The sequence below is a fragment of the Triticum urartu genome, chromosome 7A (genome assembly GCF_056163025.1).
Source record: "Triticum urartu cultivar PI428250 chromosome 7A, HENAU_Tu73, whole genome shotgun sequence".
NCBI classification, from domain to species: Eukaryota; Viridiplantae; Streptophyta; class Magnoliopsida; order Poales; family Poaceae; genus Triticum; species Triticum urartu.
This window is the reverse complement of record NC_141879.1, coordinates 708,988,201-709,132,379: the sequence shown is the minus strand read 5'-3', so window position 1 is coordinate 709,132,379 and position 144,179 is coordinate 708,988,201. Positions and strand designations below refer to the sequence as shown.

The 144,179-nt window shown below is 44.4% G+C and overlaps 5 protein-coding genes, 2 long non-coding RNA genes and 3 pseudogenes across 29 annotated transcripts; 5 read left to right on the top strand and 5 right to left on the bottom strand.

Annotated features, from left to right (window-relative positions):
• Positions 1–32,837: 32,837 nt before the first annotated feature.
• LOC147961900 (uncharacterized) lies at positions 32,838–34,141 on the bottom strand (annotated as a pseudogene).
• A 31,203-nt stretch (positions 34,142–65,344) lies between these two features.
• On the top strand, positions 65,345–67,040 carry LOC125524004 (hydroquinone glucosyltransferase). Its single transcript, XM_048689083.2, has one exon. It carries the CDS (start codon positions 65,406–65,408, stop codon positions 66,846–66,848), a length of 1,443 nt encoding a protein of 480 aa, XP_048545040.1. The 5' UTR covers positions 65,345–65,405; the 3' UTR covers positions 66,849–67,040.
• A 3,433-nt stretch (positions 67,041–70,473) lies between these two features.
• Positions 70,474–72,254, bottom strand: LOC125525367 (uncharacterized). Its single transcript, XM_048690367.2, has one exon. The coding sequence runs from the start codon at positions 71,772–71,774 to the stop codon at positions 70,695–70,697; it is 1,080 nt and encodes a 359-aa protein (XP_048546324.1). The 5' UTR covers positions 71,775–72,254; the 3' UTR covers positions 70,474–70,694.
• Positions 72,255–77,326: 5,072 nt separating this feature from the next.
• On the top strand, positions 77,327–80,578 carry LOC125519971 (uncharacterized). Its single transcript, XM_087531644.1, has 8 exons — positions 77,327–77,694; positions 78,309–78,411; positions 78,971–79,067; positions 79,171–79,217; positions 79,304–79,535; positions 79,621–79,892; positions 80,053–80,085; positions 80,186–80,578. The coding sequence occupies exons 2-8, from the start codon at positions 78,355–78,357 to the stop codon at positions 80,273–80,275; spliced, it is 828 nt and encodes a 275-aa protein (XP_087387770.1). The 5' UTR covers positions 77,327–77,694; positions 78,309–78,354; the 3' UTR covers positions 80,276–80,578.
• A 474-nt stretch (positions 80,579–81,052) lies between these two features.
• Positions 81,053–84,156, bottom strand: LOC125523389 (putative methyltransferase At2g41040, chloroplastic). 2 transcript variants are annotated; one of them, XM_087531643.1, is made up of 7 exons: positions 83,828–84,156; positions 83,161–83,261; positions 82,852–83,074; positions 82,458–82,651; positions 82,041–82,152; positions 81,566–81,682; positions 81,053–81,472 (listed from the first exon to the last, which is right to left on the bottom strand). In XM_087531643.1, the coding sequence occupies exons 1-7, from the start codon at positions 83,978–83,980 to the stop codon at positions 81,335–81,337; spliced, it is 1,038 nt and encodes a 345-aa protein (XP_087387769.1). In that variant the 5' UTR covers positions 83,981–84,156; the 3' UTR covers positions 81,053–81,334. The 2 variants fall into 2 exon arrangements, with proteins under 2 accessions (XP_087387769.1, XP_048544385.1); XM_048688428.2 differs by having other exon boundaries at positions 83,161–83,267; positions 83,828–84,155.
• A 10,165-nt stretch (positions 84,157–94,321) lies between these two features.
• On the bottom strand, positions 94,322–104,982 carry LOC125520702 (ribonuclease 3-like protein 2). 22 transcript variants are annotated; one of them, XM_048685670.2, is made up of 10 exons: positions 104,277–104,982; positions 103,720–103,887; positions 102,923–103,296; positions 100,112–100,273; positions 97,896–97,942; positions 97,606–97,716; positions 96,898–97,008; positions 96,370–96,471; positions 94,995–95,093; positions 94,322–94,707 (listed from the first exon to the last, which is right to left on the bottom strand). In XM_048685670.2, exons 1-7 carry the CDS (start codon positions 104,682–104,684, stop codon positions 96,980–96,982), a joined length of 1,299 nt encoding a protein of 432 aa, XP_048541627.1. In that variant the 5' UTR covers positions 104,685–104,982; the 3' UTR covers positions 94,322–94,707; positions 94,995–95,093; positions 96,370–96,471; positions 96,898–96,979. The 22 variants fall into 22 exon arrangements, with proteins under 22 accessions (XP_048541627.1, XP_048541626.1, XP_048541630.1 ...); XM_048685669.2 differs by lacking the exon at positions 94,995–95,093; XM_048685673.2 differs by lacking the exon at positions 94,995–95,093 and having other exon boundaries at positions 96,898–96,984.
• Positions 104,983–112,926: 7,944 nt separating this feature from the next.
• LOC147961899 (uncharacterized) lies at positions 112,927–114,067 on the top strand. Its single transcript, XR_015612321.1, has 3 exons — positions 112,927–113,240; positions 113,349–113,406; positions 113,494–114,067. It is a non-coding gene; the product is annotated as an uncharacterized LOC147961899 (long non-coding RNA).
• Positions 114,068–131,386: 17,319 nt separating this feature from the next.
• LOC125519409 (uncharacterized) lies at positions 131,387–132,142 on the bottom strand (annotated as a pseudogene).
• Positions 132,143–132,145: 3 nt separating this feature from the next.
• LOC125519966 (AAA-ATPase At3g28580 pseudogene) lies at positions 132,146–133,363 on the top strand (annotated as a pseudogene).
• A 4,193-nt stretch (positions 133,364–137,556) lies between these two features.
• Positions 137,557–139,148, top strand: LOC125519972 (uncharacterized). Its single transcript, XR_007288383.2, has 2 exons — positions 137,557–138,098; positions 138,271–139,148. It is a non-coding gene; the product is annotated as an uncharacterized LOC125519972 (long non-coding RNA).
• Positions 139,149–144,179: the final 5,031 nt, after the last annotated feature.

The window sequence follows — 144,179 nt, the reverse complement described above, 5'->3', positions numbered from 1 at the left end:
GGTGGGTCTGGCCCTGGTCGGCGTTCGCGGTTATTTCAAGATAACACGCTTAACGAGATCTTGGTATTTGATCTGAGTCTGGCCACTGGCCTATACGCACTAACCAACTACGTGGGAACAGTTATGGGCACTCGACGTCGTGGTATTAGCCGAAGCCTTCGTGACATCAGCGACTGAGCGGCGCGCACCGGGTTGGACTGGAACACCTGCTCTTGTATAAGGGTGGCTAGGTATGCTCACCGGCCGCCTACGCAACGTGCAGGTGTGCAATGGGCGATGGGCCTAGACCCCTGCGCCATAGGATTTAGACCGACGTGCTGACCTCTCTGCTGTGCCTAGGTAGGGTTGCGACGTGTTGATCTTCCGAGGCCGGGCATGACCCAGAAAAGTGTGTCCGGACAAAGGGGATCGAGCGTGTTGGGAAATGTGATGCACCCCTACAGGGAAGTTTATCTATTCGAATAGCCGTGTCCCTCGGTAAAAGGACGACCCGGAGTTGTACCTTGACCTTATGACAACTAGAACCGAATACTTAATAATACACACCCTTTCAAGTGCCATATACAACCTGGTGATCGCTCTCTAACAGGGCGACGAGGAGAGGATCGCCGGGTAGGATTATGCTATGCGATGATACTTGGTGAACTCACCTTCTACTCTCTTCTATATGCTGCAAGATGGAGGTGGCCATAAGCGTAGTCTTCGACAGGACTAGCTATCCCCCTCTTATTCCTGCATTCTGCAGTTCAGTCCACATATGCTACCCCTTTTCCATTTGATACCAATGCATACATGTGTAGTGTAGCTCCTTGCTTGAGAGTACTTTGGATGAGTACTCACGGTTGCTTTGCTCCCCCTTTTCCCCCTTTCTATACCCGATTGTTGCGACCATACGATGGAGTCTAGGAGCCAGACGCCATCGTTGACGATGACTCCTACTACACTGGAGGTGCCTACTACAACATGCAGGCCGTTGACGACGACCAGGAGTAGTTTAGGAGGATCCTAGGCAGGAGGCCTACACCTCTTTCGATCGGTATCCCAGTTTGTGCTAGCCATCTTATGGCAACTTGTTTAACTTATGTCTGTACTCAGATATTATTGCTTCCGCTAACTCTTGTGTTTTCGAGCTTATGTATTCGAGCCCTCGAGGCCCCTGGCTTGTAATATAAAGCTTGTTTTATTTTAATTTGTGTCTAGAGTTGTGTTGTGATCTCTTCCCATGAGTCCTTGATCTTGATCGTACACATTTGCGTGTATGATTAGTGTATGGTCAAATCGGGGGCGTCACATCTGGATTGATGCCATACACTAAGAGCAGCAGCATAGTTTTGTAATAGCTCCTTTATATTTGAAGCGAGTAACCAGAGGTACTCCGTAGCATTTTTTAAATTTGACTTGGCCATCCTGCCATCTCTGCTTCTACCCTTATCAAACCGATGTAGTAGGAGCGCTCAAAAACGGGCTCGTGCGGACGGGCTTCAGAGACAGAGCATGTTAGCGGCGGGACGAGCCCAAGGTAGCTCAAAACCAGGGACGGCCAAATGGCAGGCAGCCTTGCCAACAGCAGCAGACCGACGAGGCTCGAAGCAGGCCGACAGGGCTCCGGCGGGTCGACGACGGGGTGGGTTAAGTGGCCTCCTGGATTCTAGCATCGTCGCTAGACGCGATATGTATAAGCTGATGTGGAAGACTGATTTCTGCAGCGACGTTCCTATATGTCCATGAGATTGTAACACATCGTCGGGGGTCTTCATCATGTTGAGAGGTGATACGGCGGCTTAAACGGTGACTCAACGCGGTGGCGGTTCAATCGAGATTGAGTGGAGATGGCTTGACGCTGGACCATAGCAAAGGCGGAGATGACCCGGGTCCTTTAACGTAGCAAAAACAGTGCTGCTGGCTTGCCTCGGACCCGCGGGCCACAGCAGCGTAGGTGGAAACGCAAAGCGCAGCCGGCAGCCCGTCGGCGGCGGCTCGGCGACTTAACACGGAGAGGCTCGAAGGCAAGATATTGACCTGCTGGTGGCTCAGCGGCGAGAGGCCAAGGCGGTGCGCGCAGAAGAGGCATCTGACCACAGTCATTTCGAGGCGCGAGCCGGCGCGAAGTGCATGGGCGGAAGCTGCGGCTGTAGAGGCAGCAGCGACTTGAGTTCTGCTTGGGGACGGCTCGAGTGTGGCCATGGCAGAAGAGGTGTTGAGGCCTGGCATGGCTCGGAGGCCTGCAGCAGCGATGCGACCAAGCCCGGGAGCGGTAGTGGCAGGTGACTCCAAGGCGGTCGGAGTTGTTTAGTGATAATGTCCACTGTGTATGCATTCATCTCACAAGGGTACATTATATACAAATGATAGTACAACGGGCACGAGCGCCATTCGGGGGTGATGTGCATAACCAACACGAGCTATGCGTGCGTGGTGGCGAGATGGAGGGAGCCGCCGAGAGAACCGGTCAGGCAGGTACTGACGTAGCCGCTTTCCAACAACCCCCCGCAGCTGAAATGGGGTCCTCGACGACGTTGAGGCTGGTCCTGAACTCCTGGAAAATGCAGGTAGGCCGCCCCTTCATGAACACATCGGCGAACTGCGACCTGGAGGGTACATGAAGTACGTGGACGTCTCTGAAGGCCACATGGTTGCAGACGAAGTGCAAGTTGATCTCGACGTGCTTCGTCCGTTGATGTAGCACCGGGTTGGAGGAGAGGTATGTGGCAGAGATGTTGTCGCAGTAGACGACCGTGGCGTGAGCAGGCGGGCGCCCGACCTCCTGAAGAAGTTGCCGGAGCCAGCACGATTCAGCAACCGCGTTGGTGACAGCCCGGTACTCCGCTTTCGCACTGGATCGGGACACCATGGCCTGCCGTTTGGACGACCAAGACACAAGGTTGTCACCAAGGTACATGCAGTAGCCGGATGTCGAACGGCGGGTATCAGGATACCCGGCCCAGTTGGCGTCAGTGTATGCCACGAGCTGAGAAGATGTCGATGGTCGCAGATGAAGCCCGAGGTTCACCGTTCCTTGGAGATAGCGGAGAATGCGCTTGAGAAGAGCGACATGAGGTGTGCGCGGCGAGTGCATGAACAGGCATACTTGCTGGACAGTGTAGGCGATGTCTGGGCGCATGAGCGTTAGGTACTGGAGAGCCCCAGCAAGGCTACAAAAAAGAGAGGGGTCCGGCGCAGGGTCACTGGAGGTGGCGGAGAGCTTAGCCTTGGTGTCAGCATGGTTTGCAGTTGACCATGGAGGCGCGATCGAGGATCTCAAGGGTGTATTGCTGCTGCAACAGGAAGAGACCGCGAGCACTGCAGTGGACATTGATCTCGAGGAAGTGGTGTAACGCGCCGAGATTGGTCATGGAGAACTCAGTGGTGAGCGTAGTGGTGATGGACGCTAGGAGCGGCGTGGAGCTGGCAGTGAGTATGATGTCGTCGACATATAGTAGGAGGTACGTGACTCCCGAGCCACGGCGAAGAATGAACAGCGATGTGTCACAGCGCGACGCAGTGAAGCCCATGGTGGAGAGGAAAGACGTGAACCGATGAAACCAAGCACGGGGCGCCTTCTTGAGGCTGTAGAGCGCCTTGTGGAGCTTGCACACGGCCGTAGGACGTGCGGTGTCGACGAAGCCGGCCGGTTGTTGGCTGTACACGTCCTCAGCAAGCGTCCCATGGAGGAACGCGTTCTTGACGTCGAGCTGGTTGATGGCCTAGTTGTTGCTGACGGCGACACTTAGGATGACGCGGATGGTGGCCGGCTTGACCACCGGACTGAAAGTCTCGCCGTAGTCCACCCCTGGTTGTTGGGTGAAACCACGCAAGACCCAACAAGCCTTGTACCGAGCGAGGGAGCCATCCGGATGCAGCTCGTGACGAAAGATCCATTTCCCCGACACCAAGTTGACACCTGTGGGACAAGAAACCAAAGACCACGTGTTGTTTTGCATCAAAGCATTATATTCCTCAAGCATGGCGTTGTACCAGTTAGGATCCCGGAGAACGTGTTTGTAGCTGGAAGGGATGGGGAGATGGAAGGGGACGCCATGGAGACAACGAGGAGCTTGCGCGGCTGCAGAAAGCCGAATTTGGCCTGCATACGCATGTTGTGTAAGTTCTTGGGTGGTGCAACAGGAATGGCGCGTGGGGGAAGGGACGTGGGCATGGGCGATGTGGGCGGGGAGGGGACTGCATGCTGGCGCGGGCTGCTATTGGCTGAGGTGGAGCCGATAGGTGGGGAACGGGGCGAGGGCGCAGGACTCGAGGGAGATGTGCTGGTAGTGGGGGTAGGACTGGGAGGTGGCGAGTGGGGAGGCGGATCTGAGGATATGGGAGGGAGCGCGACTGGCAGGCGCGAGGTGGGTGGGGGCAGGGTGGGCCCCGGTGGGTGTGGGTGTTGGCGCGCAGGATCCGGAGGTGGGACGGGCGAGCGATCCGAGGCGGATCGAGGGCGGCAGGTGGTTAGGCACCAGATTTTCTACTGTGGGGGTGTGAGGTTTTCATGCGTTGGTGTGGCCATGCAGGGAGGAGGCGTAGGGGAACGTGAGTTCGTTGATGACGACTTGTCGTGAGGTGATAACACGCCGGGGCGCGAGGTCCAGGTAGCGGTACCCCTTGTGTTCAAGGGGCATGCCGAGAAGGACGCAGCGGACGGAGCGAGGCACGAGTTCGTGGGGCATGGTGGCGTACGTGTTCGGGTAACAGAGGCACCCAAATGTACGTAGGGAAGAGTAGTTGGGATGGACACCGTGCAGGAGGTAGTATGGGGTGTTGTGGCTGATGGCACGCGAGGGACGGGCGTTGAGAAGGTGGGTGGCAGTGTGGAGAGCTTCGACCCAAAAGGCAGGTGGCATGCTGGCCTGGAGAAGAAGGGTGCGAAGTATGTCATTGGTGGAACGAATCGCGCGTTCGGCATTGCCGTTTTGGGGGGAAGTGTGGGGGCAGGAGAGACGAAGAGCGGTGCCACGGTCGGAGAGGAACATGCGAAGGCGAACATTGAGGAACTCCCCACCATCATCACATTGCAAACACTGGATGACAACACAGAACTGCATGAGTACATAAGTATAAAAGCGCTCAATGCAAGTGGCGGCATCAGACTTGTGACGCAAGGGGAAGGTCCATGAGAAATGAGTGAAATCATCCATTATAATCAAATAGTACTTGAAATCAGAAAAGCTTGCAACCGATGCGGTCCAGAGATCACAATGAACTAGTTGAAAGGGAAATGAAGTAAATGACAGGGAATCTAGAAAGGGTAATCTAGCCTGTCGACCTAACTGACACGTTCACACGAACCAAGTGGGTGAAGAGGTTTATTACATGAGGGAAGAAAATTATTTTGCAAGTGAGATAGCGAGGCAACACTGGGGTGTCCAAGCCTTCTATGCCATAGGTCGCCGGTGGTCGTAGAGAGAGCAGCGGAGTGGGTGTTGGCGCCGCCAGAGAACGTGTAGAGCTTCCCATAGCTACTGCAGGTCAGTACATGGGTCCGAGTGGCTAGATCCTTCACAACAAAAGCAAAGGGACAAAATTCGATGGAAACAGAAATATCAATGCAAAAACGACACACAGAAATAAGATTAGTGATGACGTGAGGAGAGTAGAGAATGGTGTTAAGGTAGAAGGGGCGTGAGGTGAGTGTGGTTGAGCCGGTAGCGTGAATGGGTAGATGGGAGCCATCACCGACAATGATGCTAGAGGGAGAGTGCTTCGATGGAGAACAAAACGAGCCAAGGTTACCTGGGTTCCCGGTGACGTGGGACAAGGCGCCGGAGTCGAAATGTCAGTCGCCGTCGCCACCCTACTGCTGGAGGAATGATACGTCCATTTTGCATCATGCTTTTATATCGATATTTATTGCATTATGGGCTATTATTACACATTATGTCACAATATTTATGCCTATTCTCTCTTATTTTACAAGGTTTACATAAAGAGGGAGAATGCCGGCAGCTAGGATTCTGGGCTGGAAAAGGAGCAAATATTAGAGACCTATTCTGCACAGCTCCAAAAGTCCTGAAACTTCACGGAAGATGTTTTCCAAATATATAAAAAATGCTGAGAGCAAGAACTTTACCAGGGGGCCACACCCTGCCCGCGAGGGTGGGGGCGCGCCCCCCTACCTCGGCGCGCCCCCTGGTGGCCCTCCGGTGGCCATCTTCTTCTATATGGAGTCTTTCGATTGGAAAAAAATCATAAGCCATCTTTTCGGATGAAACTCCGCCGCCGCGAGGCGGAACCTTGGTGGAACCAATATAGGGCTCTAGCGGAGCTGTTCTGCCGGGGAAACTTCCCTCCCGGAGGGGGAAATCATCGCCATCATCATCACCAACGCTCCTCTCATCGGGAGAGGGCAATCTCCGTCAACATCTTCATCAACACCATCTCATCTCAAAACCCTAGTTCATCTCTTGTATCCAATTCTTGCCTCCAAGTCCGGGATTGGTGCTAGTAGGTTGCTAGTAGTGTTAATTACTCCTTGTAGTTGATGCTAGTTGGTTTAATTGGTGGAAGATCATATGTTCAGATCCTATATGCATATTAATACCCCTCTGATTATGAACATGTTTATGCTTTGTGAGTAGTTACTTTTGTTCCTGGGGACATGGGAGAAGTCTTGCTATTAGTAGTCATGTGAATTTGGTATTCGTTCGATATTTTGATGAGATGTATGGTGTCTCTCCTCTAGTGGTGTTATGTGAACGTCGACTACATGACACTTCACCATTATTTAGGCCTAGAGGAAGGCATTAGGAAGTAATAAGTAGATGATGAGTTGCTAGAGTGACAGAAGGTTAAACCCTAGTTTATGTGTTGCTTCGTAAGGGGCTGATTTGGATCCATATGTTTCATGCTATGGTTAGGTTTACCTTAATACTTTTGTTGTAGTTGCGGATGCTTGCAATAGAGGTTAATCATAAGTGTGATGCTTGTCCAAGTAAGGGCAGCACCCAAGCACCGGTCCACCCACATACCAAATTATCAAAGTACCGAACGTGAATCATATGAACGTGATGAAAACTAGCTTGACGATATTCCCATGTGTCCTCGGGAGCGCTGTACACCATATAAGAGTTTGTCCAGGCTTGTCCTTTGCTACAAAAGGATTGGGCCACCTTGCTGCACTTTATTTACTTTTGTTACTTGTTGCTCGTTAGAAATTATCCTATCACAAAACTATCTATTACCACTTATTTCAGTACTTGCAGAGAATACCTTGCTGGAAACGGCTTAGCACTTCCTTCTACTCCTCATTTATCGAAAGGACTACGATAGATCCCCTATACTTGTGGGTCATCAAGACTCTTTTCTGGCGCCGTTGCCGGGGAGTGAAGCGCCTTTGGTAGGTGGAATTTGGTAAGGAAAAATTTATATAGTATGCTGAAATTTACTGTCACTTGTTACCATGGAAAGTAATCCTCTGAGGGGCTTGTTTGGGGTATCTTCACCCCGACCAGTAGAGCAAAGAGTTGCTCCTTGATACGTCTCCAACGTATCTATAATTTTTGATTGATCCATGCTATATTATCTACTGTTTTAGACATTATTGGGCTTTATTATCCACTTTTATATTATTTTTGGGACTAACCTATTAACCGGAGGCCCAGCCCAGAATTGTTGTTTTTTGCCTGTTTCAGGGTTTCGAAGAAAAGGAATATCAAATGGAGTCCAAATGGAATGAAACCTTCAGAAACGTGATTTTCTCATCAGATAAGATCCAGGAGACTTGGACCCTCCGTCAAGAAAGCCACGAGGCGGTCACGAGGGTGGAGGGCGCCCCCCCTAGGGCGCGCCCCTTGCCTCGTGGGCCCCTCGAAGCTCCACCGACGTACTTCCTCCTCCTATATATATCCACGTACCCCCAAACGATCGGGGACGGGGCCAAAAAACCTAATTCCACCGCCGCAACTTTCTGTATCCACGAGATCCCATATTGGGGCCTGTTCCGGAGCTCCGCTAGAGAGGCCATCGATCTCGGAGGGCTTCTACATCATCATCCAAGCCCCTCTGATGAAGTGTGAGTAGTTTACTTCAGACCTACGGGTCCATAGTTAGTAGCTAGATGGCTTCTTCTCTCTTTTTGGATCTCAATACAATGTTCTCCCCCTCTCTTGTGGAGATCTATTCGATGTAATCTTCTTTGTGCGATGTGTTTGTTGAGACCGATGAATTGTGGGTTTATGATCCAGTCTATCTATGAATAATATTTGAATTTTCTCTGAATTCTTTTATGTATGATTGGTTATCTTTGCAAGTCTCTTCGAATTATCAGTTTGGTTTGGCCTACTAGATTGGTTTTTCTTGCCATGGGAGAAGTGCTTAGCTTTGGGTTCGATCTTGCGGTGTCCTTTCCCAGTGACAGAAGGGGCAGCAAGGCACGTATTGTATCGTTGCCATCGAGGATAACAAGATGGGGTTTTTTATCATATTGCATGAAACTATCCCTCTACATCATGCCATCTTGCTTAAGGCGTTACTCTGTTTTTAACTTAATACTCTAGATGCATGCTGGATAGCGGTCGATGAGTGGAGTAATAGTAGTAGATGCAGAATCGTTTCAGTCTACTTGTCTCGGACGTGATGCCTATATACATGATCATACCTAGATATTCTCATAACTATGCTCAATTCTGTCAATTGCTCAACAGTAATTTGTTCACCCACCATAGAATACTTATGCTCTTGAGAGAAGCCACTAGTGAAACCTATGGCCCCCGGGTCTCGTTCTCATCATATCAATCTCCATCACTTTATTACTGCTTTTCTTTTACTTTGCTTTTACTTTTTACTTTACATCTCTATACCAAAAATACCAAAAATATTATTTATCATCTCTATCAAATCTCACTTTCGTAAGTGACCATGAAAGGATTGACAACCCCTAAGCGTGTTGGTTGCATTGAGCTATTGTTTTTGTGTAGGTACGAGGGACTCAAGCGTAGCCTCCTACTGGATTGATACCTTGGTTCTCAAAAACTGAGGGAAATACTTATGCTAGTTTGCTACATCATCCCTTCCTCTTCGGGGAAATCCAATGTAGTGCTCAAGAGGTAGCAAGAAGAATTTCGGGCGCCGTTGCCGGGGAGTCTGCGCAAATGTCAACATACCAAGTACCCATCACAATCCCTATCTCTCGCATTACATTATTTACCATTTGCCTCTCGTTTACCTCTCCCCCACTTCACCCTTGCCATTTTATTCGCCCTCTCTCTCTATCCTCCCTCTCTATTTGCCTCCTTTGCCCGTTTGCCTTTTGTTTGCTCGTGTGTTGGATTGCTTGTTTGTCGTGATGGCTCAAGATAATACTAAATTGTGTGACTTCACCAATACCAACAATAATGATTTCCTTAGCACTCCGGTTGCTCCTCTTACCGATGCTGAATCTTGTGAAATTAATACTGCTTTGTTGAATCTTGTCATGGAAGATCCGTTCTCCGGCCTCCCTAGTGAAGATGCCGCTACCCATCTTAATAGCTTTGTTGATTTGTGTGACATGCAAAAGAAGAAAGATGTTGATAATGATATTGTTAAATTGAAGCTATTTCCTTTTTTGCTTAGAGATCGTGCTAAAGCTTGGTTTTCATCTTTGCCTAAAAATAGTATTGATTCATGGAACAAGTGCAAAGATGCTTTTATCTCTATGTATTTTCCTCCCGCTAAGATCATCTCTCTTTGAAACGATATTATGAATTTTAAACAACTTGATCATGAACATGTTTCACAAGCTTGGGAGAGAATGAAATTAATGATACGTAATTGCCCTACTCATGGTTTGAATTTCTGGATGATTATACAAATTTTTTATGCTGGATTGAATTTTGCTTCTAAAAATCTTTTAGATTCGGCCGCGGGAGGCACTTTTATGGAGATCACTTTAGGAGAAGCTACTAAACTCCTAGATAATATTATGGTTAATTATTCTCAATGGCATACTAAAAGATCTACTAATAAAAAGGTGCATGCGATAGAAGAAATTAATGTTTTGAGTGGAAAGATGGATGAACTTATGAAATTATTTGCTAATAAGAGTGTTTCTTCTTATCCTAATGATGTGCGCTTGTTTACTTTGATTGAGAATAATAATGAATCTATGGATGTGAATTTTGTTGGTAGGAACAATTTTGGTAACAACGCGTATAGAGGAAATTTCAATCCTAGGCCTTATCCTAGTAATCCCTCTAATAATTATGGTAATTCCTACAACAATTCTTATGGAAATTATAATAAGATGCCCTCAGATTTTTAATCTAATATTAAAGAATTTATTTCTTCACAAAAGAATTTTAATGCTATGATTGAAGAAAAATTGCTTAAGATTGATGATTTGGCTAGGAACGTTGATAGAATTGCTCTTGATGTTGATTCTTTGAAACTTAGATCTATTCCACCTAAGCATGATATCAATGAGTCTCTCAAATCCATGAGAATTTCCATTGACGAGTGCAAAGAAAGAACCACTAGGATGCGTGCTAAGAAAGATGCCTTTATAAAAGCATGTTCTCCTAGTTCCTATGAAAATAATGATGAAGATCTAAAAGTTATTGATGTGTCCCGTATTAAATCTTTGTTTTTCAATATGAATCTTGATAATGATGGGACTGAATATTATCCACCTTTACCTAGAAGGCGTTCCAATAATTCTGAATCTTTTGATCTTGATGCTAAATTTGATAAAAGTGGGAATGAAGAAATTAAAACCCTAGATATTGCTAAACCCACTATATTGGATTTCAAGGAATTTAATTATGAAAATTTCTCTTTAATTGATTGTATTTCCTTGTTGCAATCCGTGCAAAAATCTCCTCACACTTATAGTCAAAATAAAGCGTTTACTAAACATATCGTTGATGCCTTGATGCAATCTTATGAAGAAAAACTTGAATTGGAAGTTTCTATCCCTAGAAAACTTTATGATGAGTGGGAACCTACTATTAAAATTAAAATTAAAAATTATGAGTTTTATGCTTTGTGTGATTTGGGTGCTAGTGTCTCTACTATTCCCAAAACTTTGTGTGATTTGCTAGATTTCCGTGATTTTGATGATTGCTCTCTAAACTTGCATCTTGCGGATTCCACTATTAAGAAACCTATGGGAAGAATTAATGATGTTCTTATTGTTTCAAATAGGAATTATGTGCCAGTAGATTTTATCGTTCTTGATATAGATTGCAATCCTTCTTGCCCTATTATTCTCGGTAGCCCTTTCCTTAGAACGGTTGGTGCAATTATTGATATGAAGGAAGGGAATATTAGATTTCAATTTCCACTAAAAAAGGGCATGGAACACTTCCATAGAAATAAAATAAAATTACCATATGAATCTATCATGAGAGCCACTTATGGATTGCCTACCAAAGATGGCAATACATAGATCTATTCTTGCTTGTTATGCCTAGCTAGGGGCGTTAAACGATAGCGCTTGTTGGGAGGCAACCCAATTTTATTTTTATTCCTTTCTGTTTGCTCCTATTTAGTAATAAATAAATTATCTAGCCTCTGTTTTGTTTGTGTTTTTTGTGTTTAATTAGTGTTTGTGCCAAGTAGAACCGTTGGGAAGACTTGGGGAAAGTCTTGTTGAACTTGCTGTAAAAAACAGAAACTTTAGCGCTCACGAGAACTGCTTTCATTTTTATTTGGAGAGTGATATTTAGTTAATTATTTTTGAAGATGATTAATAGATAAATTCCTCACGTCCAGCAATTGATTTTAAAATTTTTGGGGTTCCATATCTTGCGCTAGCTACAGATTACTACAGACTCTTCTGTTTTTGACAGATTCTGTTTTCGTGTGTTGTTTGCTTATTTTGATGAAACTATGGCTAGTAAAATAGTTTATAATCCATAGAGAAGTTGGAATATAGTAGGTTTAACACTAATATAAATAAATAATGAGTTCATTACAGTACCTTGAAGTGGTATTTTGCTTTCTTTCACTAACGGAGCTCACGAGATTTTCTACTTTAAGTTTTGTGTTGTGAAGTTTTCAAGTTTTGGGTAAAGATTTGATGGATTATGGAACAAGGAGTGGCAAGAGCCTAAGCTTGGGGATGCCCATGGCACCCCCAAGATAATATAAGTACACCTAAAAGCCAAAGCTTGGGGATGCCCCGGAAGGCATCCCCTCTTTCGTCTACTTCTATCGGTAACTTTACTTGGAGCTATATTTTTATTCACCACATGATATGTGTTTTGCGTGGAGCGTCTTTTATGATTTGAGTCTTTGCTTGTTAGTCTACCACAATCATCCTTGTTGTACACACCTTTTGAGAGAGCCATATATGATTTGGAATTTGATAGAATACTCTATGTGCTTCACTTATATCTTTTGAGCTTTATAATTTTGCTCTAGTGCTTCACTTATATCTTTTAGAGCACGGTGGTCGATTTGTTTTATAGAAACTATTGATCTCTCATGCTTCACTTAGATTATTTTGAGAGTCTTAATATCATGGTAATTTGCTTAAAATCCTAATATGCTTGGTATGCAAGATTAATAATAAAACTTTCGTATGAGTGTGTTGAATACTAAGAAAAGTTTGATGCTTGATGATTGTTTTGAGATATGGAGGTTATAATATCAAAGTCATGCTAGTTGAGTAGTTGTGAAATTGAGAAATACTTGTGTTGAAGTTTGCAAGTCCCGTAGCATGCACGTATGGTAAACGTTATGCAACAAATTTGAAACATGAGGTGTTATTTGATTGTCCTCCTTATGAGTGGCGGTCGGGGACGAGCGATTGTCTTTTCCTACCAATCTATCCCCCTAGGAGCATGCGCGTAGTGCCGAGGTTTTTGATGACTTGTAGATTTTTGCAATAATTATGTGAGTTCTTTATGACTAATGTTGAGTCCATGGATTATACGCACTCTCACCCTTCCATCCTTGCTATCCTCTTCGGTACCGTGCATTGCCCTTTCTCACATTAAGAGTTGGCGCAAACTTCGCCGGTGCATCCAAACCCCGTGATATGATACGCTCTTTCACACATAAACCTCCTTATATCTTCCTCAAAACAGCCACTATACCTACCTATTATGGCATTTCCATAGCCATTCCGAGATATATTGCCATGCAACTTTCCATCATTCCGTTCATCATGACACATTCATCATTGTCATATTGCTTAGCATGATCATGTAGTTGACATAGTATTTGTGGCAAAGCCACCGTTCATAATTCTTTCATACATGTCACTCTTGGTTCATTGCATATCCCGATACACCGCCGGAGGCATTCATATAGAGTCATCTTTGTTCTAGTATCGAGTTGTAATCATTGAGTTGTAAATAAATAGAAGTGTGATGATCATCATTATTGGAGCATTTTTCCAAGTGAGGAATAAATAATAATAAAAAGGGAAGGCCAAAAAAAGAGAAGGCCCAAAAAAGGCCATAAAAAGAGAAGGCCCAAAAAATGACAGAAAAAGAGAGAAGGGACAATGTTACTATCCTTTTACCACACATGTGCTTCAGAGTAGCACCATGATCTTCATAGTAGAGAGTCTCTCATGTTATCACTTTCATATACTAGTGGGAATTTTTCATTATAGAACTTGGCTTGTATATTCCAACAATGGGCCTCCTCAAGTGCCCTAGGTCTTCGTGAGCAAGCTAGTTGGATGCACACCCACTAGTTTCTTTTGTTGAGCTTTCATACATTTATAGCTCTAGTGCATCCGTTGCATGGCAATCCCTACTCCTTGCATTAACATCAATCGGTGGGCATCTCCATAGCCCATTCATTAGCCTCGTTGATGTGAGACTTTCTCCTTTTTTGTCTTCTCCACATAACCCCTTCATTATATTCTATTCCACCCATAGTGCTATTTCCATGGCTCGCGCTCATATATTGCGTGAAAGTTTATATGTTTGAGATTACTAAAGTATGAAACAATTGCTTGGCTTGTTATCAGGGTTGTGCATGATGAGAGCATTCTTGTGTGACGAAAATGAAACATGACCAAACCATATGATTTTGTAGGGATGAACTTTCTTTGGCCATGTTATTTTGAGAAGACATAATTGCTTAGTTAGTATGCTTGAAGTATTATCATTTTTATGTCAATATGAACTTTTGTCTTGAATCTTTCGGATCTGAATATTCATACCACAATTAAGAAGAATTACATTAAAATTATGCCAAGTAGCACTCCGCATCAAAAATTCTGTTTTTATCATTTACCTACTCGAGGACGAGCGGGAATTAAGCTTGGGGATGCTTGATAGGTCTCCAACGTATCTATAATTTTTGATTGCTCCATGCTATATTATCTGTTGTTTTAGAAATTATTGGGCTTTATTATCCACTTTTATATTATTTTTGGGACTAACCTATTAACCGGAGGCCCAGCCCAGAATTGTTGTTTTTGCCTATTTTAGGGTTTCGAAGAAAAGGAATATCAAACGGAGTCCAAACGGAATGAAACCTTCGGAAACGTGATTTTCTCATCAGATAAGATCCAGGAGACTTGGACCCTCCGTCAAGAAAGCCACAAGGCGGTCACGAGGGTGGAGGGCGCCCCCCCCTAGGGCGCGCCCCCCTGCCTCGTGGGCCCCTCGAAGCTCCACCGACGTACTTCTTCCTCCTATATATATCCACGTACCCCCAAACGATCGGGGACGGAGCCAAAAAACCTAATTCCACCGCCGCAACTTTCTGTATCCACGAGATTCCATCTTGGGGCCTGTTCCGGAGCTCCGCCGAAGGGGGCATCGATCACGGAGGGCTTCTACATCATCATCCAAGCCCCTCCGATGAAGTGTGAGTAGTTTACTTCAGACCTACGGGTCCATAGTTAGTAGCTAGATGGCTTCCACTCTCTTTTTGGATCTCAATACAATGTTCTCCCCCTCTCTTGTGGAAGATCTATTCGATGTAATCTTCTTTTTGCGGTGTGTTTGTTCAGACCGATAAATTGTGGGTTTATGATCCAGTCTATCTATGAATAATATTTGAATCTTCTCTGAATTCTTTTATGTATGATTGGATTATCTTTGCAAGTCTCTTCGAATTATCAGTTTGGTTTGGCCTACTAGATTGGTTTTTCTTTCCATGGGAGAAGTGCTTAGCTTTGGGTTCGATCTTGCGGTGTCCTTTCCCAGTGACAGAAGGGGCAGCAAGGCACGTATTGTATCGTTGCCATTAAGGATAACAAGATGGGTTTTTTATCATATTGCATGAAACTATCCCTCTACATCATGTCATCTTGCTTAAGGCGTTACTCTATTTTTAACGTAATACTCTAGATGCATGCTGGATAGCGTCGATGAGTGGAGTAATAGTAGTAGATGCAGAATCATTTCGGTCTACCTGTCTGGGACGTGATGCCTATATACATGATCATACCTAGATATTCTCATAACTATGCTCAATTCTGTCAATTGCTCAATAGTAATTTGTTCACCCACCGTAGAATACTTATGTTCTTGAGAGAAGCCACTAGTGAAACCTATGGCCCCCGGGTCTCTTTCTCATCATATCAATCTCCATCACTTTATTATTGCTTTGCTTTTACTTTTTACTTTGCATCTCTATACCAAAAATACCAAAAATATTATTTATCATCTCTATCAGATCTCACTTTCGTAAGTGACCGTGAAGGGATTGACAACCCCTAAGCGCCTTGGTTGCGTTGAGCTATTGTTTTGTGTAGGTACGAGGGACTCGAGCGTAGCCTCCTACTGGATTGATACCTTGGTTATCAAAAACTGAGGGAAATACTTACGCTACTTTGCTGCATCATCCCTTCCTCTTCGGGGAAATCCAACGCAGTGCTCAAGAGGTAGCACTCCTCAACCTACTGAACGTACTGAAAATGAAAATGAAAATGCTTGCTTTGAAGTTCCTTCGGGTATGATAGAAAAACTACTAGCTAATCTTTTTTTAGGAGATGGAACAAAACATCCTGATGAACATCTGATATATGTGGATGAAGTTTGTGGATTATTTAAGCTTGCAGGTGTACCCGGAGATGTTGTGAAGAAGAAGGTCTTCCCTTTATCTTTGAGGGGAGATGCATCCACATGGTATAGGCTATGTGATGATATGAGATCTTGGAATTACAAACGATTGAAATTGGAATTTCATCAGAAGTTTTACCCTATGCATCTTGTTCATCGTGATTGCAATTACATATATAATTTTTGGCCTCGCGAAGGAGAAAACATCGCTCAAGCTTGGGGGAGGCTTAAATCAATGTTATATTCATGCCCCAATCATGAGCTCTCAAGAGAAATGCTTATTCAAAAATTTTATGCTCGGCTTTCTGGTAACGATCGCACCATGCTTGATACTTCTTGTGCTGGCTCTTTTATGATGAAGACTATTGAATTCAAATGGGATTTATTGGAAAGAATTAAATGCAACTCTGAAGATTGCGACCTCGACAATGGTAAGGAGTCAGGTATGACACCTAGTTTTGATTGTGTTAAACCTTTTATGGATACCGATATTTTTCGTAAATTTAGCACTAAATATGGACTTGACTCTGAGATAGTAGCTTCTTTCTGTGAATCTTTTGCTGCCTATGTTGATCTCCCCAAGGAGAAGTGGTTTAGATATCATCCTCCCATAGAAGTAAAAGTAGCTGCACCTATTAAAGTTGAAGAAAAGACTATCACTTATAATGATCCTATTGTTCCTACTTCTTATGTTGAGAAACGACCTTTCCCTCTTAGGATAAAGGATCATGCTAAAGCTTCAACTGTGGTTCATAAAAGCAATATTAAAACATATACACCTCCTGAGCAAGTTAAAGTTGAACCTAATATTACTATTGTTAAAGATCTCTTGTCTGATAATATAGATGGGCATGTTATTTATTTCTGTGATGAAACTGCTAGAATTGCTAAACCCTGTGATAAAGATAAACCTAGACCTGTGGTAGGCATGTCTGTTGTTTCTGTTAAAATAGGAGATCATTGTTATCATGGCTTATGTGATATGGGTGCTAGTTCTAGTGCAATACCTTATTCCTTATACAAAGAAGTTATGCATGATATTGCACCTGCTGAGATGGAAGATATTGATGTCACAATTAAACTTGCCAATAGAGATACTATCTCACCAATGGGAATTGTTAGAGATGTTGAAGTCTTGTGTGGGAAAACTAAATATCCTGCTGATTTTCTTGTTCTTGGTTCCCCACAAGATAGCTTTTGTCCCATTATATTTGGTAGACCCTTCTTAAATACTGTTAATGCTACCATAGATTGCAAAAGAGATGTTGTTACTATCGGTTTAGATGATATGACTCATGAATTTAATTTTTCTAAATTCAGTAGACAACACCGTGAAGAAGAATTACCTCGTAAGGATGAAAATATGGGTCTTGCTTCTATTGCCGTACCTCCTAGTGATCCTTTAGAACAATATTTGCTAGACCATGAAAATGATATGTTTATGAATGAAAGAAGGGAATTAGATGAAGTATTCTTTAAACAGGAACCTATTCTGAAAAACAATTTACCTGTTGAAATCCTAGGGGATCCTCCTCCACCCAAGGGTGATCCCGTGTTTGAGCTTAAACCGTTACCTGATACTCTTAAATATGCTTATCTTGATGAGAAAAAGATATATCCTGTTATTATTAGTGCTAACCTTTCAAAGAATGAGGAAGAGAGATTATTGAAAACTCTGAAGAAGCACCGTGCTGCTATTGGGTGTACTCTTGATGATCTTAAGGGCATTAGTCCCACTCTCTGTCAACATAAAATTAATTTGGAAGAAGATGCTAAACCAGTTCGTGATCATCAACGCCGGCTGAATCCTAAAATGAAAGAAGTGGTAAGAAAGGAAATACTAAAGCTCCTTGAGGCAGGTATAATCTATCCCTTTGCTGATAGTCAGTGGGTAAGTCCTGTCCATTGTGTCCCTAAGAAGGGAGGTATTACTGTCGTTCCTAATGATAAAGATGAATTGATTCCTCAAAGAATGATTACAGGTTATAGGATGGTAATTGATTTCCGCAAATTAAATAAGGCAACTAAAAAGGATCATTACCCCTTACCTTTTATCGATCAAATGCTAGAAATATTATCCAAACATACACATTTTTGCTTTCTAGATGGTTATTCTGGTTTCTCTCAAATACTTGTGTCAGCCAAAGATCAATCAAAGACTACTTTTACATGCCCTTTTGGTACTTTTGCTTATAGACGTATGCCTTTTGGTTTATGTAATGCACCTGCTACCTTTCAAAGATGCATGATGGCTATATTCTCTGACTTTTGGGAAAAGATTTGTGAGGTTTTCATGGACGACTTTTCCGTCTATGGATCTTCTTTTGATGATTGCTTGAGAAACCTTGATCGAGTTTTGCAGAGATGTGAAGAAACTAGTCTTGTCTTGAATTGGGAAAAGTGCCACTTTATGGTTAATGAAGGTATTGTCTTGGGGCACAAAGTTTCTAAAAGAGGTATTGAAGTTGATAAGGCCAAGGTTGATGCTATTGAAAAGATGCCATGTCCCAAGGACATCAAAGGTATAAGAAGTTTCCTTGGTCATGCCGGTTTTTATAGGAGGTTCATTAAGGACTTCTTAAAAATTTCTCGGCCTCTGACTAATTTATTACAAAAAGATATACCATTTGTCTTTGAGGATGATTGTGTAGAAGCATTTGAAATACTTAAGAAAGCATTGATTTCTGCACCTATTGTTCAGCCACCTGATTGGAATTTACCCTTTGAAATTATGTGTGATGCTAGTGATTATGCTGTAGGTGCTGTTCTAGGACAAAGAGTTGATAAGAAACTAAATGTTATTCAATATGCTAGTAAAACTCTAGACAATGCTCAAAGAAATTATGCTACTACTGAAAAAGAATTCTTAGCAGTTGTATTTGCTTGTGATAAGTTTAGACCTTATATTGTTGATTCTAAAGTAACTATTCACACTGATCATGCTGCTATTAAATATCTTATGGAAAAGAAAGATGCTAAACCTAGACTTATTAGATGGGTTCTCTTGCTACAAGAATTTGATTTGCATACTGTTGATAGAAAAGGAGCTGAGAACCCCGTTGCAGACAACTTGTCTAGGTTAGAAAATGTGCTTGATGACCCACTACCTATTGATGATAACTTTCCTGATGAGAAATTAAATGTCATAAATGCTTCTCATACTGCTCCATGGTATGCTGATTATGCTAATTACATTGTTTCTAAGTTTATACCACCTAGTTTCACATACCAGCAAAAGAAAAAGTTCTTCTATGATTTGAGGCATTACTTTTGGGATGACCCACATCTTTATAAAGAAGGGGTGGATGGTGTTATTAGATGTTGTGTACCTGAGCATGAACAGGAAAAGATCCTACGCAAGTGTCACTCCGAAGCTTATGGAGGACACCATGCTGGAGATAGAACTGCACATAAGGTACTGCAATCTGGTTTTTATTGGCCTACTCTCTTCAAGGATGCCCGTAAGTTTGTCTTATCTTGTGATGAATGTCAAAGAATTGGTAATATTAGTAGACGTCAAGAAATGCATATGAATTATTCACTTGTTATTGAACCATTTGATGTTTGGGGCTTTGACTATATGGGACCTTTTCCTTCCTCTAATGGTTATACACATATTTTAGTTGCTATTGATTACGTTACTAAGTGGGTAGAAGCTATTCCAACTAGTAGTGATGATCATAACACTTCTATTAAAATGCTTAAAGAAGTTATTTTTCCAAGATTTGGAGTCCCTAGATATTGAATGACGGATGGTGGTTCACATTTTATTCATGGTGCTTTCCGTAAATGCTTGCTAAATACGATGTTAATCATAGAATTGCATCTCCTTATCACCCTCAGTCTAGTGGTCAAGTAGAATTGAGTAATAGAGAACTCAAATTACTTTTGCAAAAGACTGTTAATAGGTCCAGAAAGAATTGGTCCAAGAAACTTGATGATGCATTATGGGCCTATAGAATTGCATATAAAAATCCTATGGGTATGTCTCCGTATAAAATGGTCTATGGAAAAGCATGTCACTTACCTCTCGAACTAGAACACAAGGCTTATTGGGCTATTAAAGAACTTAATTATGATTTTAAACTTGCCAGTGAGAAGAGGTTATTTGATATTAACTCACTTGATAATGGAGAACCCAAGCCTACGAAAATGCCAAGTTGTTTAAAGAAAAAGTTAAAAGATGGCATGACAAAAGGATACAAAAGCGTGAGTTTAATGTAGGTGATTATGTATTGCTATAAAACTCTCGTTTAAGATTTTTTGCAGGAAAACTTCTCTCTAAATGGGAAGGTCCTTACGTTATCGAGGAGGTCTACCGTTCCGGTGCCATAAAAATCAACAACTTCGAAGGCACAAATCCAAAGGTGGTGAACGGTCAAAGAATCAAACATTATATCTCAAGTAATCCCATAAATGTTGAAACCAATATTATTGAAATCGTAACCCCGGAGGAATACATAAGGGACACTTTCTGGAACGTTTCAGACTCCGAAAAGGAATAGGTATGTAGTACGGTAAGTAAACCGACTCCAAAACAGTTTTTAAGGCAATATTTCTCCGTTTTGGAATATTTAGAAAAATAGAAAAATAAGTAGCAGTCTGGGAAGGACACGAGGGTGGAGGGCGCACCCTACCCTACTGGGCGCGCCCCCTACCTCGTGGGCACCTCGTGTGCTCTCCGGACTCCGTTTTCGTACACGACACATATTTTGGTCGGTAAAAATTCAGTATATAATCTCCCGGAGGTTTTGACTCCCGTATGACGCAAAAATCCTCTGTTTGTGTTTCGAGCTGTTGTTGCTGCAGATTAGAGCAAGATGTCTTCGCAAGAGTCGGTCGGGGAGAGTCGGGTGTCTCATCCGGCACCGAGATCAACAACAAACAACAATGCTGACCTCTTTGGGCCAGCAACGGAGGAAGAGATGGAGGCTGATTTGAAGAGGATAGATGCCATGGAAGAGGATCAAGAAGTCACTTCCCGCCTCCAAGCTGGATTCACAATGGGAGAACTGCAGAGCTCGGCTATTCCAAACTCAGTTATCCCTTCCAATGTTAGATTTCTTTCTTATGAGAATATGAAAAAGAGTGAATCTAGTTCTCCCGCAGCTATGCAGCACCCTTGGGTGCAGGGAGCTTTGGCTGTTACAGGAAAGCTCCGAAAGGAAATAATGGACCTCAAGCAGCAAGTCAACAAGCTCGAGGAGGAGAACCGTATCTTGAGGGGCATCATCGCCAAGAACATCACATCACCATCCCCGAAAAGAGAGACATAATCACATGGGTATGGGCACTCCCCTTGGCAACTGCCAAGCTTGGGGGAATGCCCCGGTATCATATCACCATCACTTTTATCTTTACCGTTTCTTTTCTTAGTTCGATCCTTTTGGTAATATCTTGATCTAGTAGAATAAAGGTTCTTAGTATGATCTAGTTGTGAGTTTTGCTTTATTATCCTTCTATGTAATCGAGTTCGTGAGATATATAATAAAGATTAGTGTTGAGTCAAGGGCTTGATTATTTGCCATTATCCTAAGTGAATAAAAGAAAAGAGAAAGAAATAAATAGAAACAAAGAGATCATGTGAATCTTATGGAGAGTAATGAGCTCACATAGAAAGAGTATGATGAATAAAAGTTGTTGACGGTTGACAAACATAGTTTTGGTCATCATTGCAATTAATAGGAAGTAATAAAGAAAGAGAGGTCTTCACATATAAATATACTATCTTGGACATCTTTTATGATTGTGAGCACTCATTAAAATATGACATGCTAAATAGTTGACATTGGACAAGGAAGACAACTTAATGGGTTATGTTTTCTTACATCTGAGATAAATTATATTGTCTTGGATCTTCCAACATGATGAGCTTGCCTTTCCCCCTCATGCTAGCCAAATTCATTGCACCAAGTAGAGATACTACGTGTGCTTCCAAATACCCTTAAACCAGTCTTGCCATAAGAGTCCACCATATCTACCTATGGATTGAGTAAGATCCATCAAGTAAGTTGTCCTCAGTGCAAGCAATAAAAAAATTGCTCTCTAAATATGTATGATTGATTGCTATGGAGGAAATAAGCTTTATACGATCGTGTGATATGGAAGTAATAAAAGCGACAGACTACGTAATAAAGGTCCATATCACAAGTGGCAATATAAAGTGACGTTCTTTCGCATTAAGATTTTGTGCATCCAACCATAAAAGTGCATGACAACCTCTACTTCCCTCTGCGAAGGGCCTATCTTTTACTTTTATCTCCTAGATTGCATAAGAGTTGTGGTGATCTTCACCCTTCCTTTTTACATTTTATCCTTTGGCAAGCACAATATGTTGGAAAGATCCTAGTATATATGGCTAATTGGATGTGATTTTTCATGAACTATTACTGTTGGCATTACCCTTGAGGTAAAACGTTGGGAGGCAAAACTATCAGCCCCTATCTTTCTTTGTGTCCGATTAAAACTCCACACCCATAAGTATTGCGTGAGTGTCAGCAATTGTGAAAGATTATATGATAGTTGAGTATGTGGACTTGCTGAAAAGCTCTTATACATTGACTCTTTCCTATGTTATGATAAATTGCAATTGCTTCAATGACTGAGATTGTAGTTTGTTATTTTTCAATGAAGTTTATGATTCATACTTGATATTGTATTTGAATTATTACTCTAGCATTAGAGATTATATGACAAAGAATTATATGAGTTGCTATTCTAAGAATGATCATGATGCCCTCATGTCTGTATTTCATTTTTATTGACACCTCTATCTCTAAACATGTGGACATATTTTTCGATTTCGGCTTTTCGCTTGAGGACAAGCGAGGTATAAGCTTGGGGGAGTTGATACGTCCATTTTGCATCATGCTTTTATATCAATATTTATTGCATTATGGGCTGTTATTACACATTATGTCACAATACTTATGCCTATTCTATCTTATTTTACAAGGTTTACCTAAAGAGGGAGAATGATGGCAGCTGGGATTCTGGGTTGGAAAAGGAGCAAATATTAGAGACCTATTCTGCACAGCTCCAAAAGTCCTGAAACTTCACGGAAGATGTTTTCCAAATATATAAAAAATACTGAGAGCAAGAACTTCACCAGGGGGGCCACACCCTGCCCATGAGGGGTAGGGCGCGCCCCCTACCTCGTGGGCCCCTTGGTGGCCCTCCGGTGGCCATCTTCTGCTATATGGAGTCTTTCGATGGAAAAAAATCATAAGCCGTCTTCTCGGACGAAACTCCGCCGCCACGAGGCGGAACCTTGGTGGAACCAATCTAGGGCTCTGGCGGAGCTGTTCTGCCGGGGAAACTTCTCTCCCGGAGGGGGACATCATCGCCATCATCATCACCAATGCTCCTCTCATCGGGAGAGGGCAATCTCCATCAACATCTTCATCAGCACCATCTCATCTCAAAACCCTAGTTCATCTCTTGTATCCAATTCTTGCCTCCAAGTCCGGGATTGGTGCTAGTGAAGGAAATATGCCCTAGAGGCAATAATAAAGTTATTATTTATTTCCTTATATCATGATAAATGTTTATTATTCATGCTAGAATTGTATTAACCGGAAACATAATACATGTGTGAATACATAGACAAACAGAGTGTCACTAGTATGCCTCTACTTGACTAGCTCGTTAATCAAAGATGGTTATGTTTCCTAACCATGACCAAGGAGTTGTTATTTGATTAACGGGATCACATCATTAGGTGAATGATCTGATTGACATGACCCATTCCATTAGCTTAGCACCCGATCGTTTAGTATGTTGCTATTGCTTTCTTCATGACTTATAAATGTTCCTATGACTATGAGATTATGCAACTCCCGTTTGCCGGAGGAACACTTTGTGTGCTACCAAACATCACAACGTAAATGGGGGATTATAAAGGTGCTCTATAGGTGTCTCCAAAGGTACATGTTGGGTTGGCGTATTTCGAGATTAGGATTTGTCACTCCGATTGTCGGAGAGGTATCTCTGGGCCCTCTCGCTAATACACATCACATACGCCTTGCAAGCATTGCAACTAATGAGTTAGTTGCGAGATGATGTATTACGGAACGAGTAAAGAGACTTGCCGGTAACGAGATTGAACTAGGTATTGAGATACCGACGATCGAATGTCGGGCAAGTAACATACCGATGACAAAGGGAACAACGTATGTTGTTATGCGGTCTGACCGATAAAGATCTTCGTAGAATATGTAGGAGCCAATATGAGCATCCAGGTTCCGCTATTGGTTATTGACCGGAGACGTGTCTCGGTCATGTCTACATTGTTCTCGAACCCGTAGGGTCCGCACACTTAAGGTTTCGATGACAGTTATATTATGAGTTTATGAGTTTTGATGTACCGAAGTTAGTTCGGAGTCCCGGATGTGATCACAGACATGACGAGGAGTCTCAAAATGGTCGAGACATAAAGATTGATATATTGGACGGCTATATTCGGACACCGGAAGTGTTACGGGTAGTTTCGGATAAAACCAGAGCACCGGGGGGTTACCGGAACCCCCGGGGGGGTTAATGGGCCTCATGGGCCTAAAGTGGAGAAGAGGAGGGGCTGCCAGGGCAGGGCGCGCGCCCCCTCTCCCCCTAGTCCGAATTGGACAAGGAGGGAGGGGCGGCGCCCCCCTCTCCTCTCTCCCTTCCTTCCCCCTCTCCTAATTAGACAAGGAAAGGGAGGGGAGTCCTACTACCGGTAGGAGTAGGACTCCTCCTGCGCGCCTCCTTCTAGGGCCGGCCGCACCCCCCCCCCTTGGATCCTTTATATACGGAGGCAAGAGGCACCCCTTGACACACAAGTTGATCCACGTGATCATATTCTTAGCCGTGTGCGGTGCCCCCTTCCACCATAGTCCTCGATAATATTGTAGCGGTGCTTAGGCGAAGCCCTGCGACGGCAGTACATCAAGATCGTCACCACGCCGTCGTGCTGACGGAACTCTTCCCCGACACTTAGCTGGATCGGAGTCCGGGGATCGTCATCGAGCTGAACATGTGCTAGAACTCGGAGGTGTCGTAGTTTCGGTGCTTGATCGGTCGGGCCGTGGAGACGTACGACTACATCAACCAAACGCTTCCGTTGTCGATCTACAAGGGTACGTAGATCACAATCTCCCCCTCTTGTTGCTATGCATCACCATGATCTTGCGTGTGCGTAGGAATTTTTTTGAAATTACTACGTTCCCCAACAGTGGTATCCGAGCCTAGGTTTTATATGTTGATGTTATATGCACGAGTAGAACACAAGTGAGTTGTGGGCGATATAAGTCATACTGCTTACCAGCATGTCATACTTTGGTTCGGCGGTATTGTTGGACGAAGCGGCCCGGACCGACATTACGCGTACGCTTACGCGAGACCGGTTCTCCCGACGTGCTTTGCACATAGGTGGCTTGCGGGTGACAGTTTCTCCAACTTTAGTTGAACCGAGTGTGGCTACGCCCGGTCCTTGCGAAGGTTAAAACAGCACCAACTTGACAAACTATCATTGTAGTTTTGATGCGTAGGTAAGATTGGTTCTTGCTTAAGCCCGTAGCAGCCACGTAAAACTTGCAACAACAAAGTAGAGGACGTCTAACTTGTTTTTTCAGGGCATGTTGTGATGTGATATGGTCAAGACATGATGCTAAATTTTATTGTATGAGATGATCATGTTTTGTAAACGAGTTATCGGCAACTGGCAGGAGCCATATGGTTGTCGCTTTATTGTATGCAATGCAATCGCGCTGTAATGCTTTACTTTATCACTAAGCGGTAGCGATAGTCGTGGAAGCATAAGATTGGCGAGACGACAACGATGCTACAATGGAGATCAAGGTGTCGCGCCGGTGACGATGGTGATCACGACGGTGCTTCAAAGATGGAGATCACAAGCACAAGATGATGATGGCCATATCATATCACTTATATTGATTGCATGTGATGTTTATCTTTTATGCATCTTATCTTGCTTTGATTGACGGTAGCATTATAAGATGATCTCTCACTAATTATCAAGAAGTGTTCTCCCTGAGTATGCACCGTTGCGAAAGTTCTTCGTGCTGAGACACCACGTGATGATCGGGTGTGATAGGCTCTACGTTCAAATACAACGGGTGCAAAACAGTTGCACACGCGGAATACTCAGGTTATACTTGACGAGCCAAGCATATACAGATATGGCCTCGGAACACGGAGACCGAAAGGTCGAGCGTGAATCATATAGTAGATATGATCAACATAGTGATGTTCACCAATGAAACTACTCCATCTCACGTGATGATCGGACATGGTTTAGTTGATTTGGATCACGTAATCACTTAGAGGATTAGAGGGATATCTATCTAAGTGGGAGTTCTTTAAGTAAATTAATTGAACCTAAATTTATCATGAAACTTAGTACCTGATAGTATCTTGCTTGTTTATGCTTGATTGTAGATAGATGGCTCGCGCTGTTGTTCCGTTGAATTTTAATGCGTTCCTTGAGAAAGCAAAGTTGAAAGATGATGGTAGCAATTACACGGACTGGGTCCGTAACTTGAGGATTATCCTCATTGCTGCATAGAAGAATTACGTCCTGGAAGCACCGCTGGGTGCCAGGCCTGCTGCTGGAGCAACACCAGATGTTATGAACGTCTGGCAGAGCAAAGCTGATGACTACTCGATAGTTCAGTGTGCCATGCTTTACGGCTTAGAATCGGGACTTCAACGACGTTTTGAACGTCATGGAGCATATGAGATGTTCCAGGAGTTGAAGTTAATATTTCAAGCAAATGCCCGGATTGAGAGATATGAAGTCTCCAATAAGTTCTATAGCTGCAAGATGGAGGAGAACAGTTCTGTCAGTGAGCATATACTCAAAATGTCTGGGTATAATAATCACTTGATTCAATTGGGAGTTAATCTTCCAGATGATTGCGTCATTGACAGAATTCTCCAATCACTGCCACCAAGCTACAAGAGCTTCGTGATGAACTATAATATGCAAGGGATGAATAAGACTATTCCCGAGCTGTTCGCAATGCTGAAAGCTGCGGAGGTAGAAATCAAGAAGGAGCATCAAGTGTTGATGGTCAACAAGACCACTAGTTTCAAGAAAAAGGGCAAAGGGAAGAAGAAGGGAAACTTCAAAAAGAAAAGCAAGCAAGTTGCTACTCAAGAGAAGAAACCCAAACCTGGACCTAAGCCTGAAACTGAGTGCTTCTACTACAAGCAGACTGGTCACTGGAAGCGGAACTACCCCAAGTATTTGGCGGATAAGAAGGATGGCAAGGTGAACAAAGGTATATGTGATATACATGTTATTGATGTGTACCTTACTAATGCTCACAGTAGCACCTGGGTATTTGATACTAGTTCTGTTGCTAATATTTGCAACTCGAAACAGGGACTACGGATTAAGCGAAGATTGGCTAAGGACGAGGTGACGATGCGCGTGGGAAACGGTTCCAAAGTCGATGTGATCGCAGTCGGCACGCTACCTCTACATCTACCTTCGGGATTAATATTAGACCTAAATAATTGTTATTTGGTGCCAGTGTTAAGCATGAACATTATATCCGGATCTTGTTTGATGCGAGACGGTTATTCATTTAAATCTGAGAATGATGGTTGTTCTATTTATATGAGTAATATCTTTTATGGTCATGCACCCTTAAAGAGTGGTCTATTTTTGTTGAATCTCGATAGTAGTGACACACATATTCATAGTGTTGAAGCCAAAGGATACAGAGTTGATAATGATAGTGCAACTTATTTGTGGCACTGCCGTTTAGGTCATATCGGTGTAAAGCGCATGAAGAAACTCCATACCGACGGACTTTTGGAACCACTTGATTATGAATCACTTGGTACTTGCGAACCGTGCCTTATGGGCAAGATGACCAAACACCGTTCTCCGGTACTATGGAGAGAGCAACAGATTTGTTGGAAATCATACATACAGATGTATGTGGTCGGATGAATGTTGAGGCTCGTGGCGGATATCGTTATTTTCTCACCTTCACAGATGACTTAAGGAGATATGGGTATATCTACTTGATGAAACATAAGTCTGAAAGGTTTGAAAAGTTCAAAGAATTTCAGAGTGAAGTTGAAAATCATCGTAACAAGAAAATAAAGTTTCTACGATCTGATCGTGGAGGAGAATATTTGAGTTACGAGTTTGGTGTACATTTGAAAAATTGTGGAATAGTTTCGCAACTCACGCCACCCGGAACACCACAGCGTAATGGTGTGTCCGAACGTCGTAATCGTACTTTAATAGATATGGTGCAATCTATGATGTCTCTTACTGATTTACTGCTATCGTTTTGGGGTTATGCTTTGGAGACGGCCGCATTCACGTTAAATAGGGCACCATCAAAATCCGTTGAGACGACGCCTTATGAAATGTGGTTTGGCAAGAAACCAAAGTTGTCATTTCTGAAAGTTTGGGGCTGCGATGCTTATGTGAAAAAGCTTCAACCTGATAAGCTCGAACCCAAATCGGAGAAATGTGTCTTCATAGGATATCCAAAGGAGACTATTGGATACACCTTCTATCACAGATCCGAAGGCAAGACTTTTGTTGCTAAGTTCAGAAACTTTCTGGAGAAGGAGTTTCTCTCGAAAGAAGTGAGTGGGAGGAAAGTAGAACTTGACGAGGTAACTGTACCTACTCCCTTATTGGAAAGTAGTACATCACAAAAACCTGTTTCTGTGACACCTACACCAGTTAGTGAGGAAGCTAATGATGATGATCATGAAACTTCAGAACAAGATACTACTGAACCTCGTAGATCAACCAGAGTGAGATCCGCGCCAGAGTGGTACGGTAATCCTGTTCTGGAAGTCATGCTACTAGATCATGATGAACCTACGAACTATGAAGAAGCGATGGTGAGCCCAGATTCCGGAAAATGGCTTGAAGCCATGAAATCTGAGATGGGATCCATGTATGAGAACAAAGTATGGACTTTGGTTGACTTGCCCGATGATCGGCAAGCAATTGAGAATAAATGGATCTTCAAGAAGAAGACTGATGCTGACGGTAATATTACTGTCTACAAAGCTCGACTTGTCGCAAAAGGTTTTCGGCAAGTTCAAGGGATTGACTACGATGAGACCTTCTCACCCGTAGCGATGCTTAAGTCTGTCCGAATCATGTTAGCAATTGCCGCATTTTATGATTATGAAATTTGGCAGATGGATGTCAAAACTGCATTCCTGAATGGATTTCTGGAAGAAGAGTTGTATATGATGCAACCAGAAGGTTTTGTCGATCCAAAGGGAGCTAACAAAGTGTGCAAGCTCCAGCGATCCATTTATGGACTGGTGTAAGCCTCTCGGAATTTCTGGATAGCATAAAGGGATACTTGAATAAGAGTTTTTCAATGAAAGACCTCGGTGAAGCTGCTTACATATTAGGCATTAAGATCTATAGAGATAGAACAAGACGCTTAATTGGACTTTCACAAAGCACATACCTTGACAAAATTTTGAAGACGTTCAAAATGGATCAAGCAAAGAAAGGGTTCTTGCCTGTGTTACAAGGTGTGAAGTTGAGTAAGACTCAATGCCCGACCACTGCAGAAGATAGAGAGAAAATGAAAGATGTTCCCTATGCTTCAGCCATAGGCTCTATCATGTATGCAATGCTGTGTACCAGACCTGATGTGTGCTTTGCTATAAGTCTAGCAGGAAGGTACCAAAGTGATCCAAGAGTGGATCACTGGACAGCGGTCAAGAACATCCTGAAATACCTGAAAAGGACTAAGGATATGTTTCTCATATATGGAGGTGACAAAGAGCTCATCATAAAAGGATACGTTGATGCAAGCTTTGACACTGATCCGGACGATTCTAAATCGCAAACCGGATACGTTTTTACATTAAACGGTGGAGCTGCCAGTTGGTGCAGTTCTAAACAAAGCGTTGTACGGGATCTACATGTGAAGCGGAGTACATAGCTGCTTCGGAAGCAGCAAATGAAGGAGTCTAGATGAAGGAGTTCATATCCGATCTAGGTGTCATACCTAGTGCATCGGGTCCAATGAAAATCTTTTGTGATAATACTGGTGCAATTGCCTTGGCAAAGGAATCCAGATTTCACAAGAGAACCAAGCACATCAAGAGACGCTTCAATTCCATCCGGGATCTAGTCCAGGTGGGAGACATAGAGATTTGCAAGATACATACGGATCTGAATGTTGCAGACCCGTTGACTAAGCCTCTTCCACGAGCAAAACATGATCAGCACCAAGGCTCCATGGGTGTTAGAATCATTACTGTGTAATCTAGATTATTGACTCTAGTGCAAGTGGGAGACTGAAGGAAATATGCCCTAGAGGCAACAATAAAGTTATTATTTATTTCCTTATATCATGATAAATTTTTATTATTCATGCTAGAATTGTATTAACCGGAAACATAATACATGTGTGAATACATAGACAAACAGAGTGTCACTAGTATGCCTCTACTTGACTAGCTCGTTAATCAAAGATGGTTATGTTTCCTAACCATGACCAAGGAGTTGTTATTTGATTAACGGGATCACATCATTAGGTGAATGATCTGATTGACATGACCCATTCCATTAGCTTAGCACCCGATCGTTTAGTATGTTGCTATTGCTTTCTTCATGACTTATACATGTTCCTATGACTATGAGATTATGCAACTCCCGTTTGCCGGAGGAACACTTTGTGTGCTACCAAACGTCACAACGTAAATGGGTGATTATAAAGGTGCTCTATAGGTGTCTCCAAAGGTACATGTTGGGTTGGCGGATTTCGAGATTAGGATTTGTCACTCCGATTGTCGGAGAGGTATCTCTGGGCCCTCTCGCTAATACACATCACATACGCCTTGCAAGCATTGCAACTAATGAGTTAGTTGCGAGATGATGTATTACGGAACGAGTAAAGAGACTTGCCGGTAACGAGATTGAACTAGGTATTGAGATACCGACGATCGAATCTCGGGCAAGTAACAATCCGATGACAAAGGGAACAACGTATGTTGTTATGCGGTCTGACCGATAAAGATCTTCGTAGAATATGTAGGAGCCAATATGAGCATCCAGGTTCCGCTATTGGTTATTGACCGGAGACGTGTCTCGGTCATGTCTACATTGTTCTCGAACCCGTAGGGTCCGCACACTTAAGGTTTCGATGACAGTTATATTATGAGTTTATGAGTTTTGATGTACCGAAGTTAGTTCGGAGTCCCGGCTGTGATCACGGACATGACGAGGAGTCTCGAAATGGTCGAGACATAAAGATTGATATATTGGACGGTTATATTCGGACACCGGAAGTGTTCCGGGTAGTTTCGGATAAAACCGGAGCACCGAGGGGTTACCGGAACCCCCCGTGGGTTTAATGGGCCTCATGGGCCTAAAGTGGAGAAGAGGAGGGGCTGCCAGGGCAGGCCGCGCGCCCCCTCTCCCCCTAGTCCAAATTGGACAAGGAGGGAGGGGCGGCGCCCCCCTCTCCTCTCTCCCTTCCTTCCCCCTCTCCTAATTAGACAAGGAAAGCGAGGGGAGTCCTACTCCCGGTAGGAGTAGGAATCCTCCTGCGCGCCTCCTTCTAGGGCCAGCCGCACCCCCCCCCCTTGGATCCTTTATATACGGAGGCAAGAGGCACCCCTTGACACACAAGTTGATCCACGTGATCATATTCTTAGCCGTGTGCGGTGCCCCCTTCCACCATAGTCGTCGATAATATTGTAGCGGTGCTTAGGCGAAGCCCTGCGACGGTAGTACATCAAGATCGTCACCATGCCGTCGTGCTGACGGAACTCTTCCCCGACACTTTGCTGGATCGGAGTCCGGGGATCGTCATCGAGCTGAACGTGTGCTAGAACTCGGAGGTGCCGTAGTTTCGGTGCTTGATCGGTCGGGCCGTAGAGACGTACGACTACATCAACCAAACGCTTCCGTTGTTGATCTACAAGGGTACGTAGATCACACTCTCCCCCTCTCGTTGCTATGCATCACCATGATCTTGCGTGTGCGTAGGAATTTTTTTGAAATTACTACGTTCCCCAACAGCTAGTAGGTTGCTAGTAGTGTTAATTACTCCTTGTAGTTGATGCTAGTTGGTTTAATTGGTGGAAGATCATATGTTCAGATCCTATATGCATATTAATACCCCTCTGATTATGAACATGTTTATGCTTTGTGAGTAGTTACTTTTGTTCCTGGGGACATGGGAGAAGTCTTGCTATTAGTAGTCATGTGAATTTGGTATTCGTTCGATATTTTGATGAGATGTATGGTGTCTCTCCTCTAGTGGTGTTATGTGAACGTCGACTACATGACACTTCACCATTATTTAGGCCTAGAGGAAGGCATTAGGAAGTAATAAGTAGATGATGAGTTGCTAGAGTGACAGAAGGTTAAACCCTAGTTTATGTGTTGCTTCGTAAGGGGCTGATTTGGATCCATATGTTTCATGCTATGGTTAGGTTTACCTTAATACTTTTGTTGTAGTTGCGGATGCTTGCAATAGAGGTTAATCATAAGTGTGATGCTTGTCCAAGTAAGGGCAGCACCCAAGCACCGGTCCACCCACATACCAAATTATCAAAGTACCGAACGCGAATCATATGAACGTGATGAAAACTAGCTTGACGATATTCCCATGTGTCCTCGGGAGCACTTTACACCATATAAGAGTCTGTCCAGGCTTGTCCTTTGCTACAAAAGGATTGGGCCACCTTGCTACACTTTATTTACTTTTGTTACTTGTTTCTCGTTTCAAATTATCATATCACAAAACTATCTGTTACCACTTATTTCAGTACTTGCAGAGAATACCTTGCTGGAAACTGCTTATCACTTCCTTCTACTCCTCGTTGGGTTCGACACTCTTACTTATCGAAAGGACTACGATAGATCCCCTATACTTGTGTGTCTTCAAGGGTGATGCTGTTCATGGCGGCGAGCAGGCCGGCCTGGTCCCACGACGTCGGTGGAGGTAGGTTGTTGGAGGAGGGCGTGGCGTCGGGGTATGCCATGCGGTAGGCATGCGCAGGGTTGCCGAAACGCGGCCCAAGCACGGCCGCGGCATTGGGTGGAAGCCACGGCACACGCCCTAGGGTGGAAAGGGCGCGCCCCACGGGGCAAAGTACCCCATCCAGGGGGTCTGGCCCCCTGGAGCCAGATGAGACTGGCCGCGCCCGCCTGCCTGGCCGCCATTGGAGCCGTAGCGCCCCCGGCCGCGGCCACGACCGTGCCCCTGGCCACGCCCAAGAGGTGAAGATCCGCCATGCGCAGCCACCCCCGTGTCCGTTGGGGCCTTCCCGCGGTCGCTAGTCGAGGATCCGGCGCCGGAGGAGGAACCGCCGGCGCCGAGGCCGATGGTGAGCGTGGTGGAGCTGTCCGAGCGATCGCGGATGTCCTGCTGGATCTCCTCGAGTAGAAGCCGCAAGCGGGCCTGGTTGAACAACGGGAAGGGGTTCTGCATGGGCAAGACAGTGGTGATCACCTGGTACCGGCGGGAGAGCCCGCGTAGCAGCTGCAACGTCAGTATCCGGTCGGTGATGGGCTCCTCGACGTCCGCTAGGGCATTAGCAAACGCCTTGAGGCGAGCGTAGTACTCCGCCATGCGTAGGTCGCCTTGGGTGAGGGCGTGAAACTCGGCGGAGAGATGGACCGCCTGAGCGGGCTGGTTCGCGAGGAAGAACTCCCGGAGCTTGTCCCAGGCTACGAAGGCGGTGTTGGCCTCGTCGCGGATGACCTCGTAGAGGCCGTCGGTGATGGTGGAGTAGAGCAGCAGGAGAAGGGTGAGATCAGTGTGGCGCCATGCGGGAGACTGCAGGTCGGGGTTGGAGTAGTGGGTGACGTGGTGTTGGACGGCGTACATGGTGAGAACGCAGCGCCAGAGCTCGCGCCACTTGGAGTAACTGTCGGACTAGACGTCCAGCTTGAAGGTGATGAGGCTTCCGATGTTGTGGAGAGAGTGGATGGAGGAGTTGGCGGTGGAGGAGGAAGCCGCAGCATCGGGAAGAGACGGGGGAGGAAGCAGAGTCATGGCGGAGGAGGTCGCGGCAGGTGGAGCGGTGGTGACGGGAGCTATGAGCTTGGGCGAGGTGGTCACCGGAATGGGGGCAGGAGGTATGGGGGAAGTGAGTGCTGGATCGGAGGAGAGGGGAGTGCTGCCCGCGAGATCGCCGGAAGAGGAGGAGGAGTTGCCGGTGTTCATGGCTCTGGGAAAGAGGCTCTGATAACCAAGTTCTTTAGTGATAATGTTCACTGTGTAAGCATTCATCTCATAAGGGTACATTATATACAGATGATAGTACAACGGGCATGAGCGCCACTCGGGGGCGACGTGCGTAACCAACGCGAGCTATGCGTGCATGGTGGCGAGATGGAGGGAGCCGCCGTGAGAACCGGTCAGGCAGGTACTGACGTAGCCGTTTTCCAACAGTTGGCGGCTTGCAGGGCGCATTAGGTGAAGGCATCATGGGGTCGGTTTGACCCGGAGGCAACGCGGCAAGGCCGATGCGGAGCCGGCCCGGGGTGGCGGAGGAGGCCAGGTGCTGCACAAGTAGCGATAGCAGAGTTCAGGTCGTGGTCGATCTAACCGATCCACATCCAGGCCGCTTGAAGAAGGCAACTCGCGGTGGTGACTTGGTTCGGAGGTGATACTGAGGCGACGGCGGAACGGCTCTGGACGGAGGCGACTCGGAGCCAGACCGGATGGAATCTGTGTTAGCAGGGGCGGCGTAACCAGCGGGCATGACCCGGCCGAGCGGACAATGGAATCCGCGGGCGAGATAGATTGGGTACAACAGGTGAGACCAAAAACATAGCCGGCACGAGGCGGTACCGAAAATCAATACGGAGGCGGCTGATTTTTGTCTCAGCCCGCAAGGCGGCCACTATAGCAGATATCGATTCGTCCTAGGATTCGACGGATCGCCGCGTAATCTTCGAGAGCAACCCTAATTTCTTTTGAACTTAAATCTCACATATTGCAAATCTGGACCAATGATTTTCAAGCTGATGTAGATCCCCTCAAACCAGCTATTCTTCATCCGGAAAAATTGTGAACTTCTCGATCCCTTGGAGAAATCCTTTCAAGAACTGAACACCACCGTGCGCAGCCCCAAGGTGGGCGCCAACTGTCGTGGAATTGTCATGGTAGATATCCAGGTTGAAAAAGACTTCGTCGTGAGGCCAACGCATCTATGTGGTAGCTTGAGAGGGGTTGAGCGGGATGAGAGACGCGAGGTTTTACCCAAGTTCGGCCCCTCACGGTGGAGGTAAAAGCCTATGTCATGCTTCATTGATATTGATGATGATGAACATGATTACAAGGGTGCTCTATCTCAAGAGCTATTGAGTTGTATGTCTAAACCTAACTTGAGAAAACTTATCAAACTTGTGTCTTTTGTCCCTCTTGGGGTGCCTTGCCCCTCCTTATATATGTTGAAGGGGCGGCTTACATGACTAGTCCTATTAGGATTAGGATTACTCTATTACAAGTGGAGTCCTAGTCTCGCTTCCTTTCTAGGAGAATATTCCTTATGCCTTTCATCTTAAGCCAGCCCACCACAACGTAACGTGAGCCGGCCTTCCATGAACCGCCTTCTGGGTCAGCGAGTCTTGTCGCTCTTCCAACCAGCTGACCGGGTCACCAATGAGTCACCTGGCTTGGCCGGGTCATCAGTGAGTGGAGAGATCCGGGCGGGTCACTTAGTGAGTCGCCAAGTCAGGGCGGGTCACCAGTGAGTCGCCAAGTCCAGCCGGGTTATACTTCCGTCCGGGTCATACGACGGGGTATATCCCCGACAGTAATGGTGTGTCCAAACATCATAACCGTACTTTATTAGATATAGTGCAATCTATGATGTCTCTTACCGATTTACCACTATCGTTTTGGGGTTTTGCATTAGAGACAGCTGCATTCACATTAAATAGGGCACCGTCTAAAAATCCGTTGAGAGGACAGCGTATGAACTATGGTTTAGCAAGAAACCTAAGCTGTCATTTCTAAAGTTTGGGCTTGTGATGCTTATGTGAAAAAGTTTCAGCCTGATAAGATCAAACCCAAATCAGAGAAGTGTGTCTTCATAGGATACCCAAAAGAAACTGTTGGGTACACCTTCTATTACAAATCCGAAGGCAAGATCTTCGTTGCTAAGAGTGGATCCTTTCTAGACAAGGAGTTTCTCTCGAAAGAAGGGAGTGGGAGGAAAGTAGAACTTGATGAGATAACTGTACCTTCTCCCGAATTGGAAAGTAGTTCATCACAGAAATCAGGTCCAGTGATGCCTACATCAATTAGTGAGGAAGTTAATGATGATGATCATGAAACTTCAGATCAAGTTACTACCAAACCTCGTAGGTCAACCAGAGTAAGTTCCGCATCAGAGTGGTACGGTAATCCTATTCTGGAAGTCATGTTACTAGACCATGACGAACCTCCGGACTTTGAGGAAGCGATGATGAGCCCAGATTCCGCGAAATGGCTTAAGGCCATGAAATCTGAGATGGGATCCATGTATGAGAACAAAGTATGGACTTTGATTGACTTTCCCGATGATCGGTGAGCCATTCAGAATAAATGGATCTTCAAGAGGAAGACAAACGCTGATAGTAGTGTTACTATCTACAAAGCTCGAATTGTCGCAAAAGGTTTTCGACAAGTTCAAGGTGTTGACTACGATGAGATTTTCTCACTCGTATCGATGCTTAAAAGTCTGTCCGAATCATGTTAGCAGTTGCCGCATTTTATGAAATCTGGCAAATGGATATCAAAACTACATTCCTTAATGGATTTATTAAAGAAGATTTGTATATGATGTAACCAGAAGGTTTTGTCAATCCTAAAGGTGTCAACAAAGTGTGCAAGCTCCAACGATCCATCTATGGACTGGTGCAAGCATCTCGGAGTTGGAATATATGCTTTGATGAGCTGATCAAAGCATATATTTTTATTGTCAGGACCCCGATTCTAAGTCACACCGATCTAGTCTGTAACACCTCATATCACTTTGCGGCCTCACGCACGGTATTCCCACGGGTGTCGCCTTACCATGGCCTGGGACCGTTTGCGCCTTTTGGCTCACATATATGATAGTGTCGCTAGCATCCATATGACAGAGAACCCACGCCGACATGACTAGTCGTGAACCCAAAGTGGCACTAACTTACGGGGACATGCATACATGAATCAACATCGATCATGTCAGTCAGCAGCGTGCGAATCCGGGCTGTAGCACTGGGCTAACAGGACTCCGGGAACCCGGGCTGTAGTAGGCTAGGCAGGACTCCGGATGTCACCGCGTGACATTTCCCCGAAGGGACAGACACAGGAACGAAGTGAATCACATGCCGGCCAATCAAGTGTTCTGGAGCAGTAGTGCTGGGCTAGCAGGACTCCGGTGAACCGGGCTATAGCGGACTATTATGGCTCATGGAAGCACAAGACTACATTTCCCCATAAGAGAGCCTACCAAGGATAAACAACTAGGTTGTCGGATCCCACACATACCAAGCATTTCAGTCATACACACAATATGCTCGATATGTGTAAATACAACATGGCATCACAACATAACTCTACGACTCAAGTATTTATTCATTAGGCTCTGAGGAGCCAAGTATTACAAACATGGGTCTCATGACCCAACATACAGAGCATACAAGCAACAAGCACATGCGGAAGCTTAACTTGTCTGAGTACAGAAACTACAATGGAGAAGGCTGGGAAGCCTGACTATCTACAAGACCCTGCCGAGGGCACAAGATCGTAGCTGAGGTAACAAGCTAAACGTCGAAGTCCACACAGAACTACTAGCGAGACTGACGTCTCTCTACAAAACATAAATTAAGCAAACGTGAGTACAAAGGTACCCAGCAAGACTTACATCAGAACTAACTACATATGCATCGGTATCAACAAGGGGGTGATGGGGTTTAACTACAGCAAGCCAGCTTTGACTCAGTGGCTATCCTGAAATACGACTGCAAGTAACTCTTTGAGGTGGCGCACACGAGTCCACATATTCACCATACCAATACACCACTATGGATCCGCTCCCGTCTCCCTACGAGAACGCCATCCATAGCACTCACGCTTATCTTGCGCATTTTAGAGTATCCACTTTCACTTGTCTATGAACTATGCAAGGGTTCCAAGTTTCCATATCCGAGGAATCCGTCTATTCGAATAGATAATGATAACCCTGCAGGGGTGTACTTCTTCACACACGCTCTCGCCACTTATCACCATGTACACGCCGTGTATCTCGGCAACCTTCAAGCGGAAGCCTGGTGAGGGAGTCGGCCACGACCTGACTAATCGCACAAGTCTCTCGTCCAGGTTTATCGCCTATTCGGGTTCCATCCGCAAGGAGATCCGGTCGGGGTGTCGCTCATGGCCCCAAACGATGTGTGCAGGGTTCCCAAGCCCACCATCCGGGTGCCACTTGGTACACCGTGCCACTGTGCCTAGTCTGTCCCAAGCCCACCTGTACCGGGTGCCACTTGGTAGACTACTAACACTACCTACAAACACCAGAAACTAGTTGCAACTCCTGGACAGAGATCGAGTTGATTAATAAGCCGAGAGGGGCCGAGTTACCGGAACCCAATGTGTGGTAGTAACTGCTCATGGATCACAAACACAGAACTCAGTTCCTGAGAATGGCTGCAATGAGACAACCCACCATGTACTCCTACATGGCCTCTCACCGCTACCTTTACCAAATCGTGTTCACACACTTAGCTCTCAACGGTAGGACATGTTCACCACGTTCCAATTCATTCCCGATGAATCAGACCTGACTCAACTCTAAGCAGTAGCAGGCATGACAACAAGCATGAATGAGTAGGCACATCAGGGCTCAAACAATTCCTACTCATACTAGTGGGTTTCATCTATTTACTGTGGCAATGACAGGCCATGCAGAGGAAAGGGGTTCAACTACCGCAGCATGTAACAGTTGAATCGATGTTGTCCTAATGCAGTAAAAGAGAGCAGGAGCGAGAGAGTGGGATTGTATCGGAATGAACAAGGGGGTTTTGCTTCCCTGGCACTTCTGAAGATATTATAGCTCTTCATCGGTGTCATCGAACTAATCATCGGGTTACGCCTACCGAGAGGGGACAAGCACCGGCAATAGAGAAGAACACAATCAATGCAAATGCGACAATATGATGCATGATCATGGCATGTATATGTGATGTTGTTTGTGCTAATGCAAACAACAACAAGTTCAATGGAGCTCATTTGAATCAAGGATTCAAATGCAACTCCAAACTTAAGCATTTTAAATGCCCTTTATGTGTTTTCATCTATACAGCAGGTTTTGGTTGGTCTGTCATGCATGAAACTAGTACAGATGGATAGATTGAATTGTTCTAATAATTTTTCATATATAAATTATTTCATTTGGAGTTACGGTTGAATTTCTATGATTTTTAGAAGTTTAAACTGTTTTCTGGAATTTCCTGGATTATTTTAAATCCAGAAATTCCTTTACTGTGTCAGCACTACGTCACCATGACGTCAGCTGGTCAACGGGGCGGTCCAGGTCAAACTGACCAGTGGGCCCCGTGTGTCAGTAACTAAACTAAACTAACTAGGTTGAGTTAACACTAATCTAGGTTAGTTAGCAGGGTCGGGCCCACAAGTCATTGACCCGGTGGTCGACTAGATTAGTGTTAATCCGGTGGTTAGCCGGAGTTACGTCGCCGGTGACGAGCCGAGACGGCGGACGAGCCCGGGATCACTCCTCCAATGACCAAAACAGTGGCGGGGACTACCTACGCGAAGCCCGGGTCCGTGCGCATCCAACAGAGCAAACAGGGTGAGTTGGGGTGGCCGTAATCCTCGCCGGCGTCGAGCTCAGCGGCTGCCGGACCTCGGACGTTGGCGGAAACGGCACTACGGTGCACAAGAGAGCAAGGAAAGCAGTTCTATGGTGTACTGGGAGAACGTTGAGCACGATGGGATGCACGTCCGTGAGCTGTAGCGGCTATGGCCACGGCGGCGCCATGGCCGGCGGGGTGAAGCTCTCGGGCGCGGTGGCTAGGCTAGCTACGGGAGGCAAACGAGCTTGGGGAGAGAGGGGAAAAACGACGAGGCTCACTGGGAAGTCGAAGCGCAACTCAGTGGGCTCGGGGTCGACCTGGGAGCGGCAAATTTGTCGATGGCATCCGGCGGCCGTGCAGAGAAGACGAGCTCGGGGACTAGGCTTCAGGGCGTCCGGGGTCCTACGGTTCGGCGAGGAGGTCGAGGGAGTCGCGACGGAGGTAATGGACACCACGGGGTGGCGAGGGGAGCATGGTGGTTGCAGTGGTGCTCGTCGGCGCACTCCGGCTCGTTCGGGCGGCCGCGAGGGAGAGAGCAGAGGAGAGGAGAGGAGAGGAGAAGTGGATAGGCCAGGGAGGTCGAGGCGGCGCCGAGGAGAGGCAATGCGGCGTCACGCTGGCAGGGGAGGCAAGCAGGCGAGCTGGTGGCGTGGCGCTCTGCCCGTGCGCGTGCATCGGCCACACGCCTGGCTGACTGGCGCCAGGAGGACGACGGCGGTGGTGGGCTGGGCCATCTCCTGGGCTGCACAGTGCTGGGCCTCTGGGCTGTGGGTAAGCGCCAGGTAACTCCTTTCTCTCTCCTTTCTGTTTTTATTTGTTTCAGTTTTTCTAATTTCTGCTACTGTTTTGCAAATAAAATACTAACCAAAACACTTTGGTTAATTCTGTAAATTTTTGTGAGGAATATTTGAATTATTTTCAAACCACACAACAAATTTCAAAATATTTGGAGCAACCAATATTTAATGGTAAATTTTAAACTCCAACTCAAATATCATAATGATTTAATTCAATGACCAAAATGTCCTGGAAAAATATGCATCATCTCGGGTAGAGGCTTTCACCTTTTTCTATAAATCATGAACATTTTAAAAGGATATTTTGAGGTCATTGAAAATATTTTGGTTGAACCTATTTGAATTGCATTTGTGCTAGGGTTATCAATCCCTAATTCAAATTTCTTAAATTTAAATATGATGACATGAATGCTTTCATGCAACTAGTTACAAGCAAATCTAGGGTCGTGACATTTATACAGACTTGCGGTGAAGCTTGTAATTACAAGAAAGTGAGTGGGAGCACTACAGCCTTTCTGATAAGTATATGTGAATGACATAATCTTGATCGGAAATGATGTAGAATTTTCTAGAAAGCATAAAGGAGTTTTTTAAGAAAAAATTACTTGTAAAGCTACTTACATATTGGGCATCAAGATCTATAAAGATAGATCAAGACGCTTGATAATACTTTCGATGAGTACATACCATGATAAGATTTTGAAGGAGTTCAAAATGGATCAGTCAAAGAAGGAGTTCTTGCCTGAGTCATAAGGTGTGAAATTGAGTAAAGACTCAAAACCCGGCCACGTCAGAAAATAGAAAGAGAATGAAAAGTCATTCCGTATGCCTCAGTCATAGGTTCTATAAAGTATGCTATGTTGTGTACCAGACCTATTATATACCTTAGCATGATTTTGGCAAGGGATTACAATAGTGATCTAGGAGTAGATCACTGGACAGCCGTCAAAATTATCCTTAGAGGACTAAGAAAATATTTCTCGGTTATGGAGGTGATAAAAGAGTTCGTCGTCAAGACTTACATCGATGCAAGCTTTTTACACCGATCTAGATAACTCTAAGTCTCGATCTAGATACATATTGAAAGTGGGAGCAATTAGCTAGAGTAGCTCCGTGCAGAGTATTGTAGACATAGAAATTTACAAAAAACATACGGATCTAAATGTTGCAGACCCGTAGACTAAAGTTTTCTCACAAACAAAACATGATCACTCTTTGGGTGATAATCACATAGTGATGTGAACTGATTATTGACTCTAGTAAACCCTTTGGGTATTAGTCACATGAACATGTGAACTAATCACATAAAGATGTGAACTATTGGTGTGAAATCACATGACGATGTGAACTAGATTATTGACTCTAGTGCAAGTGGGAGACTGAAGGAAATATGCCCTAGAGGCAATAATAAAGTTTTTATTTATATTTCCTTATATCATGATAAATGTTTATTATTCATGCTAGAATTGTATTAACCGGAAACTTAGTACATGTGTGAATACATAGACAAACAGAGTGTCCCTAGTATGCCGACTAGCTCGTTAATCAAAGATGGTTGAGTTTCCTAGCCATGGACATGTGTTGTCATTTGATGAGCGGGATCACATCATTAGAAAATTGGGTTGCCTCCCAACAAGCGCTATCGTTTAACGCCCCTAGCTAGGCATAAGATTTCAACGATGCTCACATGAAAGACAAGAATTGAAGCACAAAGAGAGCATCACAAAACACGTGACAAACACATCTAAGTCTAACATACTTCCTATGCATAGGAATCTTATAGGCAAACAAATTATCAAGGTAAGCAAAAACTAGCATATGGAAGGAAGCGGAAAAAAACAATAGCAATCTCAACATAACTAGAGGTAATTTAGTAACATGAAAATTTCTACCACCATATTTTCCTCTCTCATAATAATTACATGTAGGATGATAAGCAAGTTCAACAAAATAGCTATCACATAAAATATTTTCAACACGATCCACATGCATGCAAAGTTGACACTCTTCCAAAATAGTGGTATTAACATTAACTAAAGTCATGACCTCTCCAAACCCACTTTTATCAAAAATTTCATGAGATTGAACGTTCTTCAAATATGTGGGATCTAAAGTTGACATTCTTCCAAACCCACTTTCAATAATATTGAAAACACTATTATCAATCTCATATTCATCATGGGGCTTAAATAAATTTTCAAGATCATAAGAAGAATCACCCCAATCATGATCATTGCAACAAGTAGTAGACATAGCAAAACTAGCATCCCCAAGCTTAGGGTTTTGCATATTATAAGCACAGTTGATATTGATAGAATTTATACTATCATCATTGCAATCATTCTTTCTATTCAAAGATCCATCGTGAATCACTCCATAAAGTACGTCATCACAATTTTCAGATTCACGAATTTCAAGCAAAACTTCATAAAGATAATCTAGTGCACAAAACTCACTAGCAATAGGTTCATCATAATTGGATCTCTTAAAAAGATTAGCAAGCAGATGAGGATCCATAGATCTTAGGTTCTCTATTTAGCAATAAATAAACAACTATACCAACCAAACGAGCAAACGAGCCAAGTAAAACTTCGAAGCAAACGGAAAAGAGGGCGAATAAAACGGCAAGGTGAAGTGGGGGAGAGGAAAACGAGAGGCAAATGGCAAATAATGTAATGCGAAGGCTAAGAGTTGTGATGGGTACTTGGTATGTCTTGACTTGGTGTAGATCTCCCCAGCAACGGCGCCAGAAATCCTTCTTGCTACCTCTTGAGCACTGCGTTGGTTTTCCCTTGAAGAGGAAAGGGTGATGCAGTAAAGCAACGTAAGTATTTCCCTCAGTTTTTGAGAACCAAGGTATAAATCTAGTAGGAGACCACGGGCGAGTCACCTCGCACCTACACACACAAATAAGAACCTCGCAACCAACGCGATAAAGGGGTTGTCAATCCCTTCACGGCCACTTGCAAGAGTGAGATCTGATAGAGATGATAATAATAAGATAAATATTTTTGGTATTTTTATGATATAGATTGAAAGTAAAAGATAGCAAAATAAAATAGATTGGAAACTTGTATGATGGAAAATAGACCCGGGGGCCATAGGTTTCACTAGTGGCTTCTCTCAAGATAGCATAAGTATTACGGTGGGTGAACAAATTACTATCGAGCAATTGATAGAAAAGCGAATAATTATGAGAATATCTAGGCATGATCATGTATATAGGCATCACGTCCATGACAAGTAGACCGACTCCTGCCTGCATCTACTACTATTACTCCACACATCGACCGCTATCCAGCATGTATCTAGAGTATTAAGTTCATACGAACAGAGTAACGCCTTAAGCAAGATGACATGATGTAGAGGGATAAACTCATGCAATATGATGTAAACCCCATCTTTTTATCCTCGATGGCAACAATACAATACGTGTTGTTTCCCTTTCTGTCACTGGGATCGAGCACCGCAAGATTGAACCCAAAGCTAAGCACTTCTCCCATTGCAAGAAAGATCAATCTAGTAGGCCAAACCAAACTGATAATTCGAAGAGACTTGCAAAGATAAACCAATCATACTGTTGACACACGAACACGTCACGTGTACCCTCGACGCCGGGGGTGGTGCACCACAGCTCACGTCGAAGGAGACCCGACCGACAGCGTGATACGCAAGACAGTCGACGGGCGCTTTTGCAGACCCGAAAACCCCACATCCCCGGGAGGGACCCCGTCAGGGAGTGCGGCGGCTATGGGCTGCCCTACGTCAATTCGCTCGCCCCTAGAGCCTCGGGGTTCGCAGCTCTCAAACACTAAGAACGAGAGAGAAAAACGATGGAGAGATAAAACGAAGAAGAAAAAAGAAGTATATTGATTTGTTCGATTGTGTGTTGTTCAATCGGCCATCACCCCCAACATATATAAGAGGCGGCTGGACTTCCCGTACAAGCAAAGGATTCATCTAGGCTTTCCTTACAAAAAAATTACATCAATTCACGTCCTAGAGTCCTAGTTCTATTCCAACTCGGATTCAGTCTGAATCTGGCCCAACTTCTGTCTTCCTCCTTGCGCGGGCCGCCGAGCTTGCATATGACCTCCGATCAAGACGGCCCGAATATGAAACTTGTGCTCCTCGATGAGACGAACAATCCTTATGTTGAACACTTTTCCAAATAAGACCATCTTAAATATTCTATGAAGCCATCTTTAATATCCAGTCGGACTCGGTCATGTAACAGACTGGATTGTCCGAGTCTCGTAGTGAACTTACAGGACGTATACTATCTCATATGATAATGACTCCAAAACCAAAGTTCACCGTTTTTACGATGCGCACAACTTCCGTGTTGATCACTTTTCCATCCGAGGTCATCTGGATTACCTTTCGGGCACATCTTCAGTTTCACTCGGATCCGAGCTCATCCACTCGGATATTAGAGTTTTTCGTCCGACTGGACCTTTTCACTCGGATGTTAGAGTCTTTCACTCGGATGACTATAATTTCACTCGGAAGACAATTTTTCACTCGGATGACTATATTTCGCTCGGAAGGCAATATCTTACTCGAACGTCAAGTTTTCATTCCGATGGTAATCTTTTCACTCGGAATAACTTCACTCGGATGATAATTTCACTCGGATTACTATATTTTCACTCGGAAGCCAATATTTTACTCGATCGATAAGTTTTTCACTCAACCTTTTACACGATCGGTAGGTTTTCACTCGAATGGTAAACTTTTCACTCGGATTTCCCGACTGAAAACACAGCCTGATCTTGATTTACCTCTCCAGGTTGCATACGACCTCGGATTGAGACAAATTTTATATGAAAAACGATCGGCTCGACGAGACAAAACTTTTTCGTGTTGAAGGATTTTCGATTCAAGGCCGTCTTGATGGCCGAATTACTCGCGCAACCTATCAGACAAGTGTCTGGCACCTCGCGCCATATTTCCGTTGAGGTTCCGTCTGCAGTGTATTGCCTCTAACTTTTGCATATGAACTCGGATTGAGATGATTTTTATATCAAAATCGATTGCCTCGACGAGACGAAGACAATTCCTTAAGAGTGCTTCTTCATCCGAGGTCATCTTGAAGACGTGATTGGCCAAAAACCATTTGGAACATTGAATTATGCCACTCGGAGTATAGTTTCGGTTTGTAAGATAAAGTCAAATGAATATAACCGAAACATCAAAGTGGTTCCACTCGGCGACGTGAATATTTTCATGCTGAAAACCCGTTCACTCGAGACCATCTTCATTGCAATCTGTATCTTGCCAAAATCAGGTGTGAACACATGCCCCCCTATTTTTCGGCAAAGCTTGCACGCCGAAAAATAATATGCATAGTGTTTGTTCTAAGGACGATATCAACACTCCATCGGCCATTTATTTTTCTCAGGGTGATAATTATGTATTGGCCATGTTTGTGCTAAGGGCAATAATCGTATATCGGCCATTGCCTACTTAGGCTTCCTGCCACACACTCGGGTGGTACTTCTTCGAATATTTGCCATTGAGAACTCGAGGTAACAATGCCCCTTGTATTGATTCCACCAAATATGAATTTCCGGGAACAACTCTTGTAATTCTAAAAGGACCTTCCCAACTTGGAGACCACTTCCCGAATTTTCTATCTCTTGAACCAATCGGCAGAATCACTTTCCAGACGAGATCACCAACTTGAAAATTCTTCAACTTAACTTTCTTATTGTAAGCTCTTGCAACCCTCAACTTGTCTCTCTCTATGGAATTCAAAGAAACCAAACGTTTATCGGCAACCTCATCAATATTGTCCATCATCAAGTTATAAAAGTCTACTGCCGATAAATCATTTTGTTTGGCTATTCTCAAAGCATTCAAATTTACTTCCACCGGTAAAACGGCCTCTTGACCATATACTAGCTCATATGGGGTCACCTTCGTAGCACCATGCCTTGAAATTCTATGTGCCCACAAAGCTTTAGACAACAACTCATGCCATCTCCTTGGATTATCTTCAATCTTTTTCTTGATGAGTTTGATTAAAATTTTATTGCTAGACTCAGCTTGTCCATTAGCTTGGGCATAATATGGAGAGGAATTGAGCAACTTTATGTTATAAGATCCGGCAAACTCTCTGACTTGGTGTGACATGAAAGATAAACCTTGATCTGTTGTTAACGTCTGAGGAATACCGAATATATGAATAATGTGCTCGATTATGAATTGAATTACCTCTGTATGTGTCATGTTCTTGAGAGGTACTGCTTCAGACCATTTAGTGAAATAATCAGTTGCCACCAATACGAACCGATGCCCCTTTGAGGAAGATGGATGAATTTGCCCAATAAAGTCTAAACCCCACCCTCTGAAAGGCCACGGCTTGATAATAGGATGCAACATAGCAGCAGGAGCCAATTGAATATCACCAAATTTTTGACAAGCTTAGCACCCTTTATAATATCTGAAGCAATCATTAATCATAGTCGGCCAATAAAACCCAGCACGTCGCAATAACCATTTCATCTTGGGAGCCTACTGGTGAGTGCCACAAATGCCTTCATGTACCTCTCCCATAGCAACTCTTGCCTGGTCCTCATCCAAACACTTTAGAAGAACATCATCGACTGTTCGGCGATAAAGACCATCATCTCTCATTGTATACTTGAAAGCCATACGCCGAACAGCACTGTCCACCCTTTCACTCAGATTGCACAAGTAATCAACAATGGGCTTCCTCCAGTCGGGATTGTCACCTGCACTAGACTTTTTGTTAATGGCCGAATCAGTGGGTTCAGGTTCGGCCTCTCCCATATTGGCAAGACAAGACATCGGTCTTTGAGAGATATGAAACATGCCATGATCAACATGATATCCGGATGCTTGTTGTGCCAATTTATTTGCTTTCCAATTGTCATGTCTAGATATATGAGCAATGCTAAAGCAATCCAAAGTAGAAATTATATCTAGACATTTATCAAGATAAACATTAAGTGATTTATCCAAACACTGAAATACTTTGGATATTTGCTGCACCACTAGTAACGAATCACCATAAGCCACAATATGTGTAACACCTATAGCAAGTAACATCTCTAGGCCGAATAATAATGCTTCATATTCGGATTGATTGTTTGTACAAAAATATTCTAAGCGGCATGAGGCTTCAAAAACAGCACCATGAGGAGATATGGCAGATATGTAAACAATACCAACACCTTGGCCATTGGTACAAACTGAACCATCAAGATATAATCTCCATGGTACTATTGAGACAAGGTTTATATCAACATCATGCTTGTCATCAATCCGATGTTCAATAATAAAATTAGCAACGATTTGGCCTTTCATGGATTTTAGAGATTCATAGGCCAAATCATATTCAATCAAAGCATAAGCCCACTTGCCAATTCTACCACTAAGAATTGGTCTATGCAACATGTATTTAATGACATCAGTCTGACAAGCTACTATGCAAGCACTCGGTACTAAATAATGTCTCAATTTTGTGCAAGCATAATATAAACATAGACATAATTTTTCAATAAATGTATACCTTGTCTTTGCGTCCAATAGGCGGCGGCTCAAATAAGTGATGGCATGCTCTTTTCCTTCGGTCTGTTGAGTTAGAACAGCACCAATAACTCCTTCCTCTGCTGCAATGTAAAGTCTGAAGGGTTCCCTATGCTTGGGTGCTTTGATCACCGGAGGAGTGCACAAATAATTCTTGATCATATCAAATGCTTCTTGTTGTTTTGGCCCCCAAGTGAAATCATCATCATTCTTTAACCGAAGGATAGGAGTAAATGCATCAACTTTCCCTGATAGATTAGCTATGAACCTTCTCAAATAATTAACCTTGCCAAGAAACTTTTGCATATCTCTCTTGCATGTTGGAGCCTCCAATTTATGTATGGCCTCTATCTTTTTGGGATCAATCTCTATGCAATCTTCATGAATAATAAAACCCAAAAACTTGCCAGTTGATACACCGAATGCACACTTTAAAGGATTCATCTTCAGTCCATACTTTTTCATTCTTTCGAAAGCTAAACGCAAATCGGCCAAGTGAGATTCAAAAGCATCCGATTTGACAACAATATCATCAATATAAACTTCAAGTATGATACCGAGTAAATCATGAAAAAATAAATTCATAGCCCTTTGATACGTGGCTCCAGCATTTTTTAATCCGAATGTCATCACTGTCCACTCGAATAAACCAAGGAAACCAGGACATCGGAAAGCCATTTTGTACATGTCCTCTTCGGCCATAAGAATTTGATTGTATCCGGCATTACCAACTAGAAAGCTAATAACCTTATGTCCAGAAGCATCATTAATAAGCATATCGGCTATTGGCATAGGATACTCATCTTTGGGTGTAGCCCTATTCAAATGTCTGAAATCAATGCACACCCTCAACTTGCCAGATCCTTTCTTCGCTACTGGGACAATGTTAGAAATCCACTCGGCATACCTGCAAGGTCGAATGAAATTAGCTTCAAGCAGTCGACCAATCTCTTCCTTGATCTGGTCATATGTTTTCGGATTAAATTTTCTGGCCGACTGTTTATAAGGTCTAAAACCGGCCTTTATAGGCAACCGATGTTCCACTAGCTCTCGGCTTAACCCTGGCATCTCCTGATATTCCCATGCAAAGCAACAAACATATTCTTTCAATAGCTCGATTAACTTAGCCTTACAATCGGCTTTCAAATTTTTGTTTATAAATGTCGGTCGAGTGACTGAACCATCTCCAATATCTACCTCTTCTAACGGATCGGCTGATGTAAAACCTTGTCCAAGTTTATCCATGTCATCCAACTTCTCTATAGACTCATACATATCGTTCTCATTGGACCGATACTTTACAAGACATTTTTGTAACCACTCGGAATTAGGATCCATTTAAACATATCATACCTTGGAGCCGATTGTATTTACTCGGCTTTAAAGAGACGGGCACAAAACCATTCTTGGTCGCGCTGAGAAAATCAAATTCTGATAAGTCACGTCCCATCAAGCAAGTAGCATTGGGATGTTGCCAATCCACCGATGCATCGGCCAAAGCAACACAGGCCGAGTTATCCGCATGAATAACTTCCACTTCATCATCAACCCACTGAATCAAAAACTGGTGCACAGTGGATGGCACGCACTGGTTTGCATGAACCCAATCGCGGCCTAGTATTACGTTGTAGTTACCTTGCACCTCATCGACAAAGAATCCAGTAGCCAAAGTTTTGCTTCCGACTGTAAGCTCCACATATATCACACCTTTGGCTTCAGTTTTCTCTTTGCCTTCAAATCCGTTGAGCACCATATTGGTCTTGATCAATTCTTCATCAGGCAAACCCAATTTCTTGAAGACCGAATAGGGCATAAGATTTACTACAGCACCACCATCAACAAGCATCCGAGTGAGCGGCGACCCATTGATATGACCTCTGAGATATAATGGTTTAAGATGCGTTACTGGTTCTTTTGGCTTCTCAAATATTGCGTTTTTAGGGCCAAAATCCAGCTGAGCCACCTCCCCTTCTTCATCTACAGCACGAAACTCAACAGGTAAGTGATACACCATATTGATATCCATACCTTCATGAACCGGCGTAGACTCATAGTCCAACATATCAGCCTCCTCCTCGAGTGCATCCACAGATTCTGAAATTTGTTCGAGTGAAGGAGAAGTAAGAAGTGTCGCAGACAATGTCATATATGTTGCATCGTCCTCCTTTGGTGATGTAGGTATTGTTGTGATAGATGTAGAAGTTGTTGTATATTGTATTTGTTTAGGCCTCCACACTTGTTTTGGTGGAACCATGGGTCGAGTGTCATTGAACAACTTATCCCTTTGTTTCTCGGCCTCCTGTTCTGCCATCTCTTGACTCCTTAACCTCTGTAGTTTCCTCTTTTGTGTCTTTGTTAGCCCTGGAGGACACCACTTTGGCTGAGTGTATTTAGGATCTCTCATTTTTACCTGGCTGGTGCTTGCCTCATGGTCATTAGCCGAGTGCTTTGGCGCGATAGCAAGTATCGGCTCAGTCGGATTGCTATGCACAATCGGCTGTTGTATGGCGAATGTTTTGGTGCCCAAGATCAGTGAGTTGACATCCATTTTCTCCTTGCCTTTTCTCGACTCAACTGCTGCAACACTTAGTGATTTAACACGCCATTCTTTTCGACTTTCCAGATGCATGAAATTTCCACTCGGGCGTACCTTTTTACTCTGATGGAATCCACTCGGATGGATATCACTCGGATGAATTCAGTCGGATGGAATCTACTCGGCCACATTTTTTCACTCAGATAGCTTCCACCTGGGTGCATTCTTACACTCGGATAATTTCCATCCGGTCGCATGTTTTGACCAGCCGACCGATAGTTACCGATGTTGAGTCGGCCATTATATGAGTATTCAAGTCGACCCCAAACAGTTTGCCTTTGCTCTTCTGGAAACAACGCTTTGGTCCACTCAGTTTCATATACTGACTGAACATATCATCTGATGGTGACCTTGGTCGCTTCAAGTATGATGGCCGGTGAGAGCTGGGACCAGCCGACTGATTAGCATATTTGGATAGCAACATATCAAAAGTTGGCTTGATCCGCTTGCGTTGCACTTTAGCTTCATTCCTCTTCCACTTGCCAACTTCTGGACTCTTGGGTTTGACAAATTTAACTCGAGTATTTTCTTGCACTTGCGGTTGCCCCCCGAGTGTAGGATTCTTGATGGTGATTTTGATTTCTTCCTTGCCATCGGGCTGCTTATCAAGCACAACATGTCTCCCCAAGACCGTGTTGCCTTCCTTGTCTTTCCTGGGCTCACCAATAATGATATTAGCTTTATTAGTAGATTCGGCTACCTCAGGCCGAATGAGTAGCTTCTTCCCCTCCAAATCCATGGTATTCATTGGAAAAGGTTGTTTATCAACTTGCATCTTAGGAAAGTTCAATCGTCCGTCATTAATGGCCGATTGTATCTGTCATCGAAAAACATTGCAATCGCTAGTAGCATGAGAAAAAGAATTATGATACTTGCAATAAGCACGCCGTTTTAGCTCTTCAAACGGTGGTAAAGTATGAGATATTCTAATAATCTTAGCCTGCAGCAAAGCATCAAATATTCTATCACACTTAGCAATGTTAAAAGTAAACTTCATCTCTTCATCACGATTCTTATGAATCGGTTTCAGATCATTGCAAGTAAAGGGTTTGGCCTTAGATGGCCAAACAAATTTAGTAGCAAAAACATCACCCTCATCGTCCGAGTGATCACTATCATATTCCACCATATTCATCTTTGGACGATCGGCTTTGTATCTATGCACTTCTTTGAGATCTTTGCTTCGGCTTTCCTGAGCCAAAGCCCTTTGTAAGACTTGGTTGATATTTAAGAACTCATAACCTTCTAGCTTTTCTCTAATGGGAGTTCTCAAACCACTCAGCACTAGGTCTGCCAAGTCTCTCTCGGTTATCACCAAACTAAAACACCGGTTTTTTGTTTCTCTGAATCTCTTGACGTAATCGGAGACCGATTCATCATGCTTCTGTTTAACCGATGTTAGATGTGATAACTTGAGTTCATTGTCGCCGCTATAAAAGTGATCATGAAATTTCTGCTCTAGCTGCGACCAAACCCGAATGGAACCATGTGGTAAAGAAGAAAACCATGAAAATGCAGTACCAGTTAAAGATAAAGGAAACAAACGCACTTTCAACTCATTTAGTGAGCCTGCTTCACCTAGTTGTGCTAAGTATTGACTAACATGCTCCCATGTGGTTTTTGTGCCCTCTCCATTGAACTTAACAAAATCTGGAATCTTATGTCCCGGAGGGCACTTGATGGCATCAAAGTACTCGGGGTACGGCTTTTGGTAAATCCGATTCCGAGGTAACTCAACTCCAAAATTCTCTCTAAGCATCTTAGCCATCTCCTCTATAAGATTAGCTAGACCATAATCCGTAGTGGATGATGAAGCTTGTGGCAGTAACATAGGAAGAGTATGGTTACTACCTTTAGGTAGGAATTGTGGCATGTATGTCGACCCATAATTTGGTAGTGGTCGAGTGGTTGTAGCTGTAGGTAGAGTTTGGTTCGGCATTGCCACCGAACCTGTCATGCTCATAATAGGATTAATGGGTGTAGCCACAATCTGATTTGTTTGGGTAGGATAATAAGTCATCGGCATGGGAGGCGCCGATGCAATAGGTAAAGCCAGATTAGGGTTTTGCACACTAGCAGCTACACCATTATTACCACTAGACGATTGAGATATATTCTTCTGAGCATTAGTATTTTCTATAAAAGTTTGATAGACTAGATTGTTACCATCAGCAATACGACTTTCAATCTCTGCCCACTGCTCAGGAGAAAAGGCAGTACTTACAGAGGGTTTAACCTATTCAGTTTGAAGAGGAGGGAACTTGATTTCTTCAATCGGAGTGATGTTGCCTTGGCGATCTTTCTTGAATTTTGCAAGGAACTCCTGCAAGTCCTTCTCCTCGCGTGCCTTCTTGTACTCCTCATAGACTTGACAATGATCGGCCGATATCTCATCAAGACTGGGCTTAATGATGTTATCGGCGTCTACCTCAGATGGCTTGGGAAGATCGGACATGGTGGATGATGATGATTGATCTTCGATCCCCAGCGGAGTCGCCAAAACGTGTGTTGACACACTAACACGTCACGTGTACCCTCGACGCTGGGGGTGATGCACCGCAGCTCATGTCGAAGGAGACCCGACCGACAGCGCGATACGCAAGACAGTCGACGGGCGCTTTTGCAGACCCGAAAACCCCACACCCCCGGGAGGGACCCTGTCAGGGAGTGCGGCGGCTATGGGCTGCCCTAGGTCGATTCGCTCGCCCCTAGAGCCTCGGGATTCGCAGCTCTCAAACACGAAGAACAGCAAAGAACGAGAGAGAAAAACGGTGGAGAGATAAAACGAAGAAGAAAACAGAAGTATATTGATTTGTTCGATTGTGTGTTGTTCAATCAGCCATCACCCCCAACATATGTAAGAGGCGGCTGGACTTCCCGTACAAGCAAAGGATTCATCTAGGCTTTTCTTAAAAAAAATTACATCAATTCACGTCCTAGAGTCCTAGTTCTATTCCAACTCGGATTCAGTCTGAATCTGGCCCAACTTCTGTCTTCCTCCTTGCGCGGGCCGCCGAGCTTGCATATGACCTCCGATCAAGACGGCCCAAATATGAAACTTGTGCGCCTCGATGAGACGAACAATCCTTATGTTGAACACTTTTCCAAATAAGACCATCTTGAATATTCTACGAAGCCATCTTTAATATCCAGTCGGACTCGGTCATGTAACGGACTGGATTGTCCGAGTCTCGTAGTGAACTTCCAGGCCGTATACTATCTCATATGATAATGACTCCAAAACCAAAGTTCACCATTTTGACGATGAGCACAACTTCCGTGTTGATCACTTTTCCATCCGAGGTCATCTGGATTACCTTTCGGGCACATCTTCAATTTCACTCGGATCCGAGCTCATCCACTCGGATATTAGAGTTTTTCGTCCGAGTGGACCTTTTCACTCGGATGTTAGAGTCTTTCACTAGGAAGACAATCTTTCACTCGGATGACTACAATTTCACTCGGAAGACAATCTTTCACTCGGATGACTATATTTCGCTCGGAAGGCAATATCTTACTCGAACGTCAAGTTTTCATTCCGATGGTAATCTTTTCACTCGGAATAACTTCACTCGGATGATAATTTCACTTGGATTACTATATTTTCACTCAGAAGCCAATCTTTTACTCGATCCATAAGTTTTTCACTCAACCATTTACTCGATCGGTAGGTTTTCACTCGAATGGTAAACTTTTCACTCGGATTTCCCGACTGAAAACACAGCCTGATCTTAATTTGCCTCTCCAGGTTGCATACGACATTGGATTGAGACAAATTTTATATGAAAAACGATCGGCTTGACGAGACAAAACTTTTTCGTGTTGAAGGTTTTCCGATTCAAGGCCGTCTTGATGGCCGAATTACTCGCGCAACCTATCAGACAAGTGTGTGGCACCTCGCGCCATATTTCCGTTGAGGTTCGGTCTGCAGTGTATTGCCTCTAACTTTTGCATATGAACTAGGATTGAGATGATTTTTATATCAAAATCGATTGCCTCGACAAGACAAAGACAATTCCTTAAGAGTGCTTCTTCATCCGAGGTCATCTTGAAGACGTGATTGGCCAAAAACCACTTGGAACATTGAATTATGCCACTCGGAGTATAGTTTCGGTCCGTAACATAAAGTCGAATGAATATAACCGAAACATCAAAGTGGTTCCACTCGGCGACGTGAATCTTTTCATGCTGAAAACCCGTTCACTCGAGACCATCTTCATTGCAATCTGTATCTTGCCAAAATCAGGTGTCAACACATACATAAAAGAATTTAGAGAAGATTCAAATATTGTTCATAGATAAACTTGACCATAAACCCACAATTCATCGGATCTTGACAAACACACCACAAAATAAGATCACATCGAATAGATCTCCAAGAGAATCGAGGAGAACTTTTTATTGAGATCCAAAGAGAGAGAAGAAGCTAGCCATCTAGCTACTAGCTTTGGACCCGTAGGCCTGAGGTAAACTACTCACACATCATCAAAGAGGCCATGGAGTTGTTGTAGAGGCCCTCCGTGATCAATGCCCCCTCCGGTGGAGCTCCGGAAAATGCCCCAAGATGGGATCTCTTGCGTACAGAAGATTGCGGCGGTGGAAATAGAGTTTCGTGGTGCTCCTGGATGTTTGCGGTGTATATGGATATATATATATATATAGGAGGAAGAAGTAGGTTGATGGAGCAACGAGGGGCCACGAGGGTGGAGGGCGTGCCCAGGGGGGTGGGCGCGCCCCCCTGCCTCGTGGCCTCCTCGATTGTTTCTTGACGTCCACTCCAAGTCTCCTAGATCATGTTTGTTCATAAAATAATGCTCCCAAAGGTTTCATTCCGTTTGGACTCCGTTTGATATTCCTTTTCGGCGAAACACTAAAATAGGCAAAAAAACAGCAATTTGGGCTGGGCCTCCGATTAATAGGTTAGTCCCAAAAATAATATATAAGTGTAAAAATAAGCCCATTAACATCCAAAATAGATAATATAATAGCATGGAACAATAAAAAATTATAGATACATTGGAGACGTATCAAGCATCCCCAAGCTTAATTCCTACTCGTCCTCGAGTAGGTAAATGATAAAAATAGAATTTTTGATGTGGAATGCTTCCTAACATATTTCTCAATGCAATTTTTCTTTATTGTGGCATGAATGTTCTGATCCGAAATATTCAAGATAAAAGTTTAATATTGACATAGAAATGATAATACTTCAAGCATACTAACTAAGCAATCATGTCTTCTCAAAATAACATGGCCAAAGAAAGTTATCCCTACAAAATCATATAGTCTGGCTATGTTCTATCTTCATCACACAAAATATTAAATCATGCACAACCCCGATGACAAGCCAAGCAATTGTTTCATACTTTTGATGTTCTCAAACGTTTTCAACCTTCACGCAATATATGAGCGTGAGCCATGGATATAGCACTATGGTGGAATAGAATGGTGGTTGTGGAGAAGACAAAAAAGGAGAAGATAGTCTCACATCAACTAGGCTTATCAATGGGCTATGGAGATGCCCATCAATAGATATTAATGTGTGTGAGTAGGGATTGCCATGCAACGGATGCACTAGAGCTATAAGTGTATGAAAGCTCAACAAAAGAAACTAAGTGGGTGTGCATCCAACTTGCTTGCTCACGAAGACCTAGGGCAATTTGAGGAAGCCCATCATTGGAATATACAAGCCAAGTTCTATAATGTAAAATTCCCAGTAGTTTATGAAAGTGACAACATAGGAGACTCTCTATCATGAAGATCATGGTGCTACTTTGAAGCACAAGTGTGGAAAAGGATAGTAACATTGTCCCTTCTCTCTTTTTCTCTCATTTCATTTTTTATTTTTTTTATTTGGGCCTTCTTCTTTTTTTGGCCTCTTTTTTTCTTTTTTTTCGTCCGGAGTCTCATCCCGACTTGTGGAGGAATCATAGTCTCCATCATCATTTCCTCACTGGGACAATGCTCTAATAATGATGATCATCAAACTTCCTTTTACTTACAACTCAAGAATTACAACTCAATACTTAGAACAAAATATGACTCTATGTGAATGCCTCCGGCGGTGTACCGGGATATGCAATGAATCAAGAGTGATATGTATGAAAAAATTATGAACGGTGGCTTTGCCACAAATACGATGTCAACTACATGATCATGCAAAGCAATATGACAATGATTAATAGACAGAACGGTGGAAAGTTGTATGGCAATATATCTCGGAATGGCTATGGAAATGCCATAATAGGTAGGTATGGTGGCTGTTTGAGGAAGGTATATGGTGGGTTTATGGTACCGGCGAAAGTTGTGCGGTACTAGAGAGGCTAGCAAATGTGGAAGGGTGAGGGTGCGTATAATCCATGGACTCAACATTAGTCATAAAGAACTCACATACTTATTGCAAAAATTTATTATTTATCAAAAAAAGTAATACGCGCATGCTCCTAGGGGGATAGATTGGTAGTAAAAGACCATCGCTCGCCCCCGACCGCCACTCAGAAAGAAGGCAATCAATAAATAAATCATGCTCCGACTTCATCACATAACGGTTCACCATACGTGCATGCTACGGGAATCACAAACTTCAACACAAGTATTTCTCAAATTCACAACTACTCAACTAGCATGACTCTAATATCACCATCTCCATATCTCAAAAAAAATATCAAGTATCAAACTTCTCTTAGTATTCAATGCATTTATATGAAAGTTCTTATTATTCCTAAAAGAAAATTGTCATGTTGTTCTAAAGGACTCTCAAAATAATATAAGTGAAGCATGAGAGATCAGTTATTTCTATAAAATAGAACCACCTCCATGCTCTAAAAGATATAAGTGAAGCACTAGAGCAAAAACTATATAGCTCAAAAGATATAAGTGAACCACATAGAGTATTCTAATAAATTCCAATTCATGTGTGTCTCTCTCAAAAGGTGTGTACAGAAAGGATGATTGTGGTAAACTAAAAAGCAAAGACTCAAATCATACAAGACGCTCCAAGCAAAACACATATCATGTGGCGAATAAAAATGTAGCTCCAAGTAAAGTTACCAATGAACGAAGACAAAAGAGGGAAGGCATCCCCAATCTTAGGCTTTTTGGTGTCCGTGTATTTTACCTTGGTGTGCCATGGGCATCCCCAAGCTAAGGCTCATGCCACTCCTTGTTCCATAAACCATCAAATCTTTACCCAAAACTTCAAAACTTCACAACACAAAACTTAACAAGAAAATCTCGTGAGCTCCGTTAGCGAAAGAAAACAAAACACCACTTCAAGGTACTGTAATGAACTCATTCTTTATTTATATTGGTGTTAAACCTACTGTATTCCAATTTCTCTATGGTTTATAAACTCTTTTACTAGCCATAGATTCATCAAAATAAGCAAACAACACACGAAAAACAGAATCTGTCAAAAACAGAATAGTCTGTAGTAATCTGTAACTAACGCAAACTTCTGGAACCACAAAAATTCTAAAATAAATTTATGGACGTGAGGAATTTATCTATTAATCATATGCAAAAATAATTAACTAAATATCACTCTCCAATAAAAAAATGGCAGCAATTCTCGTGAGCGCTAAAGTTTCTGTTTTTTACGGCAAGATCAAAAAGAGTTTCCCCAAGTCTTCCCAACAGTTCTACTTGGCACAAACACTAATTAAACACAAAAAACACAACCAAAACAGAGGCTAGATAAATTATTTATTACTAAACAGGAGCAAAAAGCAAGGAATAAAAATAAAATTGGGTTGCCTCCCAACAAGCGCTATCGTTTAACGGCCCTAGCTAGGCATAAGATTTCAACGATGGTCACATGAAAGACAAGAATTGAAGCACAAAGAGAGAATCATAAAACACGTGACAAACACATCTAAGTCTAACATAATTCCTATGCATAGGAATCTTATAGGAAAACAAATTATCAAGGTAAGCAAAAACTAGCATATGCAAGGAAGCGGAAAGAAACAATAGCAATCTCAACATAACGAGAGGTAATTTAGTAACATGAAAATTTCTACCACCATATTTTCCTCTCTCATAATAATTACATGTAGGATGATAAGAAAATTCAACAAAATAGCTATCACATAAAATATTTTCAACACGATCCACATGCATGCAAAGTTGACACTCTTCCAAAATAGTGGGATTAACATTAACTAAAGTCATGACCTGTCCAAACCCACTTTTATCAAAAAATTCATGAGATTGAACGTTCTCCAAATATGTGGGATCTAAAGTTGACACTCTTCCAAACCCACTTTCAATAATATTAAAAACACTATTATCAATCTCATATTCATCATGGGCTTAAATAAATTTTCAAGATCATAAGAAGAATCACCCCAATCATGATCATTGCAACAAGTAGTAGACATAGCAAAACTAGCATCCCCAAGCTTAGGGTTATTCATATTATAAGCACAATTGATATTGATAGAATTTATACTATCATCATTGCAATCATGCTTTCTATTCAAAGATCCATCATGAATCACTCCATAAAGTACTTCATCACAATTTTCAGATCACGGATTTCAAGCAAAACATCATAAAGATAATCTAGTGCACAAAACTCACTAGCAATAGGTTCATCATAATTGGATCTCTTAAAAAGATTAGCAAGCGGATGAGGATCCATAGATCTTAGGTTCTCTATTTAGCAATAAATAAACAACTATACCAACCAAATGAGCAAACGAGCCAAGTAAAACATCAAAGCAAATGGAAAAGAGGGCGAATAAAATGGCAAGGGTGAAGTGGGGGAGAGGAAAACGAAAGGCAAATAGCAAATAATGTAATGCAAAGGGTAAGAGTTGTGATGGGTACTTGGTATGTCTTGACTTGGCGTAGATCTCCCCGGCAACGGTGCCAGAAATCCTTCTTGCTACCTCTTGAGCACTGCGTTGGTTTTCCCTTGAAGAGGAAAGGGTGATGCAGTAAAGCAGCGTAAGTATTTCCCTCAGTTTTTGAGAACCAAGGTATCAATCCAGTAGGAGACCACGCGCGAGTCACCTCGTACCTACACACACAAATAAGAACCTCGCAACCAACGCGATAAAGGGGTTGTCAATCCCTTTACGGCCACTTGCAAGAGTGAGATCTGATAGAGATGATAATAATAAGATAAATATTTTTGGTATTTTTATGATATAGATTGAAAGTAAAATATAGCAAAATAAAATAGATTGGAAACTTGTATGATGGAAAATAGACCCAGGGGCCATAGGTTTCACTAGTGGCTTCTCTCAAGATAGCATAAGTATTACGGTGGGTGAACAAATTACTGTCGAGCAATTAATAGAAAAGCGAATAATTATGAGAATATCTAGGCATGATCATGTATATAGGCATCACGTCCATGACAAGTAGACCGACTCCTGCCTGCATCTACTACTATTAATCCACACATCGACTGCTATCCAGCATGCATCTAGAGTATTGAGTTTATACAAATAGAGTAACGCCTTAAGCAAGATGGCATGATGTAGAGGGATAAACTCATGCAATATGATGTAAACCCCATCTTTTTATCCTCGAAGGAAACAATACAATACGTGTCGTTTCCCTTTCTGTCACTGGGATCAAGCACCGCAAGATTGAACCCAAAGCTAAGCACTTCTCCCATTGCAAGAAAGATCAATCTAGTAGGCCAAACCAAACTGATAATTCGAAGAGACTTGCAAAGATAAACCAATCATACATAAAAGAATTCAGAGAAGATTCAAATATTGTTCATAGATAAACTTGATCATAAACCTACAATTCATCGGATCTCGACAAACACACCGCAAAAGAAGATTACATCGAATAGATATCCAAGAGAATCTAGGAGAACTTTGTATTGAGATCCAAAGAGGGAGAAGAAGCCATCTAGCTACTAGCTATGGACCCGTAGGTCTAAGGTAAACTACTCACACATCATGGGAGAGGCCATGGAGTTGTTGTAGAGGCCCTCTGTGATCAATGCCCCCTCCGGCGGAGCTCCGGAAAAGGCCCCAAGATGGGATCTCTTGGGTACAGAAGGTTGCGGCGGTGGAAATAGGGTTTCGTGGTGCTCCTGGATGTTTGCGGGGTATATGGATATATATATAAGAGGAAGAAGTAGGTTGATGGAGCAACGAGGGGCCACGAGGGTGGAGGGCGTGCCCAGGGGGTGGGCGTGCCCCCCTGCCTCGTGGCCTCCTCGATTGTTTCTTGACGTCCACTCCAAGTCTCCTTGATCACGTTTGTTCCAAAAATAACGCTCCCGAAGGTTTCATTCCGTTTGGACTCCGTTTGATATTCCTTTTCGGTGAAACACTAAAATAGGCAAAAAAAATAGCAATTTGGGCTGGGCCTTCGGTTAATAGGTTAGTCCCAAAAATAATATAAAAGTGTAAAAATAAGCCCATTAACATCCAAAATAGATAATATAATATCATGGAACAATCAAAAATTATAGATACGTTGGAGACGTATCATCGTGCTGACGAAACTCTCCCTCGGCCTCAGCTGAATCAACAGTACGAGGGACGTCATCGAGCTGTACGTGTGCAAATAGCGGAGGTGCCGTGCGTTCGGTGCTTGATCGGTTGGATCGCGAAGACGTTCGACTACATCAACTGCGTTACTTGACGCTTCCGCTTTCGGTCTACGAGGGTACGTAGACACACTCTCCCCTCTCGTTGCTATGCATCTCCTAGATAGATCTTGCGTGATCATAGGTAAAAAATTTGAAATACTCGTTCCCCAACACTTAGTAAGATATGCCACAATAGTTTCAGTTTCATAATCATGGAAAGGATTAGATTCAACCAGAGTAATCAGCTCTGGGTCAACAGAGAATTCATAATCCTTATCGTCAATAAAGATAGGTGAAGTAGCAAACTTAGGATCACATTTCATTCTAGCATTCAGAGATTTTTCTTTATACTTTTGTAGAAATTTCTCTAGATCATATCTATCATTGCAAGAAAGAATATCTCTAGTTGCTTATTCACTCATAACATAACCTTCCGGTATCTTAGCCAATTCATATCTAGGAAGGCTAGTTCTAGCAGGTGTTTCAGGAGGCTCGGTTTCAAGCTCATCATCAGATTCAACAACATCATGTTGTACAACTCTAGCAATTTGTTTATCAAGAAATTCACCAAGTGGCACATCATCATTATAAAGCAAGGTAATAGCATCATCATAAGCATCATTCATAGTAGAAGTAGCATCATCAATAACTTGCGACATATCAGAATTAATAGCATGTGGTAGTGTTGCAAGTTTACTCATAACAGAAGGTGAATCTAAAGTAGAACTGGATGGCAGTTCCTTACCTCCCCTCGTCTTAGAGGGATAAATCTTAGTCTTTGGATCCTTCAGATTCTTCATAGTGATAATATGGTAATAATCCCAAGTGACTCAACAAATATAGCTATGCTCCCCGACAACGGCGCCAGAAAAAGGTCTTGATAACCCACAAGTATAGGGGATCGCAACAGTTTTTAAGGGTAGAGTATTCAACCCAAATTTATAGATTCGACACAGGGGGACCCAAAGAATATTTGAAGGTATTAGCAGCTGAGTTGTCAATTAAACCACACTTGGAGATTAATTATCTGCAGCAAAGTGATCAGTAGCAAAGTAGTTTGATAGTTTTGATAGTAGTGACAATAGCAACGGTAATAGTAACAGTGATAGCAGTAGTTTGTAACAAGTGTAACAGTGATGATAGCAGTAGTAACTTAGCAGAAACAATAAGGATAAATTCGTAGGCATTGGATCGGTGACTTGTTGGATGATATTCATCATGAGACAGTTATAACCTAGGGCGATACGACACTAGCTCCAGTTCATCGATATAATGTAGGCATGTATTCCGTAAATAGTCATATGTGCTTTATTAAAAGAACTTGCATGACATCTTTTGTCCTACCCTCCCGTGGCAGCGGGGTCCATATTCGAAACTAAGGGATATTAAGGCCTCCTTTTAATAGAGAACCGGAACAAAGCATTAACACATAGTGAATACATGAACTCCTCAAACTACGGTCATCACCGGGAGTGGGCCCGGTTGTTGTCACTCCGGGGTTGCCAGATCATAACACGTCGTAGGTGACTATAACTTGCAAGATCGGATCTAAAACATGGATATAATGATGAATTCATAAACGGTTCAGATCTGAAATCATGGCACCCGGGCCCAAAGTGACAAGCATTAAGCATGGCAAAGTCATAGCAACATCAATCTAAGAACATAGTGGATACTAGGGATCAGGCCCTAATAAAACTAACTCGATTACATGATGAATCTCATCCAACTCCTCACCGACCAGCGAGGCTACGAAGGAATTACTCACTCCCGGTGGGGAGCATCATGGAATTGGCGATGGAGAAGGGTTGGTGATGACGAAGAACGAAGATCCCCCTCTTCGGAGCCCCAAACGGACTCCAGATCTGCCCTCCCGAGGAAGAACAGGGCTTGGCGGCGGCTCCATCCTGTGGATCGCGATAATTCTTTCTCCCTGATTTTTTCCTAAAATAATGTGAATTTATAGTATTAGGGGGGTCATCAGCGGGGCCACCACGTGGGTACAACCCACCTCGGCACGCCAGGAGAGGGGGGCGTGCCCTAGTGGGTTTTGCCCACCTAGGGGCCCCTCTCCAATGGGTCTTGGCTCCAGAACTTCTTATTATTGGTATAAAAAATCCTCAAAAAGTTTTGTTCCATTCCGAGAACTTTTATTTCTGCACAAAAACTACATCATGGTAGTTCTGCTGAAAACAGCGTCAATCCGGGGTTAGTTTCATTCAAATCATGCAAATTAGAGTCCAAAACAAGAGAAAAAGTGTGAGAAAAAGTAGATACGTTGGAGAGGTATCTCCCCTCCATAGTTTACTCCTCCGGTCATATTGTCGTAGTGCTTAGGCGAAGCCCTCCGCGGATCACTTCATCATCACTGTCACCACGCCGTCGTGCTGACAAAACTCTCCCTTGACACTTTGCTGGATCAAAAGTTCGAGGGACGTCATCGAGCTGAACGTGTGCAGAACTCGGAGGTGCCGTATGTTCGGTGCTTGATCGGTCGGAATGAGAAGAAGTTCGACTACATCAACCGCGTTGTCAAACGCTTCCACTTTCGGTCTATGAGGGTACGTGGACACACTCTCCCCCTCTCGTTCCTATGCATCTCCTAGATAGATCTTGCATGAGCGTAAGAAATTTTTTAAAATTGCACGCTACGTTCCACAAAGTTCAATCATTTACCGCACAAAAGACAGTTGCAAAGGCGAAGACTATATTTTCTTTCTCCCTAGCAAGCAAGACGGTCAGATCAGCAGGCCAGGGCGCATGGGAGCCAGCGCAAGGTGGCAGACACAGAAGAAATGGTAGCAAAAGAACACAAAATCATTCAGTGGTTGCTAGTAAAGCTCTAGGCCATGTAGATTTTAGGACTTGTTTTCTCTGCCTATATATTTGCTTTCTGCTCAGACGAAAAGAAAATATGCATTGTTCGCCAAAAACAGCGAGTAAACTTGCATTCATATAATTACTTGAGCATTGCATGATGAACAAATGAATGAAAAGAGGAAAGGAAAAACCAATAACACGACTAATATAGACCGTTGCCCTGGAACTGGCGATGGCTTAATGCCATTTGTTTCTGCATCTCCGCATAAACAAATCACTATCAGCCATGCACAGGCCATCCCAAATCATTGTGTACTCTTACCTTGCTTGAGACCTGTACTATATGCTATTACAGTAGTCTTGCCATTTCTCATATTTCACTTGTTATTATAACAAACTATAATAGTTAAGAAAAACATGTGGCTTGTAAATATAGAGAAGCCAGCTTTACCCACAGTTGTCAATTGAGTGAAACAGTTACTTTCACCGTCACATTCATAGGCAGGGAGCAGCCACATCCATGTTACAGCAACCCAAGGTAGACATAGCATGAAAACAAGAACACCATAGACATGACGACAACTGCCGGGATTTAATTCGACAGATCTCGGATAGGGGGTCCCTAATAAGGATATTTCCTTTGCCGTGTACAACTGGACATGCTTTCGACTTCAAATTGAAGCGCGGATGACCTCGGGACGGCAACGTGAGGATGTGCTAGAGGTCATGAGAGCGGAGCCAGTGCTGGAATGCTGTTGAACATGCCATAAGTCAGTGATGCTTGAACTAGAAACCATAGTTTACCTAATGTATGAAATAGAAAACTTGGACCTATGAAATCTTGAAGGATCATGTGATTTTTTTTTTCTGTTGCAACGCACAGGCACTTTTGCTAGTATAGCTAAACTATAAATTTTCCATCTCTCGTGACAACTGAATTAATTAAGGTTGGGGTTTAATTACTTGCAAGCCTTCACACCCATACAAACAGGGTGAAGAAATCCATAGTACTACCGGAAATACTCACTCCTATATCACTTGTCAATTTACGATATGTGTCGAAAATGTGTGAGGAAGCGTGTGTAGAACGGTAATCATCGTTGTTATCTCCATTAAGTCTTGAAAAGCGTGTGTAGTACGTGTCAGACCGAGTGTGGTGGCCGACACGAGTGTGACTGGAATCGTTTACCTCACGCTTTTCTTTCCTGTTGCTCCTACTATCCGTCTGTTTATAAGCAGTATGCATGCGTGTTTAGCTGCCGATCGAATAAACGCAAGGGGACACACTAGCTAACACGGTCTCATGGCACAAGCGCCGCACGTCGTCATGCTCACGAGCTCCGGTGCCGGCCACGTCCTCCCGGTGTCCGAGCTGGCGAAGCGCCTCGCCGTGCGCCACGGCTTCACCGTCACTATCGTCACTTACGCCAGCCTGTCCACACCCGGCCACTCCTCGCCGCTCGCCTCCCTCCCGCCGGGCGTCTCCGTCGCCGCGCTCCCGGAGGTGTCCATCAGCGACCTCGCAGCCGACGCGCACTTGGTGACCCGCATCCTCACCGTCATCAACCGCGCCCTGCCACAGCTACGCGACTTACTACGCTCCCTCCTCGGCCTCCCGGCGGGGATCACTGCCTTCATGACCGACATGCTCTGCCCCGCGGCGCTCGCCGTCAGCAAGGAGATGGGTCTGCCTGGGTACGTCTTCTACACCTCCAGCCTCATGTCGCTGTTATCGTTGCTCTACACGCCGGAGCTCTCCAGGACCACCACCTGCGAGTGCCGCGACCTCCCGGAGCCCGTGATGCTCCCGGGGTGCGTGCCGCTGCACGGCGCCGATCTCGTCGAACCCGTCCAGAACCGCTCCGACCCCGTGTACGAGCTCATGGTCGACCTCGGTCTCAACTACCTCCTCGCGGAAGGCTTCATCGTCAACACCATGGATGCGTTGGAGCACGAGACGCTGGTGGCGTTCAAAGAGCTTTCTGACAAGGGCGTGTACCCGCCGGCGTACGCTGTGGGTCCATTCACCCGGCGGCGGTGCCCCGACTCCGACGAGGTCAAGCACAGCTGCTTACGGTGGCTGGACAACCAGCCGGACGGCTCTGTCTTGTACGTGTCCTTCGGCAGCGGCGGCACGCTGTCCACGGCGCAGACGGCCGAGCTGGCGGCTGGGCTGGAGGCGAGCGGGCAGAGGTTCCTCTGGGTGGTGCACCACCCCAACGACAAGGACAGCAGCGCGGCCTACCTCGGCACTGCCGCTACCGATGCCGACCCGCTGAGATATCTGCCCGACGGGTTCGTCGAGAGGATGAACGGTACAGGGCTCCTTGTGCCACTGTGGGCGCCGCAGGTGGAGATCCTTAACCATGTCGCCGTGGGAGGGTTCATGTCTCATGGCGGATGGAACTCCACGCTGGAGAGCGTGGCGGCGGGCGTGCCGATGGTGGCGTGGCCGCTGTACGCCGAGCAGAGGATGAACGCGGTGATGCTGTCGTCGGATCGGGTGGGCCTGGCTTTGTGGGAGAGGCCTCCCCTGGGTAAAGACGGAGCAATTGTCCCGCGAGAGGAGGTGGCGGCGCTGGTGAGAGAGCTTATGGAAGGGGAGAAGGGCGGCATGGCGCGGAAAAAGGCCGATCACCTCCGGGATGAGGCCGAGATTGCTTCGGCGGCAGGTGGGTCGCAGGATCGAGCTCTCGCGGTAGTGGCTGGCATGGTTTCCTTGCATCGGAAGAGCCACGGTGACTAAAGAGGATGCTCCCTAGTCTCCCTAGTTGCTCCCTAAGGTAACTGAATAAGAAGCATGGTGGCTGAAGTTGTTTCTTGATTTATGTTGTATCGATTGCTATATGTGTATTTTACATTTAAATATAGAATAATACTTTGTTCTTTGAAGATATTATTATCACATATTGTAAAGATGGAAGCAATTTTCAAATTATCCTAAGGGAAAAGAAGTGGGAGGATCTAAAATTACTTGTGTCATAAAATCATAATTGAAATGATTAAGGTCAGTGATCAGGTGAGTAATCAAATCTAAGCCAGCAATAGCGAAGGGAGAGACTTTGACATCAGAAATGACAGTTTTTTTACATAGATCTTTTTATATTATCAACATACATATTTCAATATTTTCTATGTGCCCTTAATAAATCAGCAAAAACAAAATGCAGAAATGCCAAATCTGATTACACTCTAGATGTTCAGATTACATGTGAGACCATAGGTGAAATAGGCTAACAGAATGGCAGACGAATTGAAGAAGGCATTTATTCTAGAAAAATAATACTCCCTCTGTTTATTTTTGTAAGACGTTTTAGACATTTAAGATAACACCTAAAACAGTTCAATTTCAGCTGTCTAAAAGGCCTTACAAAAATGAACAGAGGGAGTATAAATAGTGGATTTGGATTCTTCATATTTACTGGAAAAGAAGAAAGTAGAAACACGCCTCCAAATGGTGCGGCACAAAAGTAGAGGAACCAAGGGTGATTGAGTGCAATCCTTTCCAACGACATCTGCATAGATCAACAATGTAGTCAACGTATAAAGAGGACTCCAACTATCCATGTACGGTCAAAATCTACTATCACTTTATTGAATATAGGAAAAGAAACCATATAAGTTTTCATGGTAATATCACCAACTTTTCTAATTATCATACGGGACACACAACATGCTCTCCTTTTAATTATCTATTTGCTTATTGCTAATTTTTTTACCATGAAAATGTGAATAAAACCACGTCATCCGAATTTAGAATTTTATCCTTACCTTGATAGAAATGAAGATATTATGCCAAAATTTCAACCTAGAATAGCCCAATGAATATCGTCATCAAAATATAATGCATTGAAGGCACGTGGCAATCACCAACATCAATTTAATAGCCCCATAAACCGATGAGGGCGTTTGGCTCCAGGGTGCATACCGCTATTGATTACTAGTATGAGATGGCAATAATCAAGTGCACTTTTATAGTGCAGACACATGTAACTACTCCTGCGATAATACACTAAATTATTGCATAATACATGCACATGCAGCTAGTTAATGCGCCTGGAATGATTGATACATGCAGCTTCTTAATGCCCTTTTACACGCTCTAGTTACATTACACAATGTGATTTTTCTACGGTCATTTTGAATTTGTGAACCTTGTTTTTGGGTTATTGGAGTGACATTTGTTGGCTGAACTACAATGCAAATACAATGGTTTCACTATAATAATGATAATGTTCTCTCTTAGTGTAATTTTGTATGAGAGAAACTCTTAGTGCAATTGTTAGAGTGCTACCTTTTGAGATAATTGATTTCCATGAAAATTCATAAAGTTTTAAACTTAACACTTGGCATGGATATTTGAGAATTCCATATAAAAATTCATGTAATTTTAATTGTGCAAGTCACTGGTATCATTTATCTTAAGAAAACTCAGGTTTTCGTGGCCTCAATTCCAAAGAATATTTCAACAACAATTACGTATTCTGAAATTCAATAATTTATTGGATAAGTAGCAATTCCAAGAAAATTCATTGTACCAATTCCGAGGAAAGTGGTACTCTTGTTAAAAATCAAAGAATTCACACTCAAATTCCTGGATTTTTCATTGTACTAACAAAATGTACCATATATCTCGTGATCTCATCGGCAAAATGGCTATTATTGATATGCATGATGAGATCCTTGTCTGTTGATATGCATGTACACAAGTTTGACGTATTTTAGAAAATGTTAATGCTCACATGCATGAAGTTATTGACATGCATGTTGGTGGAGCCCTTGTCAATTGCCAAGTCACATGTCCACTAGCAATTAGCATTTGATGTACTTCCTCTGTTCAAATATATAGGGTCTAATACGTTTTTGAGATTACCTTTAACCATGTGTTAGACCAATAATATATTATGTGCATGTTACACAATGCATACCATGAAATTTGTATATGAAAGGGAGTTTCTAATGGTATAATTTTTATATCATACATCTCATATACTAATAATTTTATCAATGGTTAAAGGCTACCAAAAAACATACTAGGCCCCATATATCTATGTGTGTGTTCGCGCGCGTGTGTGCATATATGTATATAGGAAATACATCTTTAAATAAAAGTTGCGGTCTATGTATCCGGAAATCGAATTTGGATCTCGGGAGCACATGCTCCTGCGCACTGAAATAATTCAAAATAACAAAAAAATCCAAAAAAATTATGTATTCATAGTCACATCCAAATGCTACCAGTAAATTTTTAGGCAAAAAGGTTAAATATTTTGGACTGTGCAAAAACATTTTGATATATTATATGTTTTTTCCGACATCATATGTAAAAGTTATAGCCGTTTTACTTTTTCATAACACTTTTTTGCAAAACATGCCCAAATTTAAGTTTATTAATTTTCCTAACTAGTAGATGTAGTAATATAACTACATCTCTCAGGATTTTATTTTTTGAAGTTTTTATCATTTTCTTTTTTTTTCAAAACTGAAATGGCGATACACCGCGGGGGGGGGGGGGGGGGGGGGCCTTTAGTCCCGGTTTGAGACATGAACCGGGACTGAAGGCATCTCACCCTTTAGTCCCGGTTCATGTCTCAAACCGGGTACCCTTTAGTCCCGGTTCATGTCTCAAACCGGGACTAAAGGTCCCATTTGAACCGGGACTAATGCCTTTAGCCGCTTAAACCGGGACTAATGCTCACATTATTCCTGGTTCGTAATGCAACCGGGACTAATGTGTATATTGAGCTGTGACCAAACCCCTGTTTTCTACTAGTGTGTCACTCTCATTTAGTCCATGTCCAAACACAAAATGTCAAGTTATGAAATCGATAACGGGTTTGCAAGTGAGCCATTAGGGACAAGCTAGGGCCAACATGTGTTTGAAGGTACATCCGCAAGAAAAGAAAAGAAAAAAATGTGTTTGAAGGATTAAGAGCGGGAGGGAGAAAACGACCTGAAACCGAAAAGAACACAATCTTTTTTGGTGCTGACTGAAATTACTAGACACGTGTCAAGAACTATGTGGACAAGAAAAACGACGTAAACCAAATTGAAAAGCGGATGACTGAAAATTAGACACTCCCTTTGTTGAATCAAGACTGAAATAAAACAAAAGATTGCCGGAAATAAATGCATTTGAAACTTTGTCAACTGGGCATTTCAAATGTTTCTAAAATACATTAAATCATGACTGATATTTATATCATGAAAATTATGTTAAAATCTCTTGATTGTCTCTGAAATTCATTGAAACAAGACTAAAAAATGAAAAGGCCTGAAAATGAACGTATTTATTTTTTTATGAAAAGTTTGTTCAAATGCAATTGAGACGTTACTGAAACAAGACCAAATAAAATGAAACGTATGTAAAGATAAATGCACTTGAACTTTATGAATTGTGAAACGTTTCTTGAACAAGATTGGAATAAAATGAAACATGCTTAGCAATAACATGCAAAATTATGTTTCCTTTGAGAAACAAAATAAGCGACGATTTAATCGGCAGCTAAAGTCCTCTTGATACACAATCACATCAACTCAGTAGACGTCAAAATGACTACACGATCAGCCAAACATTTGCAGCAGTGCGCCCCTACATTCCGACGTGCGTGCCGGCCGGAGTACTGCTCGCCTCGCCGTCGACATGGTAGGAGAACCATGTGCCCGTGGACGCGGAGCAGTAGCACCCGGACGCGGCGTCGTAGTAGTGCCCCGTGCTGCCGCTGTAGTAGTAGCCCGACGACGGATCGTACACGTAATCACAGCCCGCGACGACGCCGCCGGCTTCCTCCTCCGTCGTCGCACCCGAAGCATCAGGCTGCGCTGCAGGCGGTTCAGGATTAGCTGCGTGTCCACTGGACGATTCCGCTGCGGTCTTCGAGCCGGCGCCGACTGCGTCGTCTCCGAACATGTCCACGTAGTAGTCACGGGTCGCGGCGGCGGTCTGTTGGTCAGCTTCGTCGTCTTCTGGAGCCTCACGCGCCAGGCGGCGACGGCGACGCGCGTGCTCGTAGTCCCAGGCGCCGCGCTCGAAGGCCTCGCGGTCGTCCGTGTACGCGTCGAGGTCGCCGCGCCGCACGAGCTCCGCGGATGCCTCCATCAGCTCGTCGAACGCGCGCCGCGCCGGCTCGTCCATCCCCTTCCCTCTGCCACGTTTGTCTCCCTTGAGCCTCCGCAGCGCACGCGGGACCGTCTCGCCGGGCTGGAGGAGGCCGGCGATCCGCTTCTTGATGTCGAAGACGGCGCGGGAGCCGACGACGCCCTCCAGGATCCTCTCGTCCTCCTCCTGCCTCTGCATGGCCTTCCTGGCGCGCTTCGTGGCGGCGGGGCCGGGGGACTCGCCGTCGACGTCGGTGGCGCCCAGCCAGGGCTCCTCTTTGTTCTTGGTGCCGCCCCGCGCCGCGCGCTCCACGAAGCTGTCGCTCTCGTCCAGGAACCCGGTGTCGCCGCGGGTGCCGTGCGAGGACACGCCATCAAGATCGTCATCGTCGAGGAAGTCGTAGGCCGCGGCGCCGTCGTAGCGTGGTGCTTTGGAGGCGGCCTTGGCGTCGTCGTCCTCGCCGTCTCCGGCGGGGCGCTTGGTGCGGCGCGGCGGCTCCATAGGGTTTGGTCGGAGAGAAGAGACGACGAGAGGTTGGAAGATATGCCGACGTAGTCGTGTTGGTGCACCCATCGGATTTGTTTTGGACTTACCGACGTAGCGAACCAACGTGGCGCATCATCATTTTTCTTCTCCGAGAGGAACTGGGCCTGATTCGTGCGCCCGTGTCCGTCTCACTCCCCCATTTCGGCACATCATTCAGTCAAACATTTCTAGCGGCGCGAATCAACCTGTGGTTGAGTTGGTTATGTAGACAATGGTATCCTCAATCCATCAGGGTTCAAATCATAGTGCTCGCATTATTCCCGGATTTATTTCAGGATTTCCGGCGATACGCTTTCAGTGGGAGGAGACGTTCCCGTCGACGACGAGGCGCCTACGGTGACTTCGTAAATCTCAAGATGATATGCCAGCTCAGTCTCTCGGAGGTGCTCATAGGGGTAGGGTGTGCGTGTGTACGTTCATAAGGGTGAATGTATGCGCATGTATATAAGCGCTTGTGTCTGTACTGATGCTCAAAAAAAAACATTTCTAGCGGCACCCACAAGCCAATGAGTGGACGACACCTCGTTAAGTATCCCTCTGTTGTATTTGATTCCTTTCCTAATTTTGCACGTTGGTATTTTTCTTATGAAACGATGCATATGCATGGTCTCCATTTCTCTCTTTTTTTTCGAACTCAAGTACAGATATGGCACATTCACTCTCTCTGCTTGCCCTCCCTACGAACCCATTTTTTTATTTTCTGTTTATCAGTAATCATTCATTTCCCATAAAAAAAAAGTTTCAACCGTTCATATATTTTAAAATGTAATTTCATTTTTGATTTTTTATATATTTGAAACCTTTGATGCTACATTTCAAACACATTTAAATTTCGATCCACTTATTTCACTCACCTTTTTTTGTAAAAATGTTTATTTGCGAAGCAGGTTACTTAAGTGTGTGAATCCGATATTTGTGAAATATAACTGAAAAATATTTTGTAAATCAATCAAAATATGTGAAGTTGCTTCAAAATCAGAGAAAACTAATTTTCCGAACTAACTGAAAATGGTGTTCCAGAATTGAGTGAACTAAGGTTTTCTGAAATGCGTGAAATCACTTTTTGAAATGAGCAAAATCACTTTTTCAAGTGAGTGAATAACATTTTCACATTTTGATACTAGGCTTATGTCATTTATTTTAATTTTTCATATTTCATAAAAGAATGAAGGAGTGAAAATCAAAGGAGTTACATAAAAAATGCAAATATGCTTTTTCGAAATGGGTGAAATCCACTTCTTTTAAATGAGTGAAATCAGTTTTGGAAATGAATGCAATTAGTTTCTTTTAAATAGTGAAATTTGTTTTCTTAATGAGTGAAATTAGTTTTTTGAAATGAGAGAAATCATTTTTTGAATCGAGTGAAAAAAACTATATGAGTGAAATAATTAAGTTGAGTCTTTTGAAACAATCAAAATCACTTTTCTGAAGTAGTGAACATCGTAAATATTTTTTATATGCTGGAATATAATGAGTATGAAATAAGTGAAATCGGATGAAATGAATATATTTTTTGAATTTAGTGAAATCAGTTATTTAAAATGAGTGAAATTAGTTTTTTTTAACAAGTGAAACTAGTTTGTCACATAAGTGGAATTGAAATATGAATTAAATAATAAATTCAAACTATTCAAAATGCATCCAAGATTATTCTTGTTTTAAAGGTCATATTGACGTGAATTCAAATCTATAAAAGTTTTAAAATCAAAATTTGGTTCAGAAGTTATCAGCAATTCAAAGTTTCACCACCAAACTAAACTGCATGCCTTTTGTTTGTATGCATACCTTCAGCAAAACATTTCAGTACCCGGACTCACCACACCAATCTTGATGTCGAGGCTGGCGGTCGATGCATTGTCACATACTGCACTAGTAGAATTATCAGTTTCCACGGCTCACTCCCGGGCTCGCTCTCATGCTCATCCATCAGAAGTGAAAACCACACTGTTGGTTATTTCGAATCTCGATGAATATGAAAAATTGACCAATGAGCTGAGAAAGCATATACCCGCAGAGTAAACTTATCAACTTTCTGTCATTACCATCTTCTCTAATGGTGTTTCCTTCATTGCACTGTATACTCTGTTGTATTTCTTTTTTTCGACCAAGTTGGATTTTATTGACTTAAAATGAAGCATCAAGCGGATACAAACACAATGAGCACACACCCGTCCTCTGCATAGATAGAATTCACACAGTCAAAATCAATGCACACACACAAATAAACATGCCGGCAAAGAGCACAGTCATATAAGACAAAAACTATATGCCTTATCAAAGAAAAGGAAAGACAAATTCCATAGCGATCAATAAACTACAGCAACAACCATATTTGTACCAATTATCTGTTGACACCACAAAGACAACGGGAAAAGTTTTTGAATGACAATCCCTTCATGAATGGAATGATGCTCAAGCATCACCACACCGGATCCAACAACTAAAGGCCTGGTTCTAGTTTTCGCTCTGAAGAACAAGTCTGAGCATATCCAAGCAATTAATGCCTTCAACAAGGTAATGACACAAAAACATCGCCATTTCTAGGTCTAACAAACTCAGGTCATACCTAGGGTTTTCACCCCGGAGCTCGAGACCAGGCACTCGAGAAGCGCCAAATCAAATTCAATCATGTGTTGTCACTACCACTTTTTCGTGATCCCAACAACTACATGCGCTAGGCTAGAACTCCCACCGCCCCTGCAACAGAACCATACCCTCTACATCAAGCCGCCGCCCATAAATTGCATCTCACAATCAAAGGAAAACTAGCTAGAGCGAGAGCCGTCAAAACCAACAGTGGAGCCTTTGGCTCCCTCCCACATACGTGTCGCCGGTAGTAGCCACTGGATGTGAAGAGATGACCCCAACAAAGACTTCGATGTCCACCGCAATCCGCAGATCGAGCAGCCTACCGTGTCGCCAAGGCCAGATCTGAAGGAGAAATCCTTCCAAATCCAACACCGACAAAACCGTTCGCTAATTTGATCGGACGTGACCACAAGCCATAAAGGAAGCGACCAACCCCAATCCTAACAAGTAGTTGCCACTGAGAGAGCTGCATGTGCCCAACACGGTGGTCTAGAGGGAGCGGTAGAGGACCGGAGGACCGGTGGCGGCGAGAAAAGGAAGGGCTGACGGGAGGTGGTGGCAGCGGCTTAGGGTTGCTCCTCGAGCCGCCAAGGGAGACGAGATGCGGTGACTATTTTACATGGCCTGCTTCGCTTGTTCTCTAGCTAGGAACACCCAAAAAGAGGTACTAGTAGTAATCATTCTTGAGGAAATCGTTAACCGGTAGCTGCTCGGTTGGTTGGCGAGTAGGGGATTAATAGGCTAATCGGCAAGTTAATCGGCCATTTAATCAATTAATCGGATGATTTATCGGTTTATCGGCTACTCGGTGACCCTATGAGTAGGGATTAATCGGCAAGTTAACTGGTTAATCGGATGAATTCTTGAACAGGGGTAGTAATTGGCTTGGATTTCCTGATTAATTGAATACCTGGTAACCTTTACGAAATTGAGCCGAGTTCTAATGCATCAAATGTATCCATTGCTTTGTAACACTACTTTAACAAGCTTACCGTACATATTATTTTGCCATGCCAATTTTTTGTTGTAATTTGTGTTAATTGAGCTGTGTTTTCTTTTTGTCTTTTGAAACTTGATTGTGCACGGATGAAGTGTGGCTTGAGAAAGTTGGGGGAGGTATTTCACCGTGTGAAGATACGTGGGATTGTGTCTTACCATTACTATGTTCCCCTAAAAAATATTCTGCGATCATGCCACACTTGCAGTAAAAATTCCCCAAAAATCACAACCAATTCTAGAACATAGCCGTCCATCTTTGTCTGCAAAAAAAGTGGACTAGCTTGTCTTGCGATGATTCACGTCACATGGGTTGCGCTAGCAAGAGTCCTTGGGATAAAAAATACAACCATGATAATTTGATGGACATTTTAAGCTAAAGGCCTAGCCATGAGTATTTGCCCTTGTTTGCAAAAAGGGTGAAAGTGATGGGTCTAATGCGTTACGTTGAAGTTTCCTAGTAACCATTTTAAGCGAAGGGTACAATGAATGAGTTCGCATCCATTTGCACAAATTAGGGGCCTCTTTAATACTTAGGATAACTGGAGGAAGAATGCATGAATAGAAATTTTTTCAATGGTTACATTGCTCATAATTCAGAAGAATGTACCATAGGGGAAATGCAGAGATTTTTCTTTGGTTTTAAGAAAAACAAAGAAATTTTGCGTTCCACCCTAACCTCTCTTTTGCAAGCGTAATATGCACAAAGACCAAGGAAAATGCCATAACTGACATAGTGTATTAACTTAATCTGAAAATTTCATATGTTTTAACCTTAATTTGACTATGCCTTTTAGGATTCCCGTGTTTTCCTATTCTTGCAAATCAAACACAGAATTCGGCAAATTCATGTGTTTTCACCATCCTCTGTTTTGCACATGCAATCCTATCTCATTCTTATGTTTTCTTATTCTTGTGCTTTTGCAATCTCGTGAATTGAAGAGGCATAGTGAAATGGACATGTTCGACTGGTCCATCATCACGCCTGAACTACACACGCGTGTTCCTTCCTGATAATATATACCCACATCACCCAAAGCTCTGGTCATTTGTGTTCATTCTCATGGTTATTTTGCACTTTGCATGTTTTAATATGACTGTCCTTTGGCTGGATATAACTAAGAACAACATTATCCAGTATATCTGGTTGTTTGGTAAAAGTTTCCCAATTAAAAGGTAGGCTCTCGCGAATCGGCTCATCGATGCAAATAATATGGTTAATGGCTCTAGTTTGAGGTTGCAGTTCAAAACGTTTCTTAGAAAGGAAAAAGACAGATAATAGCCGACAAGTGCAATCTACAAAAAGACTTTCAACTTATAGTCCCATAGTACTCGTCATCTCCAATGTACATATTCCTTCAAATTTGGAAAATGGAATATATATATATATATATATATATATATATATATATATATATATATATATATATATATTCGCCGTTGGGAACATAGCATGCCTGACTACTAAGAAATTCTTTGTGATCATGCCCTGTGACCCATATCTGCACCCCTCTTTCTACTTCGTGCCGAAGCCTGAAAAATGTTATGTTTTGTAACAACATTTCTGCACTCTTGCAGTAAATCCTTTAGCTGCCCCGGCCGAAAGTTGAAACGTATTCTGGAAGACTGCCGCCCATTTTTGGCTGCAAATCAGTGGGCATGACTAAGCTAGTCTTGCGCTGCTTCACATCACATGGGTTAGGTTCCTTGGGATAGCAAATCGAAGCATAAATAGACGATGGACATACATTTAAGCTAAAAGGTCCAGCTAGCTACGAGTATGTGCCCTTGTTCGGGCGAAAGCGGTCCATCGGTTAAGCTTCCAGTAACCATTTTAAGCCAAAGGCACAGCCATGAGCCTGCACTACTCGTTTGCACAAACTAGTGAAAAAGGACGGCCCGTGACCTGTACCCGCATCAATGGCGCGTAGCTAGCTAGAGTAGTGCTAGAATTGAACAGGGGATTGTGCCATGCCGGTTCATATTCGGGGAGGAGGAAGCTTCGTGGAAGTTGCGAGTCCAAACTCACATCGCATCATGTCATCTATAGCTCGATCGAGCTTAGTGTGAGCTTAATCGGGGGCCGGGCAGCTTCCCGGAAGTTGCTAGCTTGGCAATGCTTATAAACGCCGCCACCGCCCGGCCGGCCACTCTCTCACACCGTAACCGTAGCTAGCTCCAGGAGAGCAGAGTCGAGGAACGAGGTCCGTCGCCGCGCGCGTGTCTCCAAGCAGAGGCCGCCGGCCGGCTCTGCTCCAGTCGTCTGCAACTACGATCTTGGACGGACGGCGGCATACTAGTCCGACATCTGTCAGCCGCCGGCACGGCGCACCGGAGGCCCTGCGCGCGCGGTTGCACACAGGTACGTTATTCATCCGGCCTCTGTCCAGAGTTAATTAGTACTGTATACGTACTAGCTGCAGATCAGACAGGAACTTCTTCATTTACATTTTGTACTGGTTGATCTGATTGCTAGCTAACTGGATAGGATTTTATGTAAGCTTAATTAGCTTGGCAGTTAATTTGTTGCACGCATACATGCATGCAGTGGCGGAGCGTGATGAGCAACTAAGAGGGGGTCAATCTTTTTTCAATCCAAAATCAAAATATACATGAAAGTATCTGCGACTAATATCTAATGCTCCATGGCAATAGAATACACCCGAATGAGAACAGTAGAATAGTTTGCATGCTGTCAAAAAAAAAGAGAATAGTTTGCATTGCAGTGTACCATCCTGCTAGGTGAGATGATTGACTGAGCAGTGCATGCACATGCATCTATTATTACTTTTGGTCAGCGATACCAAAAAAAATAAGTATAAAAAATTTAAATACACACATGAAGTATATATATCTGGATTTATCATGCATGCATGTACAATATATATTATTTGATGGAACAAGTTTTTTTTAATCAATCCATTTACGGTATGTAGTACTATTAAATAAACACATTAACTCCAGCCATCATTTCAGTTTCCTATATTGGACAAGTGAAGTGTGGTAGCTGCTCACTGACACAATGGAACAAGTTGACATTTGGGCGCCCATCTTGGCCGATCCTCTTCCAAGTCAACAGGTATTCACTTTGTTGATCAGATCACATATCTATTTTAGAGACGATGACTAGTTGGATGCTTGGTTTTATTTCAATATAAAAGTGGAGCCAGCCTATATGTCTAAACTAAAAAATCGTAAGTTATCTGAAAGAAAAGTATAAGCACAACCAAAATGGTCAATAAAAAATATTGAAGCATACTCCGGGCCAGTTCTTTTGGGCGATTCTACCAGAATCGCTCCCCTCCCCAGCTTCTCCCAGAATCACCACTTCATATATTTTTTACAATCCTAACTAACTAGACCTTAACTAGATAGGATTGTAAAAAAAAATATGGAGTGGCAATTCTGAGAAAAGCTGGGGAGGGGGGCGATTCTGGGAGAATCGCCGAAAAGAACTGGCCCTCCATGGTTTATTCAAGATTCATTTTAACTGGATGTAATGTATGTCGACAATCATAGTTCATATATGATCCCCACTCTTTAGATCTTATCAAATCTGACTTGGATATAGAGTTCGCAACAGGCTCGTCGAAATCCCGACACAATAACAACATATATTTCATTGTTCTTGATGACAGCCGGAGATTAAAGTTCACTCAACATATGTGGATTATGGCACCATTGACTTTCAAGCACTCTTAGAAGGACCCCATGATTTGGATAGATGGCTGAAAGGTACGATGCTTAATTTTTGCGGTCTATTCCAAACTTCGTTAGACAAACAAGCAATTTATCCATGGTTCGATCTTGAAATCAAATAATGTATGATTCCTTGCAGGTGCATTCATTCCTACTTATATAAAGGAGGCAAATTTAACTCACGAGGCAAGATTTCCGCACATCCAAAAGTACAAACTTGCAAAACAATTGAACGTGGCAAATGGCATTGAAAATTTGTTTCATCATTGCAGATTGAACCAACTAGTGGTCATGGCATGAAAATACAAACACCTATGCCCGCTCCACCGGAGGCGTTGCTTGAGAAAGAGGAGGCCCCTGCCACCACGACTCTCAACGGCGGAGGAGGAAAAGAGGCGGAGATGAGAGAGGGAGGGGGCATGTACCCGCCGCCTTGTCACCGGAGAAGCAGGAGGCTTGCGGCCACCGTGACACCGCCGGAGGAGGGGACCGGCGATCTACTAGGTATGAATTATGAAGGCTCCATTTGTTGCAATGTACCATTTTGTCATTGTCTCAAGTAGTTAAACACATATGCTATGTGATTCAGATTACATACCAAAAAGTGGTTGGAGGCATGGAAGTCGTGTGAGAAGTGCACGTGAGAGAGGAACATGGTCGATAAACATAGAACCATGCTCCCGGGACTTGCGCTCTGCAAGTGAAGGCCAAAAACATGGGTGCAAAAGAAACAATGACCATTGGACATCTGAAGAGGTGAAAGAGCTAGTGGATGGTGTATCTGTACATGGGGTTGGACCATGGACTAAGTTGAAGAATGAAAGGTTTCCAATATCAGTTCGAACAGCGATCCACCTTAAGGTATAGTCAATTGGTGATTAATTGCACTAAAGAACAAGCATTGCATGCTCTTTCTGCTCATTGTTTTGTTGTATTTCACACTTTTTCTCTATTCATCTTTTATTTATCTACATATATTTTATTGTAAAAGATGTTAATTTTTATGTGTTTAATCTTTCAGGATAAGTGGAGAAACCTAGTGAAAGCCTTCACGGTCAGGCCCACATCTAAAAATGAGATTTTATATCATAACTTTATCAAACTCATCATGGAGCACCACCGATTTTTCATCTCTTACATTTCTTGAATTCCAGGGAAATGTGAAAAGAAGGATCTCGCCTCGTCTAGATAAGGATTGCGTCGAAAAGATCAAGAGGCTAGCAGCTGATTGCCCTCAAAAATGAAGTTGCACTCGTGAATGCTACACGGAACATCGTACAGTACTTTCGGTGTAGCAGTGACCCAGCAACAAGAGTTCTGTTATTTTTCAAGAACTGCGAAGCATAGGCTGTCATATTAAGTGTGTCGAGAGTAGAGACTAGATTGAACCATCTGGATGGAACAGCTTCTGTCTCCTGCCTAACCGCCCTGTGAATGGGAATAACACTCACTCCTCCGACCTGTTGGCTTGCCAGTTCTGCTACATTGATGTAATTAGCTTGACCTTTCATTTAACACCATGGCACAGTGTGCTGTAATTTTACACACACTGCTTCAAGCAGTCTCACTCACTCCGCTCGAGGAATAATGCAGTTGATAGCTCGAATCGAGCACCTGTGACACGCCTCGACCTGAAGAAGCTTGGTGCCGCTGCCACCAAGCAACAGGTTTCTTCACCACTCTGCTAGTGCCTTGAGCGATCGTGAGGTGCCGGAATGGCTGCTTGTACCTTAAGGCCAGCCAGCAGGCTGAGTAGTAGCTAGGGTAGTTTCTTTCTTGCTGCTGTATGGTGCGGTTTGTTGTTGATCCTGGGAATAATTTTGGTTGATGACAATATCCTGTCACTCACTCAGCCGGTCTGATTGCTTGCACTGATATTCTTCGATTTCATTCATTCTGTAAAAAAACTAAAAAATTGGAGCCAGGATACGGCCCTCTTGATCTTCTCTAGAAAGGAATTGAATCTGTACCCTTGAAGATTTTAATAGACGTTCAGGTCGTTATCGATAAAAGGCTTATAGTTCAGCAGTTACTTTAAATTTTATTTATTTTGCATAAACAACACAATTGTTCAGGTGTAACACTTTTGCTCAATGCCTGAACTTGAACAAATGCTACTATTGTTCATCAGAGTCGGAGACCATGCATTTTGGTTCAATTGCCTAACGTGTGTTTGAGTTACATTTCCACCACCTGATTTAACCGTAACAGCTATATATATACATGCGTTAAAAAAAAAGCACAGCTATACTATATATACACTGTGGCTGGCTATACAAAGAAAGTCTGGATGTGATACCCAGCTACGGCTTTTGCCCGGAGAACATGATGAATGACCTCTGCACCTTGCTGCTGTAGTTGATCAGGCCACAGGATCTGCACAGGTCTTCCAGCTCTCCTTCCGTGAAGAAGTTGTAGCTGCTGTTCACTGGCCCAACAATCTGCAGCACATAGCAGACAAGGTGCAACAGGCTATTAACCTGTCCCATGCAGAAAATAAGTAGTAGAGCTAGACGATCGATGACTTCTTTTACCTGTCTCAGTGGCCTTAGTGCATCAATAGAGAGCGGGCCACTGTTCGTGGGGGTGGATAAGAAGGTTGTCGCCACAAAGACACCGCCGGGCTTCAGCACACGGCTGATTTCAGCTATCTGGTTTTCAAACAGCAGAAGGGGATGTCATGGTGATGAATAAGTTCATATGAAAAGAAAGGTACACAGGTCATCGCATGACGCCCTGTTCCTACACAAAGCTGTCCAAAGCATACTAACTAAGCACTAAACTATCGTGGTTGACTTACAGACACGTTCAGCAGTCAATAATTAACAGAAATACAGAGCATTATTTCCCATGTAATGCCGGGTTTAAACTTTCTGGATTAACTAATTGTTCAGTGGACTCTGATGAATAAAATCGCAATTCCGAAGACACCAGTTTTACTATATCAATTATTAGGTTATCAACTATGTACAATATTAATCAGAAGTGCAAATGAGACAGGTACTATACCGCATTTGAAGGGGATGGCCAACAGTGGATAGCGGCTCCAGCATGAATGGCATCAATTGAACATGAAGCAAAGGGGAGCCTTGAAATATCAGCCCTTACAAGTGCGAGGTTTCTGCAGATGAATACTGCTGATGAATGTTCATAATTACTGTACTGTACTTTAGAACAAAAAGAACGTTCGGAAGTAGTAATAGATTGAAACAAGAGAGTAGATTATCACATTTTGTTCAATTAGATGCTGAACACATAGTGTAGTCTTTTTTGCTATTAAACTAAAATAAAGCACTAGTTCCCACAAAAAATAGTGATGGCCTAGTTTTTTACTTGACGGTTTGTTACAGTTGGATGTTGCATCTTGCATGACAACTATTCAAGTCTTACAGGAAAAGCTCGAAATAAACACGAAGGAAGGCTCACGTGTTCATAGGGGTTTCTTCTTGTTTGATGTAGTCATAGCATTGGCGGAGCATATTCTCAGAAAAGTCCAAAGCAATCACAGCTGAATATGCCCCAGAGCTTGCAAACTTCCTTGAAAACAAGCCACTGCCACAGCTGACATCAACGAGTATACCACCAGCGACTGATTGGAAATAATCTTGAGCCATTTGGAACTGATAAAGTCAACAGAAGACTAGAATTATATGCATATTAATATGAATATTTTCTTGTCATGAAAACTGGAGACAGCGTTTTGTTGCAGCACCAAATACATGGCTCTGACAGATATACGTCTTACTATAAATAGTTTCTCACTGAGCAGTAACAGCTTAAGGCTATGGAATTGAAAGAATGAGACGGACAAGAAATGTACCTCTTCATCGCGGCCAGGGAAGCCACTCCGATTGAAGTTCTGACGCCACCCCCTCTCGTAAAGAAAGGAGACGAGCGGGCTCCTGAACAGCTCAGTTCTAGCAGGCTTGAGTTCACTGTATTCTTTCATTCCTGAGGTGACAGTGAGATCCAAGAAGACATCTTTGCTGGTGAATGACTTGTTGCATTTTGAACACTTGAATCCAGACCTATAAATCGCTGGCCTGGGACACGCGTAGAAGCAGAAACAACATAAATCCTAATCCGGCAACCATGAGAGATGAAGATAATTCATGGACTTTAGACGTACAGGTTCATGCCTGGCGGCCCTGTCCTTATCAGCGGTTCATAGCAAACAGGGCATGCGAACACCTCTGTTTTTGAAGCGTCATTCAGCTCAGTTTTGATCTCCTGAAACTTTTCGCATAGTAAGCGTCAGTTTCACACGGTATGATTAAAGTCCTACCTCGGCATAACATCAAACACCTTGTATGCAAAACATTCACCTTGGCTTGCCCTTAACGAGACTGTAAACTATGCTATTAAACAGGCTGCTTATTTCTGAACCATACACGACTGCTGTTAACAAGATTAGCTCTCTAGTATTAAAAAGTACAAGCTAGATTGCAGAGGCCAGGCATCCTATACATGTAAGGCAACAGAAATCCAGATATCAGCAGGTATATCAACAGAAATCCATGGGAGGTTCAGTCTTTCCCTCTCGTTGCCAAATACCAGCAGTGCACGCCATGAAACACATCACCTCCCCAAACTGAAAAGATCTGCTAAACCTACGCCTATCTCGATTCAGGTGATTACTCTTCAAGCAAATACAAAGCTTGGTTCCTGCCAAAGCCCCGCCTGGGCATAACACCGGACACTTGGTGTGCGACAATCGTTCACCCTTTTTCTAGCACACACAGCGCGTTATCTTGCTTCTCCTGAGATGAGAATCAGCTTGTGGCCTCGGTACGTACCGGGTCGAGGGCGAAGGCCGCCGCTGCGAGGGCCACCCGGCGAGCCGGCAGCGGCAGGCCTGGGCTGCGGCCAAGGCGGCAGGGAACGCGCGGGGGATGGAGCGACGGGGAGGAGGAGCACGAAGGCGCTGCGGCTCTGACCGCGAGCTCCATGGGCGACGCCGACGCGGAGCTGCAGAGCAACTGCAGTGGTACGCTGACTGCAGCCTGGAGCCTGGAGACGCGCCGGCCGGCGAAGGGAAGGAAAGAAATGATCTTTGGCAAGCTCGGGCAGAGGAGAAACAGGGGAGGGGAGACCGGAAGAGGGGTGTGGTGGTGGTGGGCTCAGGCGTGGCGCCAGCCCCGTCCGTTCGCGCCTTGCCCGTTGGGTCCGGATTTTCTTTTTCAGATAAGCGGCACTCGGCGTCGGTCGACCGTCTAGATTCTGGATCGGTCACCTCCGGAGCCCTTGGATTCGGGCAATTATAGTCGTTGGATCAAGTCAACCCCTTCACACGCATGACTGGGCCTCTCTGTTGCATGTGCGCTCCATGTTGAGAAAAGAAAAGGGGGATCATCGGCCCGCATCACAAGTGAGCGTTGGTCTTCGACATCGGAACGCCGGCTGCCCCGAGACAACGAGACGCGGTACCCACCCGCCGCTCGCATCACTACTAGATGCTCGTCGTTGGCTCGTTACCGCTTGCAGCGCCCGTTGTCGCTGCTTCCAGCAATCAAGAACAACTTCATCGCCATCATAGTGCGGCCCACCGCAACATCCCCTCTCTAGCGATCGTAGCATCTGATGTGGCCGATCCCAGCATCCTTGGTACCCACGAGTGGTTGCCGGGACGATGAGGGTGTTGTCTGTTGCCATCAGGACGGTGTCGTAGCTGGTCACAACAACCGCAGACCACGGTTGTAGCACATGTCGATCTCGGCTCCAGGAAATTTGGCCGTGCCCGAATGCCATGGTCGCAACATCCGGCATCGTAGCCGATCACAGCTACCGTTGACCACGGTTGTAGCACCTGTCGATCTCGGCTCCAGGAAATTTGGTGGTGCCCAAATGCCATGGTCAGAACATCCGACGCCGTTGGTCCCAGCACCATGAGTTGCCTGTTCCGACGTCTTGGCCGATGACCTCTGCTCGGCGGTACCAATATCTCTGCCCAGCAGCAACCGATTGTAGCACACGCGGTCGCTGATTTCAGCATCCTCAGTGTGGTGTTGTAACTCACGGCGTCGCCACTAGTAGCATCTGTTATAGTCGGTACAACATCTTGGACTCATCTGGCTAGCACTGCAAAAAGGCATTGGACGGCGCCCCAGTTGCAAATGCAGGGATGGCCTAATTGTGTGAACATATATTTTCTACAAATTTCACTTCAGTTACGTGTGTTGAGGTTGAGGATGGTGGAGCAACGGGCCAGTTTAGCGACCTTGCCGATGGATCAACGTGCAAATGAGCATTCTGTCAAGAATTGAAGGACTAACATGTTGAGGCCCAACACAGCTCACCGTGAGGCCATGACCACCCTCCTCGCCATGCTTGACTCCTGGGTCATCTGGAATGGAGAAACGCTAGAGTCTTCCAAAATAAAGAAGCTATCATTCTACATTCTAAAGCTCATAAAGGATGAGGTCAAGCTTCGGGTCATCGCAAGAGCTAGGCACTTGAGGGCTATCATGCCTCAAGAGTAATCGGTTGATTTTTGTTGTTGTTGATGAGCTAGATATTGAGCCGCTCTTATGTACTCTAAACACCTTTGAATGACGCAAGTCTTTGGCCTCTGTTTAAAGAAAATATCATCCTTCTTTGTCAACTAATTCTGACGGCACTCGTCGTTGTCGTCAAAAGTGGCTTGCTTCAGAGTTTTTTTTCTTTTTCTACTTTGTAAGGGCAGCGTTTTACCTCAGACTTTCAGAGTTTATGGGAGTAGTACAAAAGTTCCCTAGCAGCCAAAAAAAATTGCAAAAGCCGGAGTTCATTTTCAGTTTGCGCTGCCCCCTCTACTCATCCATCCCACCCATCCTTTCAACCGGCAACCACGCTACCAAACAAACTCTCAGAGAGAAAAAAAGGAGGGGACTAGGGAGAAAAATTTCGTTCACAGTTCATCTACTACTCCAGTACTCCTACAAGACAACCGTTTGTTCAATTGCTTCTTCTTCTTGTATATGCACTTGGGCTACATGGGGAACAACCAGGACATTGACTGGTAAACTGAAAAAAGAATCATATACGAACTACCGAGTATTTGACAAAAAACTATCACATTAAGGGTTGCCGTCCCACAGAACTACCATTTTCAAAAAAGTGACTGATAATTATCAAAAGTTTCTAATTTTGTGACTAAAAACTACCACTTTTAAAAAATGACAAGTTTAGACGATTTAAATACATTTATGACATGCAGGACCCACTCGTCAGGGCTGATGTGGCGGCAAAGTCAACTAAGTTTGTTTTGACCATTAGTGTTGACCGTTATGACAAGTGGGGCCCACATCAACCTTCTTCCTCCTCCTCCTCCTCCTCTCTCTCTCTCTCTTTGGTATTTCAACAAACATCTTACGTGCATGGAGGAAAGCATGTGAACTCCGGCCAACGACGGACGCGAGCATGCTCATCCAGCTGCCGTCCCTAACCCCAGGACCAAGCCACACCGCCCCCTCTACAGCGCAGGCGCGCGCCAAAACCATGCACCGCCGGAGGGCCCGAGTCGCCCGTCCTCTCCCTTGCTCGCACGCGAGACGAGCTTGTGCAGCCATGGCGCCCCTGCCTCGACAAAAACTCCGGCGAGCCCTCAAGTTGCTTCCCGCCGCATGCCGGCTTCTTCGCGGCTGCCCCTGCTTTGGTCCTCCTGCTGCAGCGCACCGGCGCACACGTTCTTTCCTCCGTCTAGCGCCTCCGCCTCCACGAACCCCTCCGTCCTCATGGCCGAGCGCCTCGCCGCTGGCCAGCGGCGCGGACATTCATGACCGCGCGCGCTCGGAGCAGGTGCAAGCTTGCCAGCTACCGTCCGCAACATCTGGCCGCCGCCGCTGCATGCTGCTTTCGTCACCGGGGCGCGAGGAGGAGGTCCTCGTCCAGCGGCAGCACGCCGCCGTCGCACGCCTACAGCTCGCGCACGATGGCGTTGAGCACGTCAAGAACCTGACGGCCAAGGGGCGGTCGGGCGAACGGCCATCCTGCTGTACCACGCCGTGTCGGACTACTACTCGCTGCAGCTCCTCACGTCCAACAGCAGGAAGGTGAGCACGCTCGCCACCTCCAACGTGACCTCGCCTCCGTCGCCTCCTTCCCTTAGATGCACAGAAGGTGCTTGTTGAAATGCCTGAGAGAGACGGGAGGAGGAGGAGGAAGGTTGACGATGATGTGTGGGCCCCACTTGTCATAACGGCCAACTTGACGGTCAAAACAAACGGAGTTGACTTTGTCGCCACATCAGCCCTGACGGGTGGGCCCCATCTGTCATAAACGCGTTTAAATCGTTAAAACTGACCATTTTTCAAAAATGGTAGTTTTTAATTATAAAATTTGGGTAGTTATCAGTCATTTTTTTGAATATGGTAGTTTTGTGAGACGGCAACCCCTAATATGGTAGGTTTTTTGTCAAATACTCACAAACTACCTATGCTACTACTTACTACTAGTATGGTACCTTGCTTACAAAACCAGAGAGACAGAACCTACAGAAGTAAGAAAAAAGCGGTTGCTAGTTGCTACTACGATTCAGTTCAGGCGATGGCGACCACCGGCGGGGGCGTCAGGCGCGAGTTGAAGTTCCGGTACCTATCATGGTGAACGATGTAACATTATTATCTAATGAATAAAGAGGTCATTTTGAGGTTAAAGAAAAATCTTGCTTTAATTCCGGCACCTTGGGAGTGATCACATTGGTTAACCTGCACTTTCTTGGTGCCCCACCTCAAGTCGTCAGCACCATGTCCATGTGTACAACAATGCTACAGGAAATACAGAACAGAGATAAGGCCGGTTAACTAGGCACCAGCGACCCCTGTAACAACTCACAACCCACCAACTGTCATTTCATTTCTTTCTTTTTTGATAAAAGGAGCATCGCTTTCAAATCCATTTCTGAAGTTGCTGAAACAAACAAGACGAATGTATGATCCTGGGCAACATCCAGGCCAGGGTTTGGGTTTGGCTGCAACACAACCTGTTGGCTACCACAGAACTGAACTACAACAACCAAACTACCAAAAGAAAAACAGAAACAGCCACAGAAAAGAAAAACGGAAACCCCTCTCACTGTGGTTGCGAGCAAAGCTTCATAAACTGAACTGAACAACAACAACCAAACTACAAACAGACAGTAAACCGGCGAACACCAAGCCTCGTCTCATTTTTGTGAGTCACGCTGGCATGAGGGGAGAACAAAAAAGTAGAAACAGCCAGGGAAAGAAAAGAAAAAAAATAGAAACCTCTCACTGTCATTGCAAACAAAGCTTCTTAAACTGTAAGTAGCCATGCTGGCACCCTGATCTCGCAAACGCTGACCAAAGCTGTTGATTGAATTCCAGTAGCCACACGATCGATGTTACATACACACAGGAAGAACAACCTAGTAATGAGCCACACGCACTGGGCTGTGAGTGCACTGTAGATTAAAACGTGTCCTCTTGCAGGCAAGACGATGCTGCCGAAATAGAAGTATGAGCAACCGAAATAGCAACCGCCCGGAGTTGTGAGGACAATGATGTTCATATGACTGGCTATGGCTCCATCAATTGACTCTGTGCAAGCAAGACAAGAATTAATCAGCCGATACAGAAGGACTTTCAGCTCAGATTTTGCAGATTCAATAGTTTACGTATGAGCAAAATGGACAAAATCATAGGGGGCATAGTATACACACAGAAAAAAAAACACATGCAGAAGTAGAACAGAATTGGTGTACCACCGACAATATTGTTTCTCAACTGAATTTGGAACAGATTATAGGGGTTTATAGTATTGAACAGGCAGAAGCAGAACAGCATTGGTGTACCACCGGTAATATTGTTTCTCAACTGAATTTGAAGTATGCAACTACTATCTGTAAATGCTCATTTGTCCCACTAGCAATGTTGCTCTGAACTGAATTTGATATGTGTAACTAACTGCAAACATTCTTTTTACAGGGAGCTACAGCATATAGTATTACAGGCAGAAGCAGAATAGCATTTGTGTCCCACTGGCAATATTGTTCCTAGCTGAATCTGACACATGTAACGAACTACAAACACTCACTTTTATCTGTTTAGCGCCGTAACTTGAAACACAAGCTGTAATAACAGTCAGGCAGATGCAACTAAACATAAACAAATGAGCTGAACGAACTTCAATCGTAGTTTTCAGTCTCCAAAGAGAAAACTTCAAACTTACGCCACACAAGGAAAAATAATTAAGGGGGTCTTGGCAGCCACAATCAACAAACTGTGTGCCTTCTACTGTCCTAGAGAGATTAGAGAACAGCTAGTTCACGGTCGGCCGCAGCAGAGCTCCCCAATGGTTGATTTGCACCAGTCATGTTCATCAGTCAACTTGCGGCCTGAACATGCATGAGGAAGAAAGGGGGGCCACCGCCACCACTCGACTCCACTCACCAAGACTGCCGCCGTGCCCACCGTCGATGACAAGCCGGCCAGCCTCGGAACAACCACAGTCTTCAGCTGCCCACGGCCATGAGAATTAACAAAATTGTCCCTTTTCTTGAAGTCCAGCAAAACACGAACCACCTCCAAAACTTTAACCAAACCTAACCCTTTTCCTCGTGTTGACCTTGGCTATGTGAGCACCACATACCTCAGTGTTGGAAAATACTTAGCTTTAAGATTCCAATGTCAACGCCACAAACCATGGCGTTGAGCTATTAGACGTCAATGGCACAGTCCATGGCGTTGACCCCATGAGAGTGGCAAAAATGATGGTGCAATTTTGAGAGAGGGTCAACTCCATGGACTATGCCGTTGAGCTCTAAAAGCTCCATGCCACAGACCATGGCGTTATTCTCGTGACACCCATTTCGATCGGAAAACACTAATTTTTCTTCAATGCTGAGATACATGGCACTGACATATAGCCACATAGGCAAGTTCAATGCATTTGAGCTTGGCATTAACTAAAAGGGTTAGATTAGGTATAAGTTTGGGAGGTGTGTCATTTTTGGCTAAACTTTGCAAAAGGGGATTCATTTTGTCATTTCTCACCCTGCGGGCAGCGTCGCTGGCACGCCGCCTCACGCTGCCTCAACTACCGCTGCCCCGGCCGTCCCTCTAAGACCTCCCGGGTTTGTATCTAGGGGGAGGGGCTTCACGCAATCACATGTGGCAGCATCGCCTCCTAACCCACCCTTACGTCTCTTTTTGCCCGCGCCTCACCGCCACCCGTGTCATCTCCGACATGGCCCAGTCTCGGCCACAGCAGGCTGTGGCGTTGCCGGCCTCCTGCGTCGCAGGCCTCGTTGCCCGATTTAGCGCTGGCTCTGATTATTGGGGTGGATATGGGAGAGATAAAACGGAGGCTGCAATTGTTGTGGAGATGGGAGAAGATAATGAGACATCATCGTTTTACTGGTAAGTTCGTGGCAGGGCCCCCAACTGTCGGCTGCAGGGATTTTTTGGCATGTTAACTGACCGCACAACACAGAGATTAATGCTTATATTTGGCATGCATTGGCATGAGAGACTCATGAAGAGGCGGGTGAAATGTTCCAACTATCTTTAAAAGGAAAGGAAAAACAGCACCCCGCCTATAACAGATCTTATGAGGCTGATTCAAATAAAACAGCTTTTGGGAACAAGATACATGAGCAGTGAGTTGGGCTCTTATTTGTGACTGTATAAGTTAATCATATTTATTTTGAAACAACAATGAAGATAAAATCATATATGTGAACATGACCAAAAGAACACTTTTCCTGCCTCATTGCTTATTTATTTCTCAAGAAACAGAGACAAGAGTAGCCATGCTTGAATGGAATGAATTTTCCTGAGGTGAGTGAAATACTCAAAAGGTGAAACTGTATCTATCAATCTTTCTATACCTTGACCATGAAATATTGCTTGAAAATAATAGTTGAACATAAGCTATGTGAAAGATCTTTTCTCCTATCTGATTCTCTAAAAACAACAATTTGAACAAACAAACAAACAAACAAGACAGCGCATCACAATTATGTTCCTAGCACAAGATAAATAACCCCTACTAAATGATGCAAACAAGAACAACCAAGTGCAGTATTGAACTATTAGGCATTAGACAAGCTGGGAGATAACCATGAACGGATGGACCTAACATGGATGCAATAGATAGTTTACCGCTTCATACTGTCGGTAAAGACAACAATGACGGTGGAAAGTTGGTATATATGAACGCTTTAGAACCAGAGAACCCGTGAGATTCAGCACAAATCCTCTCAACCTGCATTGTCTTGACATCCAGTTTGAAAAATTCCACGATTGGTGGGGTTATTAACGAAAAGTACTTCTGAGAGCATCTCCAGCCGCGCCCCAGGAAGGCCTCCTCAGGCGATTTTCTCGCGCCGGCGCCAAAAAAACGGCCCAGTCGCGTCCCATGAGCCCGATTTTCGCCGGCCTAAGCCGAAAACAGCGCCGGCGGATCCAGGCCGAACCCAACGCGCTGGGGGCGTCCGGGAGCGCCGGGGCGAGCTGTTTTGGCGCGAAAAAGCCGCGGACCAGCCGCGTCAGCGACACGGCGCCTCGTCTTCCCCCAACGGCCTCGGTTCCCGCGGGGAATCAATGGCAAGGCTGCCGCCGGTCAGCCTTGCCATTGATTCCTCACGGGCGGCGCGTCACGGGACGGCGAGCCGACGCCTCCCCTCCCTCGCACGCGTTCACACGGGCGCGGCGCGGCTATATAGCCGGTGGCCTTACTCGTCTGTGCCCACACCAGCCCCGCCCCTCGCCGCCGCCCAGCCCCTCCCTCTACCTCTCCCAAGCGCCGCCGCCCAGCCCCTCCCTCTCCCTCTCTACCTCTCCCGAGCCCGTCGCCATGGCAGAACGTTTCCCCGGAGACGAGGCGGCGGCCAACGGCTTCGGCCGTCGTTCGCTGCGCGAATAGGAGTCCTGGCTCCTGTTCCAGGCGAACATCCCGGCGCCGCCGGACATGCGCGCCGAGCCGACGGGGTGGAGGCTCAGCAACGGGGGAGTGCCCGTTCCCCCGTTGCCCGACGCCGTTGCCAAGCCAAATTACTTCGCCGAGGAGGTCGAGGTCGTCCGCGCCTCCCTCACTGACGCCCAGCTCTCCCTCCCGCAGTACGCCGCTGACAACCACGCGGCTTGGGCGGCGTACTTCGAGCGCCGCCAGCGGCAGCGGTTGGCGTCCACCAACGACGCGCCGGTGGTCGGCGGCCAGAAGAACAGCGAGGGGTGCCACCTGTGGTGGGGCGTCCCCGGCCGCACACTCGAGGGCGTGCTGACGCACCTCGAGGGCGGCAACAACCCGCTGTTGGCGTACCCGGCGAGGGCGGCCGCCCCGCTGCACCACCGACGCGTCGGGCCATGGGCGCCAAGGAGGTTTGGGTCCTCCTCCTCTTCTTCCTCCTCGCGCTCTTCCTCTCACTCCTCCGGTGCTCCGGCCCTGCTCGGCGTCAAGGCCGAGCCCGCGGCGGAGACGCCGCTCGGCCGGCGCACTCGCAGCGCCGGTATCGTCATCAACGAGGGCGGCCGGCGCGCCTCCTCATCGGCTCCTCCTCCGTGCTTCGTCAAGCCAAAGACGGAGCCGGGGCTCGCGCCGGTGAAGACGGAACTCGACGACGACGACGCGGCCCTGGAATGGGCGCGCAGGGACTCCATAGCGATGGAGAAGGAGCGCCTGGAGAAGGCGAAGGAGCGCCAGTGCGCCGCCCTGTGCCGCTTCGCGGAGCGCCGACGCGGCCGCGACAAAGGCGGGGTCGTCGTCATCTGCGACAGCGACGACGACGACGCGCCACCGCCACCAGCCCACGTTGGCGACGCCGGTCAGGGGTCCACCAGAGACGGCTACGTCAAGGAGGAGAAGTCCGACGACAGCGGCGACGATGGCGGCAACGACGGCGACTACTCGACGTTCAGCCAGTTTCTCTTTTAGTTTAGTTATTATCTATTTTGCTATGTAACGAAAACCGGCGAACATGTCTAATATATGCCCAAATTTGCCGAAGTTTATTGTGTTTCGCCGAACTTCGCCAAAATTTATCGTATTTTGCTATACAAATTTTATTTTCAAACGCGCCTGGGGGCAGCCCTGGGACCGGCGGCTAGGGACCAACTCGCTCCCAGACTCAATTTTTGCGCCGGCTCACCCTCAGGAGGCGATTTTTAGGCGTGGGGGGCCAACGGCTGGAGATGTTCTGAGCTTCTATCCTTAGTAGGATCAAGTAGTTTTCTGTTCCACCTTCGATATTATACCGATACCCAGAACCTAGTGACATTTTCTCCATCTGCCAGTCGCCGGAACTCTCGCCTTTGTTTTGCCAAATGGAATAACAGAGATAAGATTCACCACTTGCATTTTCATAACCTGCACGGAACATCCCAAGCCTGCCTTCCCCTGCATCCACAATAGCTATATCTTGTTGGCTCCATTCTCCAGGTGGGAGGTCAGCAATGGAGTCTTATTCATCGGCAAGACCCAGTAGACGCAGCCGCCCACCAAATGGAATATCCGCTCCAAGAGGTGGGCGGGGAACTCCGGCAAAGTCGATTCGATTTTCTTGCTGCTCTCCATTGGAAAAAGAAAAGAGGAGGCCGGCGGCGGAAACCCTTAATCTGATGTGATGGATGGATGGGAATGTTGTTATGTGGAGGTGAGAGATCTTTTGTGCTGCCACAACGGGCCTTGAAAGGTAAGAATATGTAACGGGCCATCTTTCGGCCCATACGGGCTGTCCGTTGTGCTATTTTTTCTAAAGAAAAAACTACTACAGCGCCAGTTTGAAAACTGTATTTTCCGTGCGTACAAAAATACTTTTTACGTGATATATTTACGAAATTAATTTCATAGGGTCATAGGTGAAAACTGTATTTTCCTTGCTAACCAAGTTTCTTTTTTATGTCATATTTATGCAATGAAGTTCAGTGTTATACACTTATACTCAGAATGGGCACGCTATCTCAAGTTCCCAAACAATGGTTTTCAAATTATTATTTTTGCGAGGAAATGGTTTTCCAATTTAACCTGGAATTCTATGAAGATCGACACGTATTAGTTCAGAAAAGTATACGCTTGTAACATATACTACCTCTGTAAACTTTACAAGACAGTAGTACTTTAGTGATCTAAAACATCTTACAAATGTTTGCAAAGGGAGTATTTGATTTGATGTAGAACATACTGCTACAATTATTGTGCACTTGTCTTGCACGCCAACTATATCCGATATAAGGAAACTTGTAGACACGGATATATAATTATGTGCTAAGATTTTTCACTCATGCATTTGGATCAACCACACCTCAAGAGACTATAATAACAGTACAATAAAAAGTACCATAATGGATTCATAATGACATGGGAAAGTCACACACGATATATAGAAATGGTATCCATCCGTCCATCAACAAACATGCCGTCACAGCGACAAAGATTCTTAATATGTAGCAAATGCTCATCACAACTGTCAAATTTCAGCGGCATCTTCATCAACATGTACCTTTCTCTCCCTATCTCCTTTGCGCATAATCTGTAGCTAGCTGCTAATTAGGAGCCATCATCCCAAGAAGAAGAAGAAAATAATTAGGGGTCATCACACTGTCTCAGCGAAATGCCTTCTTAATCTCAGGCATGGGCCACCCTAATCTTGCAAATGCTCATCACAACTGTTACATTCCAGCGCCACCTTCTTCAGTTTGGAGTTCCAAGGATGAGAGGCTTCTTAATCCATCAACCGACTCTGCGCAAGCAAGACAGGTAATAATCAGATGATACAGAAGAACTTTCAGCTCAGGTTGTTGTACAATTCAATACTACTTCACGAGCAAAATGGAACAAACTAGTCACATGCCCACGCTTTGCTTCGCTGTGGGATTCACTAGATACTCATCTTGATTGAAGGTTTTATGAATTAGTTCCCACAAGTGTGCAGCAGGTATATTTTTTCTACCTGGATGGCACGCCCCTTAGTTTTAGCAGTACAACCAAAAATATCTCTCCTAAAGGTAGCCTTACAACACTAATTACCTGGACGTTGCATTTCATAACGGGGTGTGAATGGTGTATATTGGTGATACCCACATTAAAAACTGGGTCTGCAATAAGCGCCATGTGCAGCAACTTAAACTGTGGTAAATGTGTCAAAAATAGTTAGTGCTTAATAAGCAAAGACTACTTCCAATACGAAGATTGGTAATTACTTTCCAAGCTCTGACGTTTGTGTGGAAAGATGTGAGGAATAATGATATCTTTATAAATGAGTCATCAAGACAGTTTTATCATACTTCAATTATTGTTGTTGCAGATCTGTGGAGATGTAAGTACATCAATTGATGAACTTGATAGTGTGAATCAAATGAACTGAAATAATTTGCCACTCGACTTAAAATAGCAAACCTGCAAACAAAAACATATAATTTTCCCAACTCCTTGTTTCTGCCATCAGCATTCGTTTCGACATTGCTAGCCAAAATTTGCTCCCCAAAGCTTGGAGAATTTGCTTCATATAGTGTCCGGTTCCCAGTGCAGCCAGATGAAGTAGTATCGGCTCCAACAGGGAGAGCATGGGCAGCGAGAATCTTCAGCATCAGTCAGCGAGCACAGGCAGCGAGAAGCTTTGGCGGCCCATATAGCAAGCCCAGGAAGCAAGCAACAGAAGATGGTCAGGAGCAAACGCCAGTGCGAGTTTGGTGGCGAGCATGAAATAGTTTCGGTGAGCACGGGCAGCAAGAAGCTTTGGCGGCCCAGAGTTAGCATGGGAAGCAGCGGTAGAGGATGATCAGGAGCAAACACCAGGGGCGAGCGTGGTGGCGAGCATGGAAATAATTTTGGACTTCATGGAATTAAAGACAAGCAGCAAGCTCCCGGGTAATCCTAATTTGTGAACCAATGTTTCTTTTGTTAGCAACGAAATATCCGTGTATTGGACCGGGCCTGCTAAGCCTGGAAGTACACGGTAGCTGTTTGAGATCAAAACCATCCAAATGGAAGGAAAGGCTGGGATGTACAACAGCATAACTATGCCTTTTCAATTGCCTCTTCCAAAAGTAAAATGGATGTAGACTTATATTCCTTTTCAATTGCCTAGAGACCATAAAAACTAGTCCTCGAAAATAATTGCTGCAATTTACGATTTCTGTGAATCTATGAGGACTAAAATTACAAGTGATGCATAATGTCACAGTTATTTTGTCATGTCAGATTATCGTAACGGTCGTTGGAACAAAAAAGACAATGAATCGCAATTATATCCCTGAGCTTGATTAGCTCTTTCACAAGGAAGAAAATAGCCACTACCCAATCACGTAAACAAGAATGATGAATTGTGATAATGAGTTATCACAATTAAAAAAATTGTGCGAAAACTATGAGGGAAAGCAGATAAATGAGATAGAAAGTTTACCACTTCATATTGTTGGCGCTAACAACGATGGTGGGAAGCTGGTATACAAGCATGTCCTTGACGTGCGAAACCAGACAGGTTTACCCCAAGCTCACTTATGCTCTATCATACCAACAATGAAATAAAATCGTGAGAAAATAATATTATGGACAGAAGACAACAATATTTATGGGGATACCTAAGCCATTAACATAATTGTATTTGTATACAGAGTAAGCATGGACAGAAGGTTGTATACAGGGTAAGCATGGACAGAAGGGAAGTCATCATAAGTAAAAATTACGTATGTGTGTCGATATAGCAATCATTCACTCAAAAATTAAATTTACGTATTGAGGACATATTTTTGGAATGCCAGATAAACCTGTATTCCCACTAATATAATTTATTAATAGGAGTGGCCTCCAGCAAGATTTTGAAGTCATGCAAAAGGAGAAGGCTCAAAGATAAGCTTGGGTCACAGCAAAAGCTTAACATCTAAAAGGCATCAGGTTAATCAGCACACAGCACGAGCTAATTAGCACGTACTTAGCAGCTTCTCAACCTCTCGGATGCTCAAAACTTTAACCCCAACCAAATACACGAGCTTCCAAAGCCTGCTCCCCCTCCACTATTCTGCAATAGGGACCAAAAACAAATCTGTAGCAAAGTAGAGAACACAAAAACTGATTAGGAAGTTAAAAGATTCCTTTTCAAAACAACCAGTGTTTCTTATTTCCAAAATTGACCACCATATTAGGTTGCCGCCATAAAAAATAGGTGATCAACTTTCTCCTTTGTAGTACAAAAACAACACCTTGTATGCACAACTTGTGTATATAGTACCACATAACCAATTCACACCAATATAAATTTCTGGGACAATCTCATGTGGCCATTCCATAAAATAAAACTAAATACATACAGTAAACAGTAAACACCCCCTCTAGCTTGTACGAAGCATAGCTTATGCCAAGAATCATTCAAGTTGACCAAACACAGTTGACTATGACTGAATCCAAGACTTTAAATTCTAATTATGTACTTCTAATGAGAAGTCCAGAAAATCTGCTTCGACAATACCAGGCACAGAAAATAATATTATAATAGGAAATTATACTAAATAATGACAAGTACAAAGACTCATCTCACATCCAGGGGTCAACAGAATATATAATCTAAGCAATCGTATGCCGTAAAAACATGGATGGTAAAACAAGGAAGGATAAGGTCTGGCAGTACACTTGAAGTAATTACCTGTCCAGAGGCCATCCGAAATTATCAGTTGAAGAATTTCCGAAGTAAGAAAATAGTACCAGCCTCCAAGATCTGCCCAAATAAATTGACCACAACCAGTATGAACATCACCTGCACAAAATTTGGGATTGAGAGGATATCAGGATAATGTAATTGTTTGGTGTAAGAAGGAATTGTACATGAACGGGAAAGAAATACAGGCGAACCTAGCCGAGCACCATGCTGATAGATGTTGTGTTTCCGGAGTGGAAAGAATTAGTGAAGAGTGGTAGGGGCATAAATACACGTACATGTACCGAGGCAGCAGAAGGATGGGCACATCACCTGCCATGAATGCCTGCAAAGAAACTAAAGAATGATTGCTTCTACAAATCCCGGCGGACAAGTTGTGCTCAGCCGAACGGCCATGGTGTCGGCCTACATCTCCCGCGCAGGCTCTCCTTGCCCTAACCTGTGGGACCCGTGCGATTTGGTCGCTGTTTGGATCGCAGCCAAAATATTGGCTCGCCCAGCCCGCCCCGGCCAGCTCCGTGTAATTTTTGCCAACACATCGGCGCATCGAGGGCGCTGAAATCGGTCGCCAAATTTTTGGCAAGCACGTCTCTCGCCCGCTGATATGTGGATCTCGTGCGTGTTAATGGGAACGACAAATCAATAGTCCACACACGTATTCTCTTGCGTGTTATGTGGATCTCGTACAGCGGATTAATCATCCGAGGAAACAAGCGTTGCCAACGGGTAAATTACAAAGTTGGTTGTTTGGATCGGTTAATCCCCTGGATCACGCAACTAATTGTCCCAGTTTCCGTAAAAGGGCAGCCGTGCATTTGATGACTTTGGTCGAGTTCAAAAGCTGTTCTTTCTACAAAAAGTTGTACGTGTAATAATTTTGCATGTTATAGTTAATTAAGTGTTCATACTTTACAAAAGAAGTTTTGTATGTATTTTTTATTGGCTCAACATTATAATAAATTAGAATCAAATAAGAGCACAAATCAATTCAATCTGGAAACCAAATGAATAACTTGCCAAAAAATTGGAAAGCAACAATGGCTAAAATCCAAACAATAGCAACTTGCCAATTTTTTGGTTATGCCCTCACTTTGGTCATGCCAAATTTTTGGTTGGGCAAGTTGAGGCACAAACCAAACACACCCCAAATTTTCCTCTAGAAAAGCAGCCCTCTAGGACTTTTTGGCCCAGGAATCAGAATCTATGGTGAAAGCCGGAGTAGACAACAGACTAACATTCAAGGTTGCCCAAGTCAAGAAAATGGATGGCCAGAAACGCGCAGGGCATTAGATGGTTGGAAAGCTGCTCAGTTTTACTGTCCTACAATGTGGCTAAATTTCCGTATATCAGAAACATAGCTTGTGTTCATTGACCGCGAACCAAGGCCTAGATTTTGTTTGTCATTGTGTGAATCACTGAATCAAAAATGACCTGAGTGGGCTGTGATAACTCGGGTTGCCAATTTCGCTGTTTGTTAACAGAAGAAAATCCCATCTTCTAACATTTTCCTAGAGTGTTTATAAAGCAACTGTTGAAAAAGGACAGTTCAACAACCACAAACCCAAGGATTTCTTGAACAGACGAGATAAGCAAATCTATACCAATATAAGAAAACATGAGTTAGGATGAGGTTCTTTTGATCTAAGCTCTCCAAAAACTATATATTTAAATTTTGTAACCATCAATCCCATGGTTGTGGGCAAGTATTATACCATCTCCTAATCATAGTATATGTATAGTTTGTTATTTCAACTTATTTATTCATAGTTACTTTCTGAATTTATTTTATGTATGTACGTGGAAATTTATTTCTCATCCTTCAATTTTCTATGTGATATTTATGTAAAAGAAGCCAGTGTCATTACTATCAAGATGGACATGCTATTTCAAGCTTATAAACAAATTTTCAGTCTTAACACTGGATTCTACACCGATATGCATGGCTTTAGAGAAGCATCTGTTTGGCTAAAAAACAAACTGGCAAGTATAGAACTGCATCTCGACCATCGGAGTGCATAGATAAATAGGAAGGCTAACTTCTGTCCCACTGCTTTTTTTGCGACGAAAATCTCATAGTAGCGCTTTTTCAAACTATATGGTTTCATCGACATGGACAGGATGAACCCGCATCAGAAAATCCTGGTGCATCTCCTTCATCCTCGTTCACCTCTTTGGCTCTCGCTTCACCACGGTTTCCTTCAATTCTCTTGAGCTCATCTCCCACCTACATGCTAAGAGTCACCACCACGATGTGGGCTTCTAGGATCTCCTTCCTAGTAGTCGCCACCAGGATGTAGCGTCAGGATTCAAGTGCATGGATCCCTAACTCCGGCAAAGGAACATTTGTATAAAAGTTTGAATCATCATTTTTGTCAAGGGATGTAATATAGTTTTGTATTGCTATTATTTTTGCTAGACACAACCTCAGCCTAAGGTTCACAAAGGGATAGAAATAGAAATATGTTCTCTCCAAAGGACAATATATGGATCTCACAATTTCAATATATGTTCCAACATCTTCTGCGCGCAAGAATTCTCCGCATCCTTTACCCTTGACATCTTATCACTTAAAGTTACCCAAATACCACCATGGCTTTCTACCTGAACAGAGTAAACAAATGTCCTATCATGTGCCGGGCCATCTTCCTTCTCTAACCTGAAAAAAAACCGAAGCAAATGTGTAGGGTTGATCTAGGCAAAATGTCAAGTTAGATAATGCAACAAGTGGTAAGCATTCAAAGGCGCTAAGCTTTCACTCGGCCCCTCCCACACACCTTGTCAAGGGTATTCGAGCCACTAGACCCATCATGACAAAGGACCCACCACAACAAACCAAGGACTTGCTCCAGCTAAAGATCAGGGCTTGCCACCCACGGCAACAGCTACATAGGACCACCCGCTTCTACTCCCCTCACAGCCACGCCGACAAAGATAGCACCCAACACCACCGTTGAAGAGTCGACCGCATAGCCCACCATCCAAGGCCACCGCATAACCCACCATCCAAGGCCACCGCCCGGGCATCCAAACTCCACCGTACAGAACCACTGGTGTGACAGCAGCTGCAACTGAGCCCAGATCTTCGTGAACATGCAAGAAACCGCCACGCCAGATGCACCATATGGGCCACAAGACGAGGCCGCAGACCGACTCTCTCGGTCAAATTTAGCGAAGGGCGGCAACTCTATGCGTGGGCAAGCACCTTCCAGCCAAAGCACCAACGGACCAAGGTCAGAGGTCATGACTGCATCGCCCCCACGCGCCGACGATGGGGGCGAACAGCTCCACTGCAGAGGCCAACAAACGACGCCATGGACTGGCCTTCTTGGACAGATCTAGCGATGCACATCACCTCCATGCCTCGGCGGGCATCTCCCATCCCAAGGCAATGACGGGCCGAGGCGGCGGCCAAGAACGTGTAGCCCGTGCGCGCAACACCAGGGGAGTTGCACGCCACCATGCCCGAGTGGAACCCAATGGCTCTCGGAACCACGTTGTTGACAACGCCATGCGCGGAGGTACGAAGAGGAGCAAGGGTAGAGGGAGGGAGGAGCGCCCCGCCGCCATCATGGGCCGGCCGATTGCCGGTGATGGCGGTGCAGGAGGACACGAAGAGAGTGGTGGTGGAGATGGGAAAACCTAACCCGCAACCCACCGAGGAGGGCGATGCGAGGTCCTCACAGGGGGGGGGGGGGGGGGGGTTCGCGTCATCGTTTACTGCCCATTTTCTTAAAAAGGGGGGGGGGGCAATAATACTACTATTGAGCAAGAACCATGAAGGATCAGGCTGCCAGCAAATATGGAAGTTAGGATTTCCTTGATTTGTTACATATATTGATCTCTACACGAATACGGGAAGGTCAAGACTGAAGGTGAGGAAGGATGGTGATGGGTGCATGGAAAGGAAGATGTGTGAGTGGGTGGTTTCTATGTGTGGGCAGGGAGGTAGCATGAAGCAGGCTAGGCGCGCAAGCGAGATAGGAGATGAATGTTACAGGAAGTGAGGAAGGGGAAATGCGGGCATGGGCTTCTAGGAAGGAACACGAAAGCACTGGAGGTTGTGGGTCGATGCCCGAAGGAACATCAGCGGGCATGGGAGAGAATGGGATAAAGGAAAGATATATGCCCATCAAATTTTCTAATTTTCTGATTGGTTAAGATAGTAGATCACTGCAAGGTGGCTCAATGCATACATACAATAATCATGTCAAGTAGCTGCCGCTTTAGTCAAAATAACTTTGTGAAACACAATGTTGGGGGAACTAAAAAAGTGCACAGTTTTTATACTTCAAGGTAGTGTTTTAGACAGTTTTGGAGTTCTAGGTTGAAAAGACATACTCAAGCCATAGTTTAAGGTTGAAAAGTGTACACTTTTTCATTTTAGAAATGACTTAGCACTAACTAAGATGCTAAAATGTACAAAGAATGATCAATTGATTTTATGGGTTTCTAAGAGAGGGGTGGGGGGGTATATAGTACAACCATGATTCAAACAAAATACAGAAATCACTTTGGTTTGACATTAAATCAGCATGAAAGCTTCCCCAACGGTATTAGCAGATAGTTTTTTAGTTTATGAAGTATGGCATTACTCTTTTGTTTTCCACTTTTATACTTTTTTTTAACATAAATTCCCTTTTTCTGGTAACAGAGAAGATATAAGTAAACAAATTTTGAATTAAGAACCATGTAATCGAGTTTTTTTTGGTGGGAGGGGAGGGGGGTGTTCATGCTATAGTGTTTGGCAATCCAACCAAACTAGTGGTTTCCATATACTACATCTGAGATGGTCTGGACAAGTATGTTCCAGATCTAGTGACCTACCGATGTCAAAGTACTATTTACCTAGTAAGGTTGTGTACCAGAAATAGTAGTTCTGGACCAGACTTGTCCAGACAATCACTCAGATCAGGTATCTCTTTCCCACGTGTTCATGCTGTAGTGTTTGGCAATCAAACCAAACTAGTGGTTTCCATACTACATCTGAGTGATGGTCTGGACAAGTCTGTTCCAGACCTACCGAGGTCAAAGTACTATTTACCTAGTAAGGTTGTTTAACAAAAATGACCAAAAGATACTACCCTAAGATAAATGGGAACAAGGGTAAAATTACAATATAGAAACAAAAAATATGTGCATCAGTGAAACAGTTCTAAAGATGCCCAGAACAAAATATATGATCAACAAACAATTGTAGTGTAGGTGTGGGAAAGAGATGCCTCATCTGAGGAGCATTGCAGGAAAAGTTCAACTAATGAACAGGATATATAAAACTAAAAACTGACAGAGTAGTCAAGAATCTTACTTAAAGATAGGTTTTGGCCAATGCTTCCTGCTGCACTGCTCAATAAGCTTCTGCTTGCATTCCCTAAGATCTCCAACCTCAACCCCCAATCCATGGCCAACTCCGGTTGTCAACACTTGCTGATTGCCTCCACCAAGAAGCTTGCTTAATGCATCCCGGGTGGCATTGAGCTTAGCGATTACCATCTGCTCTGAGGAGCCCATCCCAACAAGTGCCCCACCAACAAATACATTTACAACCGCTGTTCCACCCTTCTGCCAAGTCTTGAATTTTATATCTTTCCCATGTTTCTGGCACAGTTCATGCAACGTAGACACAGGTTGCTCATCTATTGTTTCTGCTGTGACAATGGGCTCAAAGAGGAACCTTGTTACCTACATAATAAACAGTGATATCATTATTCACCACCCATTATTCTAGTGAACTACTCTCTCCGTAAATAAATACTCCCTCCGTCCCAAAATTATTGTCTTAGATTTGTCTAAATACAGATGTATCAAGTCACATTTTAGTATTAGATACATCCGTATCTAGACTAATCTAAGACAAGAATTTTGGGACGGAGGGAATATGTCGTTTTAGAGAGCAGACATCCATTTTTTTCAACTTTCACAAATATTATTGGTAAAGCTATCTTGGATTGGTCATACCAAAATGAAATCATACGATTACTCATAGAAAACTACATAGATTTTTATCAGCGTATTATGACTAGAATTAGTAGTTAAGTTATTTTCTGGAAACCTCAGATCAACATATTAATGAATGGGAAATAACATGAAAGATGGATTACACACCTTCCAGAGCTTCTCAAGATCAAAGTTGCAATCCACATAGACAGCAGCGGCAATGGCCTCAACTATATCAGCAAGCACCTTGGGAGCCTTAAATACAGTGCCACCATAGGGCGTAGTGCCAAGGTCATCCTCTAACTCTTGTTTCACTGACTGGATAAACTGTCCTACCTGCAGAAAGGTGTACCCAGTAACATCACAATGGTAGCCAAAAACAGTTCATCTAATATCCACATCTCCAAGAGATAACATCAATCACTTAACAATTGAAATGCATTATGCCTTATGAACCCGAATGGAGCGGCGGGAGTACTTACCAATTCCAGTTTCAGCATTGATAAATACAGTACTAAACTTATTCTTGCATCACTAAATCAAAGCTAAGATGTGGCGTGAGCTGCTATAGGTAGATGTTTAGCTCTATGTTTTACACTCAAATTAAGCCCATCGAACCGCTCGAGCGGACAGTAAAAAGTGGATGATTTAATACAACATCTATATATAAAAACAGAGCCCGCAGATCTATGGCTTCTAACTCAGGACGCTTACGCGGCACATACCAAGAGATCGAGGCGAGGGCAGTTGCGTCGGAGCAGCGGGTAGAGGTCGTGGCGCACGGCGGCGCGGGCCAGCTTCTCGGTGGAGATGTTGGCGGCCCGGAGCGTGGAGAGCGCCCCGGGGCCGACGGTGGGGTTGGTGAGGTAGAGGAAGTTGGAGAAGGCAAGGCCGAGCGCCGCGTCCCCGACGAACTCGAGCCTCTGGTACGAGCCTGCTGCGCCGCCGGCGAAGGACTGGTGGGTGAGCGCCTCCTCGAGCAGGGAGCGGTTGTTGAACTGGTACTGGAGAAGCCGCTCCACGCGGGCCGCCGCCTCCTCCCTGTCCGCCACGAAGCCGGGCGGCGGCAGCGTGACGGGGCCCGACGGCGGAGGCGACGAGGCGCGGCGCTTGCGGGAGGCGGGCTCCATCATCCCTGGCGTGCCGGTGCGCGTGACCGTCTGGCTAGATCGGGAGGGGGGAGATGAAATTTTGGAGAAGAGAGTTTGGCGGCGTCCGCCGGAGTAGAGTGCTGCTGCTGGAGAGCGGGGCAGGGGCGGGTGACGCCGACGGGAGGAGCAGCGGAGGAGGAGGGACCCTACCCGGCCGCCATGACGCCGGAGGGAGCCGCGCACAAGGGACCGGCGGCGGCCTGGAGGAAACCTAGCGATGGGAGGAAAGGGGATCCAGGGCTGCGAGCGGGACTGGGCTCTTCGCCTGAATTTTTTTTGCGCGTGGGGGTTGCGGGCCTGCCAGTGGCATTTTTGTTGTAATATGCCCAAACAATAGTTGCATTTCCACATACCCTTTCGGGTTTGAGTGAGAATCTGCCGGAAGGCGGAAGCACCCCTCTTTTCAGGCTTTTTTCATGGGAAACGTTTGTTTCCAGCCGGATGATTTCTTCCTGGCGTAAACCGCTCCCTCCGCTCGACACGCGCACGCACGGCCCCACGCACCGCTCTACACTTTTTCTTAAAACATCTACAACAGTGAAGCCGCCGACGCGGCGTCAGGTGTTGACATGGAGCTACGACGGGCAGTCGGTGCCGTGATGGAGCACCACCACGCCAGCGGTGGCGCTGCAGTGAAGCTAGCGGCGGTCGTCGGGGTGCTGCGGTGGCACTGCCGTGAAGCCTGCGGCGGTCGTCGTTGTGCTGCGATGGCGCTACAATGAAGCATGCAGTGGCCGTCGGGGTGATGCGGTGGAGCACTGCTGTGCCGGCGGTGGCGCTACAGTGAAGCATACAGCTGCCATCACCGGTGTGGATTGATGTTGCGACTTGCGCGGCGTCGGCATGCTCAATACCGTGGCCATTGATGTGGTCCGTGTTGCTGAGTGTCGCTGGCCGGTGCTGAAAAGAGGGAGAGGGGTGCCACTGCCAGGGTGCTGCAAAGGCAACACCTCCGCGAGTCGCCGGTGCTGCCATGGAGCTCCACCAGGCCACGTCGCTGCAGTGGGACATCGTCGGGACCGCTGGAGATGCAATGAAGCACCGCCGGATCATTGAAGCTCCGCTGGGGTTGCAATGAAACGTCGTCGCTGATGGAGCTTCGGTGGGGGAGCCGCCGGTGTTGCTATGAAGCTCCGTCGAGAGCCTTCCAGTGCTACAATGAGCTTCCCCGAGGGCCACCACTGCTGCAATGGAGCTTAGCCAGTGGCCGCCGGAGTTGCACTCAAGCATCACCGGAGCGCCCTGTGTTTCAATGGAGCATCGCCGGCGGCGTCCGGTGCTGCGATGGAGCACCGCCGCACCGATGTTACCACCGTAGTGAAGCGTCGCCGGCGGCTACCTGGGCTCCGATGCACTGCTGCTGTTGTGCGATGTGAGAAGACCATTCAAACTAGCTGAGAGGAGAGATCCGACAGTGTGGTGGGACTGATCAAATGGCCAGCAAGGCGGCTTAAATCTTTCTGGCATCAGCCGGTTGATTTGTAGCACTTACCTTTTTCATTGTGATGAAGTGAGGGAGTGTGAAAATAAGTTGAGCTGACTTTTACAAAACAAGTTTTTTTTGTGCTTTTAGCTTATTTTGACAATAAGCTATTATAGGCTACTCCCTTCATCCAGAAATACTTGCCGGAGAGATTGATGTATCTAGACATATTTTAATTCTAGATATATCCACGGGTGCTTTGTGAACATATTTTTTTAAAGTATTTTCTTTTAAAATTAGATACATATTATAAGCTATTATTTTTATCGCTCACAAACAGTATTGGTGGTTTGTGAACATATTTTCTTTTCTTTCAAAATTTATCACTCACAGATATTTTTCTGAAGTCATGAATATCTTTTTCTATATTCATCGGACACGAACTTATTCTCAAATTCATGCTCGTGAACATTTTTTCCATATTCGCTAACAATATTAATGGTCCGTGAACATATTTTAAAATTTATCTTTCGTGAATACTCTTTTAAAGTTGCGAACATTTATTCCATATTCGCGAACATATTTCCAAATTTATCGCTCGTGAAGATATCTTCTTTTCTTTTAAAATTTATGGTTCGCCATCATTTTTTTAACGTCGTGAACTTCTATTCAAATTCATGGTTTGCGAACATTTTTATAAAGTCGCGGACTTTTTTCAATACTTGCCAACATATTTATTATCTAATGAACATTTTTTTCCATATTCGCGAACATTTTTTGAAATAATGATTTTAGTTTTTTTGTGCATTTCTGTCACCAGCCGTTACCTTGAGGACCCTCTTCTTCTGTACTCCTGGGAGTATGTACTCTCATTCTTAATATACCTCATATACGCATTAATTATACCTCTTTATTATTCTTAATATACTTCATTAAATATTCTAAGATACCCCAATACGAGTTTTGTTGAAAAAATATCATCTGCGATGTACTTTTTGTAATATACCTTTTTCACATACAAACACATCAGTATATACGTAAACATTTAAAAATATGTAGACTCACATGAATTTTTTCATGAAACTCATTTTGGGGTATCTAATAATTAGTAATGAAGTATATTAAAAATAATAAAGTGGTATAAAAGATTCATCTATGTGGTATATGAGAAGCAGGAGTACACAACCATTTTCTATATATATATATATATATATATAATCTTTCCCTAATACCACGGATTGACTCCATGGGTTCACCGTCACAATACGCTTCTTCCCATGAATTTACGCTTTCAGTTTTTTTTTCAACATGTTCATATTTTTTCCAAAATCCAAGGTGCATCGCGTCCTCCTTTTTTTTACGGTCGCTTCTTTAAAAAATGGCCACACATAAAAAGTTGGTATTTTGAGGATTCGAATGCGGGTCACCAAAAAAGTGCATAGAGCGAGCGACCAACTCAGCTAGCCCATTGTATGTTCAGAAAAACAAGGATTACCCACTTAGTCTATCACGCCAGGAGGATTTTCGGCCGCCTCATTATTCCAGCCCACCCTGCCAAGGGAAGCCACACAACCGAACGGGCAAAGCTGGCCCAAAGCCTGGTGCAGAAAAGTACTCGATGGTGGGCGGAATCAAACTCTAAACCCTTTTAAATAGTCCCATACTGCTACCTTAAACCCAATCTTTGCAATTTATATACATCTTCGAGTTTACTCTGTATTAAGGAGCCATCTCGGGAACCAATAAAGAAGGAAACAAGTCCTTCCATAATAAAGAAGGAAAGAGAGAGAAAAGAAGAAAAGAGGAGGGATTTCATATATCTCTTGACAGAATAATGAAGAAAAGAAAGAAAAATAAAGAAGGAAAGAGGAGGGCGATTTCATGGCTTATATGGCAGAATAAGGAGGGAAAGAGGGCTGGGATTTCATGTCTAGACGGAGAAAAAAAATGAAAAGTGGAAGCTGTCCTAAGGAAGGAAAATACAAAAAACTGAAAAAAGGAAAGAGAGCGTCTCCAAATGGGATATAATGTCACTAATAAACGTCTCCGTGCATGGAATGTCAATAGTAGCAACCACTAAAAACAAAATAAATCTTTGCTATTATTTTTCTGCTAAACCCACTAGCGCCCGTCACAAACTCTTACAATGCTCCTAATAAAAAAATATTGGTCACCAAAGCACAAGCAGTTGGACTCTGCTGTGTGCGACACAAACTCCACACTTTACTTTGTTATATTAGCCACTGATGGAGGATTTTTGTACAACACTCCTAATATCAATGCCCCGCAAAGAATGCTTATGATACCATTACCCCACAAAAAATGCTTCTAATATCGTTGGACACAAATAGTGCTATGCTACCCCTAAACCTACCCAACACTGGTTCATGGAAATCTTTGTTGCCTCTGTAGTGAAGCAAGAATGTTGTACTACGACTTCACCATTTTCATTATAGTGCGATATTTTTGGGGCATCACTAAGCAACGTCAACAAATATGTGAAGAGATACTCGCGACCAGGTGGATATTTCTATGATTTAAATTGCACACACCTACAGTACACTTACAAATTCCTTTCACGATTATGTTTTTGCACAACACATCTTTTCATGTTGTTTCTCATGCGGCAGTGTGGAAGATTTCAAAGAGTTTACTGATGTCACCATGTCTGGCAGTCGGTCGTGGGAGGAGGGGGAAAGGTCTTAGCTATTGGGTTCATAAAGTAATTATGTATTTTAAAAAGTACATTGTATATTAAAAAATGTAATAATAATAATAATAATAATCTTTCCCTAATAATAAAGCACAGATTGACTCCGTGGGTTCACCGTCACAATAAGCTTTCTTCTCATGTCATAATACGCTTTTACGATTTGTATAGACAAAATCGTAATATAAACAAGGTGGTACTAATTTTATGGAATTTTCATCAATCGTCTAAGAAAATTTAGTCCGAAGGCCGCTACGCGCACAACAGGCTGGGCCTCGACCTGAAGTTCCGCATGCTACCTGGGCCACATCGTCAAGATGGAAAAACGATTCCTAATGGCCGGCTCCTGCCACTGTCAGGGTGGAAAAAGAATGAAAACTAATCCAATCCAATTGTGAATCAAACTCCCAACCTCGGCTTCCATCTATGGGGAAGTAGCCAGCCGCACGGTACTATGATAGCATGAGATTCGATTTTTATTAGTCCCATATATCGCTTCTTTAAATAAAGTCAGCCAAGAAAGACCCGATAAATCCCACTCAAAAAGAAAGAAAAGATAACATAGAGGAAAGGAGGGGACAATCCAGATGGCGGGTGGCGGGATTCAACGGTCGGCGGGGTGCTCGTGCTGCCGGCCACGAACACACCACATAGAGGCAGGCAGGAAGGGGCCGGGGCGGTGATCGAGGTAGACTATGTCGGTGGCGGCTGCACATCGGGACTGGAGATCGGGAGGGTGCGGTGGCTTGTGTTGATGGGGACGACAGATCCAGAGTGGAGGCCAGCTCCGGACGCGGCGGATGGCGGGGTTCGTCGGTCGGCGGGGTGCTGGACGCTGGTGCTGCTAGCGGCGAACACAACACAGAGCAGAGGAACTCAGGTACCAGGAGCACAGTCCGCCACCAGCTTCTCTCTTTCCATGTCGCGGACAGCCGCAGACTTTGCAGTTGGGCACGTACTGAGGACTGGAGGAGCGCACGCACGCTGCGGTCATTTAGGACCCCACACCGACACGTTGCTGGGACACTTGCGGAGTTGGCCGGCAAAGGCGCAGTACTATGCGAGCATAGCCGTGCGGCCCTTCTCGATGGCGGTGGAGCCGGCGTTGGCGAAGGCGTACATGGTGGCCATCTGAATCTGGTAGTGGTATGTGATCCTGTTAAGGATGGACAGAGGATGTACTGACGCCTGACAAGACATCGATGATCAGTGTTGTATACGGGTCTAACTCCATGCAATCAAGTTGAATCATTGAATCGGTGACGAAGAGTTTGCTTGGTAGCTGCTTGTGGATTCTCCCGATCAGAGAGAGTAGGCTGGTAGTACGAGTTACTCTGTATTTTCATTGGATGCAGCATACGCGGGATGTTGCGACGCCCAGCGGACAATGCGGGGTGTTCGCTTGAACCCGTTTGTGATGGTGCAGTCAGCCCAGAGGCAACTTTGCGGGTTTTTGTTTGACGGCGGAGCGGCGGGATGACCCGTCCATCTTGTAACCTGACGCAAGGGCGCGGCAGGCGCTGCTGGTCGGCGGTGCGGGATGCGGGAGGAGCTATGGCATGCGGTCGCTGCGCTGCGGAGACATGGAGGTGAATTGGATTGGGTCTTCCCTGACAAAGACAATCTTCATGGTACATGATGAAGACGGCAGCTATAGCTGCATGAGCGCGACCCACAAAAAAAAGTAGATGTACATTTTTTTTTGCAGGAACAAAAAATGTAGATGTACATGTACGCACAGGATGCTCTTGCTCTTAATGAAAAAACTAACTACACACTCTTTGTTTTGCCACAAAGATAATCCTATTTCGGGTACAATGACCAACCAAGATCATGTAAAAAATAGACTTTGTGTCGGAAAATTAAATAAACTCACAATGACAAAATAAATTTTCAATATCTCTAAGAAAAAAAATGAATTTGAGGTACCCTAAAATAATTATTAGCCTCCTTAGATTTCCTCAGTTTAAAATTGTACCAGCATAATAAGGTTTGAAAATGCAGATATTTTGTTGGAAATGTCATCAATGAGATTTTGTATAGTAAAAAACTCTCTTATTTTCTGCACAAAGACTACAACCAACATGCTAAAAAATCGACACTAGCAGTAGATACTCTATAGCTATAAATCTATGTATGAAATAATGCGTGTCTTAGTAACTATTTTTGGCACTATTAAAGTTGAATTGTAAATTAAGCTTTCACTGCTTATGCTATTATTGAAATGATGGGCATGTACCCGTGGAGTGTCTTAAACAATTATTATTACGCCAAGGATTTTATTTCTCCCGTTGCAACGCACGAGCATGTTGCAGTACAGCTCAAGGCAGATCGTAGATTACATGGCTAAGCAGCCCACCTGTGTTTTGTAATTGTTTGTTGTGTTATTTAAATTAAATTGGTTTATGTATTCTGCTGGAGTAGTCACATGTCATACTAATTTCAGAAGAACAATTTCTAATTTAATAGTTAGTGTATTGTTGGTCTAAAATGAAAATCCCAAACAAAAATAGAGTCATAATTTGTATTTATGCGACGAATAATGAAAGTTTCAAATGCTACATTTAAACTAAGATTTTTGGAATAAACTATTATGTCTCTAAAGCTTGTCTCATGTAAGCCATCAACTAAATGTATTATATTAGCATGAATAATTGTTAAGTGCAACCAGTGGTCAGTTTTATTTGATTTTGAATAAACAAGGTGAGCTATACATTATATGATCTCAGTAGCTTGATTTGAACCCCGTTGCAACGCACGGGCCCTTTTACTAGTATTATATATATATATATATATATATATATATATCCCTAATAATAAATCACGGATTGATTCCGTGGATTTACCGTCACAATACGCTTTCTTCTCATGCCATAATACGCTTTTATGATTTGTATAGACAAAATTATCTATCCCTAATAATAAAGCATCTACCCCTAATAATAAAACACGGATTGATTCCGTGGGTTCAACATCACAATACGCTTTCTTCTCATGCCATAATACGCTTTTATGATTTGTATAGACAAAATTATCTATCCCTAATAATAAAGCACGGATTGACTCCGTGGGTTCACCGTCACAATACGCTTTCTTCTCATGCCATAATACGCTTTTATGATTTGTATAGACAAAATTATAATATAAATGAGGTGGTACTAATAGCATATTCGCCCGTCTGTGAAAAACGTTTTGTTCTTGGGCTGGACTTGACGTTTTCATAAGCAGCCCAGACTCATCCGTCGTTGGAATTTTTGCCCCGCACGAGAACGCGAGGGTTTCCTCCGCCGCTGCCGCTGCCGCGACCCCATATCCCTCCACTCCACGGCGCCCGTCCTCGCTCCGCAGTCGCCAAATCCGGACGAGATCGGTAGGATCCACTATCGGGCGAGGTTTCTCTCTCTGTAAGTCGCTGCCGCGACCCATGGAAACTCCGACGAACGGAGTGCATACCGGCAGCCTGCGGGCCGGCGGATCAGCGCCGGCCACCTCCACCGTCACCTCCTCCTCCATGACCTACGCAGCCGGACGCCCGAGGTGATCGCATGCTACGAGTGCGTGTTGGTGTGTGCTTAGCCTGCCGCTGCGTACGTACCGGCTCGTGTGCATGTGCCTGTGTGCTGATGGAAAGTATGGCTTGCTAGCCAGAACATCTTCGTGACACTGATTGTTTTGCCGCTGCTTAGGACTTCCCTATACAGTAGATATAAGATGATTTGTGTGTTCTAAATTCTTGCAAATTGAACTGACTATTTGTTATCTCTCCTCTCTAGATCAGAGAAGATGTTATTATTTTTTCAGAAAAAGGAAATTAGTATTTGAACGCCATCCCACTAGTAGAAAACAGGGCTATGGTCCAGGCCGGCTCAGCCCATTAGTCCCGGTTCAGTGTAGAACCGGGACTAATGTGGACATTGGTCCCGGTTCGTGAGCCCAGGGGGCCGGCCGTACCACGTGGGCCATTGGTCCCGGTTCGTCTGGACCTTTTGGTCCCGGTTGGTGGGACGAACCGGGACCAATGGGCCTCGCTCCTGGCCCACCACCATTGGTTCCGGTTGGTGGCTTAAACCGGGACCAAAGGATCCCCTTTAGTCCCGGTTCTTGCCACAAACCGGGACCAATGAGGTGCCTATATATACCCTCGCCCGCGAGCAGAGCACTCCAGTGCTCTGTTTTTCTCTGGCCGGCGAGGGGAGGGGTTTGTGGTGCTCTAGCTCACCTCCTATGCACATGAGGTGTTCGATGGAATGCCCGAGCCACACTACTTAAACTTTCTCCTCTCGAAGCTCGACCTCCAAGCTCCATTTTCCTCGAGATTTGTCTAGATTTAGCGGTCCGTCACGCCCCGTCCCCGTCTTCATCGCCGTCGATCACCCGCGCTGATCTCATCACCGACACCACCGTGGTGAGCCTCTTGTTCTTATCTTCTTTCTGAAAGGAAAAATATTCTTACTTGTCTGTTTAGATAGATACTTGTATCATTTTCTTACATTTATTATTGCATCTTATATAGTGCGATGGTTTTGGTATCCGCCCCCGTCGGCCCTCGTCCTGTCTATGATTCGGATTTGGTATGTATATTATCTTCATAACTATTGGTTCATTTATTGTTTATGAAAATTATGCCGACCAACGTGACATAGATTTTATTTATCTAGGATGTATGTGAATCGGAAATGCCAACCGACCCTATTGTCGAGAGGTTAAATTTAGTTGAAGAAGAAAACAATTTGTTGAAGGAAAAAATAAAAAAAATTAAGGAGGAGAAGATGATATTGGAGTTGCATGTTGCGGATGTCGTCGATGATCACAAGATCAAGATGGATGCAATGCGCTTGAAGATTAGAAAGATTAGAAAATATGCCATTCATACCGAGGCTTGGTATCATTATGCCGTTGGATCAATTGTTACATTGGTTGCGATTATGATCGCATTTGTTTTCGCATTGAAATGTTTTACATAGTTTCAATGTATGGTTTAATTAATTAGATGCTCTGGAGAGCTATATGTTGTTAGATGAGAACTATGTATGCACTTTGGTTTTAATGTGATGATGAACTTCTATTAATTTGGACACTTAATTATATATAATGCACGCAGATGAACCGGCAATGGATGTACGGTGACAGACACACCCGCGAGTACATTAAGGGCGTGCATGAGTTTCTCGATGCGGCTGAGGCAAACAAGCAGAATGGTTTTATGTGTTGTCCATGCACTGAATGTGGGAATATGAGGTCTTACTCTAACCAGAAAATCCTTCACTCCCACCTGCTTTACAAGGGTTTCATGCCACACTATAATGTTTGGACGAGGCACGGAGAAATAGGGGTTATGATGGAAGACGGCGAAGAAGAAGAGTACGATGACAACTATGTGCCCCCTGAATACGGTGATGCTGCAACGGGGGGAGCTGGTGAAGATCAAGAGGAACCAGACGATGTGCCCAATGATGCTGCCACGGGTGAAGCTGCTGAAGATAAAGAGGAACCAGACGATGTGCCCGATGATGATGATCTCCGCCGGGTCATTGTCGATGCAAGGACGCAATGCATTAGTCAAAAGGAGAAGCTGAAGTTCGATCGCATGTTAGAGGATCACAAAAAAGGGTTATACCCCAATTGCGAAGATGGCAACACAAAGCTCGGTACCGTACTGGAATTGCTGCAGTGGAAGGCAGAGAATGCTGTGGCTGACAAAGGATTTGAGAAGCTACTGAAAATATTGAAGAAGAAGCTTCCAAACGAGATCACTGGCCCGCATTCAGGAGGATGGCAGAACTATTCAGGAGGTGGAAGAAAGAGCTGAAAAAGTTTGTCGAAAAAAATGAGACACCAGAATTCAAGGGCAGATATGAGAAGATCAGAGATCACTGGCCCGCATTTGTGGCCCACAAGACATCAGAAAAGAGTAAGAAGATGTCGGCGACAAACAAGCAAAATGCTGCGAAGAAGAAACTTCACCATCGCACGGGGTCAGGTGGCTACCTCGTAGCCCGGCCTAAGTGGTCCAAGAGTGAGAATGATCTGGTTCATAAAGGGATCGAACCAGAGACAAATAACTGGCCAGACCGTTGCCGGACTTGGTTCTTCGGGGCTGGCGGAACCCTGGACCCTAAAACAGGGAAGTGCATTTGGACGAACGATCAAATGGACATACCAGTCAGTAAGCTTAAGCAGTATATCGAAGCAGCGCAGGAAGGGACGTTCTTTCCAGACAGAGAGAACGACGAGCTCACAATGGCCCTCGGGAATCCTGAGCACCCTGGACGGACACGAGGCACGCCAGACTCCATTCCGTGGAAGGTTGGGTTTCCAGACGCAGGCGGTTACAAATCCCATGAGAGGAGGAAAAAAGTGCAGCAGACCCAAATGCAGGCGCTGCAAGCAAGGGTGGACGCGATAGAGGAACGAGAAGCAAATCGCAGCAAACGTACTGCCGAAGCCTCCCCCGAAGCTACCCCGCCATCTCAGCGCAGAAGCAGCGTGGCTTCCACCGAGCTGCTTCAGCTAGAGCATGCCTTGACGGCTCCTGCCAGCTATCCCGTGGATGCTATCACGGAGTCTCAAAATTGCCACCTTATGACGCAATGGATGAATTTGAAGGTCAAGGCGGCTGTTGGCTCTGTTTATCCTACTGAACCCGGCGCAACTTTTCACTGCCGGCCGATTCCAGAAGGATATGCTAGGGTGATGGTGGATGAGATAACGGAGGGATTTGAGGACCTCCAGCTTGACCACCCTACCGGTGAAGGGGAGACTCGGCTGGGGTCTGCTCTGAAGACTCCATGCCTATGGCGGAAGGACCTCATCAACCTTCTGAACTGGACGCCACCGCTTCCTCCTCCTCCTTCGGCGAGTCAGGGCACTCCGCCTCCACCGCCTCCTCCTCCTCCGGCGAGTGACGATCAGGGCCCTCGGCCGGCTCCTTCTTCGGCGCGTGGCGGCACTCCGCCTCCTTCTCCGCCTGCGCCGACGCGCCCGAGCAGCCCGCCTCCTCCTTCTCCGCCTCGTCAGCAAGGGCGGAAGAGACCTGCCGCCGCTCCAGCTGCTCCGACGCGTCGTAGTCTTTCTCCTCCGCCGCTTAAGCAAGTAAAGAAGACAACAGCTACGTCTGCTCGGTCGGCGTCTAGCAGTACAACCAGAGGCGGGAGGACATACAGATTCGGTCCTTCTCTGAAGACTCCAGAGAAGTTACCATATGAGAGGACCCAGGAGGAGAACGCCGAGATCGCGCGAGAAGAAGTGAAGAAATTTTTTGAAGGGGTGAAAGCAAAGAAACATCCACCTCCGGAGGAGAAGGTAGATCGGGTGAAAGTGAAGCGCACTCTGGCTGCCCTGACAAAAACACCGAAGTCTGATTCGCCGAAAGGAAACTATGACCGCATTATTGGAAAGGAATTTGCCGAAGCGGAGCGGTCGGGAAGTACTGTCAGTGATCAAAGGCTGAAACAACGACGAGCTGGGAAACAAATTGCCCAGCTCGGCGAACAAGCGAAGCAATCGTGCCCCCCGCTCAAGGTGCCTAGCCACAACGTCGATAATGATCCGAGGATGGTGCCCGGTTATAGCAATCCTGCAGATTACCTGCCCGACGAAGTACATTATGACCCCATGGACGTGCAGATACAAAGATACGAGTACGGGAAGCCTCTCGTCAAAGATGAAAGATCTCTATCAACGATGATGCGAAGATTGCATGATTGGTACTTGAGAATCTACAGAGACTCTGGGGGGAGGAGTACTTTGTATGCGAGAGTTAAACCGGAGCATGACCTCGTTGGAATTGATCTGCTGCCTGTTCCATTTGAGGAGTTCTATCAGTTCTTCAATCAATTGGCCCTCGATAAAGCAACCGTCACCTGCTACTGTCTGTAAGTAGTACTACTTCTGTCATTAAGTTTCTCTATATAGCTTAGCTCTTTCATTGCATGTATTTATAATCATCCTCACTATATTATGCAGATTGAAGATCATCGAATTGAAGAAAAGACAAGTCGGTGATATTGGGTTCATTAACACAAATCTCATAGATGCAACTCAGGTTAAATTTCATGCCGCAGAAACCGAGGCCAGCATGCTAGAATCGTTGATAATAAATCAAAACAAAGATATAATACTCTTTCCTTACAACTTCAAGTGAGTGTTACTGTCTTGTGCGTATTCGGTTTCCCTTATATATTTGTCAAGGTTATAGTAATGTAATTGATGAGTTATGCATGCGTGTGCAGTTTCCACTATATTCTCCCACATATTAAGCTTGAGCAGGGACTAGTAACCGTCTTAGACTCAAGACGAAAAGATCCCAAGGACTATGCAGACATGACTCAAATACTCGAGAAGTAAGTTAAATCGATCATTATCCACCATATCAGCAACTTTATTCATTTCCTGATATATCAAGTAATTGTTTTCTTTGTCCGGCAGGGTTTGGAGAAAATTCACCAGAAAAGCTCCGGGACTGCCGAAGGAGCTGCAATTTAGACACCCGAAAGTAAGTACTAGCTATAGTAGCATTTTAAGCGCATCTACTAGTCATTCAAGCGCTAGTTTCATCAATACCATTTGGCATTCTTGCTTATCAGTTTGATTAACCTCTATTTCTTGTAAAGTGGTTGTGGCAGCAACAAGGGAATGATTTCTGTGGTTACTATGTTTGCGAGTCCATCCGCCACACGACCTGTGAGCGGGGCTACGCTGACGAACAATATGAAGTACGTAAATAACAACATTCACAATTTTATTTTATTACCATCATTTGTGTTGAGTTTCATTCATTCATATATATATATGTATTGACCCCCTTCTTTAAATTAGATGTTTCGGAAGCGGGATGAACTCCTAGCACCAGCTCGCATGCGAGGAATTGGCGGCATTCTTTCTTGACCACGTGATCCCTGAAGACGGAGAATTCTATGTTAACCCTGAGTCCGTATGATTATATTTGTAAGAGATAATTACTGTATATATGTAGCCGGTAGTGTCAGATAGATATACGAGAACTTGTTGTTCGACCAATCTCTCGGAGAAGGAGAGGTGGTCGATATCACTTCTCTCTGTATAGATGCATATATGTTCATGACGATCTTCTGTTTCCTTCATTTGCTTACTAGCTAGCTAGCGTGTCTAGTCCTCTCTATATACGTATGTATAGTACGTAGCGTCGACCAAGCACAGACATAACAGAGGACACTTCTCTCTATTAATTATAACTAGCTAACACAATATATGAAACACCTAAATTAACCCCCTAAAACCCCCAACCCCCCCTTTCAAAAAAAAACAAAAACCCCAGCCACAGAAGTGCTGACGCGTGGATGCCTATTGGTCCCGGTTGGTGCCACCAACCGGGACCAAAGGGTCTCCACGTGGGCAGTGCGCAGAGCCCAGTCAGGAGACCCTTTGGTCCCGGTTGGTGGCACCAACCGGGACCAAAGGGTCTCCTGACTGGGCTCTGCGCCACCAACTGGGACCAAAGGGTCTCCTGACTGGGCTCTGCGCACTGCCCACGTGGAGGGCCTTTAGTCCCGGTTCTGGATTGAACCGGGACTAAAGGGTGGAGGTATTAGTACCGACACTTTAGTCCCGGTTCCTGAACCGGGACTAAAGGCCCTTACGAACCGGGACTATAGGCCCTTTTTCTACCAGTGTCCTACAACATGAGTACTAGATTTTGTATGAACAAATAATAAATAACCTGGAAGTAGCACGCTCCCTTGTTGTTGTAATTCTCAGCGTGTACTTTTGCTACTGTACTATTGCTTGACAATCTGGTCTGGATTTATAATAGGTAGTAACTATGTGATTTGTATTTATGTGTTGTTAGTTTGATCCAACTGGAACTTCTTACTGTTCAAGAATGATGCTTCGTGATGTAAAGATGTTCTGTTTAAGTGAGAGCCGTGAAGGGCCTAATCTGTACAATCTTAAGTTTCAGAAATATGGTAGTAGTCCATATAGAGTACAAGAGCTGACCAATGTTGTGGTGTGGAGCAGACTGACAATGAAAATACCCAGGCTCATGCTTTTATTCTCTTTCCAGTAGATGAAATTATCACATGATGGTGTATGCAGAGGAGTGGAAGGTGTATGGAGTTTCAATTAGATTGGGTGGCCACCGGCGTCCATGAGACTCCAGAGCGACATGGCAGACTGTTAGCACATCTACTCACATCATTGACATTCGTGATGAGTCACCCATAGGCCCACTCAGCAGGCAAGTAACTCCATATCCTTCAATTCCAAGCCTCAGATGATTTGCATTAATATATTATCTCTAATACCCTGGCCCAAACATTGATGGTACATATAAAATTTATAAAGCTAGATTTGTTGTGAGTGCATAGCATATTGAAATAAATTTGGATGAACTAACTTGAGTTCTTCCATCAAGTTTTATTATATCAAATCTTCAATACAAAAATTACAACAAAAACGACATGTAAATATTGACAAGCCTGATGTTGTGTGCCTGCAACACTTCTGTCGCTGATTATGATGATGAATTCTTCGCTTAGATGGAAGTTTTTCAGTGTGAACTTTTGATGAACTATCTTCATGATGATGATGCTAGATGTTATATGATTTGTTATGTTAATGAAAATCTTTTATACCTAACTGACTACCCATTATGTTATACTCCCTCCATTCCTTTATATAAGGTGTATTTGTTTTTTCAAAAGTCAAACGAGTGCATGTTTGACCAAGCTTTTAGAAAAACATATACTTATTCACAATATGAAATTTATATCATTTGACCCATCATGAAAAGTAGTTTCATGTTTTATCTATTAGGTATAGATAATCTTGGTCAAACATTTAAATGGTTGACTTCCACGGAAATCAATACACCTTATATTCTGGAACGGACTATGATTTATTTATTTTCTTCAGTTGCAATGCACGGGCTATTACCAATAATTTTCATTATCAAATGCAGTGTTAGTGAAAGGGTGTTCCTTTATCACGGTTAAAGGTTGCATGCCTTCTGATAAGTGCCTAGATATCTTTTCGGTCTCTACTTGAATGTCGCGTACTTAATTTTTTAGTGCCCAACAATCTTTGCACTGATTCTTGCAAGGGGTCCTCGAGGAAGCAAAGTAAATGACTATTCTCAGTGGAGACGACACCATAGATGTTGTTTTGAAGTAAACTCCTGCTCACCATTCTTTTGTAGTTCCTTCAGAAGAAATGATTCCATTCTTTTACTTGAGACTGAAGAGTTGTTTTTGCCCATCCATCTTAGTTTAATACAAAGTAGATGCCAGGACAGAAATATATACTTGAAACCCAATGAGGTCAATGATGTGCGAGATTCTGTGTTCGGAGGATGGCTCAAAGATCAATTACATCAAACTAAGAAGGTTTAACCAAAATGATGCAAGTTTGAATTGCCTCTCGCTTAAACTTTCTTAATTATGCATTTATCATTTTTTAGATGTTAAGCTTTGATGATCACACTACTTGATTATCCGATTCCAGGATCCGTTGAGGAAGCCATTAAGAAATTAAGGGAGAACAATATAAAGGCCTTTGTGTTTGATCTGCATATTAACAGATTTTTACCTGTAGAATTCGTGGTGGATTTTCACCTAATGTTGTTGAAAAATCTAAATCTTTACATGGTTGTTTTGATGCAGTGGTCGGCTTTTTCCTGAAGGGATTGAGATTAGCAAGATTCGGATCAGACCCTTGCTTTGTCAGTGCAGGAGAACTGCTCAAGCACATAGGCATGGCGTGCCTGACGTGGATTACACCCGAACTGCCCTCCTTTGACATAAAAGGTACCCGATTCCCTCGACAAAAATCCTGACTAAATCGCAAGTCTCCCTGCTGGAAAGTTGATGCATCTGAAGTTTTCAATCTCGCCGACTTCACTGGAGTGTCGTGCGCCCATGCTCCAGTAGAGGTACGAATTTGCAATATTGTTTTTAGGTGCTTCTACATGAATCCAGCATTAGTACCAATTTAGCCACCACACTTTACCTACCGTAGCAGCCTTCAAAGCACCACTGTATGTGGGCTGTCTCAATGTCATTTCATTGGCTGAGTTGATCTCACAGGCTAACATCAATGTAGATTGCACATTTATCAGTTGGATTATATCATAGACTGAAGTCCAGACCATTATAATGTATGTTGCTTCTTTGAAAGTTAGACTTCATAAAGAAGCAATTTCATCCGACCACAGTAGCTCTGAAAAAATGCATAACGGATTTGTGGGTTCACCTTCCTGGATGGTGCTTTTCTTGTGATAGTGTCATAACTGATAAATAAATATATCTATATTGCTTCACATGCTAGATGATTTTGGTGGCCTACTGTGTGACGTATACTTGACTGGTGAGGGCTTAAAAAGGGGGCCTTGGTTTCAAAACTCTGTTTGTGCACTATTTATATCCTCTATTGTGAAGGAACTGGATGGAGCAAGGTCCACATGCCTTGAATTTCTTAAAGATCTCCTGCACTCGCTTAATTTTCCCAGTGGAGTAAGCAAAAGCTGGGTCCAGAACTACTGCATGCCTAACGCAAAACTTCTTTTATGCACAACCCCAGTGCGGGAGTGTGAATTGATGATCCCACTACATTAGTTAACTGAGTGCAATGGTAATACCGTCTGAATTGCCTCACCCTCTTTATACTGCCTGATTTCACTTCTTAGTCATTGTTGCATTTAGCAAAAGATAAACTTCTTATACTGATATGCTATTTTTTCCTTAAGAAATATTGTAACGGCCATATCTTTTCTTATCTTCCATTGTTATTGATTTCTTTTTGATAATTTTAATTCTTATTTTCAATTATTATCTCTATGTTTGCAAAAAAGCTGGATTCGTGACAAGTTTATTTAGGAGAATAGTTATGCCCAAATTTAATAAACTTTTGCTGAACATACAGTATCATATAAATCCTTCTATCAGAGTGTTGTAGGTGCCATGAGCTAGACACGTATATGTACTTCTCATTTTGTTTCAATCAAATGGCATCACATAGCATATGTCCTTGCATGCTATGTAATGTTTAGTCACAACAGGTGGGGTAATGTTTTGTTCATATCTAATATAGAAATGTAGAATCGTGCTATTTGAGAGGTATATATAGATTTTTTTATAGGTGTTAAGTACATATTTAATTATTCCCTATATGTTGCAATGCAGCCCATTTGATATGATGTTTTTTAGGTTGTATGATTTTTTTCTCCCGTTGCAACGCACGGGCATATTTACTAGTATATATAAAGCACGGATTGACTTTGTCGGGTTCACCGTCACAATACACTTCTTCCCGTAAATTTACGTTTTCAGTTTTTTTCATCTATATATTATTTTCTACATCCGAGGTGGTACTATTGCTCCGCGGTCATTCTGTCGTTACATCGCCAACCCAAGGAAGATAGTTGTTGGACGGACCAGGCCAACTCTTGCTGCGTCCATCGCATCATCTACCAACACAACACAAGCGGCCGCTGCCATCGCCAGCTCCCTCGATCGGCGGCTGCCAAGGAGAAGGACTCCGGCCGGTGATCGGCATCGACCTGGCCTGGGGCCCTGGGCACCACCTACTCCTGCGTCTGCGTGTACGTAGCCGTGTACCGGAACGGCCACGCATGTTGACATCGTCACCAATGACGATGGCAAACCTAGCTCATCACCCCCTCGTGCCCGGGGCGCCTTCACTGACTCCGGCGAGGGCCACCAACCCGCCCCCTGCGGCAATGTCTACAACGCCGAGGTGCAGCTAGCGGGACATGCATGAAGCTGCTAGCTAGCTGCCGTTCAAGGTCGTCATCGTCGTTGTCGTCCAGGTGGAGGCCAAGGCCGGCTACGTCCTTCTGGCCTCTTAACCTCAACCCGGAGGCGGAGGAAGGAGGTGAGCGCGATCGTCCGTCCTCACCAGGATTAAGGAGAGACGGCCAAGGCTTACCTCGAAGGCGCTCAAGCTCCGGGACGCTGTGATAGATCACCATGCATGCATGCCGGCCTTCTTCAACGACCCGGCGCAGCGACAGGCCACCAAGGACGCCGGCCAGCCGCCTCATCAACGAGCCCGCCGGCGCCAGCCCATCATCGCCTATGGCCTTCACAAGGTGGCCGGCAGGAAGGAAAGGAACATGCTGGTGTTGGACCTCGATCGGCCGCGTCACCGTCGACGTCCTCGCCCTCGATGGCAGCATCTTCAAGGTCCTCACCACCAACGGCGATACCCATCCCGGCTGCTCTCCTCGGACGGACCGAGCTTCAAGCTGGAGCTTACTGGCGTCAGCGCTCTCACGGCCGCCGCCTGCCACGTCCACGTGTAAGCCTCTGCCGTCCGGCACATCGTCCCCGGCCCGGCCCGTCCAACGTACGGCTTCCACCAGCACGTATTGTACCGTACATGACGATCGAGCAGCGCAACGAGCAAACACCGCTCATCACCATGTGTTCGATCGCCGTTTTGTTTCTATACTATGGAGCATCAAATTAAACGCTAGCTGCTACCTACACTAGCTAGCATGCATCACCCGATCCGAGTAATCTTATATGCGTACGTGCTCGCCATCGAGTAGCTAGCTCGCCGCCGACGTCGAGAACCACGGCGCGTGCGTGGGATGGGAAGAAGATAATATAGCTAATCTTCGCTCACTCAGTACCCTAGCAAGTAGACATCTTCCCCTTTTTTTTAGTTGGACTAGCACGGCCATCTCACGTGCATCACAATGGCAGGCAGAGAACAAGGTACATGACCGATTGGCCAGCCATGAGGTTTAGAGCGTCTACGGCAGCCGACACCAAATCTGATCCCTCAAACGCCTCCGGACGTGCCCGACCGGTTAGACCTCATACTTGATGCTATGCATCTGAGTACCTCGTATTTCACCTCCTAGATCCATACAAACCATGAAAAAGAAATCCGATTACTTAGTGATTTCACATATATATTTGTGGGGTATTAGGATACTGTTTCATAGTTATGACGCAAAACTTAAGAATGTTAGTCTGATTCTCGCGTGTATATAATGGCATGTACAATGGTTGATAAGATAGTCTTATCTTAAGTCCTGCATGCGATTTAGAGATATAAAAAAAAATATGTCTACAATGGGTCATCTCTTAGCCTTATTTTCAATAGCTAGCTATTCCTAAAAACATGGTGAGATATATTGTGCTAAGAGATCATCTTTTGTTTAGGCAAAAAATCTCAAGTTTATATGGAGACAATTAGTGGCCTTAATCACCCTATGTGTGTAGCAGCCGCTAGCTTCAAAACATATTGATTTAAGCTGGGCCATGGGTGAGAAGAGATAAGTTGGGTCCAAAAGAAGTTGATTTACGGCCACGTTGACCAATATGATTTTAGATTTAGAAAATATACTTGGTGGAAAATAGATCAGCAGACTATAGTTATGCCAATTGTTCTGACATATAGAATGCAAAGTCAAAGCTCAGGAAAAACAAGAACACAAAAGCATCATTAAAAATTGTTCTTTTGACGAAGTAACTAGAGGGAATTCACTTACATTTTTCTTTTTGAAAAGTTCAGGATCGCATCCTAGAGAAGGTCAATAAAAATGGTTGTGCAAAAAGAGACACCGAGGGATTCATGAAAAAAATTGCAAGTTGCTGTCAGTGGTGTTTTAATTGTTATGTGTCCATTTTTAGTTTGCTAGAACTTTTGTTTTAGGTTGCTAGAATAAAAAAAGGGATTTTCATGATTTTGTAAAAAATCCTTGAAGTTCAAATTTTAAAAATGCACAATGTTTATTAAAAAAACTATGATTTTTCCATTACAAAAAGAAATAAAACCAAGAAGTTGAAATCAAAAAAGAGGATTAGTTTGATGATTATACAAAATTCGGATTTGTCAGAAGTGGCGCACCGAGCAGATTTGTAAAATGAGCCATATTTTACAACTCTCATTAAATTTGATTCCACGTCAAAGTTTTCTCCCGTTGCAACACACGGGCATTTGTGCTAGTTATATTGAAATCACAGCAAATGAAGTAACATAGGAATAGCAGAGGCTGAAAAAGGAATGCTCTCAGCGAGTCGTACTGACGATGGTATAGTGATCGTTCGATGGCCCAATGACCTTGATGTAATTTTTATTATGTTTGAAATAGCTTATACTTCAAACTATTGTAATAGATGTTGGTATAAAAATGTGAAGGCTCGGACGAAAAGAAAAAAAAGACTGACGCCAATCCGTACACTTCTAGCCCCCCTCATGCTAGAGTTAACAGCAACTTCAGGTGACAGGCCCGTGGCTTGGCCCGGCCAGAAGTGTATGTGATGACTGCTTTTTGCCTCAGCAGACCCTGGACCAGCAAGCTGGTGTATATGCTTGCGTCGTCGGCAATACGTGGGTCACTACCAGGCTATTTAGACCGCGACATAGGATTCGTAGCGAGCGGTGTGGTCTTCAAGGCTATTTAGACACAGACACATGGCAATGATCCGACAGGGCAGGATGGACAAGAAAATCGAGATGTCCTATTGCCTTTTCGAGGGCTTCAAGGTGCTCGCCAAGAATTACCTGGACGTCGTGGAGCATGGTCTGTTTGGGGAGATTCAATGGCTACTCGAGGAGACCAACATGTCGCCCATCGATGTGGCAGAGAACCTGATGCCATTGTCGATGAAGAAGAAGAGGGACCCTGATTAGTGTTTATCAGGCCTCGTTGAGGCGCTCAAGTAGGCCAAGGAAGATGCGGCAGCGGCAAAGGCGAAGGCGAATCAGGAAGAGGAGGCAGACGCGGAGAAAGCCGAGGAGAAAGAGGAGCAAAGGAGAAGAAAGAAAAGGAGAAAAACGATCGGAAGGGCGCAACACCACAGGAAGCTAAAGGAGACATCAAACAAGGTGACGAGTGAAGTGACAGGAGTATAGTGAGCTTGTTAGCTCTCTCTTACAAACACAAACATATGCAGTGTTTGTCTAAATCTACTACCACTATAAAAGAAAGAGAGAGGCAGATCCAAACAATCGTATCCATCCATCATCAAAATCTAATGACCCTTAATCCTTCTGTGTTTAACACTACCAACCACGCATTAAGCCACCACAATCAATCGATCGCTAATCTGCCCCGCACGAAGAAAACTGATCGCCCGCACGACCTCCACCTTCTCCTCCCGCACGACCTCCTCCTCCTCCCGCGCCGTTCGCCTCCCGCAGCCTGGCGCCGAGCAACGGGAAGCCGCGCCCTTCACCGCCACCTCGCGCCGCCGGAGCTACGGGAAGCCGCCGCAGGTCGCCGGGAGCCCGTCCCCGCCGCGGGTCGCCGCCTCCCCAGCCGCGGGAGCCGCCCCGCCGCGCCCTTCGCCGCCTCCGGAGCCGCAGCTTGGCCGCCGCCACTCCGCCGTCCTCTCCTCTTGTGAGTCGCCCGCTCCTTCTGTGCTGCCGAACGACTGCAACACGGGCTGCCGCCACCGCCTGTTGATACTCCACTCTGCCGCCACTCCAGTCGCCCGTCGCCGCCGCTCCAGTAAGCCTCTGCCGCCCACTCCTTCTGTGCTGCCCAACGGACGTGCCAGCATGGGCTGCCGTTGCCACCCACCGATCCTCCACTCTGCCGCCGCTCCAATCGCCCGTCGCTGCCCGTCGAGTCGGCATCTGCCGCCGACCCTCCGCTCCTCCGCCGGCGCCGCTCAACTCGGCTTCCGTCGCCGCCGACTCTCTTATCCCCCACTTCGACGTTGGCCATCTATACGGTGAGGCCCTCGCCATCAAGCCAGGCAACTTTCACCCTCTATCTCTCTGTATCTCTCTGATCCTCCAAATTGATGCTTGTGATTCTGTTCTCTCGGTATCTCATGAGGTCCAGTATATGTTCCTTCCACACAAGAGAAATTTCATTGCTGACTTGATTATAAGAAATTTCCACTCTTTGAATATAGGTCTGAATTTTAATAGAAATTTCCACTCTTTGAATATGGGTATGAAATTTTCACCAGCGTTGCTTCATGTTGTGCTAGCAGCTTTCCTTTCCATATATGTCTACATTTGTAGATTCTGGAACCAACCATTCTTGCATGTGCAATGTCTCATTCTTGGTTCTTTTGATTTAATTGGTAATGGTAAGTTGGATTAGATTTTCAGATTCAGACTCTACATACGCTTGCCTTAGCCATCAGATTAGCATTGGGTCGCTTATTGTTTTTGTTCGGACTCTAAAATGTTTTTTGTGTGATCATAACTTCTGCTAAATTCGGGTCAATAGAGAGCTAGCCGAACTAGCTTATATTAGGCTACACGTGCATTCCACAAGTTTGTTACTTATGCAATCAGAGATCGGTTGATTTTTGATACCTACGCACATACAGATACATGTCATTAGTGCAATGAGACAAAGCTAATACAATCTACGTCTACATTTTTGTTTCATGAAATGACTACACAATGATATAGAAGATAGCGTGTGTACAAAAACAATCATAACGTCAACGTGTCCGTAACATTAGGAAAGTCAATTTAGTACCTGGTATATGAGGCCCAGTATATGATCCTTCCACGCAAGACAAATTGATGCGTGTGATTCTTCTCTTTCTGTATAACCATATAGTTCATGGCCGAGAGTGGTCGTTTTAGTGCACGACGTTCTGCATACACCGCAATGCCAAAGTAGCATTGTTGTGGGATAATAGCCATGGAACTAGCGGTAAAAGGTGAATTATCATGATCCACGACAATGCCAAACGCAGCATTAAAAGGGTTACAGACTGATTTTTGAGTTATTTTTAATAAGCTCTTAATATAGTTGACAAAATTCATTGTGTTGCTGAAATTGCCTTTTAAATGTTGTCTGGAATCTGCACTTTCCCGCAATACCACGACGGACTGCTCAAGTGGCAAGAAAAATACCTTGTGAACTTTTCAAGGATGTTTTCAATGATCTACTAATATCTGAAATTCAGGCAATCTCACTAAGATTATTCATATGTTCTTTATTTGCCTTCTCCCTAACAACAGATAGTTTATTTCTACTGGTTTAGACCATTGGCAGTCATCAACATTTGCTGCAGCTAAGGTCCTTTTTGTCACCTTTTTACGTGTACCTTTTTATACACAAAAACCTTTCTTGTTTATCTCTATCCAGGCAAGACTTGAGAGTTTACTTTTTGCACTGAATCCAAGCAAGACTTGAGATTTTAGGGTTACTTGTTTGCAACATTTAAAAATTCAGCTTCTCAATATTAGATGAGAACTTAGCATACCTTCAGTTAAGATCCATGTGTACTTTCACCAACATTTAAGAATTCAGTCACATCCCTTTGTATTAAATTTATCCAGAGGTGTAGCATCATTATGTGCTTGTACTGATTTAAAATGTTCCCTATTTTTTTGACATGCCACGGATGAAGGATCATCATCCGCCTGCATCCCCATTAGGATCAGGGGAACGTTCCCCGTTTAAAGATCTGACAAATACGCCTACTCATGTGAATGCAAATCAAGCAGGTGAAAAACTGCAAGAACAAACACCAAAAAGTGGTCAAAATTGGTTTGCACGAATGTCTGATGAGAAGAGAGCGGAATACAACCAGAAGCGATGTATTGCCCGAGCACGAAGACACCTTCTCCACTATGATCTACTCACAGCGCCTACGGTTCAGAGGTAATGTTGCACCGGACCCTGTTATGGGTCTTTCATCATTTGATCACTAAAATTGCTTTTGTTCACATTATTATACGACAGATGCATGTTCACTGAAAGTACTCCTGTGAAGATACTTTGTCCATTTATGGCGTGTCGATGTCAAAATTCAGTACCCTGATTAGAGTGACCTTATTTCCATATGCAGTTGCAGATTTCAGTGTGACATAGTTCCAGAGTGTACTTTGTATGATTTGTTCAAAATCTGCATGTTTATTTCCATCTGCTTTGAAGGCTGCATATTCTACTGACTTCCTGTGTAGAAGCATGCTCATAGGAAGGTAAATAGGATTCTTGAGTTCGTCTTTTGTTTTTGTTGACTGTAATGTTAAAGCAGAACGATTGATGCTGCTGCAGTTCATCTACATTGATTCTTGATTTACCCTTCTTATTACCATTTGCTAACTTAACCACCTCTCTCTCTCTCTCTCTCTCTCTCTCTCATGTTGTTTCTGAAGATAGTTTATGTGTCATGTCGACAAGGGTGTTTGATGGGAAATCTAGGAAGGCTGCATATGACATAGTGAAGGATAAACTCCTCTCCCTCATGTTGTTTCTGGATATGTTATTTTTCAGTCATGTAAGAAAGTAAGATTTATTTTGGGCACGTGATTACCGTAAACATATACTGGAAATATTTCATACAAAGTTTCCCTCATATCAAACTATTGTTTTTCTTCTAACAGAAAGTTGGTAGAATATGCAGCCTTCAAAGCAGATGTTTGTGAATTTTATGCCAGGTGAGCCTCTTTCATTTTAATGCTTGAGCCTCTTTTAAGTCCTAATGGTGGCGGCGGTAGGAACCCAGCCCCTTCTCCCTTGCCTGCTCTGGCAATGATGGAGGCGAAGAGGAGAAGCGCCAATGGGATAGGTCGCTATGAGCGTGTGAGGACAAGTGGTAACGCCCTGCACCCTCTGCTGGGGCGGCAGCGCCACCCTTGCCACGTGCCTCGGCTTCTCCGTCGGATTGAGGTTACATCACCCCCCTTCTGCCACTCTTGCGTTCTTTGGTGATTTCTATGTATTCAATATTAACCGTTCTCGGATTTTGTTGTATTTCTGAAAAGATATGAGAAGAAATAATTGATTTGCGCTTAATTACTGTAGTGGGGGAAGGGATATTCAGAATTTGTGGTCATCTTTGTAGAACAACATCAGCGATAATTAATGTGAAAAGGGGATATGAATGGTTGTGGGTTCGGCCGGGGAGGCGACGGCGGCGGGAAGAAGCGCCGCATCGTCAGATAGCAGTGACTACAGGAAGAATACTGTTGTGATGATTATATACATATATATGTATTCCAGTTCGTTGCTCAGTTAGTATTAATTTCTTATCACTTCATTTTTCTTGTAGTCAAGTTTTGAAACCATGCTTTGATGATAACTTCATCCGTATACTCTGCCGCTGGTTTCAAGTCATGAGCAGATGGAGATCATCAGTGCATCATCTCTTACACAACTGCTACTGCAATTGACTCCTTTGCAAGCACTGGTAAGATCTTTCTACACAGCTTAGCTACATCTCTCTTCTTAAATTTACCAGGATTTTTAGTTGCTTTTCCTCTAATAAGATGCATCATACTTACTGTTGAATAGTTTATCAAATATATATTCTTGCTGCACATTTTGTATCAACTGATAACTTTGAAACTTTTCTTCTCTCATTAGATCATGCTTACTATTGGATATGCACATGAATAACTAAAGGCGCCATGACATTAGGCATTTCCTTCATTTTAGCCTTTTAAACTTATTTATATATCCGTTGTTAATTTTAGTGTGATTTCTTCTCGTGAGGGTATATTCATCAAAGTTAGGAAGGTCTTTGTATGGCTTTGGTCATCCTAAATTTTGTGTTTGTTCTTTTTCAGTCCTGGTTAGCTTTGCGAAACAATAATTTTTATAGCCCTTTATGTGCTCATGCCCAATTTCCTTATATTCTAACCATTCTAGAATAGTAGCCTTTTTGCACTGCTAAGATGTTGAAGCATGGTGACATGTTTAACTCATGTCATAACTAGGCTTAGGGTAGAGAAAGGGTTGCTTGCATGACATCCATGTCATAGAGAAAATGTTAAATTCCCTCTCTCCATTCCTTACAGTGAATCTAACGCTTTATTGATTTTTTTAGCTTCTAGATGTTCTGCAACTATATACACAATAGATAATGTATGTCTAAACTGTAGTTCCACTCCAGGAGAGACTGAAAACTGTCCGACTCTTCCGGCTCACGTCATTATTACTCCCATGGGTGGTTTTACCGCTGCCGTCGAGCCTTCAAATTATGAAGATAACAAGCAGCCCAAATCCAAGAGGGAAACTAATTCAGTTCTTCAAAGGCTGCTATTTTTTTTTTGATATCTTTGTAACAACTTTTCATAGACACCACGTTCACGTGGACAATGTTTCTATGTTCTTTGAAGTTCACCCAGGAAAATAAGCATTCTGGAATGTTCATCGGATATTTGATTCCATTTTTACTATACAATAGACTAAATAGGCTACGCCTTTATATGAGCAGTGGAGGTGTTCATCCAGTCGATTGCCATTGATTTGGGACATTTTCTATATAGTTATGATTTCATCATGGTCTTCTTGAACTATACATGGCATCCTCAAAAGATAATTGATGGGGTTGTACTTCTCCTTTTGTTCATAAATAAGGGGTCTTCCTAAAGAATGAATTAAAAAACTTATACCCACATAAATTTGATGTGGAACGCACGTACACGCTTACTAGTAATATATGTATCACTCATCTTCTCGACTATTAATTCAGACAAGAAATAGCCATTATAATGTTGCTATATACTAGTAGTACATTATGCTATAATACCAAATGCTAACATAATACTGAGTGTCGTTTGCATATATATACGTTTACTCTCTACAAAAGACAGCAGTCTGGCGTATAAAAATCACCTATAAAACTTCTTTGTTCTGATGAACTATACAAATGCTACGGCAGATCCGAAACACAAACACATGCCATAATCAGGAAGGGGAGTGCGAAGCAGTGCTTACCGGCGCAGGCAAACTCACCTTGTGGCGACTCCTTGTCATAGAAGCGCCTTTGGAAACCAGAGCCGACGTAGAGCTACGCGTGGAAACCGGAGGAGATGATGGCGTGGCCTACACCCATGACCAGAAGCGTCGCTGGTATGAAAAAGACCTGCCTACTCCTCGCGACTGGAGGAAGTGATTGGAGACGTAGCCTGCGCCGAACCTCCCCGAGAAGTTCCAGATGCTCCAGAGCGGCACCAGGGTGCTGGTCAATGGGAGCCCCTGATCTGGTTGACGTTGTTCACCGTGGCTAGCCCCGATCCCATCGCGCAGGCCATCGCAAGGAAGAGCAGCCAAAAGTCGAGTTTACACAGGGCCTGCACCACATTCAGATTTTCTTTGTGCGACGATATGTGCCGGCTCTTCACGTTGTTTCGATTCCGTCTTCTGAGCTCTTACAGAAGAAACTACTGGAAACATGATCAACAGCAGGAGTATCACGAAGCAAACACTCTGTCCAGCTGAACTTATCATTAATACTTGGTCGCAGATTATGACAACCTTCAGGTAACAGCAACAGTAACGGCCATGAGCGAGAAGGCATCAAGGAACTTCTTGTTGTACCGCCGATGAGCGCTGTGGACGTCAACAAAGTACATGAGCAGCAATGCAATGGCCGCGCGCGCAAGCTCAAGGCCGAGCTCGGCAAGGACAGCAAGAACCTCCGGGTCTTTGTCGACGACCACAAGGAGCAAGGTCACTGACGACTTCTCTGGGATCACCATCTGGTGGTACACCTCCAAGAGGCAGTCCAAGGCCAACGTCATCAGCTTATACCCCGGCGGGGACGAGAGGCGCTTCTACCGGGTCGTCTTCCATCGGCGGCATCGTGACCTTGTCATTGACTCCTACCTTCCTTTCATCCTCGACGAGGGCCGCGTTGTCACTGTCAAGAACCGCCAACGCCGCCTCTTCACCAACAATGCTAGTGGCAGTTAACCCCTACCAGGGCAAAAGTGTCTGGAGCCACGTCCCCTTCGAGCACCCCGCCACCTTTGACACGCTCGCCATGCACCCTGATGAGAAGGAAGCCATCATCGACGACCTCGTGGCATTCCAGGAGAGCAAGGAATACTATGCCAAGGTCGGCAAGGCATGGAAGCGCGGGTACCTCCTTTACGGACCTCCCGGCACCGGTAAGTTCACCATGATCGCCGCCATGGCCAACTTCCTCGACTACGACATTGACTGCTCCGTCGACTTCACAGGAAAACGCCACAAGGACAAGAAGGCCTCAAGCGACAAGGACTCCGACAACGATGACAAGCCCAAGCTACCGATAGAGCAGGAGAAGGACGATGCCACCAAGGTGACGCTCTCAGGCCTACTTAACTTCATCGATGGGTTGTGGTCTGCTTGCGGAGGTGACCGGATCATCATCTTCACCACCAACCACAAGGAGAAGCTGGACCCGGCACTGATCCGGTGGGGTAGGATGGACAAGCACATCGAGATGTCCTACTGCCGCTTTGAGGGCTTCAAGGTACTCGCCAAGAACTACCTAGATGTCATTGAGCACGAGCTGTTTGGGGGAAATTCAGCGCCTGCTCGAGGAGACCGATATGTCGCTCGCTGACGTTGCAGAGAACCTGATGCCCATGTCAAAGAAGAAAAGGAGGGACCCCAACGTGTGCTTGATAGGCCTCATCAAGGTGGTCAAGCAGGCCAAGGGGGAAGCGGCGGCGACCAAGGTGAAGGAGGCAGAGGAGGCTCAAGCGAAGAAAGCCAAGGAGAAAGAGGAGACAGAGGTGAAGAAAGCCAAGGAGGAAGACAAAGAGAAGCATAAAGCACGAGAGGCAGCCAATGGGGATATTAAGCAAGGTGACAAGTGAAGTGACATCACGCCAAGAAGCCAAGGAAAAAGAGTGAGCTTGTTCACTGGTGCTCCCTTAGAGCATGTAAAATGATGCTATCTTAGGAGTGCCATGTAGGATAAATGATGAGGTGGAGGAGAGAGTGATAGTGTCTATTGATCCAGTGGGCATGGGGATTCCGGTAGTGGCGATAGGTATTACCTTTCCTTGTGGCTCGAGGAGCCACCGGTGCCGGGCATGGCGACGGTGGCCGGTGATGGCAGAGATTAGTGGGCGAAGTGGTGACGGTGCTTCCCATCAGCACTGCACTAACCCTAGATCGGTAGGGGATTAGGTGGGGTGTACGGCGCTGCGACAAACCTCGTCAAGCGAGCCGCCGGCCCCCACCTCTTTATATAGTGCAGGTGACAGGGGCCCGTCACCCATAGTGGGTTGAGCGCCCCCGATCAGGGCGCGGATCTAAGGGCCCGGTGGGCCGTTGGGCCCACACGGTGGAAATCATCCTAACATTCTCCTCCTTGATCTCAACTTTTACTTTTGACCGTATACTTTTACTTTACTCGTTTCATAACAGATCAATACATAGAACATGTTTCATCGTCACAGCTCAATTGCCGATAGAATCAGACAACCACAACGTACCTCTCTGTTTTGAAATAAATTCTTTAACCTTGGGTCCTTTTATTGTCCGGAAATTTTAGACTATACCATAAAACCCATGTCGACTGTGTATTCTCCGAACACACTGGGCGGTAAGCCTTTAATAAGCAGATCTGCAAACACTTGTCTGTTGCTTTTATGCTTCAAGCATTTCTACATAATTCCGGACTTTCTCCTTTACAACGCATAACTCTGTGTCAATGTGTTCGGCATCAACACTTGACTCGTTGTCATAGGACCGAAAAACTTAAAATGGTTATCGCTGTTGTCAACCATTATCTACTCCGGGTACAGGTCTCCTTAACCATTTTGCCTGTCCCTCAGCCTCATATCAAGCTATAAAATATCTTTGCATCACATTGATGATAATTGTTTCATTCTTTGGAGCTTTTCCACACAAAAACCTCCAAGTGTGAAAGTTAGCGACAATTATGGATTTTGCTATACATTTCACAAGTCTTGTCTTTGTACTCACAATCTTTTTAGAGCACTTATTTCTTTCAGCATGAGGCCGATATCTTTGACTCCATTCCATTGATCTATATATGGACTGGACATTGCCAAAACAACCCGGATACGTGAATTGTGTCAGGGTAATATATTGAGCTTCCAACAGCTGAAGCACATGGTACCATATCCATTTTCAATCTTTTCTCATCAACTCTTGGAACACCATAGTTTCCAGTTCCATTACCCTTGACTATAAGAACATGCGTAGGTTTTCTCGCATGCATACTTTAGAGGCCTTTCTTAGCATGTCCATTCGACATCCCTAATACCCCCTTTTATTCTTTTCTTTGTGAATCTCAATACTTATAACGAGAGACACTCTACCGAGAACATTCTTTTAAACTTTGAGGACAAGAACTTCTTTTCTCCTTCTGCAGTAGGTTCACATCACCACTAGCAAGTAGGATGTCATCCACATGCACAGGATTAGAAATGAATTTCCCATTCTATAACTTTGCACGAATACAATGGTCCTCTCATTTTCGTTAACCCAAACCAACATTTGATTGCTTTAGTCCATAAAAGACTTCTTCAGGTAGTATCCCCTGTGTTCTTTACTTTCATCTGATGTAACTCAGATCATGATGTGCTACCAACACTCATTGTAATCTATTCAGTGCAAAACGCGCAAAAACCTTTCGATTTAAGTCGTGTTTTACACCTTTACATATTTCCTTTGGAGTCACATTGACCTTGTAGACCCTTTACAGCCTACTGTTTATGCTCCATTGGAAATTACTTATGAGTCCCAAACATCGTTGGGATTCACCAATTTTATTTCATCTCACATAGTCTCTTTAAGCTCGAATGAGCACTTTAAATGAGGTGGGATCAACCTCCATTTGAATTTCACTAACATAGACTTTATAGTAATCAGAAGTATCTGATTTTCTCATTCCTTGAGACCATCAATGTCTCAGGTACTGGCACTTCTTTCATATGGGGTTCATATGGGGATGTTGTTGCTCTGTCATTGCAAGAGGCAAACTAATTCTATAGTCTTTCATTTCCAAGAGGCAATAGGTTTTACAGGGACCTGTATCACAAGATCCATGTTTACTCATTCATCCCAACATGTGTTGTATAGGTCATACAACATGCTCCCCCAGATTACTCCATCTTCACTAAAAATGGCGTATCTTTAAACTTTATAATTTGGGTTTATTCTGTTAAAACTTTCTTCTTTATGGCACTTTAAGCACCGTCTTAGTATTCCTTACTCTGCTTTCGGAACTGTAAAAGATCCAGAAATACAACTATTTCTTTTCTTTAGGGGTATTAATATGACCGTCGTACTCCCCCAGACGATCACATTCTTCATCACATTATCTAAAGTATAGGGGAGTTTCATCATTCTTAATTTATCTCATATATCTTTCTCCCCCTCGAAATGTGGCAAGAACTTTTCTGCCACAATTTCGAAAACCATTGATAACTCTTGTGAATTGAGGAAACTTCGATTATCTACTTCATTCATCAGATTACTTCATACGAAATGAAGTTATCTCTTCATACAAAATGAAGTTATCTTTTAACTAGTATGGGAGTACTTTTTCCTCATTCCATTTCAGAAACTCAACAGAGTTCTTTATCATTAGTACTTTTGCAAGTCACACTTGCATACGATTCTTATCTTTAGTTTCGTCTGTAACTTATATTCTCTTCGGATTTATTGAGTGCTTAATTACCGTTACACATAGGAAGTACGGTTGATACTAGGAAAGCATAATAGCTACTCCATACTTTTCTCCCAGAGTGGGACACATTAAAATCACATGAGTCATCATGTCTTTCTCCTGTCATACAGAATAAGTCTGAGAAAATTTCTGCCGTCATACGGGTTACGCAGGGATTTTCCCAGACTTTCCCTGCCATGCGGGTTTTATCATAATCATGTTTTCCCGCTATGCGGGTAATTCCCTATAAGGGACATAAATGCCAGAATTGGCTCTTTTGACTGCATATTCAATCATCAAATTTATAAATAAATCCGAATGCTCCTTGACACACATGCTTGATCCGACGTTGGTCAAATTAAACATGCATGTTGCTTGTTTTATTTCAAATAATAGAGAGTACATGAAAGATATTCGTCAACCAAGACTCTCAATGATCTATCTCTTTTCTTTTGAAACCATTCTTTAGAGAGAACATACTATCTCACGTTATGACCTTTCTTGGTCATCTTTCGGGTCACAAGTACCCAGCCATTCGCTTTCACGAATGAAAGTATGGAAAACTTTTAGTCTAAGAAAACTTAGCAAATAATCAACAATAATGAGCATAAAAATAACCCTACGTTGGTCTGGTTAAAAAATATGCACATTAAACTTTTGCAAAACTTCCCTTTTATACTCTAAATCATTGTTGTGGTAGAATTAGAATAAAACTCATTCTTCTACATTAATTCCATATCACCGTTGGGCAGAAATGAAAATAATGCATATAACTCATAAATAATGTGATTATAGTATTTCTATTAAACTACTTTGCTCAGAAATAATCATCATCATCAACTTTATTGCAGCGGGAATAAGAAATATACATTTCTCTAGCTCAAGAGCATTTCTTGATCTTTATCTGTTCTTTGAAAATTGATCACTTTCATACAAAATTTATCAGAGATTTAAGCTTTGAACATAGGACTCATAGAATTATAATACTGTTATCATCAACGTTGGTCAGAAAATAACAATACCATATTTTCACTTTAAAACAAATATCTTTCTTTTGTCACATGGGAAAAACATGGCTAAGAACAGTTCTTCCAATTAAATTTTCCCGTTGGTTCCAATTTAATTTGAAGAATAAAATTTTTACTTTGCATCAGAAACTTTACAATATTCTATTCAGAAACAATTCTGTAGACTTTTACTCTCTAAGCAATTTTAACCGATTGATTCAAAATTGAATTAGAGAAGCAACAATTTAATCTTTCACAGTGATATGAATAAAATTCATGAATTTTTTTTCTCTCTTTACAGAAACTTTTCTTTTCTTTGACCAAAAAAAACATGAACTTTATTATTTTCTTTGTAAAATTCATGAATATTAATTTTTCTGAAAATAGATGAATATTAATTTTTCTGAAAATTTTCTATTTTCAGAAACTTTTTCTGTTTACTTTGCTATTTTCTAAACAAAGTTTCTATGGATTAAATTTGAAAAGAAAATACTATGTGAAATTTGCCCAAAACTGGACAAATAACAAAAAAGAAAAAATTTCAGCGCAGTGGGGCTTAAAACCGGCCCATGGCCTGCCGCGCCGCGCGAGCCAACCACAGCCCAACACGAGGCAGCGCTCATCTCCTCTTTCGGCCCGATAGGCCCAGCGCCAAACTAGGTTTTCAATCGTGGCCGTCAAGTCCGATCGGACGATCCAGCGTGCATCTCGCTGGATCAAAACGAAGCGACCTGTCGCCCCGATCAAACCCTAGCGTATTCCTCTCCCAGCACGCGCCGCTCGCCTCTCCGCTCATGGCCACGCCGGCGGCAGGGTCAGGCCTCGCCGGCCGCCGGCGACCGCGTTGGGCCACCGCGTCGCGCGAGCCGCGCTGGCCCCCTTTCTGCTTCCCTTTCCTCTGTTCGTCTCGCACACGTCTCTCTCCGGCCGCTCGGCTGCTGCGTCGTGCCGGCTGTCGGTGACGGCGTCGACAGCCGCCGCGCCGCGCGAGCTCTTTCCCGTTCCCCTCCTTGTTCCTTTTCTTTCTCTAATCCGTCGCGCCGCTCCTCATCTTAGTCATCTCTGTACGCAGCAGCGACGGCGTCGAGCTGGCCGGCGATGGCGTCGAGCTGGCCGGCGATGTAAGACGGCGCCCCCGCTGACCCCCTTGCCGGCGTGCGCGAGCACCTCGAGGGTGAACGCGCCGCCGTCAAACGGCTTGGTGGTGGTGCCCTTTGCCCCGTGTGGGGTTGGTTCTTCGTCCCCGCACCTCGGCTTGCCGATGCGTGTGGGGATCAAGAGGAACAGGCGCGGCCGAGTGGCGGCGCACTTTGCCGGCGGCCCAAGGCCTTCTCCGGTGTACTTTTCTGTTCTTTTGTTTGCTTTTCTCTGCCCTGTTAGGGTTCTTTGGGGAGGGGAGGTTTTCTGTTGCTACCAAAAATCCACAACGCCAACCTGGGCTGATACCATTGATAGTGTCTATTGATCCAGTGGGCATGGGGATTCCGGTAGTGGCGATAGGTATTACCTTTCCTTGTGGCTCGAGGAGCCACCGGTGCCGGGCATGGCGACAGTGGCCGGTGATGGCAGAGATTAGTGGGCGAAGTGGTGACGGTGCTTCCCATCAGCACTGCACTAACCCTAGATCGGTAGGGGATTAGGTGGGGTGTACGGCGCTGCGACAAACCTCGTGAAGCGAGCCGCCGGCCCCCACCTTTTTATATAATGCAGGTGACAGGGGCCGTCACCCATAGTGGGTTGAGCACCCCCGATCAGGGCGCGGATCTAAGGGCCCGGTGGGCTGTTGGGCCCACATGGTGGAGATCATCCTAACAGAGAGAACTCATAAGAAAAGGTTTGTCTTCTTATTTAAGAGAAGACAAGAGATGATCTCTTAGCACAATATGTCTTACCATGTTTTTAGGCATAACTAGTTGTTCAAGATAAGGCTAAGACATGACTCATTGTAGACGTCTTTTTTTGTCATTTCTAAATTACATGCAAGACTTAAGATAAGACTATTTTATTAACTATTGTACATGCCCTTACAAAACAAAAATGCAATGGTTGGAGAGAGAAAAACAATGCATGTTTCAACTGAAACAATATTTCTTTCTTCTCTCACTTGTAATGCTGCTGCATATAAAGCGTGCAACAATACAAAATGCTACTGTAAAAACGCTTTACCTACACCAAAAGGCTACAAGTTTTTTCAGGGAATTAAAAAATAAACATGGTATCATGCGGGCTTCATTACCATTTCACCAACCCAATGAGGCCACTACGCATGACAGTGACAATATGCAATTAGCAATCAGAATTTATCCTGCTCCTAGAGTTAATTAAGCAACCCAAATCTGAATTGGCCTGTTCATTAATTAATTAACTAATTAAGCAACCCAATTCTGCATTCTTTCAGCCCTGACCAAATGTAACATGATATTGTTGTAAGAACAGAACAAAAACAGAGCGTCGTTTACAAAACAAAAGACAGCAGTCTAGCGTATATAACTCGTCTATAAAACTTGCTTGTTCTGATGAAGTATACAAATGCTACAGCAGATCCGAAGACACAGACACATGGCAATGATCAGAAAAGAGAATGCAAAGCATTGCTTACCAGCGCATGCAAGCTCACCTTGTGGTCACCGTGTTGAAGGTGGTGCCAAAATGGTTCAGCCCGAACACCTCCAACGTTATGATGAGCATGTTTTTATGGATATATAGATGGCTAAGAGATATTAATAATTTGTAAGATGAGCATGTGCAGAAGAGGCATGATTTTGCAACAAATTTAAGCATAACTACATCATGATCAATGATGAGACGGATTGAGTAAACTAAAATAAGGTTAGATGTAAGCCATCAATACTAATGCTTAATCATCACTGGACAATTTCTAAACTCTTTAGTTTTAGATATGCACTAATGACCAAATAAGAAGGAATAAAGACAAACAAGTCAAACCGTGCAAATTTTGACCGAATTTCTAGAAAAAAATTATCCAGAAATTGAATGCCAAATTAGTATCAGTAAATACATAATAATATTTTTTAATATTACTATTTTAGGGTAAATATATTCTTTAGTATTATAGTTATTGATAGTTTTTCCTACAAAGGTGGTCCACTTTACACCGCTTGACTATAGATAAACTTTATGGGCCTTCTTCTTCTGGAGTCAGATGGAGTACAATAATTTTGTCACCAGGTATGTTAGCTATATTTAATTATTTTATTTTTGATGGTATAGAACTAAGGCTATAAACAATTAATCAGATAATACTTAGTCTGGAGGAGAATAACTGGCTGAGGTTGAGGAACACTAAAAAATCATTCTAGGTCGCTAAATAGGATTTTTTTTGCTATAAACTTTTCTATAACCTATGTGAATATAATGGTATCTGAACACATTAACTTTGAAAAAAGAATATGTAAAACATATTTTTATAACGGTAAAACAAATCTAGCCGCACAAATGCGCGGGTTACCCTTAGGAATGTAAATGGCGGCGGCGGTGGTCGAGAGGTGGGCGTGGCTCAGATTGGCGGTGGCGACCGTCATCTTCCTCTGGTCCATGGTGTAGAACTACGTGCCCCCCAATCTTCCGCCTCTACCTCACCAGCTGGGCCGCCAAGCTCGCCGCCTGCTTCAACCCCTACCTCTAGATCACCATCTCCGAGTACGGTACTGAGCGCTTCCAGCGTAGCGACTTCTTCCCCACCGTTGAAGCCTACCTCAGCGATGCCTGCGTCCGCGCCACAGACAAGCTCAAGGCTGAGCTCGGCAAAGACAGAAGAACCTCAGGGTCTTTGTTGATGACCATGTTGACGACCACGAGGAGGTCGTTGACGATTTCTCTGGGACCATCATGTGGAGGTCATTGACGACTTCTCTGGGACCACCATGTGGAGGTCATTGACGACTTCTCTGGGACTCCTACTTTCCTTTCGCCCTCGGCGAGGGCCGCTCTGGCACCGTCAAGAACCGCCAACGCCGCCTCTTCACCAACAATGCCAATGAAAGTTGCAACCCCTACTAGGGGAGTGAATAGCAAAAACCATCGACAAAGAATGCTTGGTTTGCAGGAAACACATGTTTACAGTTTTGTGCCAACATTGAAATTCTGCACCTATTTTTTTCTAGAAAAAACTGGTTGGTGGCTTAGACCATTTTGAGCGTGACTATTACAGTTGGGACCTGCAAATGGTGACGTAGCATAACTATTCACGCGCAGGCTCCGTTATAAGGTGATAGACCGAAATGTTTTCGTCAAAACCGAACGAATCGTTATAGGGTCAAACCCCTACTCACTCCCACCCCCCTTCTTCTCGCTCGAGCCCTCTCCTCTCGTGAACTCTCATTTTGTTCTTCACACAGTCGTTGCCTGACCGCCGGCCGATGCCATGCCACATCATATTGTCTTTGAATGAGTAGGAAAGAAAAAAAACCAACGAGGGTTCCATCTAGCATGGTTCCTCCTCCCACTATGGCAAAAAAATAGGCAGTGGGGGAATCGCCTTTAAGCGTCCAATTGAGCGTACCCCGCTGACGCCAATACACCTCAGCCTGATGGTGCAACTGCAGTAAGGCAGCCTCGAGGTTATACTATTGGAAATATGCCCTAGAGGCAATAATAAATTGGTTATTATTATATTTCCTTGTTCATGATAATCATTTATTATCCATGCTAGAATTGTATTGATAGGAAACTCAGATACATGTGTGGATACATAGACAACACTGTGTCCCTAGTGAGCCTCTAGTTGACTAGCTCATTGATCAATAGATGGTTACGGTTTCCTGACCATGGACATTGGATGTCATTGATAACGGGATCACATCATTAGGAGAATGTTGTGATGGACAAAGACCCAATCCTAAGCCTAGCACAAGATCATGTAGTTCGTATGCTAAAGCTTTTCTAATGTCAAGTATCATTTCCTTAGACCATGAGATTGTGCAACTTCCGGATACCGTAGGAGTGCTTTGGGTGTGCCAAACGTCACAACGTAACTGGGTGGCTATAAAGGTACACTACAGGTATCTCCGAAAGTGTCTGTTGGGTTGGCACGAATCGAGACTGGGATTTGTCACTCCGTGTAAACGGAGAGGTATCTCTGGGCCCACTCGGTAGGACATCATCATAATGTGCACAATGTGATCAAGGAGTTGATCACGGGATGATGTGTTACGAAACGAGTAAAGAGACTTGCCGGTAACGAGATTGAACAAGGTATCGGGATACCGACGATCGAATCTCGGGCAAGTATCGTACCGCTAGACAAAGGGAATTGTATACGGGATTGATTGAATCCTCGACATCGTGGTTCATCCGATGAGATCATCGAGGAGAATGTGGGAGCCAACATGGGTATCCAGATCCCGTTGTTGGTTATTGACCGAAGAGCGATCTCGGTCATGTCTACATGTCTCCCGAACCCGTAGGGTCTACACACTTAAGGTTCGGTGACGCTAGGGTTGTAGGGATATGTATATGCAGTAACCCGAATGTTTTTCGGAGTCCCGGATGAGATCCCGGACGTCACGAGGAGTTCCGGAATGGTCCGGAGGTAAAGAATTATATATAGGAAGTGCTATTTCGGCTATCAGGACAAGTTTCGGGGTCACCGGTATTGTACCGGGACCACCGGAAGGGTCCCGGGGGTCCACCGGGTGGGGCCACCTGCCCCGGGGGGCCACATGGGCTGTAGGGGGTGCGCCTTGGCCTATATGGGCCAAGGGCACCAGCCCCAAGGGGCCCATGCGCCAAGAGAAAAAAAAGGGGAAGAGTCCCAAAGGGGGAAGGCACCCCCTAGGTGCCTTGGGGAGGAGGGATTCCTCCCTTGGCCGCCGCCCCCTAGGAGATTGGATCTCCTAGGGCCGGCGCCCCCCAGGCTCCCTATATGTAGTTGAGGAAGGAGGGCCTCTCACCCCACGCCTTTTGGTGCCTCCCTCTCCCTCTCCAACACCTCCTCCTCCTCCATAGAGCTTGGCGAAGCCCTACCGGAGTACTGCAGCTCCACCACCACCACGCCGTCGTGCTGCTGCTGGAGCCATCTTCCTCAAAATCTCCTCCCCCCTTGCTGGATCAAGAAGGAGGAGACGTCGCTGCTCCGTACGTGTGTTGAACGCGGAGGTGCCGTCCGTTCGGCGCTAGGATCATCGGTGATTTGGATCACGACGAGTACGACTCCATCAACCCCGTTCTCTTGAACGCTTCCGCGCGCGATCTACAAGGGTATGTAGATCCACTCCTCCCTCGTTGCTAGATGACTCCATAGATTGATCTTGGTGATACGTAGAAAATTTTGAATTATTGCTACGTTCCCCAACATATACCTCACAGACCACCCATCCTCGAAGAGTCCAGCAGAGTCGGCAGTCAAGTCTAGGGCCGAGATTTGGGTCTCGAGAAAATCTTTGGAGCGGCGCTCCTCCGCCACACGATTGCGAGACCAGCCTCTAAGAAACTTACGCAGATTGTAGGAGCAAGAGTGCCAATCATCCAGAGGACCGAAAGAGCGCGAATTAGAGGAGAGCAGGTGGGATATCTTCACGGCTAACATATCACAAAAACCATCAACGAGTAGCCGAGAGGCATCAAATTGAAATCTGGCCGGGGGTCTAAGGTTAACAGAGCCGTCGTCAACAATTAGAGGGCTATGGTCAGAACCAACAATACATTTGGCACCAAGGGAAGCCCTAGGAAAGAGGGAGTCCCACCTAGGACATATGAAAACTCTATCCAGAACAGATCTAATAGGGTTAGCCTGGTGATTGGACCAAGTAAAGCGGGCTCCAACCCGGGGAGGTTCACGAATAGCATTGGAGCTAATAAACTCGTTAAAAGCATTCGCCAAAGGCCAAGAGAAAATATTGTTGCTTTTATCAGAAGGGTAGCGAAGGAGATTAAAATCACCCCCGATAACCATCGGGAGGTTACAGGATTCGATCTTCATAGAGAGTTCGTTAAGAAACAAAGGAGCAATAGAGTGGTCAG

Excerpts from the sequence above, each read along its gene's own strand:
- LOC125524004 (XM_048689083.2), top strand. The coding sequence starts at position 65,406 with ATGGCACAAGCGCCGCACGTCGTCATGCTCACGAGCTCCGGTGCCGGC.
- LOC125525367 (XM_048690367.2), bottom strand. The coding sequence starts at position 71,774 with ATGGGTGCACCAACACGACTACGTCGGCATATCTTCCAACCTCTCGTC.
- LOC125519971 (XM_087531644.1), top strand. The coding sequence starts at position 78,355 with ATGGAACAAGTTGACATTTGGGCGCCCATCTTGGCCGATCCTCTTCCA. Across the intron at positions 78,412-78,970 it reads ATCCTCTTCCAAGTCAACAG|CCGGAGATTAAAGTTCACTC; the intron begins GTATTCACTTTG and ends TCTTGATGACAG. Across the intron at positions 79,068-79,170 it reads TTTGGATAGATGGCTGAAAG|GTGCATTCATTCCTACTTAT; the intron begins GTACGATGCTTA and ends GATTCCTTGCAG.
- LOC125523389 (XM_048688428.2), bottom strand. The coding sequence starts at position 83,980 with ATGGAGCTCGCGGTCAGAGCCGCAGCGCCTTCGTGCTCCTCCTCCCCG. Across the intron at positions 82,652-82,851 it reads TCCCTGGCCGCGATGAAGAG|TTCCAAATGGCTCAAGATTA; the intron begins GTACATTTCTTG and ends TGACTTTATCAG. Across the intron at positions 81,473-81,565 it reads CACTAAGGCCACTGAGACAG|ATTGTTGGGCCAGTGAACAG; the intron begins GTAAAAGAAGTC and ends TATGTGCTGCAG.
- LOC125520702 (XM_048685670.2), bottom strand. The coding sequence starts at position 104,684 with ATGATGGAGCCCGCCTCCCGCAAGCGCCGCGCCTCGTCGCCTCCGCCG. Across the intron at positions 100,274-102,922 it reads TGGCCAAAACCTATCTTTAA|GTTAGAGAAGGAAGATGGCC; the intron begins GTAAGATTCTTG and ends GTTTTTTTTCAG. Across the intron at positions 97,943-100,111 it reads TTGGAACATATATTGAAATT|GCATTCATGGCAGGTGATGT; the intron begins GTGAGATCCATA and ends GTTTCTTTGCAG.